General features: G+C 38.4%; 17 protein-coding genes and 1 long non-coding RNA gene across 23 annotated transcripts in view; 7 read left to right on the top strand and 11 right to left on the bottom strand.

Moving 5' to 3' along the window:
* LOC111693815 (sentrin-specific protease 2-like) overlaps positions 1-1,421 on the bottom strand; it is a 4,129-nt gene extending 2,708 nt beyond the window's left edge. Inside the window, exons 1-2 of the mRNA XM_023459602.1 lie at positions 1,358-1,421; positions 467-1,267 (exon numbers count right to left, since the gene is read on the bottom strand). Of these exons, the coding sequence (XP_023315370.1) occupies positions 467-1,267; positions 1,358-1,421 (865 nt within the window). The remainder of the gene's footprint in view (positions 1-466; positions 1,268-1,357) is intronic.
* A 15,432-nt stretch (positions 1,422-16,853) lies between these two features.
* LOC106651786 (zinc finger protein OZF) lies at positions 16,854-18,913 on the bottom strand. Of its 3 annotated transcripts, XM_023459462.1 has the most exons (4): positions 18,777-18,872; positions 18,581-18,711; positions 18,404-18,515; positions 16,856-18,338 (listed from the first exon to the last, which is right to left on the bottom strand). In XM_023459462.1, exons 2-4 carry the CDS (start codon positions 18,613-18,615, stop codon positions 17,076-17,078), a joined length of 1,410 nt encoding a protein of 469 aa, XP_023315230.1. In that variant the 5' UTR covers positions 18,616-18,711; positions 18,777-18,872; the 3' UTR covers positions 16,856-17,075. The 3 variants fall into 3 exon arrangements, with proteins under 3 accessions (XP_023315232.1, XP_023315230.1, XP_023315228.1); XM_023459464.1 differs by lacking the exon at positions 18,581-18,711 and having other exon boundaries at positions 16,854-18,338; positions 18,777-18,913; XM_023459460.1 differs by lacking the exon at positions 18,777-18,872 and having other exon boundaries at positions 18,581-18,770.
* Positions 18,914-20,350: 1,437 nt separating this feature from the next.
* LOC106651901 (oocyte zinc finger protein XlCOF26-like) lies at positions 20,351-21,976 on the top strand. The gene is made up of 3 exons (XM_014370598.2): positions 20,351-20,518; positions 20,591-20,708; positions 20,790-21,976. The coding sequence occupies exons 1-3, from the start codon at positions 20,484-20,486 to the stop codon at positions 21,747-21,749; spliced, it is 1,113 nt and encodes a 370-aa protein (XP_014226084.1). The 5' UTR covers positions 20,351-20,483; the 3' UTR covers positions 21,750-21,976.
* Positions 21,977-30,337: 8,361 nt separating this feature from the next.
* LOC106651784 (transcriptional regulator ovo-like) lies at positions 30,338-38,007 on the top strand. The gene is made up of 2 exons (XM_023459524.1): positions 30,338-30,535; positions 36,785-38,007. Exons 1-2 carry the CDS (start codon positions 30,394-30,396, stop codon positions 37,585-37,587), a joined length of 945 nt encoding a protein of 314 aa, XP_023315292.1. The 5' UTR covers positions 30,338-30,393; the 3' UTR covers positions 37,588-38,007.
* On the bottom strand, positions 35,333-35,836 carry LOC106651902. The gene is made up of 3 exons (XR_001339360.2): positions 35,659-35,836; positions 35,487-35,586; positions 35,333-35,416 (listed from the first exon to the last, which is right to left on the bottom strand). It is a non-coding gene; the product is annotated as an uncharacterized LOC106651902 (long non-coding RNA).
* A 2,542-nt stretch (positions 38,008-40,549) lies between the features above and the next one.
* On the bottom strand, positions 40,550-42,723 carry LOC106651899 (zinc finger protein 708-like). Its single transcript, XM_014370595.2, has 3 exons — positions 42,568-42,723; positions 42,400-42,505; positions 40,550-42,329 (listed from the first exon to the last, which is right to left on the bottom strand). Exons 1-3 carry the CDS (start codon positions 42,591-42,593, stop codon positions 40,665-40,667), a joined length of 1,797 nt encoding a protein of 598 aa, XP_014226081.1. The 5' UTR covers positions 42,594-42,723; the 3' UTR covers positions 40,550-40,664.
* An 11,730-nt stretch (positions 42,724-54,453) lies between these two features.
* On the bottom strand, positions 54,454-115,097 carry LOC106651783 (octopamine receptor Oamb-like). 3 transcript variants are annotated; one of them, XM_023459399.1, is made up of 10 exons: positions 114,400-115,097; positions 91,311-93,139; positions 91,088-91,225; positions 69,754-69,852; positions 68,666-68,874; positions 63,439-63,576; positions 63,008-63,359; positions 58,441-58,608; positions 57,547-57,857; positions 54,454-55,305 (listed from the first exon to the last, which is right to left on the bottom strand). In XM_023459399.1, exons 2-10 carry the CDS (start codon positions 91,569-91,571, stop codon positions 55,137-55,139), a joined length of 1,845 nt encoding a protein of 614 aa, XP_023315167.1. In that variant the 5' UTR covers positions 91,572-93,139; positions 114,400-115,097; the 3' UTR covers positions 54,454-55,136. The 3 variants fall into 3 exon arrangements, with proteins under 3 accessions (XP_023315167.1, XP_023315170.1, XP_023315172.1); XM_023459402.1 differs by having other exon boundaries at positions 91,311-93,136; XM_023459404.1 differs by having other exon boundaries at positions 55,233-55,319; positions 57,523-57,857.
* On the top strand, positions 87,757-89,600 carry LOC106651900 (zinc finger protein OZF-like). Its single transcript, XM_014370596.2, has 3 exons — positions 87,757-87,959; positions 88,034-88,148; positions 88,221-89,600. Exons 1-3 carry the CDS (start codon positions 87,931-87,933, stop codon positions 89,358-89,360), a joined length of 1,284 nt encoding a protein of 427 aa, XP_014226082.1. The 5' UTR covers positions 87,757-87,930; the 3' UTR covers positions 89,361-89,600.
* Positions 115,098-116,675: 1,578 nt separating the features above from the next.
* LOC106651879 (zinc finger protein OZF-like) lies at positions 116,676-118,313 on the top strand. The gene is made up of 3 exons (XM_014370570.2): positions 116,676-116,779; positions 116,846-116,957; positions 117,044-118,313. The coding sequence occupies exons 1-3, from the start codon at positions 116,745-116,747 to the stop codon at positions 118,133-118,135; spliced, it is 1,239 nt and encodes a 412-aa protein (XP_014226056.2). The 5' UTR covers positions 116,676-116,744; the 3' UTR covers positions 118,136-118,313.
* Positions 118,314-123,325: 5,012 nt separating this feature from the next.
* LOC106651887 (serine protease HTRA2, mitochondrial) lies at positions 123,326-125,666 on the bottom strand. Of its 2 annotated transcripts, none has more exons than XM_023459626.1 (7): positions 124,810-125,666; positions 124,611-124,740; positions 124,397-124,483; positions 124,130-124,324; positions 123,913-124,063; positions 123,664-123,838; positions 123,326-123,594 (listed from the first exon to the last, which is right to left on the bottom strand). In XM_023459626.1, exons 1-7 carry the CDS (start codon positions 125,232-125,234, stop codon positions 123,432-123,434), a joined length of 1,326 nt encoding a protein of 441 aa, XP_023315394.1. In that variant the 5' UTR covers positions 125,235-125,666; the 3' UTR covers positions 123,326-123,431. The 2 variants fall into 2 exon arrangements, with proteins under 2 accessions (XP_023315394.1, XP_014226065.1); XM_014370579.2 differs by having other exon boundaries at positions 124,617-124,740; positions 124,810-125,664.
* Positions 125,667-126,342: 676 nt separating this feature from the next.
* On the bottom strand, positions 126,343-126,744 carry LOC106651890 (histone H4). Its single transcript, XM_014370582.2, has one exon. The coding sequence runs from the start codon at positions 126,707-126,709 to the stop codon at positions 126,398-126,400; it is 312 nt and encodes a 103-aa protein (XP_014226068.1). The 5' UTR covers positions 126,710-126,744; the 3' UTR covers positions 126,343-126,397.
* Positions 126,745-126,945: 201 nt separating this feature from the next.
* Positions 126,946-127,443, top strand: LOC106651888 (histone H3). Its single transcript, XM_014370580.2, has one exon. The coding sequence runs from the start codon at positions 126,980-126,982 to the stop codon at positions 127,388-127,390; it is 411 nt and encodes a 136-aa protein (XP_014226066.1). The 5' UTR covers positions 126,946-126,979; the 3' UTR covers positions 127,391-127,443.
* Positions 127,444-129,650: 2,207 nt separating this feature from the next.
* LOC106651889 (histone H2A) lies at positions 129,651-130,130 on the bottom strand. Its single transcript, XM_014370581.2, has one exon. The coding sequence runs from the start codon at positions 130,063-130,065 to the stop codon at positions 129,685-129,687; it is 381 nt and encodes a 126-aa protein (XP_014226067.1). The 5' UTR covers positions 130,066-130,130; the 3' UTR covers positions 129,651-129,684.
* A 173-nt stretch (positions 130,131-130,303) lies between these two features.
* LOC106651847 (histone H2B) lies at positions 130,304-130,760 on the top strand. The gene has a single exon (XM_014370532.2). The coding sequence runs from the start codon at positions 130,331-130,333 to the stop codon at positions 130,703-130,705; it is 375 nt and encodes a 124-aa protein (XP_014226018.1). The 5' UTR covers positions 130,304-130,330; the 3' UTR covers positions 130,706-130,760.
* Positions 130,761-131,873: 1,113 nt separating this feature from the next.
* On the bottom strand, positions 131,874-132,729 carry LOC106651885 (neurophysin 1-like). The gene is made up of 3 exons (XM_014370576.2): positions 132,455-132,729; positions 132,195-132,399; positions 131,874-132,121 (listed from the first exon to the last, which is right to left on the bottom strand). The coding sequence occupies exons 1-3, from the start codon at positions 132,581-132,583 to the stop codon at positions 132,003-132,005; spliced, it is 453 nt and encodes a 150-aa protein (XP_014226062.1). The 5' UTR covers positions 132,584-132,729; the 3' UTR covers positions 131,874-132,002.
* Positions 132,730-133,231: 502 nt separating this feature from the next.
* LOC106651782 (zinc finger CCHC domain-containing protein 4) lies at positions 133,232-135,607 on the bottom strand (the record flags this gene model as incomplete). The annotated part of the gene is made up of 4 exons (XM_023459594.1): positions 135,286-135,607; positions 134,641-135,185; positions 133,868-134,567; positions 133,232-133,797 (listed from the first exon to the last, which is right to left on the bottom strand). Coding segments are annotated over exons 1-4 (1,887 nt in total), but the record flags the coding sequence as incomplete, so codon positions are not given.
* Positions 135,608-136,056: 449 nt separating this feature from the next.
* On the top strand, positions 136,057-138,463 carry LOC106651864 (hexosaminidase D-like). Its single transcript, XM_014370552.2, has one exon. It carries the CDS (start codon positions 136,386-136,388, stop codon positions 138,096-138,098), a length of 1,713 nt encoding a protein of 570 aa, XP_014226038.1. The 5' UTR covers positions 136,057-136,385; the 3' UTR covers positions 138,099-138,463.
* A 125-nt stretch (positions 138,464-138,588) lies between these two features.
* On the bottom strand, positions 138,589-140,572 carry LOC106651872 (ras-related protein Rab-28-like). Its single transcript, XM_014370562.2, has 4 exons — positions 140,104-140,572; positions 139,688-139,873; positions 139,379-139,612; positions 138,589-139,304 (listed from the first exon to the last, which is right to left on the bottom strand). Exons 1-4 carry the CDS (start codon positions 140,179-140,181, stop codon positions 139,068-139,070), a joined length of 735 nt encoding a protein of 244 aa, XP_014226048.1. The 5' UTR covers positions 140,182-140,572; the 3' UTR covers positions 138,589-139,067.
* Positions 140,573-142,298: the final 1,726 nt, after the last annotated feature.

Below are 142,298 nucleotides of genomic sequence, written 5' to 3'. Positions count from 1 at the left end.
ATAATTAAAGCCTCTTAATAAAAATAACATCTTTAACATAATTCTTGATAGTTCTCAAGGAAAGAATTTCATGATACTAATTTTTTCCAATATCGAGGTTATTACACATTTTATTTATTAATTTTTTTCTTACTTTTTTATTATCGCTATTTGTACATTTTTGTCTACTTATTAAATACGTCAAGGATATATTTTTGGCATTCGAAATAGTCTATCATCAAAAATTGAAATTTTTTGATTTACAATCTGTGATTATATGGTCGAAAATCTAATAAAGGGAGAGATGCGCACAATTCAAGCGTCGAATTAAATTTAAATGGAATTTCAGTCGATATTTCGAAGTTATAAGTAACATGTTCTTCGTTTTCTTTTTTATTATCTTCGTCGATTTCACTTACATTTACCTTATTTTTTCTAGATTTCCTGTCTGTTTTGGCTTTATATAGAAAACTTGCAATAGCTTTACGAATATTATTCATATCTGTTTCCCCAAACGCTGTAATTGAAGAGCTTGCTATCGTGAGAGCCCATGCACAAACGTACACTCCACAATTGTCATCAACTTGTTTAGGAATATCTATTGCACTGTAATATGTCCATACTTTTTCAGAATTTTTTTTCTGCTGTCTTTTAGGAGTACAATAGTTCATAAACCAATGAACATGTCTCAACAGAGTTTCGGAGGGACTGTAGTGAAGTGAGTCTAAATACATCATGATATTTTGATCTAAACTGACCACTAATAAAGCCCAGTGATTCCCTGTACTGACAGGGATCAACCAAAGATTTTTATGCGTAATTTTTTGCTTTTGTCCCCATTTTTTGAATCCATTACTTATAGAATTATGTTGAAGAATATCATAGCAAAATAATGTATCAAATACACATAAATTTACTTTTGACTTTAACGCTATCTCAGGTGGCAAACTCATAAAGGCGTTAATAATGGCATCGTTTAGCCATTGATCGGTACAAGTGTATGGCGCAAGCCTGGCGAAACTCTCAGAGTTAACTTCAATGCCATTGATATTATTACAAATGTTCGGAAAATTTGCAGGATACGTATTATAAATTGAAATCAGATTTTCCATAGTCAATTCCATGTTTTCATATTTACTATTCATATCAACTATTTCTAATTTCAATTTTTTTTCAGTTGTCGGGACACTTTCTTCATCTAAATCATTGTAGTTCGATTTAAATTCCAATTGATTTGAATCATCTACTGATAAACACATACTTTTCTTACTTCTTTTATTATTGCTCTCTAATTTTATTTGTTCACGCACATTTTTTTTAAATTCTTTATAAGTTTTCATTATTTGGTTTTGCATAGTATTAATCATAACATCGTCACTTAGATTGGTTGCATTATTCACTGCAAGTTCTTCTTCCATTGCCTGATTTTCATCACTATTCATTTTTGTATTAACCAAAGGTATCGCACTGTCCTCTGTATTCAAATTTTTTTCCGGTACATTTTTGTTTTGTGTAAATACCGATTTCCCGTACTTCCACTTACTCCTTTTCTTTTCCAAAATTCAACTGACTCCTTTAACTGTTTTTTTAATTTATTTTTCTTTTGTCTTGTCGTTGTTAAAGGAAATTCACGCTCTTTTATTTTGCCACGAATTATTGGTTCGTTGTGCTGGATGAAACGAGGAATAGTAACTCTTTTTTGATTTTTGAACACATTATTTTTGAGAATATTGAATCCGTTTTCAGCAGATGCGTTGCTATCGCGCAAAATTCCAAATTGAACTATACTACCAGCTGACCAAAGCGAAAAGTAAACAGTTAAGTATTCAGTAACATATTTAATCAAATCTTCTGAATAATATTCGTTCACTGTTTCATCGCACTCACCATGACGTATAATTTTTTTTTCAGCTGCAAAAATGATTTGTAGTAAAGTCAAAGAAGATAGACACGTATAGAAGCCCAGAGCTTAACTAAAAATTGAGGCTGGCTCATATGATACCAAAACCAACTTCAAGGGGGCGCGGCGAGCAACCTAAGCCTGTAATGTATAACCAACATTTAGTCCTTTAGTTACCAAAGTCTTCGTGGTCGAGTGGTCAAGCGCTCGGCTTCGTTTTTTGCTTCGAGCGGTCGGGCCTTGGTTCAATCCCAGGCCGCAGATATTTTTTTTTACATTTTTTTCTCAAATTACAAAGAATAAAGTAAGGATTTCGCTTCTAGCTAATATTGCTTATAAAATTAAAAATACTCTGATAAATTTATTTATTAAGGATTTTTTTTAAATGTGAAAAATAATAATCAAGCGATACGGTCCATTTAAAATTGGAGTCAGAGATATTTTCATAAAAAAGGAACTTCATTTAACGAAATTAACACGACATTTTTTTTCGAGGCGTCTAAATATACATTCATTTAATTTAATTTGCGTTTGAATTAAATGTGATTTTTTATTTTTTTGTAGAAAAAAGAACATGAAAAAAAAGTTTGATTATCAATGCAATTTAATTTTATGACCAATATCAGCTAAAAACGAAATCCTTACTTTATTCTTTGTAATTTGAGAAAAAAATGTAAAAAAAATATCTGCGGCCTGGGATTGAACCAAGGCCCGACCGCTCGACGCAAAAAACGAAGCCGAGCGCTTGACCACTCGACCACGAAGACTTTGGTAACTACGGGACTAAATGTTGGTTATACATTACAGGCTTAGATTGCTCGCCGCGCCCCCTTGAAGTTGGTTTTGGTACCATACGAGCCAGCCTCAATCACGCCTATAGTTCTGTGCTTCTATACGTGTCTATCTTCTTTGGTAAAGTGAATCTTTGGTTTTTTTCTTCGGCTCTTCTTTTTCCGACGTTATACTTCGTGAATCTTCATCTTCATTTTTATTAGCCTCACTGCTGACCGATGCAATATCAATTTCATTTGAATCCTTATTTTCTAAAATATCATTAATAATTGTTTCATGACTTTTATCTTGCATGGAAAGGCCGAATAATTTTACAAATTGTATGAAATGTGGACAAGCTTCTTCCATATTTCTGCTGTGAATTAGTTTAGCTATTAGTAATGTAGCCACTCTTCTTTGCAAACATTGTTGTTTTTTATTGGGGAAAAATTTCTTTATCTTCAATCGCACGGTTTTAATAAGATGCGAAGAACAGATGTGCAATATTGTTAAATTTTTTGGCAAGGCTTGCCCGGTTTCCACGAACCGAAATATTAAATTGATGTATTCGTATAAATTCATATCGTTGAATGCAGTACACGAGGCTTTTAATAGCACTAAACTAAAATCCGTTTCTACTTTTTGAATCGTTCTCGAGCTTATGAGGCGAAAACCGGTGTACCAGAACATTAAAAAGAAGCATACACTACAATAGTTATGCACTGATTGGATGCTTTCTCCAACTTCCAGTGGACTTATTCCATCTGAGCCCGGTATATTTATTTTGTAATAATACAAGGTTTGTCCTTCTTGTAAATGAACGGGTTGCTTCACTATTGTGCCAGTCGCATCCAAATGTAAGAAAATATGTTTTTCTTCTGACACAATGTGAAGCTGAGGTTGGCTAAACATAATAACGTGCACTGGATCTGATGCTCTATACTGTATGTAACCTGCAATTCTCTCTTCAGGTGCATTATACTCCTTGTACTGTGTTCTGTACTGTTTTTGCAATTTTTCCATAAAATGGTAGTAATCATGATCCAAATCATTTTGAGCACGTAGTTCGCTGCATATTTTTTGCAAAATTTCTGAGCTAGGACAATTATTAAATTACCTTCTCTAAGGTATTCTTTGTTGCCGGCTTCATTTAATGTCTCCCATTTAACGACGGCAGGGGTTTTTGCCTTTAACTCATTTTTACATTTTACTCGATTCTCACCTCTAATGAATCTCCTATGAGATTCCCCATCGGCATGATCAATAGCACTGTAAGTTTTGACAGTAACTCTATAATTTTCGTAGGGTGGCGTTATAGGTTCTGCAACTTCAAAAATAAAGGGAGTGCAGCTTGTATGTTTGCATACAGCATTGGCCTTAAAATAAGAATCTTTATTTCTTTTTTTTTGTGCGTAGAATTTGTTGGCCTCAAAAGCCAATACACATTTGTACGTCTTTTGAAACACTTCATTAAATGCATCAGTCCATCCTTTATTCAGAGACTTCTTACTGGTACAGGGGACATATTTATTCCAAAAATCTGGTCCAATAAATATAGGGAGTTGTTCGATCCATTTCTTCTCGACATCTACATGCATATTATTAAAATAATAATATTACAAAATATCGTTACATGGACGATGGACCATTTTTTTTAATAGGCTCAGACATTATTAAAATTATGAATACTATGCAGTATACTAAAACTGAATATGTTGCATAGATAAGAAAACATACATTGTTTTTTAAATCTAACCATACACATGCGATAAGGTTAACTTAATTAATAGTACCCAAGTTCTGAATTCCCAATTACATAGCATTATAATATTTTTCCACATTCTTTTGTATTAAGGTAAAAAAGGGTAATTTTCTAAATATTTTGAGAAGCTAAAGATCAATATTGAAGAAGAATTCACCTTGAAATCGTGTGGTCAATCGATTTAACCATAATATTTATAATTATGAAAGGAGTATAATGATTGCGATTTCAGAGCTTAGGTATGAGTTTTTTTGGTCAGTCAGATGTAGTACGAACATATTTTACCATTAAAAAAAATATTACAATTATTTCGGTTTAAATGGTCATTTTTAAATATCAGCTCGAAATACCTTAAACATTCTCTTTTACGAATAGTCTTAATTTAAGGGAAAAAAACTGTAAAGAATAAAAGACTCTCTCGATTGGTCAAATAATGATTTTTTAAAATGGAGACGGTGATTATCATTTTTTTGAAACTTTCTGAAATTTTTACGAAATAGTAAAATTCGCTTTTTTTTTTTAATAGTTGTAGGCTATTTTGTTACAGGCATATTTTTCTTAACGTCATTATTTTTGTAAACAAGAACCGCAAAAATCTCGATCAAAGCAGTATATTATTTTTAAAAGTTTAAAAGAGTCATCGAATCAGTACAAAATAGGGGTAATTTGTTTCTTGCATAAGATTTTTAAAAAAATTTTCAACTCTACATTTTTTCACATTTTATGTGGTATCTCGGGAGCTACAAGGAGTACTTAAAGTTTGAGAATTTATTCGATTGCTATTTCCTGGTTTTCGGCTGATGAAAATTGATATAAACGAAAATTTTATAATTATTTCAATTATTTTTAATAAATATAATTTCATATTCTTACCTATATTTTTATTCCCGGTTGTCACATCGTCTGAATTTGTTTTTGATGTACTAACATTTGTTAAACTGACTTTATGTTCATCTCGATGTGCAGTATTACTTGATATTTTTGATGGAATTTTCTCGACATCATTATTATCATGAATATTTTCTGAAAGAAAAATTAATTGCGAATGATAAGTTGTTTTCCGAAGTTACTACGAATAAACAATTACCATATTCTTTGAATCTTTATGCTTACCATTGGCATCATCACCGGTATTGACATTGAGGCAGCTTCCATCATTCTCATCGTCATGAGGCCAATATTGTGGTGAAGGGTACATATATTCTGAAAGTGTTTTAATTTATTATAAATGATAAGATATTATTATCGAAGTCATTGCAAATAAACAAAATTACCATGTTCAATTGTATCTTCATACTTATCATTTCTATGATCGCTGTTGCGATCATAGCCACATTTTTCATTACCTTCGTCTGCATTGGAATATGGATTCTCCGGCGATGAGACAATTTGTTCTGAAAGTACAGAAATTAATGACTGAAGGAAGGAAATTTTATTGTAGCCACGAAAAATCTTTTATTACCAGGTTGAATTTTTTGAAAGTAATTAAAATGTCCTGCGAGTATACTGCCGGTAAAGGACAATAAAACATCGTCTGAGGAATTTTCCACTTCAATTCTAGTAACGTCTATGGATCCATCATTGTTGATTCTATATATAAAAACGGACTTGCCAAAAATTTTTCCAAACATGACTATTTCCAAATTTTGGCCATATACGCCATCTTTGCCCATGTATTGAAAATAATCGTCCGGAGATGTTACATTTTGGTCAATTTCCATGTTGCTGAAATAAACCCACTATTGCATATTTTCGTCCCAATTATAGAGAACGAAATTGACGATTACTTTCCTCATTTCGGCATGTCTGCCTGCAAATCCCCACTCATTTTCCGCTAAGCATCGGAAGAGGCAATTTCCATCACCTGTCATCGTCTTTTCGCGGTAGAAATGATTCTTGTATACAATTAATCTATACTCTTGATACAATTATTGGCGAATTTCTATTCGCTCAACAGCTGCAATGACTTTCTGCCGAAATTTATCATCGATTGATTTTTTGAAAGTTCCGGCGAGCTGAAATGATGTGAAAAAGTTCATAAAGACCGAATCTAATGAAGTAGCACTAAATTAAAAAAAATCATTGAAGAGTTTTACGCGGTGACTGCATAAAAGTACAGCCACCGCACACTTTGCTGCGTGTTAGCCTCGTATGAGTTTTACGCGCTAGCCGTACTCGCAGTATTTGGCGTCGAACTTTATATACATAGATATAATAATAGCTATACCAATTTGGCGGCTTGCCGCGTCACCCCGCCGATTAACTCGCGTTTGATACAAAAAATCTCGATTAAACGCATTCTCGTGGTATTAATTATCCGCGAGTGGAATGTGACAACTTGAATTCGTGTAAAATTCGATGAGGAATCCGAACGTCGAATTATTTTTCCCATAAACAATGTGTAAACGGATAAATCGGTAACTTAAATGTAAACAATATGATCGTGAACGATTTTCGACTTACTGATCATGTTTACAATAAAAACCAATTAGTTTGAATTTAGTATTCCCCGAAGAAACAAGCTATAATACCAAAAGATAAATTTTTCTTCATCAATTTTTGGGTAATAAATATAAGGATTCATCGTTTAATTCAGTCACCGAAATGGATAAAAATGAGGAGAAATCCGAGGGAAATGTCTGAGAAAAGAACTCAAGTGAACAGGAAATTATTGTTTCAAACGAAAAACAATACATTTGTAATATTTGTCAAGAGGTATTTATACTAGAATCAAATATGATAAAACACCGAGACACAACTCACAGTGATCAGAAAGGTTACGCATGTAACTGGTGCGAAAAGAAATTCGAGTTTCGAAGTCATTTGAGTAGGCACCAAATATCAGAACACAAAGACCGCGAAAATTTTGCATGTGACAGGTGCGAGAAGACATTTGGGAAAAAATCGAGTATGTTGACGCACCAAAAATTAGTACATAAGGATCGCAAGGATTTCACGTGCAACAAATGCGAAAAGAAATTTGAAAATAAATCGACTTTACTCAAACACAAAAAAATATTCCACGAAGTTTTTAGAGATTACTTATGTGAAAGATGCGCCAAGAGATTTAGAAATAAGCACCATTTGCTCTTACATATAAAAACAGTTCACGAGGGTCACCAAGATAACGCATGCGACAAATGCGAAAAGAAATTTGTGAAAAAATCCCATTTGCTCTTTCATCTGAAGTCAGTACATGAAGATCAGAGAGATATCACTTTGAAATTCTCCAAAAATTACTTATGTAACCATTGCGGCGAAGAATTTGCAAATAAACATAGTTTGCTCATTCACGCCAAAACAGTTCATAAGGGTTTCGGATGTGACAAGTGTGAAGAGAAATTTAGAAAAACATCCGATTTACTCTCACATCGAAAGACAGTACACCAAATCTTCAAAAATTATTTATGTAATTATTGCGGTAAGAAATTCAGAAGTAAACGAGGTTTGTACTTGCATGTAACGATAATCCATGAGAGTCGAAAAGATTATTCATGTGAACAATGCGAAAAAAAATTTGGACAAAAATCTAATTTGCTCTACCACCAAAAAACAGTTCATGAAGGTCGCAAAGATTTTGCATGTGAGAAGTGTGAAAAGAAATTTGGACGAAAACATCATTTAGTTGTGCATCAAAAAACATTCCACGAAAATCTCAAAAATTACCTGTGCAACAATTGCGAGAAGACATTTGGACGAAAATCGGACTTGAACAGGCACAAAAAGACAGTACACGAAGATCGCAAAGATTTTGCATGTGACAAATGCGAGAAGAAATTTGGAGAAAAATCGAATTTATTTAAGCACAAAAAAATAGTCCATGAGGGTCGCAAAGATCATGCATGCGACAAATGTGAAAAGAAATTCGGAGATAAATCGAATTTACTCTTGCACCAAATGGTGGTACACCAAGGTTGCAAAAATTTTGCATGTGACAATTGTGAGAAGAAATTCTGGCTAAAAACGAGTTTGCTCTCTCACCAAAAGATAGTCCATGAGGGTCGCAGAGATAACGCATGTGACCATTGCGAGCAAAAATTTTCACAAAAATGGAGTTTATGTGTGCACCAAAAAACGATACACGAATGTCGTAAAGATTTCACTTGCGACAAGTGTGAACAGAAATTTACACAAAAGAAGAATTTGCTCTGCCATCAAAAGACAGTTCACGAAGGTCGAAAAGATTACGCGTGCGACAAGTGCGAGAAAAAATTTGGACACAAACAGCATCTGCTTACCCACCAAAAGACAGTTCACGAAGGTCGAAAAGATTACGCGTGCGACAAGTGCGAGAAAAAATTTGGACACAAACAGCATCTGCTTACCCACCAAAAGACAGTTCATGAAGGTCGTAGAGATTTTGCATGTGACAAGTGCGAGAAAAAATTTGGATCTAAAACGAATTTGTTAAAGCACCGAATGACTGTCCATAAAGATCATTAAGACGCGCAATTATCGGAAAATTATCAAAGTTCGTTTAGACTACGTACGTGACATGTAGAAAAACATTTTTGCATACAAACGCAGTATGTTTTTTCGCATTTGATTTGTTCGTAAGGGTTGATTTGTTCTACGTTTTTGCATGTGAAAAAGTGAAAATCTGTCCAAAATAATAATGAATTTGACCGATAATAAACGATTTATTTACGAAAAATTGAAAGATTTCCAGTTAGAATAAGATTCAATATATTGAAATATTTTAAATCAAATTTGTTGACTCGATATTACAGGATTTTTTCAGTATTCTTATTTTGTTCGAGGAAACCTAAATTAATGTCGAAAGTTGTAATAACAATGTCTAAACGGATAAATCGGTAACTTGAATTTAAACAATATGATCGTAAACAAACGACTTTGACATTTCCTCGACTTACTGATCATGTTTACAATAAAAACAAATTAGTTTGAATTTAGTAATCCCCGACAAAACAAGCTATTACTTCTTCGATTTTCGTAGTAATAAATATAAGAATTCATCGTTTAATTTAGTCACCGAAATGGATAAAAGTGAGGAGAAATCCGAGGGAAATATCTCAGAAAAGAATTTAAGTGAAAAGAAAACTATTATTTCAAACGAAAAACAATACATTTGTGATATTTGTCAGGAGGTATTTACGCTAGAATCAAATATGATAACACACCGAGACACAACTCACAATGATCAGAAAGATTACGCATGTAACTGGTGTGAAAAGAAATTTGAGTTTCGAAGTCATTTGAGTAGACACCAAATATCAGAACAAAAAAGCCACAAAGATTTTCCACGTGGCAGCTGTGAGAAGACATTTGTGAATAAATCGACTTTGTTTGCGCACCAAAAATTAGTACATAAAGATCACGAAGATTTAACATGCAACAAGTGCGAAAGAAAATTTGAAAATAAGTCAACTTTACTCAAGCACAAAAAAATATTCCACGAAGTTTTCAAAGATTACTTGTGTGATAATTGCGGTAAGAAATTCAGAAGTAAAAAGGGTTTGTTCTTGCACATAACAACAGTCCATGAGGGTCGTAAGGATTTTGTATGCGACAAGTGCGAAAAAAAATTTGGACGTAAACATCATTTATTTTTGCACCAAAAGATAATACACGAAAGATGTAAAGATTTCGCATGCGACAAATGCGAGAAGAAATTTGGACGCAAATGGATTTTGCTTTCCCATCAAAGGACTGTACACGAAGGTCAAAAAGATTACGAATGCGAATATTGCAAGAAGAAATTTGGAACACAAAGTAATCTAGCTAGACACCAAAAGACAGTACACGATGGTCGCAAAGATTACCCGTGCGACAAATGTGAGAAGAAATTCGGGTTAAAAGAAAATTTGCTTCAACACCAAAAAATATTCCACGAAATATTCAACAATTACTTATGTGACAATTGCGGGAAAAAATTTGGAAATAAATCCAAATGGTTCTTGCACATAACAACAGTCCATGAGGGTCGTAAAGATTTTGTATGCGAAAAATGCGAAAAGAAATTTGGAACGAAAGGAAATTTGCTCATCCACCAAAAAACAGTTCACGAATGCCGAAAAGATTACGCGTGCGACAAGTGCGAGAAAAAATTTGGACAAAAAGCGCATTTGTTAAAGCACCAGAGGACTGTCCACAAAGCTCATTAACATTTCGTACGCAAAAAAAATGAATAAAGAAATTTAAGAATTAAAAAAATTTGATTAATCTCCAAAAAGCACTTGAAGAAGGTTGCAAAGATTTCACGCTCGACCAATGCGAGAAAAAAATCATGTTGTCTATCGAATTTAAGTTGACACCGAAAACAATCCACTTAATGCACAGAATCTACCGTTTGAACAATGGTTTATTGAGATTATGTATGTAATTATGATAGAATTTTGGCTTGAAAATGTAATTTGATTCCATACATTTGATTTTCTTATAAGGATAAAGTTTTTGCACGTGAGCGTGTGAAAAAATGTATAATTAAGAGTCAATTTGACCAATCAAGAACGAGTTAATCACAAAAAATATGAAGACTTCAAATTATTAAGAATTGTAAATAGTGTGTACCATTTTTATATTCTAGAGTGTGTTGACGACGTTAGTTAGCCTATTTAAATGTATGATGTCATGATAATACTTTTTATGTAATGGTTTGCTATGCTATCAAGTCTTTGAAAATATTTCAAACACTTTTTCTCATAATCGTAAATATGCCCATTGCGCATCTTATGCCAGATGATAATCAGGTTTATGAATAATTTATAGCTTACATGAACATCTTAAACTCAATGTTCGAAGTTAAACGTTTGGTACGGTTCATCAGAAAATAGTTTATAACTCGTCAGTCAAATGACAAAAAGTGTAGATTTTTTTCCTAACAATTGTAAATATATAAAAGTACTCATACAGATGTTTTTCTAACTTTCAGTAAAAGTTGCGATTGTATTTTATCTGAACTTCTTGCTTCGATTATCATTACAGCTTTGTTCATTGTCGTGGTGGTGTTTTATTTTTGAAGTTCGTTTGTAACTTTATTTAACATGCACGTGCAGCTGGTAAATTATAATTACAATTTACACATTCATTTATTGAAATTTGCCTACTTTTCATCTTTTCATCTCTTTTAAGAAACTCGTCAACGTTTCCGAGCCGCATTTTATTCATTTTCAAATTTCGATTCAGAATCATGTAAAACGGTAACGTAAGCGGTCGTGTGAAGTTATTTAAGATTTAGCCGTATACTTGTTCAGCTCGTTCTAGCAAGCCAAGGTTGCCACTAGTAATATATATTTTATAATTGGTCCCGCTAGTTGCATTATTTATTGTATTTCCGCGTTGTTCGAGTTGCGTATATATTATGGCTACGTGTCGATGACGACGACGACGACTACGAGTTTTCTCTTCCAACTCTGAATAATGATCACGAGGGAGAAAAATTAACAATTTCAAGAGCCCCGAGAATCAATTCGTAACTGTCGGCGCGCGTACGCGTGATCGGTATTGGAACGATTTTGTATATTACGGGTCGCGTGCATGGTATACAGGAATAAGTATCAGCGCTTATACAAATGAACCAAGTAGAAGAAAAAGAAGAAGAAGAAAAAAGGGGTGGTCGCGTCGAAAAGTCAATTATATCAGCGGGGGTACGCAGCAACGACGATATACCTGTGCAAAAAGCGGATCGGCAGCTACTCTACGCCACGGCGCGATGACGCAAATGATTGTCGTCGTCGTCGTCGTCGCCGCCCGGCACTCGCGTGCACACTCGTGGGATCGGAAAAAAGGTTCCTTATACATATACTTATACATTATAGGCGGCTGCAGGACCTTGAGCGCATATTATAACGACGAGTACGCGTAAGCCTTGAACAAGCCGCCGCCGACGACGCCGCCGCAGCGGTGCGTCTTGCCCGTAGAGTACAAATATACATATAGGTATATGTATGTAAAGTACAGCTGAGAAGAAGTGCGCTCGCGGGTAAATTTATTACTCCGGACTGTGGCTCGTTGGTCGCTGCTGCTGCTGCGTTTGCGTTTGCGTTTCTATCAGTTCTGCGTGTGTACGTATACATAAACCTCGAGTTGCTTGTAAGTAAGTGTCTCTATGTCGGGAGTCTCTCTCTCTCTCTCTCTGCTTCTCTGTGCGAGAAAGCTATTGGCGAGCTCGATTAGATTTACAAGGAGAAGAGCTTCTCTCTCTCTCTCTGTCCGTCTCTCTGGTGTTATATATACAGCTCTTCTAAACGAATAGGAGGCCATTATTACCGGGACGAGCTGTGTGTGTGTGCGTCTGTGCGCGCCGCAGAGCTCGAGTCGAGGATCGCCTCTGGCTATTGCGACGACGACGACGACGACGACGACGACGAGCTCGTGTCATATATAGCCCGCGTGCCACATATATATGCATAGCGCACTTACTCACGCGATACCCCAACGTGTGTACGATCTACACACACACACACATACATATAGACGTAGAGGAAGAGATCTTCTAGACTACGCTCAGGCAAAATTTGCTGCACGCGTTTCTTTAGCTGCAACACGTCCGCGTATATAAGAAGCTGACAGCGGCGCGCGCGATCCTGTTTTCCGCCGCGGAGTTATGTGCTGTTGCTGTACAAGAGAGCAGCAGCAGCCACTATTACTATATATACTACTGTTTCGCACAGCTCTCGCTCTCATTCTCTTCTCGCGCGCGCGCGCGCCCAGGAAATCTACTCGACTCGCGCGAGCAAAACCGACGTACTGCCCTGTTGTGTTTGTGCAGTTGTGCGCGCGAGGCACTTCGACTCTTCTCTCGCGACTTCTTTTCTTTCTATTCTTTGCAGCGCGCAGCTCGTTGCCTCGCTTTACTTTGCTCCATTGAGTGCGCCCGCGCGAACGCACACGTGTGGGCGTACGAATGTCTATGTAACACGAACGAGAGAGAGAGAGAGACAGGAAGAAGAGCGGATTTCTCGCGTTTTCTTCGGGAAAAAGACGAGAGGTAAAAAGGCTAAAACTGTCAAGATAACAAAAAGGATTAGGGATGCTGCTGCTGCTGCTGCGTTACAAATGTAACAACAACAACAACAACAACAACAACTGTACAAATAAGTCGGAGCTACAATACATTCGTATACATAAGGACCCGCGCGCGTATTATAAGACACCGCGCACGGACGAACTCGGAGCTTTTTTTCTTCGTTTCTATATGTGTAATACGTCCTGCACTCGAAAGGATCTTGGGCGCGCGCGTGCACCGACTCCACATTACTACGCGCGCCGCGCATAACGTCTCTCTCTCTCACTTTTTGCACACTTCACTTCACTATTCCGAGTTAGCTCTTGCGCCGTAGTTGTTGACCCAAGCGCATAGCATAACATACATATATCCGGAAGATTTGTTGACGGACGCGCGATTTATGCCTGGCGCGTCTAGTCCGTGTATAGCCCAATGCTTTTTCTTTAAAGCGCTGCTGCTGCTGCTGCGGCTGCTACGAATTGCCGTGGAAAAAGTGCAGAGCTTTATACAGTACATGTGTATTACAGCTAGATCCCTTCATGGAGCTCTCGGTGCGAGGTGTGTGCGCGCGAGCCAGAGAGACCAACCGTTGATTTACGTCTCTCTCTCTTTTTCAACCGGAACCTGCTCTATTTGACTCTCATTCTTTCTCACTCCCTGTCTCTCCGTTACACAAATGCGTGAAACTCGACCGATGGAAAACCTTTTTCTCCTCTTCTGCACTGCACCTATGTATACACACGTACACACCTTTAGAGCCACCTGCGCTATACGCACGTACCGACAATTTTACCAAACTTAAATATTTACGGTTATTCTGTTTAACATTAACGAAACTTCGCTGCGCGCACGCATGTATGTGTGTCTGCTTAGGTGACTCTGTCTTGTGTGTGTGTGTGTGTGTGTGTGTGTGTGTGTTTAGCGTGCGCTCGAGTGCCAATACACGTGCAAAGTTCGTCGCGGCAAAGGCAGTTATGTGCGAGAGCTTGCAACAAGTATATAAGCTCGTATATGTGTAAACGCGTACACACACACATGGGACCACGTGTCACACTTGTTGTAAGCTCGTGTGCTTTACATAATATATACGTTTAGTGCGCGAGTACAAGATCGCGTCTGTCTGTGTACAAGACGTTAGTCGATGCATGCTTCGCTAGAGACAAGTCCCCAAGTTCGCAGCCGATCGTTTCCCGATACCTATGTTATGTATCGGCCGTTGAATTATAACTTTGTGCGTCTTTGAAAAAAATAAACTTTTTTTTCTTCTTTTATTTTCCAATCCGGATCGGAAAATCTCTCCAAAGTCTTGACTATACACACACACACACACACCCTCGCACGCACATATGAACGTGCATATAAGTTATACGCTCACGCACAGTCGTTGCATCGTATACAATGATGTGCTCCATACTACACACGCGTCACGCGCGGAGTACATATTTGCTCGTACTCGTAATTAAATGCTTAGTAACTCGATTTTGCGCGCGAATAATTGTAAATAAATATTGCCAACGCCGTACGTTACGTATATTTGCACCGAAACTTGTTTCTCTTTCCCTCTAGATCTATCCCTCTCTCTCTTTCTCCCTGAAGAGTTTTGTTTATTTTATCAACACATGTATAAAGCATACGCGTGGGTATATACGTGCGTAGGTATACATGGCTTGCGAATCCGAGGCAAGCCCGCGTAAGCTCTGTGCACATAGCGCTTCATTAAAAATTCATAAATTGTATACCTTCGACGATTTCGTGTATATAGCGCTACGTTATATGCGTTTCGCGCATTATAACGTTTTCAGATAACGCACGTACGTATACGTGGATGCGCGCGTCGTGCGAAAGATTTTATAAAGTATTCATCGGCGTCGAGAGAGATTTTCCACGCATTTTGGAGAAAATCGATTTACGCAATGATATTACATTTTACGCGCGCGCGAATTTCGCGCCATAAATTTTATAAATATATAATTGAGCAACTCTCCGCAATCGAGACATAATTGATTCGCCGCTGCACATCGTCGCGTTTTGTGCACGCATTGTGCGATATTATTATAATGTAAACTTGTGGCGCTGCTTATTTTGTAAATATACTTGCCGTGCCGCGCAGCGAAACGTCCGTAAACTGCGTATGCGCATTCATTTATGCACACCATCGCGAGTAATTGTATCGAAGCTGCTGCGCGCATTCGGTGCTCTATCCGCGAGAGACGCGCGCGGCGCTTTACGTAAACTAGGCGCATTGTTACCCGTAAATGTACAGCAACGAAGAAAAAAAGAACGAGAAAAAAAAGACAGAAGAAAAGGAGTCCATTTACAAGACCGGGGCAAAATAGGAGGGGAAAAAAATTATATAAATACACAGCGCGACTGGTCTTTATATACATACGTCATAAATAGATGCAAGCGAATGCATCACAACGACACACACATAGCGCGCATATCACTGAAAGCTCGAGCCGCATATTCAGCGAGCTGTCACACAGGCGAGGGCCGCACGCGCGCGCGCGCGCTTATTTTACCTTTTCATCCTCTTTTTGCCGCGATATAATGCGGAAGCTCGCGCGCTTGGTGGCGGCGGTGGTGGTTGCTGCTGCAGTGTACAGCAGCAGCAGTGATGACCGATATGGTCGCGTAGTTTGCCTACTCGCGAAGATGCAGCGTATTTTTTCTCTTTCTTTTTCTTCTTCTTCTTCTTTTGAGGCATTACATGCATTATTCCTATCTGCCACCGTAGCTATATATGTACGGTAAAACTTATATATTATGCTCGTATACGTGGGTATATGGCCGATTCTCTGTGAAATCGAATGATCGATCAAATTTTTTTCTTCCGTTGGCATGAAAAACTTGTTGTTTTTCGTATCGTACATGTTTATAAATTTTAATAGAATTTTCGAGATCGTTTATCACCCTTGTTCAGAGGCAAAAAAAACTGACATTTATCCAAAAATTTTCATGCTTATGGCTACTATTTGAAACAATTTAGAACAAACTGGCGAAGTGAACTTGTAGGCGCAATACAGGTATGTGACAGGATGCTCTTCCATGGGTAGATCAATTTTTGACTAATGAATTCCATCCTATCTGATAGCAGTTCATAATCTTCTGTCTTGAAAAAGAAAACATCAAGTGTCGTTGCAAAAGCTCAATAGATGAAAGAGTCAAATCATTTAGTTAGGGAGTCAATGTCAGACTATAGGGTTCTCTTGCGGCTCAGGTACCTTAAAAATTTTAACATTCTTCAGTAAAGGCCCACCGGGCAAATGCCGAAAATCCACGTGGCCAATCGTGCCGGGAGTATAGATAAACGAAAATGATGAAGCTTGCTAAAGGTTTATGATACATTGGATAAGATACTGACAAATGTAAGCAGAAACTAAGGATATTACTGGAAATAGTCATTGAACAATTTATTAATAGAATTTAACGTGAAACCTAAAAATTTTTAAATACAGATGTTTAGATTGATTTATAGTAAGTAGTATGATTCTTTTATGACCAAAAATTTATTAATTTTTTTTTCAAAATTTGAGTGTTGCTTTTTGAGCATTGAGATAACATAAGATAGCAAAAATTCATATTCGTATTCTCATTTGTAATAAATGAAAATTGTTAAACTTTTGGAATTTTGAACAAATATACAAAATCTCAAATTGTCATTTTTTACACAATTAAACATACATTTTATGTATTTATCGGGTAGTTATACGAGAGCGATGTGCCATATCCATGTGGGCAAAGAGATTTTTTTTTCGTCCGAAATTTTTTCCGCATTCTCCACAAGTGTGAGTCGAACATTGATGAACCAAATCGATGTGGATCTTCAGCTTGTCCTTACGTTTAAAAGTCTTATCACATCTATCGCATGAGTGTATGATTCCATTATGCACCGCATCTATGTGATGTTTGAGATTACCTTTATGTGAAAATATCTTTCCACAAATATCACATTCGTGAGTGACACCGTAGTGCACCGAATCGATATGTTGTTTGAGACTGCTTTTCGTTGAAAATTTCTTCCTGCATATATCACAAGTAGGTGCGACACCATTGTGCATCATATCGATGTGGGCTTTAAGATTACGCTTCTGTGTGAATTTCTTTTCGCACAAATCACATGCATGAGTGGTACCTAGATGCACCGAATCGATGTGAGTTTTGAGATAACTCTTATTTTTAAGTTTTTTTCCGCATATGTCACATGCAAATTTGACACCATTATGTAACGTATTGATGTGAGTTTTGAGATTTTCCTTTTGCGTAAACTTCTTTCCACACGTATCGCATTCATATGTAACACCATCATGCGTTGATTTAACATGCCTATCCAGATTGAACTTGCTTTTAAACATCTTTCCACACGTAATGCATGTATGTGTAACACAATTGTGCACTGAATCGATGTGGACTTTGAGACTAAATTTTCGTGAAAATGACTTTCCGCATGTATTACATGCATATGTAACAACATTGTGCGTTGATTTAACATGCTTGTCCAGATTGAACTTGTACTTAAACGTATTTTCACATGTAATGCATTTATGTAGTGTAACCCCATCATGCGTTGATTTAACATGCCTATCCAGATTGAATTTGCGTTTAAACGTCTTTCCGCATGTTTTGCATAAATAGACTGCTCCACTATGCATCATACCAATGTTGGTTTTGACTCTATCGATATTGTTGAGCTTTTCGGTCTTTTTGTTTCTCTCGTTAAGTTCAAGATCGAAATTTGAATTGATTTCTTCTTTTATTTTACTCACAGTCTCTATTTTTATGATGTTTTGACTCGTGTAGTCGTCGCTATATATCGTGTGCTGCAATCGATGTTGAGTACAATCCTCAATTTTTGTAACTGCTAATAAATTAAATTCGGGCTTCACGTCCCTACATTCGATTTCAACTTTGATTTCGTCAAGTCCATTATTATGATTTTCGTTACATTCTTGAAGCGTCTGTAACAAACATGAAGTTACGTTAAAGATTTTATAAAAAATTTTTATCATATCATGAATCTTACCGAATATACTCGCTGAAGTCTTGAGAATTGAAAATTTTCAACATCGGGGGGCTTGTCAATCACATTGTTATCATATTCAATGAGCGATGCATCGATGGGTTCCTTTTTTATTCTAAAGTATAAAATTCGATCGAATTAGGTATTTCGGGGATCTTTTATTTTAAAATTGAAAATTACCTGATAGCAGAATCAAATGTACTATTGGGATCCATGTTCTTAATTGCTCAGAATTTCGTTGACGACTACTGTGTCTGTTACGATGTCGAGCGAACTAATTTGAATTTCATTCAATAACATTGACTTGAAAACTTGAGTGAACGAATAACTTGAGTAACGAATTTCGGGGATCTTTTATTTTAAAATTGAAAATTACCTGATAGCAGAATCAAATGTACTATTGGGATCCATGTTCTTAATTGCTCAGAATTTCGTTGACGACTACTGTGTCTGTTACGATGTCGAGCGAACTAATTTGAATTTCATTCAATAACATTGACTTGAAAACTTGAGTAAACAGTTCAGCATTAAATCATCCTATAATAATTAATATTAAATCATCCTATAATAAGTTTTTCATGCCATCAAAAAAAAAAAAAGTTTATCTCGGACATCCGATTTCCCAGAGAATCGACCATATACGTAAGTATAACGCGTCTGCAAACAGCAATATTCACGTACGGTACACGTACCTATATTATATGCACACACATGTCGCGCACCGCATGTAATGTATAAGCAAACGCATAGCTCTGCGGAGAGAGAGAGAGAGACAGAAACCGCGCCGCAACGAGACGATCTCGCACACGCGCTCACGTGGGCGTTTTGTATGTGTAGCGCCGCATGAAAAATCCGCGCTCAGCTACTCCGACTTATAATGTATATCCAGCGATATGTACTCACGGGTGAGCCCTTCCGCTCAAGAAGAAGAGGAAGAAGAAGAAGCGAGTCAACCCTCTTCAAGACGTTTTCTTCTCTACATATTATAATCGTGCGCAAACACACGTATACGCGAGCGGGCACGCAAAGTCGCGCGCGATCGTTATTTCGTGCTTCCTCCAACCGATTTTTATACGTCGTCGTTCGAGGATTACTTGCACGGGCTACTCTGGTTTTTTTTTTACGTTCCGTTTTCATTAATAAGTCAGTCGCCCAGACGCATTAAGTGCACACGGCTCGGTATCAACGCGCGGATATATATCACTATGGTACCGCGCGCAGAGTTAAAGCGAGAGATAATGTAGTCAGCGCGTTCAGAGCTGACCGCTATAGCCTCCTCCTCGGCTATACGTGTATATTATATTATATACACGTGTAATTTCGCGCATATCTTATCGTTCAAGGATGTGTGCGTGTTTATAAAGGAACTGCTATTAATACAATGCACCGTATAATACGGCTGTGTGTGTATATGTGTGTGTATGGAGTGGTCGCATTTTAGATCGCGCGTATTATATATCCAAGCGCACATGGAACGAGCTCGAGCCAATTCATTCATTCTGCACGACTCGCGAGGTATATACGTGTTTATATATAAACGCCATGTGCTTCGTGCATAAAACTTATAGGTATGTTTGTGTACACGACGATGACGACACGAGATTTTGCGGAATAACAAATAGCGCACCGTTTTGCGCACCAGCGAATCATTTTTTAATTTCTCAAGAAAAATATAGATTATATTTATGAAACTGAAGATACATAATGTCAATTCTTCGTCGATCCTATAATGTCTACTTCGTATATATTGAATAAATTTCGAAAATTTTGAAAATGAAATTCAAGCTAAATACACGAAAAAAACTGGTGAAAAGTTCAGAGCTGTGCTCGTTTGGTTGTTTACTTCGCGCGACCTTCGCGTTCGCCCGTCTTGATGTTTTGCCGTGCATGCTGCAGAGATACATAGTCGGAGAGCCGTGCTGCTGAGCTAGTCGTATACGCAACATTCGCACAGACGCATAGTTTTTCCAATTGCCGATGAGCAGAGCATATCACTGTTCATCAGTCTTTCTATATGCATCTTGTAGTTTGATGTGTAAAATCATCAAAGTGAGGTAAATTATTAACGAATTTTTGGCGAAAGATGGAATCCAGTGGTTTATTCAATGGTGCTATCAGGTAATTTTCATTTTTGGAAAGGGATATAAAGATATTATGACAAAATACTTGATCCGATTGAGGTTATTTCAGAGTAAAAGAGGAGCCTGCTGCTACTGATGTACCACTTATTGAAAATGAAGGTGTAATGACTGACGAGAAACCTGATCTGGAAAACTTTCGACTCTTACCATTTCCTCGAGAAAATTCGGTAAGTGTTGATAATTAAATTTAACTGATATTGAAGTTGTTTTTTAATGAAAATTCTAAAAAAGCTTTGATTTTTCCACAGGCGGTCGATACACTTCCAAAATGTGACATTAAACATGAAATAAAATTTGATGACGAAGTGGAAATCGTTGTTGAATGTGAAGACGTTAAGCCCAACAAGGATTTATTAGAAATTAAGAAAATTGACCATTATACCCCTAATCACTCGAGAAATGTAAAGGATATTCACGGTTGTGAAACTAAAAATGTAATTAAAATAGAAACGGCAGAAGATGTGAAACAAGAATTTGTTGGTTACAATGTAGAAGAACCGAACTTGAATCTCGACTTTGAACTTGCCGATCAAAATAAAAAAAGGGGAATAACAAAAAAGTTAACCAATGAACATAACCTCAAAACCCACATGAGTACGGTGCATAGTGGTGCAGTCCATACATGCAAAACATGTGGAAAGACGTTTAAACACAAGTTTACTCTGAATAGACACGTTAAATCAAGGCATGATGGTGTTACACATGCATGCAATACGTGCGGAAAGTCATTCACTCAAAAAAGTTATCTCAAAACTCACATCAATACAGTACATAATGGTGTCAAATGTGCATGTGACATATGCGGAAAAAAATTTACAAGTAAGGCTAATCTCAGAATCCACATCGATTCGGTGCACTTAGGTACCACTCATGCATGTGATTTGTGCGAAAAGAAATTCACAAAGAAGAGTATTCTTAAAGCCCACATCGATATAATGCACAATGATGTCGCACCTACTTGTGATACATGCAGAAAGAAATTTTTAACGAAAAGCAATCTCAAACAACATATCGATTCGGCGCACAACGGTGTCACTCACGAATGTGATATTTGTGGAAAGATATTTTCATATAAAGGTAATCTCAAAACTCACATTGACGCAGTGCATACTAAAATCACTCATGAATGTGTTGTATGTGGAAAGAAATTCAAAAGTAAGAATTATCTCAAAATCCATATCATTCCGGCGCACGATGGTGTTAAATAAACATATATGCATGTGATATTAGCGGCAAGACATTCAAAGGAAAAGATATTCTTCAAATCCATATAAATTCGATTCATAAAAAGATTTCGCATGCAATCATTTTATGCGGAAAATCATTTGTTTGTAAATTTAATCTCAGAAAACACGTTAACGCGGTACATAATTAAATTGCACATTTCTGCGATATACGCGGAAAGATGTTTATATAAGGGTCATCTGAATAGGCATGCTAAATCAACGCATGATATAGTGTTAACTAAAAATGTAATATATGCGGATAGAAATTCTCAACGAGGCATAATCTCAAAGCCTATATTGATTCGGTGAATCACTTACGCATTATAACTTGGTAAACGTATAAAATTTAATGTAATTATTCGGAAGACTAATTGAAAACTTTTTATTTGCAATAATATTACTAAAACCTTCTATGATATCTAATGATGTAAAAACAATGTTCATGAATTCGAAGCAATTAATAAATGTTTTGAGTACAATAAAGTATATTATTAATTATAATTCTAATAAAATTTTGAACCCTTTAAGTGGATGTCAATTTTATAATTCCAATCACTTTTCAGCGCTCTTCGCTCGTTCTAAACTCTCCAAGTTTTGTTTCATCACTTACGTCTATTAAAATTAAATCGATCTGAAATTTTTTACGTTATTCAGCACACGATTGTTTTTAGAGTAGTAAGCTTAGAGAAAAATTAGCAAAATAGAGTATCTTTACCCTCTAAAAGCTTCTGATTTAACAAACACGCTTTTTCACGCTACGAAGCTCGTTGGAGATAAATCGTTAAATCGAACAAAAGTTGCTCGAGAGAGCTTGACCAACTTACATGATTCCCATAATCAATCGAGATAGCTAATTCTTCACACAAAAAATTCAACGGAATTGTACGACATCAAAATTGTTACCTTCGTATGACACGCTTGCACGTACTGCGTATTAATATTCGTAATTAAGCTCGAGAAAAAAAAGGAAATATTTTGGATCATGGAGTACGTAACGACGGTCATCTTTTTTTTCATTGGCATGGTCGACTTTCAAACGGGATGCGCAGCCGCCTACATTGCATTGCGTAGCTCATTTTCCAGCTGTGCACTCTGTTCAATAAGATTTTGCCGCGTGCGCGTGTTGTATATATACCTTACAACAGAAATCGAAAAATCTGTAAAGTTCTTCGTTTACTGCTACTGCGTTGCCGCTGCTGCTGTTGCCTGTGGTGCTCATATAATATAGCCTGCGCCTGTGTTTCTTACTCTCTCTCTCTCTCTCTCTCTACTTGGCTCGCCAGATGTCTAATCTTTTTCTTCCGAGCTTCTTCTTCTTCTTCTTCTTTATCGTTGCTTCCCCTCTTCGCCTCAACTACTACTATTACTTTTCTATATACTCTTTCTCGAGTGCGAGGGTGCGCCAATATAGCCTAGAACACATTCCTCCGATATACTGCAGCAGCAGCAGCAGCAGCAACAACTCGAACGCAGTTAAGGCCTTAGAGCTAGAGCTCCTCCGTACGGGCCGCGTTTAGAATGTTTCAACGTGCGCTTATGTTGGTATATATATACGAAAGAGAAGAGAAAGAGAGAGAGAGAAGTAGAAAAGAGACCCGTCGACGGGTTCGCGCGCACTGATCGGCTTGAGAGATCTTCTGCTTCTGCAGCTTCTGCACTGCTGCTGCTCTGCTCCTGCTGCTGCTGTTTGCGTATATACTAGTACGTAAATACAAGCCAGCGCATCTGCTGCAGATGCTGCTGCTGCCTACGAGCTTACTTTAATTAAGCCGAAAGAGAGAGAGAGAGAGAGAGAGACAAGCTCCTGTACACACACACACACACACACACATAGATGCGCATTCACTCTCTCTTTCTTCACTCAAGGGTGCAAAGATGAGGCTGCAAACTCCTCTATATATGTGTGTACAAACACACTCACACATAAACTGTATGTATAGAGCATGTATACACATACACTTTACCTTTGTATCAAATATGTCTAAGCTGCATCTACGCTCCGCGGCTATATATACTGCTATAGTGCAGCGCACACACATACACACACACATTTTCTATAATGGGCTTTTAGTTGACATCCGTGACTCGAGAGAGAAAGAGAGAGAGAGAGAGAGACTCGGTGGAATTTCTCACTGCACCGCGCGCGCGAATATATACGGCAGCGAACATAAAGTTTCCTCTCTTTCTCCTTCTTCTTCTTTTTTTTTTTTGTATAAAAACTCCGATTTATGAAAATATAAATGAGAGCGGATAAAAAGAGACATCGTTATAAATCCACTATACCTAGAGGCAGTGGCATCGTTAAACATTTCGCTTTTCACGATAGCGAATGGGGGGACCAAGCAGCAGCAGCGACGAGAATTGTATCGAGAAAAAAAATTATTTTTCTTTTCCCCATTGTCGAACGATTATAATGTAGAATTATTCAAAAGCGCAAATTGTTTTTCATAAAATAATAATCGACGATAGTTATTGTCGGGCATTGAATTGATGAAAAATTGCGCGTTTCGACGATGAGACTGTACACTGCTCGGGCGAGCTTTTTTTATATATTTAAATATAATACCGTACAAAAGTGGCGCCTCGTAATGTGACGAGTGCTTTTTCGATTTTTTAACATAAACAATTGTATGATATTTTTTTGTACGACACCATTTTGACTTTGAATTCGTTATTTTCTGTGTAAGCTTCTAGTAATTTTTATAATGGATGCAGATTCGCGCGAGAGGACGAAGCCAAAGCTGCGTGCAGCAGAAAACAAAATAATTCAACTTCGTGTTAATGAGATTTGGAATGAATATTTCTTTAAAAGGTTTCACGGGGGGGACCTTTGACGTCATCTATTATTTCATGAAAAATATTTATTAGTCACTTTTTAAATTCGTTCAAAGGGTTTTATTTCTGTACGTAACGTATTGTCTTTTTTTGGTTACATAATTTCAAACTACAACACAAAATTTTACGTTTTTACGTGATAGGTGAGTGGTACGATTTTCCATAAAATGAATGGAAATTTTTTTGAAATAGAGTTTTACAAATACTCAAATAGTTGAATTGTCCTCGTTACACTTTTATTCATTTATTTTTTTACGCGCGTGACCGAGACCATTATACGCGCGTCTCTAAACGTTTTGTAAAATCGTTGTACTCTTTCCTCTTCCGCTCTCTTTCCTCGTCTCCGTTTTAGTCTGCTTTTTTTGGCTCGTACGCTTGACTTTTCGTCCGCAGGAATTCTTCTAAAACTCATGACTTTTCATACCATACTATTTTATGAATAACAAAAAGTTCGATCGCAATTTTCATTTTTATTCAAGAAGATTTTAATCATTGAAAGTCAATTGGAAAAAATAATTTCCATCAGATAGATGTGTCTTACTTTACAATCGTTCTCTCGTTTATTAAATGTACTATGAACAGATGACTTAAATAAAACTTCATTTTATTTAATTCAAAATAGTTCGAGTGTCAATATATTCTAAAATTTACTTTTATCTTTGACCATTTAAGAAATCTCGTTTTCTTCAAGTTTGAGAATTAATGAAGTGTTATGAAGAATGAGATTTACGATGTTCATTGATTTCCAATTTGTTAATAGTTACATGCAAAAATGTTGACCTCACAAGAAAATCTGATGTTGTTTACAAATTTGCGTTTATATGAAAAACTTTATCCTATCTAATATATACTTAATCTTTCATAGTTCTTCACCTTCGAAAATATTTTTTGGTAGATGGGTAAAATTAGGAATTTCTAAGTACCACTCATTGCACGTGACCGGAAAGTATAAGTCACTGAGAATTTCATTTTTCGGTGCATCACCCTCATGACCTTCGGAGACTGAGTTTTGCTGTCTGATAAAAGTGCTTTGAACCTCAAATTGTGTCTCACAATAATCACTTGCGTAATCTTTTTCACTATTTTGGGTCAACATGGGAGCTTGTAACGACAATTCGTGGCACACGTCCGGTAAGTAGCCACTCGAAATTCCATCGACTGTTTTTTCGAGGCTGCTCGAATTCAACAGAGTAGCAGATTTATTTTTGCACTCTTTACGTGTGTCATCGTTATGACTTTCGTGTTCTATCTTTTGGTGAGTGAGCAAATCCGACTTTTGTCCGAATTTTTTCTCGCATATGTCCCATGCGTACGAGCGACTTTCGTGGTCAATTTTTTGGTGCCTAATCAAATTTGATTGATGCCCAAATTTCTTCTCACACTCGATGCATACGTAATCTTTGCCACCTTCGTGGACATTTTTTTTGTGTCTGATCAATCCGCTTGAATAGCCAAATTTCTTCTCACACTTACTGCATGCGTAATCTTTGCCACCTTCGTGGACTATTTTTAGGTGTTTGAGCAAATACGCTTTGGATCCAAATTTCTTTTCACACCTGTCACATCCGTAATCTTTGCGACCTTCATGGACTCTCTTTTGGTGGCTGAGCAAATTACTTTTTTGTCCAAATTCCTTCCCACAACTGTCGCACGCAAAATCTTTACGACCTTCGTGTACTGTCTTTTGATGGGAGAGCAAATGCGATTTGTGTCCAAATTTCTTCTCGCATTTGTCACACGCGTAATCTTTGCGACTTTTGTGTACTACATTTTGGTGCCTGATCAAGTTCGCCTTTCGTCCAAATTTCTTCTCGCAATTAGGGCATGCGTAATCTTTGTGACCTTCATGGACTGTTCTTTGGTGAATAAGCACAAACGGTTTATGCTTAAACTTCTTTTGGCATTTGTCGCATGCGTAATCTTTGCGACCTTCATGGACTGTCCTTTGATGGATCAGCAAATGCGGTTTATGTCCAAACTTTTTCTCACATTTACCACATGCGAAATCTTTACGACCTTCGTGAACTGTTCTTTGATGATTCGACAAATCTGACTTACGTCCAAATTCACTCCCACAATTGTCACATGCATAGTCTTTTCGACCTTCGTGTACTGTCTTTTGGTGCTCGGTCAAATGGCTTCGTTCTCCAAATTTTTTTTCACATTTGTCACATGGAAAATCTCTACGACCTTCGTGGACTATTTTTTGATGTTTGATCAAACTACTTTTTTCGCTATACTTCTTCTCACATTTATTGCATGGGTAATCTTTTTGTTCATTGTGAATTGTGTTTCGGTGTCTTATCAAGCTTGATTTTCTTAAAAATGTCTTTTGACAAATATTACATAAGTTTGTTTTACCATTTGAAGCCACAATATTATGTTCACTTGAGTTATCTTGTGTTATAACTGTTTCGGATCTCTTCACACTTTCATCCATTTTGGTGTTTCAATCAAACGATCGATCTTTCTATTTAGCGTCACAGAAATTGAATGAGTAACATTTAAAGTCGACATTCATACTAACTGCTTAGGCTAAAAGCATGTTCAAGAAGCAACTTCCAGTTTATTTACGATAATATTGTTTACAAATCCGTCACAACTTTATCTGTTTATAAATTGGCCTTATATATTTTAAATTAGTCGAAATTCTAACGATTTGTCGATTTCTTCTCAGATTTTTTTAGTCTTTAAAATGAAGTATTCTAAAACGACTCCCAGAAAGATGAAAGCCGATTATTATGTTTGGCATTATTTTATTATAAATACCAGATTGCTATGGTATGAAAAATGAAAATTTTAATTTTAACATTTCATGAAATACATTTTATGAAACTTGAGTAATTAATAAGAACAGATTTGAGATTAGATTCTAATCTTATTTCAAAGTTAAACCTAAACTATAAAGGCCAGACTATCATACTTAATTTTTATTAAATTTTTTAGAAAAGAAGAATTACCACTATTTATATTTACCATTGATGTAAGTCCTCCAAAAATGTTCGAAGACGCTTTCTTCAATAACTTTAAACCGATTTTTCGTGCTTTCTTAATTTTCCCACGAGCTCGATAGAGTTAATCTTACTACAAAATAGTCCGAATTGGGCATTGAACTGAAAAAAAATCGTTCTTAAAAAATACAAACAGCGAGGATGGAAAAAAAAAGTAGTGACGGAATGCCGGCGCGTGTCAAAGCTCACCCGCGCCGAGCGCGTGCACGTAAGAGACGCGGTAATAGTCTTACAGCACGTGCGGAATGCATCGATTACTTAATCTCTGGCATTCCGCGAGGGAGAGACACCGCGACTAACAAAAAGTGCAAGGGACGCATTTTCGTCCGTTGATTTTCATCGAATTAACGCGCGAGGTTATACAAGCTCGCAAATCACCAGTTTTAGTATACGTTTAATCATCGTCATCATAGAGTCATCTCGAGTGGTCAATGGTTGTGGTGCGTATGTAATTCAAGTTCGCGCGGGCATTATTGTGTGTCGTACGTGTGTGCGCGGTGGTAGCCATAAGGATCGCGGCCTTAAGAGAGAGTATATATGCATAAGAAGAAGAAGAAGAAGAGAGACCGACGAACGGACGCAGAGACAAGTCTCGGCAGCAGCGGCAGCAGCAGCAGCAGCAGGGCTTTGACTCCGCACGTACGTATGTATATATGGGAATCGCCACACTCGGGCCCTCTTTCCTATCCTCGTCCCTATTTCAAAGAGTGGGGGAGTACGCCGTAAGGCTCATCCTGCTATATAAGTCCTACCCGGAGACGTCCTTACACTTCTTCGAGCGCAGGTTCGGAGACACACGTATATAAGAGAGAACGACGACGAACTAGGAAAGAGACGATCGAGGAAGAGAGAAGAGAGAGAGCGAGAGACAAGTCGGTACTTGGGCTTTGGATAATTACGTGTATATCGAGCTCGAATCCAAGAGTCAACTAACTAGTCCGAGCTATTTATTTTTCCTTGTCTCTCTCCTTCGTCTTTTTCTCTCTATCTCTGCGACGCCGAACGAACGACACATCTCCGAAAAAGAAAATGGGCAATGTGAGTCTGCGCGATCGATTTTTAATACTTGGGAGAATTTTCTCGTTCGCCATCGAACGATGTGTGTTTGCGGCAAAATGTGCGAGTGAAAAAGTGCTGCGGTGTGAGAATCGACAGTTTTTAGTTTTTTTTCTTTTTTTTTTTTGAAAAATCAGCGTGTTTGTGAATTTTATTGGTACAGGATACGCTCGACAAATGATAAGTTTGGTTTACTCTACCCGAAAATCAGGATTTTCGTAAAATGATAATAATTATTTTCAAACGCCGGCGATTTCGTATTGAAGCACAATTTAAAACCAGTGCCAAATGTTTTTTTTCTCGCAAAATGTTCAATTATGAGTGAAGTGGGTATAAATTGTATAAATTTGAAGTCAACATTTGAAAGCTTGTTCTTACATTACCTTTAAACTTGCAGAAATTTGCACTTTAATGTTCATTATACTCAAACAGATAAAGAATAATAATTACAAGTAAACTTCTTCAAACGTAACTCACACATTTTTCCGCGTTAAAGAATTTTTTTCAGTCTGCGACATACGCCGTATCACTAATTCGATAACACTGTATAAAGTACATGGTTCATTCTCCGGAATATCGTTTATTAAATTTTTTACAACCAGCTATATTTGTTACTGACTAAAACATGTAAAATTCTCTAGCTACAATTATTTGATTTGTCGCTCATTATTGTTACACCGAATTCCGGTTCATTTATTCGTTTTTTAATTTAGTTAATAGAAGTGCGGATGTATTACTTTTGCAAGTGTTATCTCATAAGCGAAAAAATACATTTTCAATATGGATCTTAAAATGAAAATTACTTTTTGAACTAAATCGGTAGATTTCAGATTCACGGTTTACATTTTAAGGTTTTTAATTGTCTCAAGTAGTTAGCATCAACAAATTTCAGAAAATTCTTGTTTCAATTTTGTTTTTCTAAATTCTCAAACAAGCAGATTTCCGGAGAACGAACCATGTACGGAAAAATTTCAGGACACAGAAGATCTGCTTATATCACTCTCTTGAAAAGGGGTAATGCGATTTGAAGTATATTTCACTGACGTCTAAAAGAAAAACTCGTGCCTGCCTCGCGAGAGCTTCCTGAAGCAAATAATTAATGTCCGAGCGCGGGCCAGAGCAGAGACGCGTATTTACGAGCCGAAAGAGGCTTTTAATTTTCATCGTTTTCAAAAAGTTTATTAATAAGATATTATGCCTCGAAGTTGCAAAAGTGTAAATATAAAACTTTGGTTTGTCGTCGTCGCGTCCTCGCGCCCCCCGCAGTCTTGCTTCGCGAAAGCTTTTCCGATTAATTATTCACTGGAAACGATGAAATACGCGCGTTGAATTATTTTTTCATTCCATAATTATAGATGACCTCATAAGATCCCGTTGAAAAAGTGACAGTTTATAAATACGTACTTACTTCACTACGTGAAAAAAGAAATCAGTTCCTCGCATCCGTTGCATAACTTAGACAATATCCAAAGGAAACTAATTAAAGCATTGATAATGTAGAGCAATAATGAGACTGGATAAATTTCGTAACGATATAAAAAAAAATTGATTCGACTTTGTTGTCTCTCTGTGCGTTGCGCAACCAACAACAGTACAGGCTGCCGCTGCTGCTGCTCCTGCTAAGCCCGTTAGCGGCAATCACTGCCAGTGCCGCTTCTGCTGCTGCTGCTGCTTCGTCGAGCGGCAAATCCGTCGTCGAGGGCTGGCCGATTAAGACGGCGACGATGACGCGACGCGGCAAGTCGTCGCTGCCGAGCGGCGCACAATACCTCAGCCAGGATCCGGTCTCGGGCGCTTATCAGTACGGCTACTCCGGGCCGCACCACGCCAAATCCGAGTCGAGCTACAATGGAATCACTCGCGGAGGTCAGTGCCGATTCTCAATATATAATGATAATTTTTTCATCCTCCTTTATGCACGCGTACACGCGCGGCTGGGTGAAATTTATCATTCGACCGCAGTGGTTTCGAGAGAAAAAAAAATCCAAGCTGTTATTGTTATTATTATTATCATCCTTATTATAAAGCTCTTTTGTGCGCGTGGCAGTGTCGACGATGTTTGATAAGGATTTATACCCGCGAGTGCACAGTCGTAAAGAGTGCGCGCGGGCGGTATCGTAAATGTACTAACGGATGAGTTTACAATAATTGAAGTACACTCGGCATTTATCAATTAATTATAAATAACGATGTTCAACACCCGCCTATTAATTACAGCCGTGGGAGTCCGTTTGCATTTTGCTCTTTTCATAATGCGTTGAAAAGTACCTCTATACAAACTCTGTATCTCTCTTTCTCTCTCTTGCGTGCCAAATTACTCGTTATTAACGTCAATGAGCTTTATACTCGAGGCGCGCGTAATACGTAAAATATAATTGCTTTAAATATTGGCAAAAAAATTTATTTACAACGCGAATGGTATAGTACTTGTTGTGGGAGAGGTTGTAATATTTTTCGAACATTCATTCAATTTTGTTTGTCTTATGAGATTTTCTATACTTTCAATTAGTTTTCAGTAATACTTCAAAGATAAGGGTAATGATATTTAATGATGATATCCGTATTTTTAAATATTGTATAGTATCTTGAGTTAGCAAAACAGTTGCAACAAGTGCAAAAAAAGAAATCATTAAAAATAATCATAATCATAATCAATCTTCTATAAATGATTATCCTAGTCTGTTAAAATTTTTTGTAATACGAGTAAAAGTAATAGAAATATAGTCATTTATATATCTACCTCTTTCTGTAAAAATCTTTAAACGTGCTTCTAAAACAAGAGCTTCTTTTTAGACCATGTACACGTAACTATAGACATTTTTATATCGATTTTTTCGACACTTTTTATAATATTTTTATGTATTATTTTATTAGATAGTGACTCCGAGATTACTTACGATTAATATTTTTCTGCGAAAATGATATTTTTCATTCTTGAATCCATATTTACATGAAATGTTTGAAATTCAGAATAATTCAAAAATTTTCATTTCACAACTTTGAGAATCGTTTTAAATATCGTTTAAAATATTACCACTGTTACCACAGGAAACTCTTCACTTGTAAATTGTTGAATATTAGCAATAACCATGTATTTTAGAAAAATTCCAAATTCAAAAAGTGAAGGTCCCGAAAACATTAATAAAACATTAATAAAATTGAACGAAATATAAAACTTGAAACGATGACTTGAAATAATGCATTTGATCATTAGAATAATTTGCATCGGATGAGCTAAATAGTCATTACTTGCAAAGTTTTTTTAATCAACTACTCATTTCCTGCGTGTAGAGTAGGAGTCAGTTGAAGAGATTAGCAGGCAAAACGTAAGATTAATTCTTGTTTCAAACCAATGATTTCTTAATGGCACACCCTTAGGAAGTAAGAACATGAAAAATATTGGTCTTTCACGTGAAAAATTCACATAGGTTTTTTCTAATAAAAAAATTAATAATATTTGGAAATGATTTATTATTCAATAAGAATTTGAAAGATACTTATATGAAAGATTGTCTAAATTACGTGACGTACTCTATAACGAGACTTTGTTTTATACACATGCCTCGGAAGAAATTATAAGCTTGTACGGTTGGCTTCGACCATGTACTACATTTATGTGGATGTTTAGGGTACCTTTTTGTCCAAATGATTTGTGACAAATGTCACATTCAAACGGTTTTTTACGTTCATGTACTGAATTTATGTGAGATTTAAGGTCACCTTTACGTCCACATGATTTGTGGCCAATATCACACTCGAAGATTTTGCTACGAAGATGTACTGCATTTATATGAACATTAAGGTTACCTTTTTGTCCAAATGATTTTTGACAAGTGTCACAAGCGAAGGGTTTTTTGCGATCATGTACTGACTGTATATGAATTTTGAGGTCACTTTTTTGACCAAATGATTTGTGACAAATACTACACTCGTAGGATTTACTACGATCGTGTACTGCGTTTATGTGCTTATTGAGATTATGCTGGTATCCAAATGATTTATGACACATCTTACATTCAAAAGATTTTATACGTTCATGTATTGCACTTGTGTGAGCTGTGACGTGACTTTTTCGTTCAAATAATATTTGACAAATGTCACATTCATATTGTCTGCTGTTGTTTGTCGTAATAATATGTTCTTTTAGACTCACCTTAGTGTCATACGTTTTTTGATAAAAATTTGGCTTATGAGACATGGTTTGAGTTGTTTTTTTGTACATTTTCACTGGCCTGAATTCATCAAGCTTTATTGGGGAATTTTCTTGGATTTGACAGTTACGATCATAATCGAATTCTTTGTTTGTAATCATGAGATCTTTACCGTTTAAGTAATTTGTCTGAATTTGATTTTCTATTTTTACAATTGGTGGATAACTTTGATGTTCACTTTTGCAAGTGGTTGATGATAACGGCTTCAATTCAAGTTTAACATCTTTGCACTCGAAATCAATGAATATATTTTCATTCAAATAATTTGTTTGTTGTTGTTTTTCTACTTTTACGATAGTTTGTAAATTTAGATCCTCAGATTTGCAGATTTTTGTCAACAGAGATGTTGGTACCGCTTGAACATTTTTGCACTCAAAATCTACGATTATTTTTTCATTTGTATTTTCCTGTATTAGGCGAGCGGGAGGTTGCCAAAAAGTCGCTTAGAAAGGGGACATACCGACCACGGAGAGGGGAGTGGGTAAACGACATGATTCCTTACGTATTTTTCGTCGCTGAATCCGAATATGAAATTTATTTTACTCTAAAATGACAGCGTCATGGAGAAAAACGCGATTTTCATGAAAATCGCGGTATAATGAATTTCTCATTTTTTCGAGTTCAACTCGCTGTAACTTTTTTTGTAGTAAATATTTTTTGATGAAATTTTAACAGCATATTCTAGCACTCAAAAGGAAGAAAATAGCGTCAAGCAGGTGTCGAAAAGTTTATTAGAACCGAAGATATGATTTTTTGAACATAAAAAACGCGAATTCATGAATTCTTAACTTCGGATTAAAAAGTTGAGTGACGAAATTTCGAAATTCAAAATATAAACTTCACAGCACTAAAATATATAGTATAAGGAAGTTTTTGGTAAAATTTGAGATCAAAATATCAATTAGGGAAGAAATGGCAAGAGTTTCAATATTAGCGCACCGAGCGCGCGCTCGCCGCGCGTGCAGCGCAGCAGCCGCCTCGCCGGCTAGCGTTGCGCGTTGGCCCGTGTAATGGTGCATACAGTTTAATAATTAATATATGAAATCCATTTAATTGTTTTTATTGAACATATGGTCAAATCTCAAAATAAAATTCCGTTTCGTTAACAAAAAAAGGTGAAATTTTTTTTTGCGTGCCCAGTGGCCCGGACCCCCGCAAATTCTTCATAGGACCTCCAGGAGTGAAAAAAAACGCGTGAACATGAAATTTGTAAATAGTTAGTTTTTTTTGGGTCACTTTTGTGTTTTAGATGCCGAAAAGCCATCTTTTCACGCAAATACGACTTATTGCTCGATTTCCAAGTCGTTGAAAAAGTATAAAAAATCATCTAAAAATTTTAACTGACCACTGTATTCGATAGGAAATTTCCTCAGCTTTCCGATGGTACTATTTGATTTTCCGAAATATCCAAATTTCACCACGAAAATCGCCATCAAACATTGAGGGCTAAATATGTCGAAAAATGTAGTACGGAAAAAGTGCTTTCTATGGCTTATTTTTGATTTTTCCTTGGGAAAATGAAATTAATCGGAAAATCCAACTGCACCATGAGAAAGCTGAGGAAATTTCCTATCGAATACAGTGGTCAGTTAAAATTTTTAGATGATTTTTTATACTTTTTCAACGACTTGGAAATCGAGCAATAAGTCGTATTTGCGTGAAAAGATGGCTTTTCGGCATCTAAAACACAAAAGTGACCCAAAAAAAACTAACTATTTACAAATTTCATGTTCACGCGTTTTTTTTCACTCCTGGAGGTCCTATGAAGAATTTGCGGGGGTCCGGGCCACTGGGCACGCAAAAAAAAATTTCACCTTTTTTTGTTAACGAAACGGAATTTTATTTTGAGATTTGACCATATGTTCAATAAAAACAATTAAATGGATTTCATATATTAATTATTAAACTGTATGCACCATTACACGGGCCAACGCGCAACGCTAGCCGGCGAGGCGGCTGCTGCGCTGCACGCGCGGCGAGCGCGCGCTCGGTGCGCTAATATTGAAACTCTTGCCATTTCTTCCCTAATTGATATTTTGATCTCAAATTTTACCAAAAACTTCCTTATACTATATATTTTAGTGCTGTGAAGTTTATATTTTGAATTTCGAAATTTCGTCACTCAACTTTTTAATCCGAAGTTAAGAATTCATGAATTCGCGTTTTTTATGTTCAAAAAATCATATCTTCGGTTCTAATAAACTTTTCGACACCTGCTTGACGCTATTTTCTTCCTTTTGAGTGCTAGAATATGCTGTTAAAATTTCATCAAAAAATATTTACTACAAAAAAAGTTACAGCGAGTTGAACTCGAAAAAATGAGAAATTCATTATACCGCGATTTTCATGAAAATCGCGTTTTTCTCCATGACGCTGTCATTTTAGAGTAAAATAAATTTCATATTCGGATTCAGCGACGAAAAATACGTAAGGAATCATGTCGTTTACCCACTCCCCTCTCCGTGGTCGGTCAACCCTGTTTTTTGGGTAACCTCCCGCTCGCCTATATCTTCATATCCTGATACGCGTGACTGGCCTAAAATTAAAATCATGTAATAGTTTTTGATAGTTGAAAAATGGGAAATGATTCAAATCATTGAACTCACTGTATAAGTTTCAAATTTTTCAACTTTGCAAGAGTCTACCAAGTCGAAATTATAATCGTCGTCCGCATTTGTCCAAGAGTTTTCTGGCTCTTGTTTTACTCTGAGGAATAATGAAGTTTGATAAAGCGATCGATCCAAAAAATACGAAGGGAATAAATAAAAAATGTTATACCTAACTATATCCTCTTTACTTTCCATCACTAGTTTTTATTGTATAAAATCACTGTGAATTTTCAAGATTAGCACTGAGAAAATATTCGAGGTTATAAGCCTCGAGTAGCCAACATTATATCTCATATACACTTTTAAGAAGATATTATTTGTAAACACTTCTTAGTGCAGGAATTTAGCTCTTTGCCAGCGACTAAACTCACTACTGGTTTATTCGCGTGGAGACCCCGTGGTTGTGATAACTCCTTGGCGATGTCTTCCCCCTCTACGGTCGGTTGCCCGTAGATAGTAAATATATACACCGAAATTGTAATGAAAATGTCATTCATTCAGGCGCATAATTCGTTTGCGCGTCGTAAGATATATGAGGAGAAACATCCACACAAAAGAGAAATATATCTCTGAATCCACACCTGTGCAGTAAATAAAGGGATTCGTTGCGCACGCGATATAAAGAATGAAATTCAATAAGTCATTCTAGCTGCAGTTAATATCAAAATATTTACGGCTGTCGCATTGATGATTTTATAAAATTTATGTTTCGCTATTTGTATTAAAACCAATAAACGATGTAACGTTTGTCTTAATCATGCTTACCTAGGTCACTCAAGTCACCTCCACCTGCTCACCCTCAGGGGTTGAAAAAATTTATCAAAAAAAAGATTGACCTCGTGCATAGTTCTGAGAGAGTCATTGAACTTCATAGGGTATCGATCTACTTAAGCTATAGGGATCGATCTTCTTGAGCTTGGTATTAAGCTATTTGAGCTTTGTGTTAAGCGATGTGAAATAGCTGAGACTGTGTCCAATCCAATTGGGTCAGGCCCGACTAGCTGATCAGGCCCCGCATATTCTCTTAATTTTAATAATGGAAATTAAAATACCAACTCCTATTTTTGACAATGGAAGTGAAAGATCTAACACAGCCCTAAACATGTTTTTTTAACAAGAGTCGGGCCAGTCGAAGGCTCGTGCTGCAGCCTCTTGTTTTATACCGATAAAAATACCAAATTGTAGCACGGAAAAAGTATAAAATTATCACAGGAACCCGCATATTCAAAAGAGCATTCCGCAATCCCTTATCACGAAATTTTACATAACGCATAATCATGTCTCTTTCTGCACAGGCTACTCTTACGTGGATGCCAACGGCCTGCTGCAGACGGTCTCGTACACGGCCGACGCGGAGAACGGCTTTCGGGTCAGGGCGAGCAATCTGCCCTCGTCTCAGCTGCTGGAGCAACGGCAGCAGCATCAGCCGGCGTTGCGCGACGCGCCCGAGGTCGCGCTGACCAAGCGCCGACACATGGAGCAGCTGCATTACGCCGAGACTCGCCGAGCCGGTTCCGCCTGGAAAGCCGCTTACGAGCTCGAGCAACAGCCCAGTAGACGAGCCTACGAGCAGTCACCGCAGAAACAGACGTTCGGTCGGCGTCGAAGTGCCTCGGCCGCTGCCTTCGTCGCTAGGCCCCCGACGAGCGTCAGCAGGCCCGAAGCTCGGCGTATAAGCAGCCCCAGCCAACAGCAATACCATCATCATCAACAGCAGCAGCAGCAGCAGCAGCAGCATCAGCAGCAGCATTACTTTTACAGCTCGCCCACGCACGTGGTGGCGATGGCGCCGTCGCACATGTTTCACCACGGCCACCGCTACGTTCTGTCGTCGGCCGCTGCCTCGGAGATGCCTGCCTACGTGCCGCTACCGATGCCGGTGATCCACGGTGCGGCGAGCCACACGCAGGACGCCCTGGGCCAGTACGAGTACAGCTACACGGGCGACACCAGCGCCAAGATCGAGTCGCGCTCGATGGACGGCTCGACCCGCGGCGCCTACAGCTACATCGACGCCAACGGCCTGCTGCAGCAGGTGCGCTACGTCGCCGACAAGGACGGCTTCAGGGTGCTGGCGACCAATCTTCCGAGAGCTTGAGCCTGGCCCGGAGATAGATTTTTTTTTTTTTTCAATTTTATAAGCTGGACGATGCGATCCGACCAGGTTGTCGTCCAAGCAATTACTTTTATTATTATTATTATTACGTATAACGGAGAATCGATAAGATGTACATAACACACACAATTGATATTTTATATTACTTAGAATTATTTAATTTTTTACATTACCTTATGCTTATTCTATTTTTCTCGTCTTATTGACAGACGGCACTCCGTAGACTTTTGAAAATAGTTCGATACTTTTCCTCGTTATCGAATGAAATGAACATTGAAAAAAACTTTTATTGTACGTTTTACAATTACAGTCATCGATGCAGTCGCACTGTACGTTAAAATTAGTCTTTAATGCCTTATAATTATTTTTATATACAAATAAATAATTTAAATACAATTTTAATTCTTGAATTTTTGAAAATTTAACTCCTCCATGTTTCCATAGTATTTACCTTTATCGTATGATAAAAATTAAACTATAGTTGCGATTAACGTACGAACTTTTGACATCCGAGAAAAAATATTTACTCGGCATTCGTTTGAACACGAAAAGAAATATCACGCTGGAATTTAACTTGGAAATTGAAAAAAACTAACGGTCAAATGTATAATTATGAAGTAAAATGTTTCTAGGCCGATCACGTAGTTATCATTTGAATATTATTTTTATTAAAGAAAAAAAAAGAAAGATCGCCTTAAGAAATTGCCCCAAATGCGCTAAAAGTCAAAAGCTCAAAATAAACGAAGCGGAAAGTTAAAATTGAAAGTATATAAAATAGTTAAAGGAGGGGGGTGGCAGTAAAGAAAAAAAAGGAAGAAAGAAAGAAGGAAAGAAGAAGGAAGAAGAAGGAAAAGGTCGCGTCGCATCGTTTGAGAAAAGGTAGAGCGTACATATATAGGTGTATGCAGCGCACATACACACAAATATATATAATGAATGCTACGCGAGCTCTATGAGCTCTCTGTGTCTGTGTACGTGTGTGAGATATACTCTGCGGGGGAGTCGAGAGCGTGAATCGAATTCTCAAGTATATACGGACGTTTGAGAAAACCGCGCGCTCGGCTCGGGGCTCTCTCTTTCTCTGTGTTTCGCGTCGTCTCTCTATCTCTCTTACCTCTTTCACATTTTCTCTTTCTCTTTCTTTGGGTCTCCTTATCATTGATTTTCTTCAGTTCCTCATCCTATACTGCTTCCTCTTAAAGCCCCCCTACCCTCCTTCTCCTCCTCCTCTCTCTGTATAATGCCGACTTCTTTTTCTTTTCCCTTGAAAGTACGTTTCTCTGTCTCTCGTACGCTGCGCTGCGCTTTCTCATCGAAATTCGAGCTTTTTGGATTGACTGCGGCTCGCGGTTCATGTACATACATAGTCTCCGACTCGCTCTATAAGGATACATACGATGAATTTGTACACCAACGTATGCACATACACACACGCGGAAGGATAAATACAAATAAAAGAAGAAAAAAAAAGGGAGTCCGTCACGTAGCTCTCGCGTAGCTGTATCGACGTTATATACCTGCCATGTACTGCATCCCCGATAGTTTCAGATATATCTGGCAAATATAGGTATATACATTCGCCACTGCTGAGCTTCGCGTACACTTGCAACTTCGAACCTCGGTCCGTCGGTATATATATTAGCTACGTACTACTGCTGAGCGAGTCAGTGAGAGAGAGAGAGAGAGAGAGAGAGAAAAGTTTGTTCCTCGGGAGGCTGCTGCTGCTGCTGTTACTGCACGTCTTGAACTGACTCTGTGTGTCTGTGTGCGTGTATGTACTAACGTTGCAAAATTGCCAATCGATTCGCGCGCGCGCGCGCGTGTGAGCACACATACACAATCGTTCGCGTGTCTGTAATACATGGGCCAAATCATATGAACTATTATGATGTGTATTTCGAAGAGAAGAAACTTCCTCGGCTTTCCATTCGTCATATTCAAAATTTCAAAATAGCTCAAAAATTAAATAGTAGCGTAAAGATTAAAAATAAGCTTGATCGCATCTTTTTTAATGTCATATAAAATGTTCAATAATTAATACTGGAATTAGAAATAAATGTATCCACGTTCGTATCCTTGAATTGTCGTATAAAATTTCACGAATTAATTCCAGAAATTAACCCATCGAAACTAGAATGGTTGCTTTATCATCATTCAAACAGCCCCAATGCATCTTTAGTTGAAACCCAACAGAACAAACTTCCGTTTACACGAATTGATTCTCCCGATATGCAAGATGAAAATAACTGTTGTACATACATTCGTTGCCCATTAAAGACTATCAACTAATACTTCAAACGCAACGAAAACGTATTTAGTGAAACAAACGAAGATCTTTGCTCTCATATCAATAGGAATGATTCTTTCAAAACTTTCATAAATGCAGTTGCTTGCATATCTCAACATTTTTTCTCAAGAATAATGAAATAAAATCTTATAAAATTGAATTGTCACTCCCTGCAGAGTTTTTTATCTACTATTACATTTTTAGCGTGTATGGGAGCTAGTTGAAAAGGTTAGCATGCAGACCTTAGAATTAATTCTCGTTTCAAGACAAAGATTTTCTAATAGCATAGGTAACAAAATGTATTACAGTTGAAAATAATTTATTATTCATCAAGAAATTAAAAGATATTTATATTGAAGGTTGTATAAATTACGTGGCGTTCTCTATAAAAATTCTTTATTTCGAACAAATGTCTCGGTACACATCTCACATTTCTGAAATTTGTTAATTTATTTGCTGTAAAATTGTGTTTTTTGAGATCTCTCAATGATATGTAACAAATTTACATTTGAAAAGCTTGATTTCAGTGCGTACTGAGTTCATGTGATTACTTATGCTTTGCTGATATCTCAATGATTTTTGACAAATCTCACATTCAAAGGGTACGATTATGTACTGCATCAATGTGAATTTTGAGGGTACCTTTTTGTCCAAATGATTTCTGACTAATCTCACACTCGTAGGGCTTACTACAATCATGAATTGTACTTAGGTGAGTTTTGAGGTTACTCATGTATCGAAATGATTTGTCACAAATCTCACACTCTAAGGATTAGTTACGATTATGTACTGTATTTATGTGACCTTTTAATATATGCTGGTATGCAAATGATTTGTGACAAACCTCACACCCGAAAGGTTTGCTACGATTATGTATTGCATTGATATGAACTTTGAGGGTACTTTTTTGTCCAAATGATTTGTGACAAATATTACATTCGTAGGATTTACTACGATCATGTACTATGTTTATGTGTCTCTTGAGATTACTCGGGTATCCAAACGATTTGTGACAAATCTCACACTCAAAGGGTTTACTACAATCATGAACTGTACTTATGTGAGCTGAGACGTAACTTTTTCGTTCAAATGATTTTTGACAAGTGTCACATGCGAAGGGTTTTTTGCGATTATGTACTGTATTTATGTGACCTTTTAATATATACTGGTATGCAAATGATTTGTGACAAACCTCACACTCGAAAGGTTTACTATGATTATGTACTACATTGATATGAACTTTGAGGGTACTTTTTTGTCCAAACGATTTGTGACAAACCTCACACTCGTAGGATTTACTACGATCATGTACTGTGTTTATGTGCTTATTGAGATTATGCTGGTATCCAAATGATTTATGACAAATTCCACACTCAAAGGGTTTACTACGATCATGTACTACACTTATGTGTCTTTTAAGGTTTTCCTTTTGTCCAAATGATTTGTGACAAATTTCGCATTCGAAAGGTTTGATACGTTTATGTACTCCATTTATGTGTTTCTTGAGATCACTCGGGTATCCAAATGATTTTTGACAAATGTCACATTCGAAGGGTTTGCTACGTTCATGTATTCCATTTATGTGAAATTTGAGGGCATATCTGTATCCAAAAGATTTTTGACAAATTTCACATTCGAAGGCTTTAATACGGTTATGTACTACCATTATATGGTCTTTGAGATGACTTTTTCGTCTAAATGATTTTTGACAAATGTCACATTCGAAGGGTTGCTCCTGTTTATGTACCGACATAATGTGCCTTTTGAGGTTAAACTGGTCTCTAAATGCCTCATTACATATCTCACACTTAAAGGGTTTGATATGTGCTGCGTTAACATGAAGTTTTAGCTGACTTTGGAATATAAATGATTTACGACAAATTTCACATTTATATGGTCTGATGCTCTTGTGTGCCGTGTTAATATGTCTTTTTAGATTCCCTTTGAGTTTGAAAGTTTTTCGACACATTTTACACTCATAAGATAATTTGGTATGAGATGTCTTTTTAAATGATTTTCTCATCCTAGATTTACTACATTTTAATCTAAAATTGAGTGGTATATCGCAACTATCATCATGATTGAATTCTTGTTTTGCCAACGGATTTTTATCGTTCAAATAATTGGTCTGCAGTTGGTTTTCGATTTTCACAATTGTTGAATAACTTTGATACTCAGTTTTGCAGTTGGTTGTTAATAAAGACTTCGATTCAGGCTTAACATCTTTGCACTCGAAATCAATGAATATTTCATTCAAATAATTTGTTTGGTTTTTGTTTTCTATTTTCACAACTGGTGGATTACTTGGATCTTCAATTTTGCAGATTTTTTTCGAAAAAGATTTCGGTTCAGATTTAACATCTTTGCATTCAAATTCTACGAATATTTTTTGGTCCAACTTTTCTTGTAATTCCTTAACCTCTCTCGTGTGATTTGCCTATAATTAAAATTCTGGAATAGTTTTGGATATTGTAAAGACAAAATGTAATTAAAATCATTAAACTCACCGATGATTCAAATGTTTTAAAGGTTTTGACTTTACAAGAGTTCCTCGAATAAAAATTAAAATCATCGTCGGCTTCCGTCCAAGTAACGTTAGGTTCTTGTTTTACCCTAAGGAATAATAAAATTTGATGAAACGATCGCTTCAAAAAATAGGGACAAAAATGTAATACCTAATTATGCCCTCTTTACTTTCCATCACTTGTTTTATATGAAATCACTGTGAATTTTCACAAATTTTGTTGAGAAAATATTCGAGGTTATACGCCTCGAATAGCCAACACTATACCATATATTCGCTTTCACAGATATTATTTGTAAACACTAGCTTACTGCCGGAATTTAGCTTTTGCCAAAGACTCCGTGATGATGATGGCTCCTTGGCGATGTCTTCCCCCTCTACCGTCGGCTGTTCATAGATAGTAATTATATACACCGAAATTGTTATGAAAATGTCATTCATTCAGGCGCATAATTCGTTTACGCGAAATTAAATGAGTCATTTGAGCTGCAGGTAATAATAATTATATTTACGGCAGTCGCATTGATGAGTTTACAAAATTTAGGATTTGATTCAAGTGAAAATAGTTTCGACGAAGTGGTGAAACATTAAAATTTATGATTTGATCAAGTTCAATCTGGACTTTCATGTCAAAAAAATGCACAAACCCTCCTTACAGTGGCAACTAATATCATATCTTAATTCCTGTAACGTACATTCAAGTTTAACGGTGACAAAAATTTAAGAGTATTGGAAAACATAAAAAAAATGTCGATAAAAAGTCTAAAAAAGTAGCAAAAAAAACTGCGCGTAGCCGAAGGAGGACACTACTAGCTAGTTGGGTTTCAATTTCAGGCTCTGGGGGGTGTAACGTATTTTAATAATGTGACGATTACAATTAAGAGCAGGTAATTTTTTTTTTCAAAACATTCATTTTTTTCAAGGATATCAAGATCTCAGTGAAGAAATATTTGTTCTTCCATTATGATGTTATAACATGAAAAAAAAACAAACCATTTTACATGTAACCAGCATTTTACTAGCATTTGTACATAAAAATGGAAAATATCACATCTTCAGGGAGAAGCCAGTATATTAGCAGCGGTTGCTTCTGTGTGCTGCACTCTGTAAAAATGTACCACAGCCAGACACGCGCGAATCATTAGTGGTATACACGGGATCGGGCGACGTTGGAGAAAAGTAGGATAAATGTCTCGGGATCTCGAGCCTATTGCAACATGCCGACACCTTCGACGAAGTTTTATCACCTGTAGAAGAATTCAAACGTGTGTTTGTACACCTCGCGATGCTAAAAATAAGAACTTACAATGTAAAGACGCTGCTTTGTATTTGGCGCACCGTACTCCAATGTAATAAGATGTACAAGTTTCGCGTTTGGAAATCCATTATGCAGCTGCTAGAAAGAGAGAGAGAGAGAGAGAGAGAGAGAGAATATTTTATCTATATCGGAAGTGCACACACGAGAGCCAAAATGGAGTTACTGCTCCCGGCGACGAGAAGACAGTAAGATAGGTCGACAAGTTCATATATAGAAATCCATGTGCGGCTCTCATGAAATACTTATTAGACTTAAGGCGGGGATGATCCGAGAGAAAGAAAGAGACAGAGCGAGAGAGAGAGAGAGAGAGAGCGAGGAAAAGGGACAGCAAGAAAGGGAGTGAAAGAGATAACGGAGCAGCGAGTGGCACTAATAAAAAGGAGTGCGCGCAAGGGAGGAGGAAAAAAGATTATCAGCTTTCCCTTTTTTTCCCTTGCCTTTTTCGGATTATAAATTCAACATCCTTCTTTCCTCGCTCTCTCTCTCTCTTTCTTTCGTCTACTTGCCGGCGCTCGTTCTTCTTCTTAGATAATATATAATATATACCCGCGTGCCCTCTGCGAGTCTGCGGTACACAGAGCCGCGCTATCGCTGGCGTGTAACGGTCCTTACACACTACTCCTTTTTCAATCCCTTTTTTTTTAACCACGCCGCCGTTTTTTTTTTACTTTTTCAAAACCGACGAATCTATGTTAAATTGCTCGGCTTCTGTTCCCTTTTTTGCACTGCAGCAGCAGTAGCAGTAGCAGCAGCCGCCGCTGGGGCATGTAATATGCATTATACGATCGTCGTCCTAGTCGCGCAGTCGTGCCCCGTGTGCCGCTTGAAACTGAGCAAAATTTGAAGACCAAATATACGAGGTCGCAAAAAAGAATCCCAGAGCTCTTCCAGCTCGTTGTAATCCACTCGCATATTCTCTTTTTTTGGCGTTACACACAGTTCGCTCGAGCACATAATACTGCGCGGGAGCTGGTAAAAAAATGACACGCGTCTCAAGTAGTAATATCTAATTTTGATCGGACGTGACGTCACTACCAAAAATTTCCGTACAGCGCGCACTACTCGACTCGAAAACTCGCGCGAGTACATTCGTCACTGTAACGCATTGAAAATCGACAGATTAATCTCTCTCACCCTAGCTCGTGCTCTCTTTTTTTTTTTTTTTTAACGCGCCCCGCGTATACAACGAATTTCGTATTCATTCGATAAAGCCGAAGACAAAAAAGGTTTATACATACTGTATATAAATCGAAACTCGCTGCAGGAACGCGCGAGCGAGCGAGCGAGCGAAATAACTCGTGCAAAAAATGTACAACGCGGAGGAGCACGAGCAACTGCGCGCACAAAAAGTTTTTCCCTCTTCTTCCTTCTCTCGCCGCCGAGAGAGAAGAGATTTTCATACTCCCCGAGAAGTGAGTGCGCGCAAAAGCTGCTATACAGCTAGGAAATTCCAGAGGTCCGTTGCTGCTGCAGCATCAGCAGCTTTTACGTATATAAAAGCAACACAACGCGGATAGTGCGCGAGAGAGAGAGAGAGAGAGAGAGAGAGAGAGAAGAGATTGAAGAAATAAAGGACTCCTCTCGCGCGCGCCGATCTAGCTCAAAAATCACTGACGTAGAATCGCTAGAATCTGTCCGCGTTATATATACAGCGGAGTATACTCGCTGTATATGAGTGTATATAATAGCACGAGAAGCTAATCCGAGTGCTGTGCTGTTGCTGCTCGTCGCGTTTAAATCCCGTGCGCGCACTGGTGAAAATGCAAATTACTCTTCCGGGGCGACTCTCTCTCTCTCTGTATACGTGTATGGGGTTGTGTTGTAGGAGGTGCACACGTGTGTATGTGCGTGTGAGTGTGTATCTGCATGTAGCAGACATCTATACGCTATTTTCCAGTTTCCTACGTACCGTATATACATGCATATTTACATATTCGCGCGCAGTGCTCAGTCAGAGAGAGAGAGAAAGAGAGAGTCGGGCGCACGTAAATATATCTACGTGTGTATGTGCGCGACGAAACGCGCGGAACTAGCTTCGCTCTCCGCAGTAGTTACTATACGTGTATGTGTGTATATGTGTGTCTGTGTGCTTGCACGTGAGCTTGCGATGCTACATCATACATACAACCCGTAACAGACACACACACACACACCCACATACATACACAACACAGTGAGAGTCAGTCAGGAGCCTTATTCCTTATTCGACTAAAATTGGAACGTAGCAACGGGTGGCGGCGGCGGACTATACGCGTATATGCCGCTCATGCTGTGCAGCAGCAGTATAGCAGTAGCACGTGCGGGGCATGCCGTTTTCCCTCAAGCACGCTCATATATATGTGTGTATGTATGTGTGTGCGGTAGAAAGAGAGAGAGAAAGCTAGCTGCAGCTATTATATACGCTCACCGAGCGCTCGAAAAGCAGCTTCTTTCAATTGCAAATCGCTCGACGCGCGCGCGCGCGACTCCGCGTGTGCAGCGTATAGGTATAGCTATATCTAGGATAGTACGGCTGTGTATGTGTATGCAGCTCTGTCTGCAAACTACCGTGAGTTTATATATTCCTCCCCCCCCCCCCCCCCCCCCCCCNTCCCCCCCCCCCCCCCCTGCCTCCCCCGCACAACGAGAATGTGCGTAATAGCACATTTTTATAAAGCTCACCCCCTCGCTTACTACGAATGTATATCTGTGCCTTCTTCTTTTTTTTTTGTTATACCTCTGCGCATAGTGCACATTTTTATATATATATAGTGTATATAACTACGTGGGTGTGAGTGTATCTGCTGCTACTGCTCTGCGTGGCGGAGGATATAAGAGCTGAAATTTACGACTCAACGGTCCAACAAAAGTGTCATAGTGCAGTCGGCGTATTATATATATACACAAGTCGGCTATATACGGCATGCGCTTTTTCATTCGGGCACTTAACGCGCCGAGGCTCCGGCATATCTATATGCGACCTTTAATTGATACGCCATGAATAATTCATCTCGAGACGCGCGAGCAGCGGAGCCAGCAGCGAAACTCGGTCGAATAAACCCTTATATATATCTCCTCGCAGTGAGAGAGATCTCGAGGATAGGACTCGAAAAACTATATATGACGTGCATACATATCCCCCCAAGTCGACGAGAGTGACTCCTTCTCTGCGCTCTCTGTACCACTGCAGAACTCTTCAACGAAGAACCATGATATTAGGAGAAATAGATCTGACCCAAGCTGTGCTAGTCACATATATGTGTATTCAAAATACAGAAGAATTTTTGGTGCCTTGAATCTTTTTATCATCAGTTAATGCTTCAAGTAATCACAAATTTCCACGAATCCAAGTTTACAATAATATTCATCAAAAGAGATTCTCGATGAAAAAACAAAGAGTTTCTTTTTTCATTCATTTCCCCATGATACTTATTGAATTATCCGTTTTTATGATATTATCGATAAGTCAAATATCTGAGGAAGGATATATCGTGATTCATAACAATTACCACTAGGTTACTCTCTAGTATCAATACCACATTCCCACAAGAGAAAAATATTTTCTTCGTTTATAAGTATAATCGATTTCACTATCACTGCTACGTGTCTATCTTTGACCGTTTTTTTCAGAGTTTCTATTTTATATAGTTTGTGTGTTATTTCGATGTTTTTTGGTGCGCAGCGAATTGATTTAACTTGGTTACCAAACGAGACAATGAGAGCTAAGAAAGTTACGAGCACTTTTAGACACCAAAATTACTACTGCCACAACTTGCTAGGTAAAAAAGTTTACCATTAAATCATTAAAAAGAGTATTTCCCGATGAAGAGGTAATGAGTTTCTTCCAATAACCATCTCTCTACGATCTTCGGTACAAAATGTACAGTATATAAAAAAATTAAATTCGACAAGGCGCGCAGGAGACATTGGGCGCGTGTACGGCAATACGCGCTCGCCTATACGATAAGAAATTTCAACAATTTACTCACCTTTAGACTTGTGCAAACTGTCAAATACCTAGAATCGATTTCGCAAAAAGTAACGATTTATATTCATGTGTTAAAATATTCATACGAACAAAAACGTTCCAAAGTTATTTTACAAATAAAATTCTAAACTTAATTAACGTTTTTCTTGTTAATAATACCCTTTTTTTATACTCAACTGTAGAATAAAGTAAAATCGTGAAGTAAATTAAATTATTCCATAAACCTTTGAAATACGTTTGGAATTTTCAAATGAGATATCGAAGTCGATTCTTTTCCGAAGATTAGAAATCGTCTGTAAACAAACCAGATGAGTCAACGCTCCGAGGTAATATGTATGTCGATTTACAAAAATTACCGCTACGAGGCTCTGTTGTACCAATACCACATTCTCGCAAGAGAAACACATTTTCATAAGTATTTAGCTCATAAAATTGAGTTGATTATCCATGTTTATTTGGCTTGATTATTCAGATGCAGATGGTTCGATTCAGATACTTGATTCATAAATATGATCATCTGGTTTGTTTACAAACGATTTTAAATCTTTAGAAAAAAACTAGATTCATCATTTTGAATCAAAGATCCTAGAGAGACGAGAAAAACGGAATTCTTTGTCTTTACATCGGAAATGAATTATTTTTACTAATTTAATTGTAAACTTTGATACATTTGAAGTCGTGGTCATTGAAAATTATATCAGCTCCAAAAAGCGCCCCTAGTTTTCTTTGCCCTCATTTTATAGCGTAATCAAGAAAAATCGACTCAATACACCAAAAAACCTAAGAAAAAAACACTTGGTTACCTCTTAGAATTCGAATTGCATCCTCGACCCATAGCTGGTGCTCGTACTAAAAGCCCTGCAAGGCATTGTATAGCCCTGTAGGCATGTAATAATTTTCAATGATAATGAAATTGCCACCTCGATACTCGATGCAAAAAAAAACAAGAACACTTCCATAAAAGAAAGGAAAAATCGCTAAACGAGAAGTTACACACTCCCTCTGTGCTTCAAGCGCCCGCGTTTAAAATTTATATGGGCCAGCCCAACGACGCGCGTTAAATACGCAATGATTATATCGCGTGGCCACTGCTGCTGCTGTTGCCGCTGCTGCTGTTGCTGCACACACATACATACAGCAGGAATCTCGGCTCGGCAATGAAGTATACGTCGTAAAATTCGGTAAAGTGCGCCGTGCCGAGCGTGGTCGAATTACGCTGGTAATTGTCGCGCAGCAGCAACAGCGGCAGCAGCGGTAATCCATTGTGTTATGGGGGAGGAGGGCGAAGGCGCGTGCCCATGCTATAAATACGTGTACACGCGTGCAGGGTGATTCCCGCAATTTTCGAGGACGACCACGCGCGAGCGCGCGAAATTCATTACTTAACGATCGATGCGAGATACTCTTTTTTTTTGTCAAAAAGTAATTTAAAACGATGGTGAGCTTTTTTTTTCGTAACGAGATTGACAGTTTTATTTACTCGATGATTTTCTAGTTTTGGAAATGATTAAAATCCAAAAATTACGTTTCTACTTTGAAAATGTTGTCTCGTTTACTATCAATCGAAATTGAAAACACGCCGTTGAGCGACGATAACAATTTCATCGACAAGATTATTTCTAGTTAAAGATCTAATGTCAAGTTGTAACGAGATGAATTTTCTTCTTGAGTCCCATCGTGCTTGAGCACTCTAATTTTTTATTTACGATGTAAAAAGTTAATGGTACAAAAAAAAGCGAAGAAGAAAATAATGAATCGCGAGGATGGGGTAGGAGAAAAAAGCGGATGAAGAACAATTAGCTGAGATTTTTTATACGACGAAAAAAATGAGGGAAAAATAAAAATGAGAAAAAAAAAGGAAAAGTAGTAGCTTTAAAGCTTTAAAAAAGTCATCAATGGCCTAATTCTCTGCATCAGCCCCGAAGAATATATGCAATTATAGAACGAAGAGTGAGAGAAAGAGAGAAGAGAGAGAGAGAGGGTTCATCGAATTAGCAAGGCGTTAAGCGAAATAGGTCGCACACACAGTCTCTCTCTGGTACACGGGCGGTGGCTTTAATCGCGCACGCCCTTCGTTCGTTCGTAAGTCTGTACCATCTCACACTCCTGTCTCTCTCTCTCTCTCTCTCTCTCTGCCTCCGAGGGTGAAAATTCTGGTGCGGAAAAGAGAGAGAGAGATAGATAGATAGAGCGAGAGGAGCTGCGGTTGAGATGGATGGCCATCGAGCAATTGAGCTTTCTATATATCGGAGCAACTGCTATCATTATCGGAACAGTTGAAGTACGAGTTGGCAGTCCACACACTTATTTATAGCCACTTGACTTTTTTCACTCTGTCTCTCGCTCCGTTCCGAGCTTTTTTTTTCTGATTTACGATCTGTGTTTCGTGCGGTGCGCAGTGTTACATAGCTGTGTTTCTTTTCGGTGAGAATTGCCGCTGCTCTCGATTAATTAATTATCAACCGGCCGACAGGGCAAAAAAGCACCAATCCAATGAGAGAGCGAGAGAGCAAAATACTAAATACTCGATTTAATCTGATTTGTACCTATTAACACTGCCGCGCGCAGTCGTTAATAAAACCAACATTTTGCGCAAAAATAAGCGCATTATTACGCGCGTGCGCGCGCGTGCGAATTACGAATGAAAACACGCGCTTGAGTAAACGTATTTAAGGTCGAAATTTTCCCGATGAAAATCGAATAAAACCAATCCATGGGACGAGCGCTCGCTCGCTCGCTCGCGCGCGCCTGAAAGAGAGATGGATAGAGAGAGACTTGGCAATGATTGAGAAAATCTGTGACGAAGGCCAAATGTTTGCCTTCGTACTTTACACACGTATTTTATATATATAAAAGTCGTTGCAGCAGCAGGCCAGAGATAGGGAAAATCAGAGAAGTCAACTTCGAGGAGAGATGCCAGCGAGATATTAGATCGAAATTTCGTTTAAAATAAAAAAAAAAGGAGGAGAGAGAAGAAAAAATAAAGAGGACAGAAGTGTCGATGAAGAGGAGGAGGATAGGGGGGTTAACAGTTTAATATTGTCAATGACGACGATGTTGATTTTCCAGCTCGAAGACGTCGTCGTCGTCCTCACTCTAATACCTATCCGAAGATGAGGAAGAGCTCCGAAGAGGAGTGAGTGCGGGGGTGACGTAATCGCGTTAAGCTTATAATTACCGACACACATCTCCTGTCAACGTAAATGTATAAACACTATATGTATACGCCATATATGTATTTACCTCTACTCGAGGAGACACCTGTCGGTCATTGTACTGGCGCATCCTCGTAAAAATACCACGGAGCTAATTACTCTCCGGCGGCGGCAGCAGCAGCAACATTGGACCTAAGTTCAAGCGTGAGTTTTCTAAAACTTTTCCCTCCCTCCCGTTGCGTCCCGTCCCCCGGCCAACTTAGCGAAACGCTTTGGCATTGATCGTAAACGTGGCAGTCGTCTGTCTGTGCCGTACGTACTACTACTGCTATACGACTATACCACTGCCACTGCTGCTGCTGCGCCTTTCCAAAAGCTTCCGGCGTCATTAGTGCTCGCGCGAGCGAACGAGCGAGCAGTAGAGTGAAGATCGATGCACCGGGGCTGCTGCTGCTGTTGCTGCGACTCCTTATATAGCACACAAGCATATTGTACGTGTGTATGTGTGCTACCGCTATATATATATAATGTACGTGTACCACCCCAAGACTAAGTTTTAATTGACGCCAAGATTGGATATATAGAGCTAGATGAGTGGTTATAGGGGACGACGACGACGACGACGACGACGAGAAACTAGCTCCATAGTAGTGTGTAAGATCCCAACGACAGGACTCTCGCTTACGCTTCTTACCTGCTCCTTGCCTTTTTTTGTTCTGTAAATATCCGAGGTTGATGGGAGAGGGATTGCATTTTTTTTTTTTTTTTCGTTAACTTTCAATCGATCACGATCGTTTTGTCAATTTAGCACAACATTCTTTATTTTTAGTAGATTATTTTTTACAACACTAGTAACATTCTTCACGTTTAACCTGTTAATAGAGCGCAATTTCGTCAAAACGGTATTTCATAATTTTTTTTTTTTTTTTTGTCATTTTTTTCGGCGTTCTTGGAACAATTTTTAAAAAAAGGCAGATATCATCATCGTCGGTACAATAATACATAATAATATCATATCGCGCTCGTCCGAGGTTCATCATCGTGAAGCGGGAAAAAGTATTTAACAAAAACACGTTTATACAACACACACGAAATACTTTTTTTTTCTTATTTAATGCATCCTTTTCAACGGTGTATATACGTATACGTAATAATTCATTATCAGTGTATAATTGTATATTCATAATAATAGATGCGAGTGTATAATAAATATCGTATGATACAGAGTGTCGATACGTGTATGTATAACGTCGCGTCCACCGCACAGCAGTTCTCTATACATGTATAATATTTTTCACTTTATTGTTTATCTCGTATATGTATATTATAATTATATTTTTGTCAGAGCAACTTTTCTCTAGCGTACATAAATTTATGTAACGTACGCTCGAACGTCGGGAAAAAGTTACACATCCACACATACACACACACACATTGCACCAACCGTACGTACGAAAATATCCGGTTTTCAACCATCAGAAACATATTTCCAGCTACCACTCGGTATAATTACGTCATTAATGATTATTATGCGTCTATGCACACAGGAATATCATGTTTTATGTTTTTTTTCGTATAACGCGTTGTATACATGTTATTACATTATCATATATTATTATATACAGATTATAATTATTTATTTATTTTCATTTTTGGATTCGCGTGTGCTTGCGTGTGGCACTCGTCTTCTCGGTCGGTAGATTTTACATTACATGATATTTCGGGGTAAAATATATACAATCGTAAAGTAGAAAAAAAACATGTTTGTTGAATCGAATTTTCGATAAATGCGTCGTCGACAGACGATGATACGAACGTTTCGCACCGTTAAAAAAAAACGACGCGTATACGAGAATTAATTAAGGTTTCTTATGATATATGATATATTTCAACTCGAGGAACATTTGAGTACGTATGGATTTGTTTGTTAACGGCGTTAAGGAGGCTTTGGTGCTACTTTAAAAACAAAAAGTCATACACGAGTCTTGAGGGTCTATTGATATGATTGGAATCGATGCGAAATTGCAAACATTTACAGCCGATTTTCAATTCTTCCTGTCTCTTCCCTCGACGACCAATTCGTTTGTACAATTTTATTTTTATCGAGAGTTTCCAAAGCCTCCTTAACGATATTGTTGAAGGAAATATTGCGTAGACGAGTAAAAACGCGTCGATGCAAAAAATATCGTGTGCTCGGCTCACAAACGTGTACGCACACAACGCGAGCTACAGCAATTTTCATTCACGCAAACTTTTTCAAGATCATACGCATAAATTGTACGTTTACGAAGTTTTTCACATATTTAATGTTAAATTTTTTGCTTTTTGGCCATTCGTATACGCATTTAGCCGAGGCCACAATTCTTCATTTGTGGTACGATGCACAACTTCTTTTTGTTTGCACGCTCGTTCATCAGCTTTGTCTTTTTGGTTAAAACTTATGCTTTAGTATACACATTATCCTAATTATGCCAAAAATGAAGTCTGCAGAGTTGTCGCTCCATTGAAACTGTTAAAATTTTTTTCTGAAACAATAAAATGGAAAAAGTTTTTTGTGCGACGTAATACTTGTACGTTTATTAACTCTACTTTTTAATGAAAATATAGAATTATAAGGTAAAAATGAGCACATATTTGTTTGATCTCGAAAATAATAAATTTCATTTGCAGTTACATAGTTTTGATAAATTCGAAACTTTATAAACTTCAAGCAGACTATGAGTAATCTCTAAGACCATCTGCTTTTATAAAGTTGCACCACCAAGTTTCAAATGGGTAGTTAACTTCGCGCAAGACTTTGAAGATTTATATGTATAGTTATAGCTTTTATGGTTAAAAATTCATTATGACGTTTGAATAATTGATCGTATTATATTAATTAGACGTGAGTTTCAAAAATATGTAAGGTATCTTTGCAGATGAGCCATGAACGTCGAATCTAATTGGAACATCTGTTTGCTTATCGATCTTCTCAGATTCTAAAGCATCCCTCTAGAAACTGAAGTAAGACTCTCCGAACATAGCAGATAAATTTTTTTCAATCGTGCTTCTACTTATATAATTATTTTTATTTTGTCACTTGCAGATTTACAGATAAGAGTACTCGCCATCTAGCGGCGAAGGCTGATTTAAATTTAAGTTGAATTTTCATAAAGTTTTCAGTCAATTAACGTAAAAAATATTCATTTTCAATGCGTTGTTTAAATTTAACTATAAAGTACAATTTTCTTAGTTTATTTTACATTTAAATAACGTATATATGATTAAATTTTCCTTCATTTTTGTCCCCACTGATAATTTTTTAGTATAAGCTACAGTAAAAGTGGAGAGCTGGATCAGCAAAAGATATTTTGCTTTTAGAACAAAATAATTTTTTGATAGTATGTAGCGAAATATTTTTTTATTATAAGTTATGTAATAAAATGAATCAGTACTGGAAAAATCATTTTCAACAAAGATTTCATGCATAATTGAATTTAATATCGTTTACTTGAATTCTAATGTCTGAATTAAATATGCATTAAATTTTAAGTTTTTTTCTTAACACTACTGTTATTTCACAACATTGAATGAATAACGTATAATATTTATGCTCACCTGGCAGGAATGCAGCATTATGAAGACTAGGACGTTGAATAAAATCAATCGCTTCTGTCGGTAGGTTGATTCAAAAATGGATTCGAACAGACGGTGACGGCAGTGGCAGTAGCAGTAGCAGTAGCACCGGTAGTAACGACCGCAGCAGCGGTCGCAATTGTACCAGTACTCGTAGTAGTAGTAGTAACAGTAGTAGTAGTAGTGCTCGGACAGTCTCTCGGTAGCAGTCCCTCGTCGTTGTCCACGTCGATGAGGCGGCTCTGCGCCACCAGCACCGGCGCGGCTCGATCCCTCTGCTTCGGTACGGCGATCGGACTGCTGAATTTCAGCTCGTCCTCGCACGAGCTCATGAGCTGATCCGTGTCGCTGGCAGTGGCAGCGGCAGCAGAGGCATCCCCGCTGCCACCGCCGCTGCTAGTTTTCTGATGACGACGATCGGAATCGTCCTTGTCGCCATCGTCGTCGCTGAGAGGACATCTCTGCACGGAGGCTTGATCGTCGCCGAATCGGGTCTCGACGCAGCCGAACGACACCCTGCGCGAGCCCGGAGGCTCGCCAGCACTGGCTCCAGCCGCGGTAGCGCCGTGACCGTGACGATCCACGTCGAGCGTGGACGTGGGCGCCGACTTGACCGCGAGCAGGCTCAGGGTGAGGCACTGCGCGCCGAACCCGAGGTGCTACAGTCATCTGCTGTCGCTCGGCGACGACTGCAGCTGGGCGTGGATGTTGCCGTCGTCGCTGCCGCAGCACTGCAGTCCGTCCGGGTCGGAGTCCTCGAGCGAAAGGCCCTGCGACGGCTCGCGTCGCGCGCCCCCACGGCCAGGACCGCAGCCGCGCTGCTGCTGATCGTGCCTGCAATGTGAAATCTAGAACAGTCCCCCGGGTTGGCCGCCGCATCCGCCGTAAGAAGAGGAGGATCGGGCCCGGGGTTTAGTATGCATTTGCTCCAATTTTTCTCCGTTGCGACTGGTAGTGTTTTTTTGTTGTTGTTGTTGAAATTGCTCGATTAGAAATTTTGGTTTAATCATTCCGTAACTAATACTTGGTATAGGTTGGCCATAGGGGCTGAGGATTTCAAGACCATTGAAAATTATATATAGAGGGTAGAAATTTACATCGACGAACAAGCCAAGGCTTTCAGGGCAAATTGGCACAGTTAGATATAGAAACCAGAAATAAAGGGTTCTTCGCTTGCGCACATGTACAGATTGCGGTTCGACTCCACTTCGATCGGATTTGTGCCATTCAATGGTGATGATGTCTGGGGAGTGATAATGGTGATTGTGTATTTATATAGTTGATCTTTGAAAGGCTACTTCAGTCGATGAATCAAAAAGTCACGAGAGATTTATTTTCAACGGAATTTAAAAAAATTACTCGATCGTATATTCAATTAATCGTTTGTTTACATTCAAATATCCCATAAAAATGATAAATGGTCTCAAAAATTCGAATAAACTTTGGAAGAATGTATGGCAATTATGACTACAAGTTTTTTTTTATTAAAAAAAATATTTCGGCCTTTCTATTTCACGGAGAATCGACCATATATAATGCAGTTATTTCAAAGTTTAGCCGGGGCAACTATCATTCTCAAATAAATCATCGGTCGGAGTCCCTTAATTGATATCTACGTTTTTCCTATAGATCAATTTCCGTCGTATAAAAGAAGGGTTGACTCGACTGCTGAGAGCCTTTCAATTTTTAGCATAATTAATCATCGAGGAAATTATTTGTACTCGAGCGAAACGTACTTGAAATAAAATTTATATAATATGCTAATTAATTATAATGTAAATGATGTGACGTAAATTACGCGACGTAAACATTAATTATTCACAAGGATATGTCAAAAAGTAAGTAATTTGACTTTATAAATTAACGCGAGTACTCGCTCGCTCTCGTGTTACTACAACACCTCTCGCACATGGTTTAATTACACATATCAAAACTTTCTTCGGGGGGGGGGGCAGCTTCTTGATTACTTTGAACAAGTTTCTTTTTTGTTCCCGACGCGAGCGAGCGCTCGCGCGCATCTGAGTACGAAAACTTTTGGACTTTCGATTCATCCTGATTCTCTACCCATCCGACACGCGTTATAATGCACAAGACCGCCATTCTGGTGCCGTTGTTGGTATCTCTAGATAGGTACAAAAAAAGGGAGGGCAGGATTTATGGAAAAATCTTTTTTATCGATTTTAGTTTGGATCTTTGATTTATTGCAAATGTGCGCGCAGATAATCACGAGGAAAACAGAAGGGGGTCTCTATCTCACGCGCTCTTGATTAACTTTGTCAGTATATATAGCGCTGGCTGTGCGCGCGCGGCTGGCTATAGGTGAAAGAGAGAAAAATGAGGAATAAATCTTGGCGATAAGTTCGGCGAGCGTCGAAGATTTATACAGGTGATCGGTGTGGGGTAGTTGAGGAGGATGCCGAAAAATTGCAAAAGTGTTTTATGAGATTTTTTAGTTTCTTCGTTTGTTTTAACTTCATTCGGTGTTGATTTGATAAATTGATTACTATGAACGTGAAATCTCTGATGACTACTGGGGGAAAGAGTCTAAGCGTTAATTAGAGAATGAAACTCATGCTTGGAAATTAGGCAAGAAACATCAAAGGGATTTTTTTATAGATAGTTCCAGGAAGTGATCAGTCCTATACTGAAAGATAATAATTAATACATACCGTAATATAATGAAAGAGCAGTCAAAAGTTCACATTTATAAAAACCACAATTGAATACTGTCAAACTTCGTATAATCGAGCAACATATCGAAGATGGCATATCTCAAACTGAACCAATGAATGTTTACTAATTATAATCAACTCGAACGGCTAAAAGTAAATATCTCCAAGTTTTACTTCTAAAATGCGTGAAAATGCACGTCCCATCGTTAACGCATTCCCATAAACAATATACTTGAAAATAAATATTAATATTCAATAAAAAACATAGTCTTAACTGAGCAAAATTGGCACAATGCACACACACACTTATATAGAGGAAAAAATAGACAACCACAACGATGGAGAAGTAGTATAGGGGATAATAAAAAAGTCAATTAACCATAACGTAGTCATCATTATTAACCTCGTGGCGAGCTGGCTGCCGTCGCTGCCTCGCCTCAGCGTGTTAGCCCTCTGCTTGCACACGCAATTGCAGATGATCTTTTTGAAGGCGAAGCGAAAGTCCTTGCTGAACAGGGCGTAGATGCAGGGATTGATGGCCGAGTTGCAGTAGCCCAGCCAGAAGAGCACGCTGAAAACCGTGGGATGTATGCAGTTGGGGCAGAAGGCCCGCACCAGGTACATGGTGAAGAAGGGCAGCCAGCAGAGTATGAAGCCGCCCACGATGATGCCCAGGGTCTTGGCGGCCTTCGTCTCCATGCGGATTCGCTTCACCTGCGGCGGTGGGTGTAATGAGGAAAAAAAACCGTAACTATAATAATGGTATTTGATTGAGTCGTTTGTAATTGTCTAATTGAAATGATTCGAATCTCGTCGCTGAGCAGCGTTGAATGCAATAATAGACTAAACTAGTGCAGTCGCTGTGCTCGATGTGGCAAATTCTTCTCCTTATTTTTTTTTATCTTTCGCTTTAAATATATACATAGGCAGTCTGTTTGGGTAATCAATGCGCTAATATTACTCGCGTACGTATACTCTCGGGCAACGCCACGCGGTCTCGTTAACTGCGCGTATTTAAATTTCAATTAAAAAATGTATCGGGTGAACGGGAGGCGGCGAGGCGCGCATCCATAATTGAGCGTAAGAGCGCGTTCGTGTGCCAATGGGCTGCAAACGCGTGCATTTACGAAGGCATTATTTAATCGTCGCGTGATTGTCGCTGTTGCCCCGTGGATTGCTCGATATTTGTTTGTAAATTACGTAATTTACAATAATTTCACACGATAAATCGTGTGCCCCCGCATTGTCACGCGAGTCACGAAAATCGCGCGTTATATATTGTACAAGAGCTTCGTACCTGAGCTTTTATGTTGCGCTTGCCCATCTTCGTGACGCGCGGCTTCTCGTCGCCCCCGTCGGGCTGCAATTCCCTCAGCGAGTGTGTGTCGCCGGTCACTTGGCTCTCGCAGCTGCTGCGACGACTGGGCCTCCTGGCGCTGCCCGATCGGCTCATGCTGCTTCCCACCTTTTTTTGTTGTCGTTGTCGTCGTCGTCGTCGAATGCATATGTAAAAATGTTAAGAGATGAAATTTCGTTAATTGATTTTGCACGAGAATAGCTATGCACGTCATTTTTTTTGCGTTTGTTTCGTTTTGTTTTCAATTTCTCACTCTCTCTCTATGAAATGAGATTTAAATTTTCCCAGGATTGCTTTTGAGCTTATGCGAAATAGGAATTGCTTGCTTTACTCGTGTTCATACTCTCTTCTCTTGCTGCTGCGCACAGTGTGTTTGTCGGTGGGTGTGTTTTTCATGTATAGTTCATTGCTACTCAGCAGATTGAATCACAAGAGAAAACAGAAGAGGTTTTTCGGTCAAATGGATAGAAGCAATGGCAGAGGGGTAGCAAAAAAAAAAGAAAGAAAAAAAAACGACAAGAGAGTCTAGCATAAAGCTCCGCTAGCTCTCGTGGTTTGCTTAATGGCCCTATATCAGCGTCGATTCAGCAAAAAGCATTTGAGAGATCTATTTCGTCGAGAGGGACGGAAAGAGAGAGAGAGAGAGAGTACCGGCGCAGAAACTCGAGGAAAAGGGAAGAAAGAAAAAGACGAGGAAGAAAAAGGTTTAATGAAAAGTAATTTTATTATGAATCACGAGCTCGAATTAAATAATCGCTCTTTTGCTCTCCCGTGATTGAGCTTTTCGCTGCCTAGTTGTAGTAGTAGTAGTAGTGGACTATAGTAAACGCAGTTGCGCGCGCGCGCGATGCATTAATTAATCCCGACTGAAATTTATTCGACTTGCGAGTGTGTTCTTTTTTTTTTTTTTTAACGGAGTAACACTTCACTTTTGCCACTTTTGAAAACTACCGGCAGTAAAGATATACTTGGTAGTTGAAGAGTGCGAGAGAGGGAGCGAGAGAGAGGGAGAGAGAAAAAAAAATTCCCTGAGAAGAAGAAAAAGTTTCGCGAGAGTGACATCTGTGAAATCTCTGATGTTCTATATTAAAAAATTGTTCGCGAGCTCTTGCGCTCTCCCACCGCACCATCGCGAGAAGGGAGAATTATGAAAAAACTGGGAACTTTCGAAGTTCGACTGGGAAATTTTTATCGCTCGTATCTACATATTGCCTCACGCGATATCGGTGAGAAAAAAGACGATGCCAATTTGTTGGCAAATAGCCTTCCTTCTAAAAATTTGTTTAAAAATATCTCTATTCATATAAAAAACACGCCTACATTGTGAAAAAAACCAAAAATTCCCGTAAAATTAAATTAAAAAATTTGTTTCTGCCTTTAACTTATAAAATATTCAACAAATCCTTTATTTGTTTATGGCCTTGAATTCAATATTGACTGATGTTTTGCCATCGTTAATGCTCAAATATTCTAAGAAAATTGCCTAAATTATATGAAAAATCGAAAAATAAGTTTTTTTGGCTTTATCCTCTTCGCAATCGACAATAAATGAAGACAGTATAACGTTTTCAAAATGCTTTGCGCACAGACGTGTCTGCGGTAGTCGCACGTCAAAAACTGGGCAAAAGCGGAAAAAACGTTCAGGATTGCTTCTGAGCTCTCGCGCATCGTACCCAGACGGTGCCAGAGAATAGCTCTTGGTGTCAGTTGATAGATCTTTCATCTTGGACTCGACACCCATATAGTATGGGGTCAAAGCTCAAACCTTACTGCAGTCTGATCGGATTGTAGAATCATTAACAAGTACAGTCAATTTCAACTAAAAATATTTCTAAACAATTTATGTAGTAGTTCGGACAATAGTGTTTATATTTTAATTAACGTAAGAAAAGTATGTAGAATTTTTTTCCAAAAACAACAAAATCAATATCAGTATTGAAAACTTTATTGTTCTTCGAGAAATTCAATTACATTTATTTGATAAAATGTTTAACATTTCTTAGTGTAATAATGTAATTTTAGATGTCTTATTCAATTGTTTCCAGACAATCATGCGCTCTTACAGTTCGCTCTGTTCATGAACATTCATGTGATATTTGAGGCAATGTTTGAGTCCAAATGCGACAAATGGCACATTAGAAGGGTTTGCTCCGATCATGTACTGAACTCATGTGTTTATTGAGATTACTTTTTTTTCCAAATGATTTTTGACAAATGTCACATACGAAGGGTTTGTTACCATTGTGTACTACGTTTATGTGAGATTTGAGATGATGTTTTAGACCAAATGATTTGTGACAAATTTCACACTCAAAGGGTTTACTACGTTTATGTACTGCATTTATGTGATTGTTGAGGGTACGTTTTTGTCCAAATGAATTGTGACAAATATCACATTCAAAGGGTTTTTTACATTCATGTACTGCATTTATGTGCATTTTGAGGGTACTCTTTTCTCCAAAGAATATATGACAAATATTACACTCAAAGGGTTTGCTACGATTATGTACTGCATTAATGTGTTTATTGAGGTTACCCTTTTGTCCGAAAGACTTGTAACAAATTACACACTCAAAAGGTTTTTTACATTCATGTACTGTATTTATGTGCTTTTTGAGGGTACTCTTTTCTCCAAAGAATTTATGACAAATTTCACGTTCATGTTTTTTACGTTCATGTACTGAATTTATGTGAGATTTGAGGTGACTTGGGAATCCAAATGATTTATGACAAATGTCACATTCGAAGGATTTTATCCCATTATGTACTGTATTTATGTGAGGTTTGAGGCTACTTTTTTGTCCAAATGATTTGTGACAAATCTCACACTCGAAGGGTTTGCTACGAAGATGTACTGTATTTATATGAATATTGAGGTTACCTTTTTGTCCAAATGATTTGTGACAAATCTCGTAATCGAAGGCTTTGACACGATCATGTACTACATTTATGTGCCTTTTAAGTTTATTCTTGTATGCAAATGATTTATGACAAACCTCACATTCAAATGGTTTGTAATGATTATGTACTGCATTGATGTGAGATTTTACGTTCCTTTTTTGTCCAAATGATTTTTGACAAATGTTACATTCAAAGGGATTTCCAAGATTATGAGCTGTTACTCTATGACTTTTGAGTACATTCTGATATCCAAATGATTTGTGACAAATATCACATTCAAAGGGTTTGCTCCGCTTATGTACCGTAAGTATGTGATTTTCAACGTTATTTTGGTTTGCAAATGACTTGTTGCAAATTTTACATTCAAGTGCTCCAATGATCTTGGGAGCCGGTTTGATATTCGCTTTGAAGCTATTATGCGTCGTATTAATATGGCTTTTCAAACTCCGCTTTAATTGAGAATTTTCTTGAATTTGACAGTTATCATAATCGAATTCTTTGTTTGCGATAGTCATGAGATCTTTACCGTTTAAGTAATTTGTCTTAATTGGCTTTTTTATTTTTACAATTGGTGGATGACTTTGATTCTCAGTTTTGCAGATGGTTGTTGATAAAGACTTCGATTCAGGCTTAACATCTTTGCACTCGAAATCAATCAATATTTCATTCAAATAATTTGTCTGGTTTTGGTTTTCTATTTTCACAACTGGTGGATTACTTGGATCTTGAGTTTTGCAGATTTTCGTCAAAACAAATTTCAGTTCAGATTTAACATATTTGCACTCGAAATCCACGAATATTTTTTGGTCCAACTTTTCTTGTAACTCTTTAACCTCACCCGTGTTGTTTGCCTAAAATTAAAATCGTGTAATAGTTGTCGATAGTAAAAAGAACAGAAAATAATTTAAATCATTAAACTCACTGTAAATGTGAATGTTTCCAATTTTTCGTCTTTGCAAAAGTCTACCAAGTCGAAATTATAATCGTCGTCCGCATTTGGCCAAGAGTTTTCCGGGTCTTGTTTTATTCTGAGGAATAATCAAGTAGAATGAATTGATCGCTCCAAAAAATACGAAGTAAATAAACAAAAATGTTATACCTAACAATGTTCTCTTTACTTTCCATCACTAGCTTTTATTGTATGAAATCACTGTGAATTTTCAAGATTGGCACTGAGAATATATTCGAGGTTATAAGCCTCGAGTAGTCAACACTGTATTGTAATTCGACTTTACAAATAACATCAGTAGTAGAGTATAGGTATCCTATATAAACACTTCTTACTGCTGGCTAATTTAGCTCTGTAACAGCGACTGAACTACTGATTGGGATACTTTCCCCCTCTACTGTCGGCGGTCATACGTCATACACACTTATGTACAGTAATACATAGTGGGAGTCGAATATCATTGAAATTACACCAAAATTGTAATTCAAATTGCATTCATTCAGGGGCAAACTTTACTTAGACTTCGTGAGACATATACAGAGAAACATTTACACAAAAGAGAAATGTACTGCACTGACACCGATACAGTGCATGATGGTATGAAAACTGTGTTATCAGAAATGTAGTTGAATCAGTCATTAAATGCCTTACACTCACCTTCAAATGTGTACTCTTGGAAGGCGACAAGCCACCACCGCCGCCGCCGCCGCCGCCGCAGACGAGCTGGCTCTGGGTCTGTCCGTTGGCGTACTGCACGGACATCTGCGAGGACCTCGAGGGCGTGCGCTCGAGATTGCTGCCACCCCCGCTGCTGTTGCACTTGGTGTTGAGGGTCTCGCTGCTCGGATACGAGACCGAGATCTTGATGCGCTCGCGGCGCAGCGGACTGCTGCGGGCGGTCTCGGCGCTGCTGCGCGGACTGCTGCCGTTGTTGTGCTGCTGGTGCTGCTGTTGCTGCTCGCTCGCCCGGCCTCGGTGTATCCTCAGCGTCAGACGTTGCTCGTCGAACCTGCTCGTGGACAAAAGTACGAAATAAAACAGCGAAGAAAAGGGCAAATTACTCGTTGAAGGAGCTCGCGCGAGCTTACCTCGATCCGATCATTTTCGAACTCTTGGTCGTGCGAAATCCTCGATTGATGGCCTTGGTCGTGGAGACTGCGGCGTGATAGATGCGCCAGTAGAAAAACAGCATCACCAGGGTGGGTATATAAAACGATCCGAGGGCACTGCGACAAACGAGAAAAGACAACACCGAGAGATTACGCTTTGAATGCGAAAAAATTTGAAAAATAAATTAAAAACTTTCTTCAAAGTATCAAGAAGTAGGAGCAGAAAAAAAAATTGCAGAGAGAGAGAGCCGAGCAGCGCAACGCGTTGGCTTAAAGAAAGTTGGGATCGTCGTGTCAAAGAAACAAGAAATCAAAAAAAAAAAGAGAGAGAGAGAAGTTGAAAAGTTGTTTCGTCGCACCCCTTATAGTACCACCAACAGTACCTAGAGAGCTGCTATGACTAATGAGACGAAATTAAGAATACTCGAGGAAGCAAAAGTACGATTCACCCCTCAGGAGAGAGCTTATTGCCGCTGCTCAGGTAGTGTACGCGTGTAAAATGAGTCGCTCGCTCGACTACTCATACTGAATTTGCTGCCGTTTACGCAGCAGCAGCAGCAGCAGCGCCGGAATTCGTAATTATTAGGAATGGCAAAATACAGCGTCATAATTCGATGAAGTCGGTGAAGCGGCGGCGGTCCCCGTTTGACGTTGATATTAATTCGAATTATACCAAGTGCAGCAGGTGGATGAAGTAGTCCAATTAGAATTCTGCGTAAACGTGTCGAGATTCGGCAAATACGAACCTAATCGGCGGTTAAGAAACTCGCTACTATATACTCGTCGTCGTGGGTGACATTACAATTATTATTATTATTATTATTTCGTATCCCGCGCGCGCAAATTGTCATCTACGTGTATAATTTTGGATTAATACACGCGTGACTTTCGTATAATGAGATCCCGGTCGCATTAAATGCCTCGTGCAATACTTAAGCGCCATCCGGAAACATCGCGCGCTCGACGCAACGAGTATATGCGTAGTGAAATGTGTCGTGCGAGATTAGCTGCAATTAGCTCGCGAATCTTTGAACACTTCGAACGCGACATCGCTATATAAACTCGAGTTTGCCTGGTGGATTTTGTTTCGTTCGAGTTTCAATTATCGTAAAAATTCGCGCGCATAAAGTAATTCATTGAATACATACATCGCAACAAGTCGAATTTCGAAACTTTCATAGCGCTCGCGGTTAAAATTTTGCTGGAACAGTTATTATTCGGCTGTGCATGTATGCATCAAAATTACACGAAAGTGTAGGAGCGAGTGTACACACGCAACGTGAATTTGTTAGTAACTTTGCGCGAACTACTATTGCAATGGAAAATTCTCATAGAAGAATCAAAAGCTCATTCGCTCGTTCAAATATTTGCTCAAAATTGTTCTACCCTCCCCCGCTTTTTTTTGTTTCATTACTCGAATTACGAGTCGCGGCGCGCAGTTCCCTCATGGATAACGTCATGGGAGACCGGCAGCAGATTACAAAATAAAAGATAATAATGGGAGCAAAAATTACACGGCTCCCCCGCGCGTACAACGTTGTACAGCGCGTAGTTATTATATAGAAGGACGACGGGGCGGAGAATCAAATAAATTGTGAACTTTTAATTAAGCATTAAGTTTCGTTTCATTGACGTAGAGAAAATATAATTGCCATCTCCGTCCACGTCCCTTGTACGCCGCTCGGGTACGTGTGTGTGTATTGCCGCACGAAGAGCAGTAGCACCAGCAGCGGCAGCAGCGCGCGCCACGTCAAAAGCTCTCCGCTTTGATCGAGAGAAGCTTTTTGTATAAAAGGCAACTGCAGTAGCAGTAGCAGCGGTAGCAGGACCGTACGCAAGCTCGTGCGCGCATATATATCTATATATAGCGGTATTCACCTGTCTCTGTCTGCGCAGTCTGTGTGGCACTGGGGAAAATTTTCAACCTTGGTATTATAATAATGATAATAATTAACCTTTACGCAGAGCGAGCTCTGGCACTGTTCGAGCGAGGGCTTCGGATGCGTCAAAAAATGAAACTTGGGAAAGGATATAAAATTGTTCAATTTTTAAAGCTACTGTATAAAAATTATAATTACGTACAATAATGTATAATATAAAAATACCGATGCTACTACACGAGAGCTTGCGAGGGACGAGAAAAAAAAAAGTATATTACTTCCTTTTTTTTTCCTTGCCAACTAAATCATTCAATTATCTCTCTCTCTCTCGTGCTCGAGGAATCGCGAAGAAGTAAGACGACGACGACGACGACGACGAAGAAGTAAGAAAGCAATTCTGTAAGCGGGTCGAGTGCATGCGTGTGTCTCTGCTCGTGTGTATGTCGCCTCGAGAGACAAAACCGCGAATCAACGCGCTTAAGTTGGGATCCGCGAGCTCTACCCACTGCTGCTGTTGCTGCTGCTGCAGTAATGTCGATACACACATTCGTGTGTGTGTGTGTGTCTATGTCTGCCTCGGTTGTGCTACTGCTACTGCTGCTGTATCGATTTGCGCTCTGCACCGCGCCGCTGCTCGGTAAAAAGCCCCGGCGGCACGAGAGAGAGAGAGAGAGAGAGACTCTAAGTGGCTCGAGTCGTTATAAGGATCGCTAGGCGCTGCAGTGCTATATATACCTACGCGCAGTAGTATGCGGGGGTGGGCGGGAAGGAGCCGCGGATAAGTTTATGCGCTTTATGTATTATCTCGCGAGCGTGTTACGAGAAAGAGAAAAAGAGAGAGAGTGAGAGAGAGAGAGAGAGAGAGGAAAAGGAAAATATTGAATCTAATTAAATTGTTCATTCGTTCGAGCTCATAAATCTTGCCGTTAATAGTTACAACGAATATATAAAGACGCCCCCGACGTTAAAGCACTCGAGATCCTAATTTCTCCTCGTCTCTCTCTCTCGCAAAAAGTGTAAAGGCATGCCTTATTGATATATCTATATCTATACATCTCCGTAGTATTATATAAGTATATATACGAGTGCTTGTAAAATAAACTACTTGTTGGGATATATAACTCGCTGCGAGCGCGTTGCCCCCTCGCACCCCTCGAGGGTGTATATAAGAGCGTTGCACTCGAAAAATAGAATGACGATTAAGTTCTGATCACAGAGTTTTACGCTTTTTGTGCCGAGCGAGAGAATCGATATTCATTTTTTTCTTTTTTTTTTTACGAATCTCTCTCGGCGCCCGGGAGACAATTTATGAGAATCGGCGCAATTTGCAGCTGCTCGAGAGAGTATAAGAAGTGAGAGAAAAAAGAAGGAGGAATTGATAAGGGCGGCTTTGTTACCCCCCCGCGTCTTTCTGTATATAAGGATCGCGCGCAAAAAAAGAAAGCTCTCTCTCTCTCTCTCTCTCTCTCTCTCGAACGCGAATTTGGTTGAAGTTCGTTTCGTCGCGTCTCTTTTTATGCGTCCCGAGCTGAATTCCCTTTCTCTTTCTGTTTTGGCTCTCTTTTTTTTCATACAGCTGCAGTCTCTTTACTACTGCTTCTTCTTCATATTTCTTTTTTAATTCAAGGACGTACTCTCCCGCGTCTATAGGCCAAATTTTCTACGAGTAAGCCGAGTGCGTTTAACGAGGTATCGGCTCATTAATTTTGTACCCGTGTACTCGTTCCTTTTTTCCACCGATCGTTCCGCCTTGAGTAGCTGCGGAATAAATGCATGCAAATATCAATTTGTCCATGTACCCTATGCAATTCTTTTTGATCGTGTATAGTGTGTACAGTGTACACGTGAATCAATCCACCGTTCAAATTAAAACACGTGCTCTATTCTTATTTTCCTCTTTTTTTTTGTTTTTAATTTAAACACGTGTTTCGATTGTCACGAACTCGACGTCGTCGGTGTATACAACGCATAGATAAACGAGGTTTTACTCGATTGGTTCGCATAATTACAGCCCAGTCGCTAAGCAGCGCGAGTTAGGACAAGATCAAAACAAAAACGGAGGGGTAGCGGAGAAAGAAACACGCGCGGCGGATCGGTATGTGTGTGTCTGCATGTGCCTTCGCCTATACTCCTCCCTCTCCCCCCAGCCACTCGTGCGCTGATTAAAGGTGGAGGAGTATTAAATTGTGTACGTGTTCTATGTGTGTACGCGAACGCGCGCCGCGTTGATTGTGTTTATTCGAGCCCACTGTTCTGCAGCGGCGGCGTTAAAATTCAACCTCTCGGCGCTTTTCTATCTCTCCCACCCCTTTTTCTCCTACTTTTTAAATGTTTATTCAGTGTTGTTACAAAATGCTTTTGTGTGAGTATATATAGAGCATTTTCCGCAACGAAAACTTCAAGTTTCCTACAAAGTTGCACGCGCGCACCCCCGTAAATTCGAGTTGTCTTTTTTGTTTTTTTTTTTTTTTATTTCAATTGTCGGCACATGCACACGCGCGCGTGCGATGGTGCAATTCGCGCACGTTTGCTCGCGAAGTTAGCCCGACGAGCGTGTTCCTTTCCTTTCCTCTCCTTTTTTTTTCAACAATTTTCCTTTTGGCAGCAGCTACAACTTTTCTCTAACAAGCTGCGTGCCAGTTGATGTAATTAAATTCGTCGGAACATTTTACTAAATAATAATAATCGTCGCGGTTGTTCTTTCTCCCCAAAAATTCAAACGCGCAGTTTGACCAGTTGAATTCGGATATTCAAAGAGAACTCGCTAATCCATTTCGTATAACTACGTTATTTCTTTTGATTCCGTAACAAACCATGGAAAATGAAATTTACTTTACGATTTTCAACGAAATAAGTTACTCTTTGTTAATGCAAAAAGCAGACATACTCAAAACGTCCATTTGTTTAATCGAAAAAATAGTTGATGGACGTTAAAAAGAAGTTTTGCCCCGACTTTATAGAAATAGACGTTTCCCAACTTATGCGCGTGTGTAGGTATACTTTTTTTTCGCTCCACGAAGTACTTGTTAAAAACGAGAGGGGAAAAAAATTCGCTTAAAAAATATTTATCTTTACACTGACTTTGGCATCTCTCTCGCATCTTTACGATGGGGTCGCTATATACACTATTTTATGAAAAAAAATAGGAAGTTGCCTCGTAGCTTTGATAATAATTTTCGTGATATACAAGCATTAAAAAAGTGATATTAAAACTCGAGTATATGTACCATGTTTTCTCCTCCCTCGTCTCCCATCTCGTTCAAAGATTGCGTTTGTTTCCAAGTTTTTCTAAGCGCAAGCAAGCAAGCAAGCACACCCACACCCACCTGTAAACGACATATCCAGCGTCGTTGGTCAGCTCGCAGATCCACGGGCAGGGCTTGACGATGACGTCGTCGGTGACGATGGTCGTCACACTGGCCACCGCTGCGGCGGTCGTGTAATTCCACGAGATCGTCTCGTTGAAGAGCAGCTCATCGTCGCTGCTCTCGAAAAACGACGACGACGTGACGTTCGCCGAAAAGTCCTCGTCGTCCTGTTTGGAACAGAGCAGAAAAAAGAGAAAAAGACCGATAAATCGAATCGAATTCAATATTTAATTCGCTCGGCTGGCGTATAATCGTGCGAATTCGATTGGCGATATTGATGGAAAAAAAAAATTAACCAGCTCGCGCGCGTTATATACAACGTACGAAACATGATCGATTTAAGCCGGGGATTAATTACAACTCAAGCTCGCTGTCTCTCTCGCATATACTGCTCCAGCGAGCTAGAGCTCTGTCTATTTCCGAACGCCACTACTGAAGTATTAATATTAACATAATGCAGTTTCATCCTGCCACGTAGCAGCAGCTTTCGCGAACTTGGGCATTGTTATTATCATCATCATCATCATCATCGGTGGAGTACATGGTTCGGCGCGTGTATGTACGTATTATACGCGTACGCGCGTCCGTCCGGGGGGTGTGTTCAGCGCGGCGAAGCTCATTGAATAATTTCGCACTCAACGGGGGCTATTATTAAAGCCAAAAGCCTTTTAATTGTTTTTAGATCGCGCGCAGACAGGCGTAGCACGTGTTGAAATAGCTATTATATAGATGCGTTATATCTATATTATATATGTACTCTGTCTGTAGTAGTAGTAGTAGTAGTAGTAGTAGTAGTAGTAGTAGTAGTAGTGGTGGTAGTAGTACGTGTTAAGCCTCGCGCCTAGGCAAAGATCAGCGGAGTTGATGATGCGTGTACGCCGAGAGCCGAATGGATTAACGGCAGCAGCGCGCGGCGGTGGTGTACGGTCAGAGCACTTTGACACTCCATAGTGTACCTACCCTCGAACTACTCTACTACCCCCCTCTGACAGACTATATATCTACACGTGTGTACGTTATATGTATATGTGCTATATACTACGTACCTTTTGATCCTTCCAACCGACCAGTGGCGGGAAGCAGATGATGAAGCTGAGCACCCACACGACAGCGACTAACAGTCTCGCGCGCTTCGGAGACATGATCTTCATTAATGCGTGCGTGTGTGGCAGCAGGTACGTCGTTGTTGGTGGTAGGCATCGACGAATTTTGAACAAAAAGTAACGATGATTATATTGACGCGAGAGATTCGCCATTGCGATGGTTTTTTTTTATAATGTATCATTTTTGCGTTGTTAAAAAATTCAGATAACACTCGTTTCGATTGATTTTTGTGATTGTTTTGTGGCACCGCAATATTACACGGATTTTTGCTTAGTTAGAATAGTAAAGCATAGTAAAATAAGTAAATTTTTACTTTGAGCCAATAATTTTGAAGAAATTTAGAGTTTAGTGTTTAGTTCGAATAAAATTATTAAATTATTTTCATTTTGGTTGTTTCGGGGAAAACTTATTAGTATTATCGATCACGTCTCTTATAGCAAAAATAATCAGTCTTTTACCAAATTTATCAAAAATCCAGTATCTAACTAAAAGTTCTCCTCGTTCACAGCTCCTAACAAGATATGAAAAAACCGTGGGCTGGCAGTTATATCAAAAGCTGCAGAAACCAAGAAGCTAAAAAATAAGCAAAGGGTACTAATTATTAGGACAGGAAATTTTGCTTAGTTAAATAATAAAGCACCACCGCCACAGTGAACAAAACTGTAATGGTATTTAAACGTCCGAGGTTCGGGTACAACACAAAAATAAATGGGCATAATTTTTATTCAAAGATATTTATTTTAGAGAACATGGGCATAAGTATCTATGCATATTTACAGTTGTCAATTATTATTCCTTCTCACACTTGTCGCATGCGTAATCCTTGAAACCTTCGTGTACCGTCGTTTGGTGAATAAGCAAACCCGATTTGTTTCCAAATTTCTTCTCACACTTGTCACACACGAAATCTTTTTGACCGTCATGCACTACCTTTTGGTGTCTGAGCAAATGCGTTTTTCGTCCAAATTTCTTCTCGCACTTGTCGCATGCGTAGTCTTTGCGACCATCGTGTACCGTCCTTTGGTGGGTAAGCAAATGCTGTTTGTGTCCAAATTTCTTCTCGCACTTGTCGCATACGTAATCCTTGAAACCTTCGTGTACTGTCCTTTGGTGCATAAGCAAACCCGATTTGTTTCCAAATTTCTTCTCACACTTGTCACACACGAAATCTTTTTGACCATCATGCACTACCTTTTGGTGTCTGAGCAAATTCGGTTTTCGTCCAAATTTCTTCTCGCACTTGTCACAGGCGTAGTCTTTGCGACCATCGTGTACCGTCCTTTGGTGAATGAGCAAACCCGATTTGTTTCCAAATTTCTTCTCACACTTGTCACATACGAAGTCTTTTTGACCGTCGTGTACTAAATTTTGGTGCTTGATCAAGTTCACCTTTTGTCCAAATTTCTTCTCGCAATTATGGCATGCGTAATTTTTGCGACTTTCGTGTACTGTCTTTAAGTGGGTTAACAAATTCGATTTTTGTCCAAACTTTTTCTCGCACTTGTCACATGCGTAATCTTTGCTACCTTCGTGTACTGCCTTTTGGTGTCTTCTTAAATCTCTTTTATCCCCAAATTCCTTATCACATTTGTCGCATGGGTGATCTTTCCGACCTTCGTGAACTGTTCTTTGATGTTTCGACAAATCTGACTTACGTCCAAATTTATTTCCGCAATTGTCACATGCATAGTCTTTTCGGCCTTCGTGTACTGTCTTTAGGTGAATTAGCAAACTTAATTTTCTTACAAACTTCTCCTCACACTTGTTGCATGCAAAATCTTTCCGACCTTCGTGAACTGTTCTTTGATGTTTCGACAAATCTGACTTACGTCCAAATTTATTCCTGCAATTGTCACATGCAAAATCTTTTCGACCTTCGTGTACTATCTTTTGGTGATCGATCAAATGGTTTTTTCCTCCAAATTTTTTTTCACATTTGTCACATGGAAAATCTCTACGACCTTCGTGAACTATTTTTTGATGTTTGATCAAATTACCTTTTTCGATATACTTCTTCTCACATTTATTGCATGGGTAATCTTTTTGTTCATTATGAATTGTGTTTTGGTGTCTTATCAGATTACTTTGTTTTCCAAATTTCTTCTCGCAAATATCGCATGCGTAATCTTTGAGGCCTTCGTGAGCTGTCTTTTGGTGTAAAAGCAAAACCGCTTTATATCCAAATTTCTTCTCGCACTTCTCACATGAATAATCCTTTCGACCTTCATGGACTACTTTTTTATGTATAAGCAAATTAGACTTTTGTCCGAATTTCTTGTTGCACTTGTCGCATATGTTATCTGTGTGACCTTTATTGATTGTCGTCATGTGCATGAGCAAATGCGATTTTTTTCTAAATTTCTCTTCGCGCTTGTCACGTGGGGAATTTTCGCGACCGTCGTGAACCGTTTTTATGTGTAAGAGCAAACTATTTTTGTTTCCGAATCTCTTGGCACACTTTTCACATAAGTAATCTTTGAAAATTTCGTGGAAAATTTTTCTGTGTTTCAGTAAAGTCGATTTATTTTCAAATTTCCTCTCGCACTTGTTGCATTTAAAATCCTCACGATCTTTGTGGACTAATTTTTGGTGCGACATTAAACTCGATTTTTTCACAAATTTCTTCTCACATCTGTCGCATGGAAAATCTTCGCGGCCTTTATGTGCTGATATTTGATGTCTACTCAAATGACTTCGAAACTCAAATTTCTTTTGGCACTTGTCGCATGCGAAATCTTTTTCTTCATTATGATTAGTGATTTGGTGTGATATCAAGCTTGATTCTAATCTAAATGCCTTCTGACGAATATCATAAATGTATTGTTTTTCATTTGAAACAATAATGTCCTGTCCAATTAAATTATTTTCTGAGACATCTCTCTCGGATATCTCCTCAATTTTATCCATTTTGGTGCCTATAATGAAAGATGGATCTTTCTATTTATTGCCACAGAAATTGAATGAGTAAAATGTATCTATTAATATTATAGTTTATTGGCAAACACAAACTTCAAACTAATTTGTTTTTACTATTAACATGAACATGAATAACATGATCAGTGTATCAGGGGACTATATGTTGAAATTGTTTATGATTATATTGTTTACAATTAAGATATTGATTTATCTGTGTGTAAATTATCCTTACAATATTTGAAATAATTTTAAATTTTAATTTTGCGAAAATTCATTCGAAGAATTTTTCAGACTTCTAAAACTAAGCACTTCCCGAAAAACTTCTTACGAGAACGTGAAGTTTTAAAAGAAATCCAGTATTCAACTAAACGATCGACTCATTCACAATTTCAAAAAAAACGTATCAAAACTCTCGACTCATCGTTGCATAAATAAACGCAGGTCCCAAGTGGACAAAAAATGAACGGAGAATAGTAATTAGTAGTATATGCGAAATTTGGTTCAAAAATAAAACACCACCACGACAGCGATAAAAGGTTTAATGACAGTCGAATGCCCAATTTTTATAAGTAAAACACAATTATTTCAGCATAAATTTTATTCTATTTTTATATAACATATGTTGAAGTATGGATACATATTGACAATCGTCAATCATCATATCTTCTCGCATTAGTCACGAGCAAAGTCTTTGTGCCCTTTATGGACTGTTTTCTGGTGTTTGAGTAAATGCACTTTTTGTCCAAATTTCTTCTCACACCTGTCACATGCAAAATCTTTGCGTTTTTCGTGGATAGTATTTTTATGTCTTTTTAAATTTCTTGAATTCCCAAATTTCTTCTTGCACTTATCACATTCAAAATCTTTCCGACCTTCGTGGATTGTATTTTGATGTTTATTCAAATTGCTTCTATCTCCAAATTTCTTCTCACACTTGTCGCATGGGTAGTCTTTCCGACCTTCATGGACAGTTCTTTGGTGAATAAGCAAAAACTGTTTATGCTTAAACTTCTTTTGGCATTTGTCGCATGCGTAATCTTTTCGACCCTCGTGGACTGTTCTTTTGTGCAAGCGTAAATACCATTTATGTACAAATTTCTTCCCACAATTGTCACATGAGTAATCTTTGAAAACATTGTGTACTATCTTAAGGTGGAAAAGCAAAAGCGATTTTTTTTTAAATATCTCCCCGCACTTGTCACATAGATAATCTTTGGGACCTTCGTGGGCTCTCTTTATATGTATGAGCAAATTTCGTTTATTTCCAAATTTTTTCGCGCACATTTCACATAAATAATCTTTGAAAACTTCGTGGAATATTTTATTGTGATTTATTAAATTTGATTCATTTTCAAATTTCTTTTCGCACTTGTTGCAGGTGAAATCCTTGCGATTCTTATGTACTAATTTTTGGTGCGTAAACAAATTCGATTTTTTCACAAATTTCTTCTCGCATACGTCGCATGCAAAATCTTTGCGTCTTTTGTGTTCTGATATTTGGTGCCTACTCAAATGACTTCGAAACTCAAATTTCTTTTGGCACTTGTCGCATGCGAAATCTTTTTCTTCATTATGATTAGTGTCTTGGTGTGATATCATGCTTGGTTCTAGAGTAAAAGTTTCTTGAAGAATTGTCGTAACAACTATCTCGGATTCTTCTTTACTTCTATCCATTTTAGTGACTTAATTAAACGATGGACCTTTATATTTAGTACCACGAAAATTGAATGTGTAAAATTGATCTGTTAAGTATTATGTTTGTTTCATCGGGAGGCTCAATATTCAAACTAATTTGGTTTTACAGTAAACCGGATCAGTAAGACAAGAAAAATTTACAATAAACAAACCGATTCAACAGTTTATACATTATCCTGACAATATTTAAAATAATTTTAAATTTCAACTTCTTCATTATTACGAGGAATTTCTGAGTCTCCTTCAACTATATACTTCCAAAAAACGTCCTACAAATAATAGATCTTTATAATCAAAAATTCTAATATTCATTCCAAAATTTGCCGCCTTCGCGTTATGACGTGGTAGGCGTGGTCCATAACCAGCCATATTGCATATATACTTGATAGGGTAATTAAAAGCTCTCTGGTTTTGTACTATCCAAGCGGGTAGTAACTAAAGTTTTCATAGTGCATTTGCGGGAATTATCAACTTATTATCAGTATTTGTACGCAGGCGATATCTTTGGTCAATTTTAATGTTCAGAGTACTTGAAAAGCTTTAAATTATTCATCCATTAGCTTTTAGCTTGATCTCTAAGATCAATGAAACTAAAATCAACTCAATTGAAAAAACACTGGGCTATATACGCAAACGATACTGATCTCATTGGTATAACTCAGCTAGAAAAAATTTTCTTGTATAAAAACTAAAAAGTTTTTTATATTGATGAATTATTGCCTTGAGTTTTTGAAAAATCTATTTTTTTTTATATTTTCTCAAGGCTCGTGGATCATTCGGTCGTATTCATTGTCTATTTCATTTGATTAATATCTAAATATTATAATAAAAAGTTAATGATACATCAAATTATGACGCAAGCTACTAAAAAAATATCACAGTCCCACAGAAAAGTAAGAGACTCGATAGGCCAGGCCTATAGCCACTAGTATATTTTTAGAGTTAGCGATCCCAAAAACTTATAAAAAAAATTTTAGTATTTCAAAATTATACATTATAGTAGAAACATTGTTTCGAACATCTTTGATTAACTGCTTGCTTTCATGTTTTGTGTTGTGCGATACGTATGTTTATTTATATAGCTAAGCGTTTGGGCTAACTTGTCTTCAGGCAAGTCAAGTCGTTAGGTTTCGTAAACATGTCATGAAGCCGCTGAGTAATCACAGAAAGATCGTATCGACTAAATAGTAAGTGATTCTCGAAAAAAAAAAGTAAAACGATAGTCATGTCGCCCAACGAAAGATTAGACAGATTGAAGTACTATCGAGAAAATACCAATTGGGAGATCAAAACAGATCGACTCAAACTTCTCCGACGGCTTGACTGTTTAATCAGTAATTGGAAGGGCCAACTTCTGAATTTCCAAGATAATTTTCGAAACGAAAGAAATGAGTGTCTAAATCTCAAAGACATTTTTCGGGTAGAAGAAATTGAGTGTCTTCTGTCTGATTCCGTGGAATTGATTGATAAAGATAAAGAAGATGACAACAAAATAGCAGTACAATTCATCAAATTTGTCGCGAACAGCGGCTACAAAAACGAGCCCGACGTCGACACAAATGGCAGGCCAAAATCGAATGTCACCACACCAGTGCATCTTGCGAACGAATGCAAGTGTCCCGCGAATAAAGTTAGAGTGCTCCATGAGCTGTTTACGATATACCAAAGGTTCGACGTAAACTACATCAGCCAACGCGGCCTCGCTCACTTTCATGTGGCTTGCATGTCCAGCATTGGCTCGGTCGTCGAGAAATTTCTCAAGCTCGGCCGGGATCCCAATTGTCTCGTCCCGGGCACAGGAGATTCGCTGCTACACGAGGCTCTCAAAAACGAACGAGCGATAGTAGCCGAGCTGCTGCTGAATCACGGCGCCGATCCGAACTTGGCGAACGATGAAGGATCGACGGCTCTGCACATCATTTGTAAGAGGGCCCGGTGCAGCTTCGTGGAGGCTTTCTTCGAGATCTGTGACAAAAAAAATCAGCCGATACAGGTAGACGCCCGCGACGAGTTGGGTCGAACACCGCTTCAGTGGGCCGTAGCCAATCTTTCGCCGTATATCGTGATTATCCTCTTACTTCGTGGCGCTGATCTGTCCAGTTTCGTTTTTCCCACCGCGGATCGTTTCAACGAGAGATTACGACCGAATCGTCACGAACCCGTGCATAATTTTAAATTGAGACTAGCGGCTGGCGCTCTGATCATTGTCAATTTTCTCGTGTCCAGTGGATACGAATTGAATCGAACCAACGCACTGAGGATCATGAAATTTTTCTCCGAGTACGAATTGTTCGAGATGTCGGCGGATACAGGAGAATCTTGGTATGACCAAGAGGAGTTCGCCGGCATAGCGAAAGAGATGATGATAAAAGATGGCGATTCGAGCTTGTCGCTCTACGACCTGATTCGGTTGCGACCCAAACAAGCGGCTAAACTATTCACATATTATGACTATTATGAACTTTCGATAATGGACTGGAGATTTCCCGAAAGTTATCGAGATACATGTGCTGTGCATCTATGCGAGAAACTATCGAGAGGATTCTTCTGTTATTGGGCAGAAAATCCTTTCTTGGAACTCACGTACTATCGGTTGCCGAATCTCTGCAGTGGCATGATAACCGAGGAGCTAGCGAACAAAGATTTATATAATATTTGCTTAGCGGCCACAAAACATAGCTCGTAATTCGTTTTTGTAACCCTTACTTTGGATAAGGACAAATTGTATATAAATATTAATTGTATGAATGTTATTTGTAAGAAGCTGCAGCAAGGCAAAAGCGCACCCGTATACGTACGGATGAATGTAAAAAATCATATATGTATTGATAAACTTGAGCTTGATTGATACAATAATTACTATAGAAACAATAATAGTAATAACACTGTAACAAATCTTCGAAATATGTTTGCTAACAATAAATTTTACAATCGACGTTTAAATATAAAAAAAGACTACATATAATATTTCTCCATTTTTTTTGTAATTTGTAGATTTTATCCAGTTCATTAAAAGAGCTTGCTCCTAAAAATTCGATGGCTAATTTTTTTGACGTATTAAATGTTAAATATTATTGAAACTAAAACAATTTAAAAATCTAGTCAAAATTAATACAAGCAGTAAAAAAAATAAAAAATTTAGTAGGAAAAATTTAAGAAATAAAAATCTTGATAACTTTTTACATAATCGTAAAATTCTAAAATTAATTTTGCACAATTATCGCATACTCGATAAAAAAGAAACAACACATAGCTGAAAAAAATTTCTTTCCTAATACAAATAATTCAAAAACTTTTTAAATAATTCATAAATCCTCAGCGACCCCATACATAACTTGATAGATTTGGCCCATGGGATCTCTCACTTATTTTTCAGACTGTGTAATTCAAAGGTTTTTACGCACCCTAAACATTGAAGTCTTCTAACGAACATTAATAATAAGCGAGCAATCCTACTATTACGCTGTGGAAAATTAGAATAATTAACTGAAGATTAATAATGTGATAAAGGTATTTTTATCTTCGTCGAAAAATACTAACCAAAAAACATCATGACACATACTAACTAAAAGTGTAAAGTTTTTTTTTACATTTATTGACCATATAATGCTTCTCGTTTTCAAGTTAAACGACCATTTTTGGGATGTGAATTTTCGCAAATTAACATTTAAATGCAATTTCAATAATTATTTTCAAGCATCTGGATTTGAATTCTGAAACGTCAACTAAACTGGATTTTTAATAGAAAGTAAATGATAATATCTTTCATCATTAACTACTTTAAAATTCAATAATGGTGCAAAGAAATATTCAATTATTTTCATCTTGACACTTGCAGTATAGTAGTAGTCGGTAGTAGATGCCACTTGCAGGTTTCCGGATAAAGATACTCGCCATCTAGTGGCGGAGACTCAAATTAGTATCTTTAGGTCATTGAAAATGCGCTTAATATTTGTAATAGTTATTTATGCAACAAGTGCCCAAAAGGCGTTTTTGGGCACGAGTGTGCGGAAAAAGACACGAGTGCCGGCCATGCCAAAAAAATCATCAAAGACAAGCCAATCTATGTTAGTGTTTATTTTATAAATTTTTAACAGCCATTTTTTGATTGTACGACTCTTATTAATGTTGAGCATTTTTACTACGTCTTTTCGCCATTGATTCAAACTTATGCACAGTGGGTTATTCGAAAAGTTTCCGCGTAGTTTTTTTTTTCGTTCATTTTACATATATATTATTAAACGCGGCGAAACGTAAGCTGTGTAATGTTACGACTCAACACACAAAACATGAACTTCGAGGGTACGTATTTCAATCCAATATATATATAGCTATATAAGCGCGCGAAAGTTGTAACATTTTTGGCTGCCTGCACACACGCGAGAGTCCATACACATTACAGCATGGTTGAAAACGCAACTTTTCACTTGCGCGAAATTCTCGTTGCGCCGCGAGAAATGGCGTTCAACACGCTAGAGAAAGATAGAGAGAGAGAGAGAGAGAGAGAGAAAGAGAAGGCATCGAAGTAAAATGGAATGCGCGCTCAAAAGTCACATTTTTGTCGTACGTACGTGCGCGGCAGCGAATATAATACTATATATTTTGCGCCCGCACACGCAACGGTCAATATAAGTGGTCGAACTTTTTTTTTTTATTTCTTCGCTTTGCTCTTTCTTTTTTGTTGTTCGCTCTCTCAACGAGCGCAAAATCGATAGATTCGCCAAAGATATAGATTTATTTCATTGTAACAACCGACATAAATGAGCGCGAATCCTGGGGGAGAAAAAAAAGTAAGTCAAAGTAAAAAAAAAAGAGAGAGAAAGAGAGAGAAAAAAAGGATAAAAGAAAAAAGGAGAAAAAAAATTTATTGCTATATTTTTATCTACGTCAATAAATTTGTTCAAGATCACGGGGCACTTGACTAACCCACACATATACAGAACGTGTAGTGCAGCGGCGCACCATTTACAGAGAATAGCTCGTCGGGCACAATCCGTTCACACACACACACACGGACACATACATGGACGACGTCGGGTGGGCTTTATCGAACGGTTCTCTCTCTCTCTCTCCTCTCTTGCGAAAGGCTAAACTTAATCTTCCGCGTGCTCGCTCGCGCACCAGCACCAGAGCACCAGCGGCCCATATAATACATATACAGAGATGCGTATACATGCGTGTCTATATGCGTGCATGTATAACCCGAGTTAGGTTTATGCCGTATAACGCGCGTATAGATACATGTATACGCGAGCCTCTCGGATCCCATTCAATACACACGAGCGAGTTCGCAAATCTGCTGCTGCTGCTGCGTTCGATGCGTGGGTGAAAATAGAGAATAAAAAAAAAATACGCGCAAACTATGCACGCACGGCGCGTGTATACCTGCTATACTACGCTCCGAAAAAGGAATTGCGGTGTGCGTGTGTGTATATACCTGCCGCGTAATATATACACACACACGTTTTACAGGGAAAGGGATCCATGTACGTATACATGTATACGAACGAATCAATCAGTTATAAAGTGCTTTGATGCTCGCGCGCCTGAATAGCTGTATGCATGGCGTGCCATTGCCATGCCGCGCTGCATGCGCAGCGCGGGCTTATACGTATCTCTCTGTATACGTGTATACATAAAAATGTGGGTGTTCGCTGCGGCGCGTCTAGGTGGGTGTTGAATGCGCACACATACGTGAAAAAAAAAGAATGCATACGGCATTTATCGTCCTCCAGTTGCAGTGTATATATATGCGTGCGAGTGTTCGAGAAACCCAGTTAATGTCATTCGGTTAAAATGAATCGGTACCAGAATCAGGCAGACAGGCAGCTGCAGAGCTTTTTTCGACCGTTGGCTCGAAACACGGATTGTATCTTTCCTTCTTTTTTTTTTTAACGAGGATTAAAGCAAACTCGTTTGTATTTTTAGTACTCGCGTTTTTTCCCCACTCCAGCCAGCGTTTAATCCTTGAAAATCAACATTTTTCTTGCTGGGTCTCTTAATGAGTAAAGAAAAACACAAAGAATCGCGCGCGAAGATGAAGCGTGTAAAAAAACATACGCGCTCGATGAATGTAGATGGTAATCGTTTACTTCGCATGACATGTCGTACGTATGAGTTATTGGTTGTGTAAAATGATAAAAGCCCGAGAAATATTTGCACGCGCGAGAGAATCTTTCCCTTTGAAACGCGCTGTGCAATTTTGTAATATATGCGTGCGCGAGTGTATTTGCCCAAGCAAATAAGCATCGTATGTGCAACGATGCGCGCGCGGAGCGACATTTTTCCGCGATGGAAAGCTCATAATTTCGACGGGATTTCAAATTAAATATGAAAAGTTTGATCCATAAGCTCTCTCTGCTTATAAAATTGAGATCTGTGATTTTTTATCGTCGTCCGTTTCAAATTAATAAACGGAAGATTAATTTTTCCCGAAAATTTTTTCCAGCGCGTCACGATCCGCCGTCGTCATCGTGTAAGTAGTAAAAAACCGATTACTCCGAAAGGATATTCTTTACCTCGTTTCGTTTCAAAAACACAAGTTATATACCGCCGAGCGTATAGAAGAAACGTGTACTACACTCGTCGTGTACCCGCGCACGCGAAGCTATTAAAAATCTTGAACGTGAGCCCTCGCGCGTGTGACAGTATACGGAATCGCATTTTTTTTTTTTTCTTTCATAAATCAAATTATGTCGAGAGCTCATGAGAGCTGCTCGGTGCGACGCCAACAAAAAAAAAAAAGAGAAAAAAGATGACAAGGAAAATTGAAAAATCAGCTAGATTTTTTTTTCGCTCTCCCTCGAACGGGGCTTGGATTTCTCCATGGGGAGTATACGAGGAGGCAGCATCAGCAGCACGCGCGAGTGTACGTTTCAGCGCCGCCGAATTTCATGTGACGCGAGCTCGACGCACGTATGCAGCAGCAGCAGCAGCAGCGGCGGAACATAACGTATACCCGAGAGCTGTCATTTATGACACCCCCGTGAGCGTGTCCCATTCCTCGCGCGCGCGCGCGCCCTGTAGCATACGATATATATACATCTAATTTATTTTTGAATTCATTTCTTTGAAAAATCGTGCGCAATCATTTTTCTCCTTCCTCTTCTTCTTTTTTTCTTCTTTTTGTAGTACTTTTGAGAAAAGTAATTTTATCCCTTGGAATCCGAGCCCGCCGCGAGCCCTTTGACCTATTTTCAAGCATGATGTACCTTTCTATCTTTCTCTCTGTGGTAGCGCGGTATAAGCTCGGCTGTTTAAGACGGTCGATCATATTATAAATTCTCTCTCGCGAGCTTATCATCTCGTATCTAATAACGTTTAAAAAGGGATGATCGAACCTATACGCGGACGACAAAAAAAAAAGAAAGAAATTATACACTCGAACGCAAGCCGTATAAAATCCCTCAGGTAGGGTATAGTAGTACAATACAAATGGACTGCGCGGATCGTTTGGTATAGGCGCGACAGACACACATACGATGTACGTACGTAAGCGATAGATAATTCGTTCGTGGCCCTATCTCACCCTACAACAACAACTACTACTACTACTACTACTACTGCATACATGCATACATATCATCCACATACAGATACAGATACGAGCCGAATACGAGCATTACGAGACACATCAGTATCGACGATGATACCGCTTGTTTGCGCATGTGCTCTCGCTCTCGCGAGTACTGTGGCACTGTGCATGTTCCGCAAATATATATCCTGGCGAATGCAGCCGCAGCAGCGGCACAAGAGGGAGAGAGAGTAGTGTAGTAATACCCTACCAACCTGAACTACCTCTACCTATACCGTAGCCTGGCTTCCGCGCGCGCGCAAGCACATACAAAAGCACTCGATAAGAGCCGCGGCGCACGATAATAGATTTCTTCCACGCTCGTTTTACATTATTATATATTATATATCAAGTAGGGGTAGACTAGGCTGGGAATGTGCATAATATAATAATGAGTATAATACGTGTGGTATGATAGTTTTCGAGAGTACGCGGCATTATTATATACGTATATAATATCGTTGAAAAGGAGCCGATTATTAGCGTAAACGCATTTCTCTTCCTCTCTCTCCAAACGATCGTCTTATAATACGCCTGCACGCGGCGGTGCATTGTCGTATTATTATACAGCTATAGTCCGTGCGGCAATCTCCAGGCATACACACACACACGCGCGTATATATAAAGGGCTCGTCGACTTTTGTGTACGTCGTATTCAACGCACGCAGGGAAGAGAGAGAGAGAGAGAGAACTTCGGGAAGCTCCAATCGCACGCGTATATATAGTAAGGCTGCGCTTTCCCCAGCGGTGCGGGTGCAGTGGTATATATATAGCTATACGTACTTGCACGCACGCACACACTGAGAAAACTTAGCTACACCACCTCGAATCGCTCCCGGACGGGGGTTTGTATCTCTCTCTCTCTCTCTCTCTCTCTACGCGTATTACATATCTATAGATCGTACATATAGTTCCTCGTCGTTTATACGAGAACGAGCGAACAGAGTCTTCTTCTTCTTCCTCCTCCTCCCTCCCTCAACCAGCTCCTTCGGCAGAAGCGCACCTACCAGCGTACACACACACCCAGCGAACGACGTTAAACTCGTATTACACCAAAGGCTTTTAAACGCCGTTGTCCGTGTGTGTTTATAGTTATACGCGGGGGCAATTCGCGGAGATTAAGCCAATTTATAAGCAAAACGCTGGGGCCATTAACGCTCGCAGTGATTAGCTATATAGCGCGCGCAAGCAAGCAAGCACGAGCGAGCACAAGCGGCCGTCTCTCGATTTATTATATCTCCTTTTACGCGTGTATGTGTGCGCATCTGGTGTGTTTACGCACTCGAAACGCTGCTGGCAGCTATACGGGGCAAGTTTATATCAATAGCGATGATCGCGACTTTACTATTATGTCGTAGGTAGGAGGTATGCCTGTAAACCAGCAGCAGCAGCTTTTAACAACGGGGGTGCTGCTCGGTAGAGCATCTCTGTGTGTACGTTTTTGTTGTCGACGCCGTTTTGTGAGAATTGCGGGGCCGGCGTGACAATTGAATTCGCGGAGCTTTTTTAACTCGACGAGCTTTTTTAATTTTTGTTAGCGCGCGCGGAGACAATTGAATGGGTATTGTATAAACGCGAGTCATAATTAGTATACAAAAATGTCGAGCACGTTTTATACGTGTACGAATTCGGATCTCAAACAGGAGGAGCCTCCATTCCATCTATGAACAGCAGAGCTGCAAGCACGAAAGGCCTATAATATGTTTGTGTACGTACATATACGTCGGACACGGGTCCTTGTGCCTGTTACTTCTGGTATTTGTCCTATTATAGCTCCCGCGTGAGCGAGCTCCTGCCAACAGCCACTCAACATACACACACACAAATACACACACGTCAGTCTGAGAATGTCCAAATTGGAATAGCCACCGCGCGCACATATCGTCGCGCTAATTATACGACGGCGCGGGCGAGAGTAAAGGCTAACCGAGCTTAAGTCGTTGCAATTCGCGTGGCACACACACATACAATAATACAATGGGTATATATAATGCTGTATATTTGCGCAGCAAGGCAAGGCAACGCGCGAGATAGAGAGTGCACCCGGCTGTAATTAATAACGCGCCGTATACCGAGGCTTGATATGATTTTATATATGTATCGCAAGCGCATAGTGCGCGGCCCGTTTCGAGCTGACAGATCATCGTCGCGGCAGGAGCAGCAGAAGTATAGCAGCTTGTCGTTGTTGTTTAATACTCGTATATAATATACGCCTTTATAACCGCGTGGTAGAGGACTTTTATCCCGCACTTAAAATTTGCTCTTAAATTTATTGTCACGCTGACATTCCTTCGGGTCAAAGTGAGAGAAAGAGAGAGAAATACACGTGCACACACACATATAGACACACATTTACGGCTCTTAAAATATTGCCCGAGCTTATAATCCTGGGATTTCAGAGCCGTAAAATGCCTGGTTTATGAGCTTCTGGCCGACCGACCCCCCAGATCCTCTCTCTCTCTCTCTCTCTTTACACAGAGTCGACAGCGCCGAGAGAGAAAGAGAGACGTGCACTTCGACTATAAAGACGAAGAATGAGGCTAGACATGTAGTATATGAGTGTTTCTGACTAACTTTTAAAATTGCACGTACTGATGTGTAAGTCAGGTAATTTACCATGCACAGTTCTGAAATTTTATCAGGGTCTTTAAGAAGACTTGAGAGATCTACACTTTTATTTTTGAGCGTTTTGGTGGCCCGTCCTTTTTGTATCGCACGTTTGAAAATCGATTTTACTCTTGAGTCAAAAAACGTACTGCGAATAAAATAAATTTTCGATAGCTTCTTAAAAAATGGACTATTAACCAAATGATCTGAAATTATCATGTTACCTTCCTTTATTCACATACTTTAGAAAAATTTGTGACCTGAACTTGATCCTCCTAAATTGGAAATTTCCCAGAATGTTTTCCGCGCGTACTGGATTATTTGAACTTTTAGCTTTTTTTATACATTTTCATTTTTTACAATGGACTATTGTTTTTTTTTATATCTGTATACATGTTTAAAAAGGGCTGGAAAAGACGAACAAAATGAGCCCAACCAGAACTCTGTCCCTTATTTAATAAGAATTGTACGCTGGATTGAACATTCGATAATCCTGCGTTAATCACTTAAAAATTTTTGAAAAAAATTTTTTTTTCATGAAATTTTTTTCTACTATGAATAAATTAATTAATTTATAAAAAAAATTTTTTTCATGGGAAATTTATAAACAATTTTTATAAAAAATTTTTTTTTTCATGAAAAATTTTTATAAATATATTTTTTTTCATGAAAAATTTTTTTCTTATCATGAATAAATAAATTATTCAACAAATAATTTTTTTTCACACACTTTCTTTTTTTATTTAAAAAATTTTGCTATATCATCAAGGGCAAGGCCGTAAAAAAAAAATTTTACATTTAATTCATTTATAATGACTACGCAATTCGCCTACGTAGATAATTATGTGCGGGATGATATAAGTAATGTCACATGAAAACACATGAAAGAAAAAGGGGTTTTTTCGCTTCAAAAAGTGCATAAGGAAACTTGAAAAAATCCAAAGAAATTTAAGGTCATGTTTTTCAATGCATAAAACAGAGAAAAAAATTTTCGAGTTTGATATTGGCTCGTATCGCCGTATATAAATTTTCCAAATTTTTAATTATTTTATCTGAAGGCCTGAAGCCCTCGAAAAATCTGAAGAAATTCAAGGTGCTTAGTTTTGTTGATATGTACTATTATGAATTTTTTCAGATTTTTTAATTACTTCAGGGCTTCAGAATGAATATAAATAAAGAATGGACGTTTATAGGGGTGGAGGGGGTAGGAGGGGGGGATGGGGAGTAAAATTTTGGCTTTAGGATTTTTTTACCATGTACTATAACATATCAAAAGCGCATCTAGATCGGTGTCATTCGAAAATTTGAAGAAGTTTTATTTTGACCCACATTTAAATCGGGTTTCCCAAATGGACTATGGAGGAAAATAAAGCCCAAAGTTATTTTTGGGATTCTTTGTTGATAATATTCAAGAAAAATTCATTCCGGATACTGAGCCGCTAAATTTTTCATCAAAAATTTTTTTAGGCGTTATTTTAAAAGTTAGTCAGAATCACTCATATGCAGGCAGTATGTACTCGTCAGCAGTGCATGAATGCCACGGACCAGTTGAAAAGACGATCGGTCGTGTGTGTGTGTGTGCGATGTACGTGCACGATATATTGATTTCGCGATGCTGCTGCGGGACGGGATGCGATGTCGATAAAATATGTACATACATCCACCCAAGAGAAAGAGAGAGAGCTCGTTGACCGTTCACTTATCCCTCGAAGACAGATATGTGGTTTTATGTATAGGATAGCAGCTTACCGCGGAAAGCCGTACTTGTCAATGGGTAAGTACATTATCGTGATAATCTGAAAATATCGTCGTCGAAATTTTCCAAAAATCTAGTTTCCATTTCACGAATTGTATATCGCCGAATCAGCTCGCGAGCTTTTATATCGGGAGCTTTCTGTATACAATGCAAATGACTGGCGGAGCATAAAAGAGCGAAAATCTTCTCTCTCGCGCGCGCGCGAAAAAAGGAGTAATAGAAGAAGAGGAAGAAGCGCGCGCGCAAAAAAAAGAGAGGACGGCGCGAAAATGTGTTCAATCACCCGTACTCTGATTCTCTGAAAGGATTTTACGACCTATATATATACGTACTACACAGCAGCCAGCAACCGAGAGCTGCAGGGTAGATGAACTTCGCGAGCTTCATTTGTGCGCGGGACGAGGCAGCGACGCTACGCTGTACGCTGTACGCGGCGCCGGCCAGCAGATTAATCCAAAACTCTCTTATGGGGTTCATCACCGCGGCTAAATCGAGCGTGTCGCGCGCGCGCCTGCGACGTGGGCTACATACCACCTAGCTTTTATCATTTTTTTTTTTTTTAATATCAGGCCGATTCTCGAGGGGAAATCGAATGGCCGAAATTTTTTTTATTCCGATGCCGTGAAAAGCTTGTTGATTATAACGTCATACGTGCTCGAAAATTTAATTCGATATTTTAAGACGAATCTATCTTTCGATCTCTTTCGATCAAAAGTTGGCATTTTTTCAAAAATTACTGTTAATGCTATTATGTGAAACACCTGATTCATACCCGAGAGCAAACTACTAGAAAAAAATGCTCCAGAGCTTTTTCTGACCAGAAATTATATCTTAACTATTAAAAGAAAAATAACACAAAATGGTTTAATTACTTTTCGAGCTCGTTACTGCACAAAGGAACATAAAAGTCAAAGTCGAATAAAGTTCGAGCTAGATTTTTAATATCTAAAAATTGTTTGAACCCATTCTCCTCAATTATATTTTCCGAATTTATGTATTGATGGAAAATATCGATAATTCCAAAGATCGAACAATTGACCCCTCAAAACCTGCAAATTCAATGACTAAAAGGATTCCATTTGTAAAAGGCACATTTTTCACAAAATTATGTACTACATCAGAGTCAGCGCGGTGTTGTACACACTAGTTGTTATAATTTTTTTCCTCATATAACTCACGTATGAGTAAGCAAAGTTTGCCCCTTGATGAATGCAATTTGAATTGCAACTTTGGTGTAATTTCAATGATATTCGAGTCCCACTATGCATCACAGTACATAAGTGTGTGTGATGTATAACCAGTCGACAGTAGAGGGGGAAAGTATCGCCAAGGAGCTATCCCAATCACGGGGTTTATTCGCTATAATATACCAGTAGTGAGTTCAGTCGACGGCAAAGAGCTAAATTGGCCTTCAGTAAGCAAGTGTTTACAAATAACATCAGTAGGAGAGTATAGATATCCTATCTAAAGTCGAATTACAATACAGTGTTGGCTACTCAGGGAGTTTAACCTCGAATATTTTCTCAGTGCGTATTTGTGAAAATTCAAAGTTATTTCATATAATAAAAACAAATGATGGAAAGCAAAGAAGACACGGTCAGGTATTATATTTGTTGTACATGTTACGTTACTTTTTGAAAATTAATCAATCATTAAACTTGATTGTACTTTATAGGGTGAAAGAAGAACCGACTGATATCTGCCCGGATGCAGGTGACAATTATAGTTTCGATTCGATGAACTCTTGCGAAGTCAAAAACCATGAAAATTTCACGTTTGACAAATCATCAGTGAGTTCAATGGTTTGAATTATGCTCTAATTTTTCTCTATCAGAAACTATACAACACAATTTTAATTCTAGGAAAATCACATGAATCAAAAAATGGCGTTACAGGAAAAGTTAACGACAACAATCTGCAAAACTGAATATCAAAGTTATCCACCTGTTGTGAAAGTAGAACATGAAAATCAGCGTAATGACTCGAATGAAAAAATATTTATTGATTTTGAGTGCAAAAATGTTAAACTTGAATCGAATTGCTTAAACGAAAAAGATGCAACAATTTTGACAAAAAAAGAATTCGATTACGATAATCACTGTCAAATTCAAGAGAGTTCCGGATTGACATTCGACGAATACAAGGAGATTGAAAAATCTAGAAAAACTATTCCAACCAAATTATTTGATGAGTATATAAAGCATGGAAAAACTTATAAAAAAAAAGTGAACCTGAAAATGAGACATATGAAAATGAAACACAAGAGCATTAGACATTATGAATGTGAAATTTGTCACACATCATTTGTATCCAAGAGTAATCTCAATCAACACATACGGGCAGTACATAATCAAATGCGATTCTTCGAGTGTGACATTTGTCAAAAATCATTTGGACTAAAGTTTAATCTCAAAACTCACATAAATGCAGTTCATGATCGAAACAAACCCTTCGAATGTGACATCTGTCACAAATCATTTGGCAGCAAAGGTCACCTCAATATTCACATAAAATCAGTACATGATCGAATAAAACCCTTCAATTGTGACATTTGTCAAAAATTATTTGGACATAAAAGTAACCTCAAAGTTCACATCAATATAGTACATAATCAGAACAAACCCTTCGAATGTGAGATTTGTTACAAATCATTTGGACAAAAAAGTGATCTCAAGAAACATACAAAGATAGTACATGATCGTAGCAAACCCTACGAGTGTGAAATTTGTCACAAATCGTTTGGACAAAAGGAAAACCTTAGTATACACATAAGTGCAGTACATGAACGTAAAAAACCTTTCGAATGTGAAACTTGTCACAAATCATTTGGACTCAAACATCACCTCGAATATCACATGAATGCAGTACATGATCGCAGCAAACCCTTTGAGTGTGATATTTGTCGCAAATCATTTGGACAAAAAAGTGACCTCCAACGTCACGTTAATGCAGTACATGATCCTAGCAAACCCTTCGAGTGTGACCCTTGTCAAAAACCGTAAGGATATCAGAACTATCTCATAAAGCACATAAAGGTGCTTTTATTTAGTACATAGTCAAATCAAACCCTTTTGTTTGTCACAAATCATTTGGATTCAAGGGAGACTTCAATGAACATAAATTTGATTAATGCTCGTACAAGAATCCTTTGAATGAGGGATATGTCACAAATTGTATAGCCGCAAGGATTACATAAAATCGCTCATAAATAAATTATACATTCGTATCCCATATTTCAAGAATGAAGTTGTCAAAAATCATTTATTGGAAATCAGAATAAAGACACATAATGATGGTGTATAATTTCAGCAATCCCTAGGAGTGTAATGTTTGTTCAGAGACATTTGGAGAACATCTTTTATTTGAGTATTGTTTCATTTGTTAATTTAATTGTTATTTTAATTTATTGAATGTGTTGTACATAAAATGTCCCGTACTTAAATCAAGATACGAAAAGTTGATTTTATTTTAGAAGGAAGCTTACTGCCAATGATTTTTCAAAGCTCTCTAATTTTTTTCATAAAGGGGAAAAATGTGAGTATAGAAATATCGGTACTTGGGTTCAAAATGAGTACCGTACTATCTACAATTCTCTTTTCAACGTTTTTACGTATTTTTGATTAAAAAAGTATTAATCAACACTAACGCCCTGCGCACGATTTTTTCACGTTTACATGAGTCGATTCATGCAGAGCCACGTACCTATCCGATCAGGGTCAAGCGCTGATATCGTTATCTTACTGAAAAAAAATAAACGCAATGCAATAAGTTTTCCTTTAGTCGTGGGACCTGTTTATTTAATTAAAAAGTATAGCCAGTAGGGTTTCATTCGATGTATCAATTCTAATGTAGCTCCTAGATGGCGCCTCTAATACTCGCAAGTGGTTTGACATTGTTAGATTATTACATACAAAATCATAAATCCATGTCCAATGTTATTTTGTTATTCAAGCCTCTAAATAAAGGTAATGTACGATCCCAGGAATTCCCCAAAATTCTAATCAAATTTTGGAACATTTATGACGTTAAAACAACGTTTTTTATGCCGAGGAAAGATAAATTATTTCACCATTCGATTTATTAAAAAATTGGCCATTTACGTACATCGGTAATTTCCCGTGCGACTAAATTTTCATTCTATTACAATGAAACAAAATCTGGTTACAGGACGGCCAGTGGCAAGAGATTTTGGGTACGTATATTTCGTGAACTTTTACCTCTGCTTCGGGTCTAGACGCTATACGTACGATTGTATCGCTTTTTTGTTTCAACGCGACACTACATTTCGTTATAAACGCTTCGTTACCACGACGATGACGACTTTTTGGCAAGGATTTTGTCGTCGTCTGTCGAATTCCCGCCTATTTCAGCGAGAATATGTTTCGATGCGCGCATGAGTTTTACATCTACTCGTACAATTGTATTTGAAAATTTTCTCGCGTCTGCGAGAACGCGAGCGAAAAAGGTCTGGATTTTCGACGAGGATGAATTTATCGGATGATAGATTGAAAAGTGATTTTTATACTTATTCGGAAACTTCATTAGAAAACGTCAGTTGAATAAAACCGTGCAGTATACGCATAAAATTTTGATTAAATTGCGCGATCTTTAAAAAAATATTTCCCACGGTATAACGTGTTATCTGAATTTTTTTTCCAATAAATTTACGACTACGACCGTTCGGTCGGGGACAATACATACGATACAAATATGACGTGTGTTTATTTACCTGCGGATAGTTGACTGGGCGCGTTACGGCCAGATATCTGTCGAGACTTATGGCGCACAGATTCAGTATCGAGGCCGTGCACATCCACACGTCAACGGCCAACCATATCGAGCACCAAATGTCACCAAAGATCCACACCTGTACATCGAGAACGAAATTTAGTACACCCACTCGACACTCGTCGTCGAAGTTTTTTTTATAAAAACGCTCGTATTGCGCGTACCTTGAAAACCTCCCAGGTGGCGGAGAAGGGCAGCACGGCGACGCCGACCATGAGGTCGGCCACCGCCAGACTGACGATGAACATGTTGGTGACGTTGCGCAGCTTGATGCTGTGATAGACGGCGGCGATGACGAGGCAGTTGCCGACCACGACCATCACGTTGACGACGGCCAGCACGCAGAGCGTCACCACGATACCGGGACTCGACCACTCGACTGCCTCGTACAAAGCGTTGCAGGCACTCTCGTTCAGTTCCCTCATTTTACGCCCACCCCACCAAGCGCGCGCGAGCACACGAAGCTGCTGCTGCTGCACCCCCGAGCTTGCAGTAGAGTAGTTCGAGTATACACGGGGCACACGCGGGGACGAGCGAGAGCGAGAAAATTCAAATTTTTCGACGACGGGGGGGGGGGGTAGGAAATTCGAACTATACACTTTTGACGCACTCGTTCACGCGAAGCACAATGACCAACCACGCGGGCGGGCTCGAATATTTATATATTGTTTCGACCGCGTACACACAACACAGCACAACACAGCACAACACAAAATGTGTTTTATTACACTTTTTTTTCTTCCTCTCCGGTACCACGTTGTTGCATGTACACGGAAAGCGAGGGTCGAGCGCTTTTCCCGCGCCACCCGTTGATCAAGTTAATTCTATTCGTGTCTTATTCGACTCTTCTCTTAAATTCAATAAAACCTATTAAATACTGGATTAAATTTCTTTTCTCTCTCTCTCTCTCGTACTGTCTCCCTGTCTTTATCGTAGCGTACAAACTCTCTCCGTCACATCGCGCTTAATTTAATTTTCCCTTTTTTTTTTCGTCCTCGTCGTCGTCGTCGTCGTCAGGAGCTTAAATCCAATTAGTTTGTCAAGACCACGGGGCTATTTTACGCCATGCTTAATAATGTGGGATTGTCAATTGTCGCTCGTAATATCGAATACTTGTAATTTACATCGAGAGAGCAGAAGTCAGGGGATTTCGAGAAAGAGAGATCTTCGAGTGTATACGGCATGGACGATTCGCTCTCTTTTGCATCGATTTGCTTGTGCGCAAATATATTATATATGTACCGTCGTTATATGTATATAGCTATATCTTCGGTCTCTTATCGATACCTTTGATTGTGACTGCTTGAACTTTCAAATTTTCCTCGGGAATCGTTTTTCGCCTTCCTCGAGAGACGAAAGCCGCTCTCTCTGTGCTGCGCTGCTTCTGCTTCTGCTGCTGCTCCATGCATAAATAACGTCTTGTCCCCAGCAGCTCAACATCGAGAGACCAAAGGATAGAGAGAGAGCAGGAGCCAATTTAAGGAGTATTGAAAAATAGAGTGAACTATATAACCTATTCGTATTATATGAAAAAATTCGTCACCTCCTGGGCGTTATACTTTTTCTTCTTCTTCTTTCTTCTCCTTTTTTTATATCTAATAACTTTTTTTTTATCGCTTGTACTGAGAATTTTTCGCCTACAGTCGCAACATCTCTATTATCTGCCTCTCGCACTCTCTATCTCTTTCTCTCACTCTCTAAACGTTAAAAAATGTATTTATCCAATTACTGAGCGGTCGTCCGTCAATGATGATCGCGAAATCATTTGACAGCGATGATAACAGCCGACGTTTTCTCTTGCAAATGATAAAGTTGCAACGCGCGGCCGAGGCACTCGTCAACCAAGACAATGTGGCGAACGCATGCTGCTGCTGCTGCCGTTGGCTTTTTCGATTCTCGTCGTCTTTGTCGTTGCTTCTCGCGATCGGGCTTAATTCGAGTCGAATCGAGCTGCTCCTTGCTTCTTTTTCTCCCTCTTCCATCTTGCGAACTTCTGGAACAAGCGAGGAAACGTATAAATTATTAGATTGTTAAAATAGCTTTTAATTAATTTTAATTTTAGTTTACCCCATTAGTTGGCCTAATGTCAATGGGGACCAGTGCTTACAGATAATGCTTTTATGCTACTTAGAAAAGTCAATTTTTCAAATGCACTTTTACTTTTTTAAATCGATAAGCAGATAAAAAGTTTAGAGTAGATGTGTGTCGAAGGTTTCATTCACAGTTCACTCGCATTGACGAATAGACCAGCTCGATGGTCGAGCTGATAAGTAAAGGAATTGATCGACGAACACACAACTAGGCGAGATAAGGTAAAACAGTTGAAAAATGGATCATATAGGTAACACGTGTTTCTCGGTTTTTTTTTCGGGAATAGTAGAGCGTACATTATCATCCTTGAATCGATAAAATTTTCTGGTTTATAAAGCGATGCAAGAGCGTGTAGATTATTGGACAAAAAACGTCTGAGAAAAAAAAATACTTATCCAGTGTGGTATACTGGATAACTACAAAACTGGTTTCAGTGACCGGCGCCTTTAGAACTAGGACATGAATGTACCATAGATTTCGTGCACACACATACACAATAAACCCCAATAATCCCAATGCGACAAGAGCTTTTGGCTACTTCGAATTGCCGATCTACACAAAAAAGCGATTGAATTCTGCGAATTTTTAAGGGGATTCGGAGCCGGCTCGTATAGAATCGATAGTTTTCTATTCGACTTTCTGAAAATTTAATGAACAATTTTTTTTAAGAGTATTATAGTGTGCGATATTCTAATGTTAGAATCTGTTTGATAATCTATGATCGTTAATCATCTTATACAATTATTTTGAATTTATCACTTGCAGGTTTATAGATTTAAAGGTACTCGCCATCTAGTGGTGGAAACTGAAAGTAGTATTATCGTATTTCAAGTAGTTGAAAACTGGTCAATTACAGCCTTATTAATAAAACCTGCAGGAACAGGTCACACATCGCTTCTGCTTAGAACGGCAACGCAGCGATTGAATCCCGAGAAATACTTTTTTTGCTGCGCGATGTAAATAACTACTAATTGTAATGAATTGCTTTTTGTACGGCAACGGTGGTATGTAAGTTTGATTGATAAAACTGCACGTTCATTTTTATGACGTAGCATTTAAATTTCATTTTTTCGGTTTACGACTTCAATAAATAAATATATCCTCTGTGCAATTTAACAAAATTAAAAAAAAAAATTTAATCAAGAAATAGAAGCGATACTTTTGGTGGGCTTGACTGCGTGCGGGTACCGAGCTAATAAACTTCATAGTTATCGCTTTTATCGTATTAGGACAATCGAATGTACTTATGCACACTTACATACCTCTTTACTTTTTAGAATGAGAAAGCTAGAAAGAGAGAGAGAGAGACACACACACACAGACACAGTCACGAGAATTTCATTGTACAAGTTTTGTTAGCCTACTTTGAAATTTAATTTACTACCCAAACCCCGAACTGCTGAAACAGTTCCTTTAAGAATGATACATGCGAGTTGCTCTCTCTCTCTCACTCCCTCGCTCTCTTTCGACCTCACAGCTGGCTTTGCATGTTAACTCTGTGAATATTATATAGAAAGCAAGCCAAAAAACAGCCCGGCGCAGCAGCAGCGACGACGCGAGCGTGTGTGCATATGCACCCCCGACCCGGCGTATTAGGTGGAATTTCTTCTTTTTTTTTCAACTGCAGCAAGTCATTAACACCGCTGGCAGGCGTATGTATACGTATTATAAGTACTAATACGGAAATGAATATACAGACTGACCTCGAAAATAATACAGATCGATCGGAATTCGGTATATTTACCCGTATAAACAACGATTTTTATATACACGATGTACTGCGAGAAATGAAGTGCATTATTTATATTTAGATGGAATTGGATTTCTCGTCGGTCTGGAGAGCCCTAATGCGCGTGTATACTTATTTTAATTGAGTTTCTTTTGCAAACAATTCGAAATCTTTCGAAAATCCTGAACGAGACGTAAAAAATTTATTCACCAAAAGTATGTTTCCCTTGGCTCTAAAGAATCACGCGAGCCACGATACATACTCGAGAATTTAAAAAGCAAGTATATACCGATACGAAATATATATAGTCATACAAACTGATACGTGGAGCCGACAAAAAAAAATAAAATAAAATAAAATAAAATTCGATTCTGTCAAAGGTATATTATTGGGGAGCTTTCGCGTAGTCGCATTGTGCGCCGTTCAATTTGGCCTTATTCAAAACAACGTAGCGGGGAACGTCGATGCGCACACGCGTGTTGCCCATTTATTTGAAACTTTTTTTGTATGTTCCCTTGTCGTAGTTGTTTTTTCTTATATTGTTCCGCGCAGCTGAACATTTCAAGTCGTATCATTTAAAGCGAACGAGAAACCGGCATGAGTTATTACAACAGAGCACGGTTAGTAATTTACGATTGTGATTCTATTTGTCTCATTTGTCAACGCGCGAACCAAACGACTGTTCGTGTATACAAACACTAGACAAATCTAAAACAAATATAATTAACTTTTTTTTCTACATAACATCGCTTTTGAATTCATACATATACCATTCGAATTTCTGTTGACGATGTTTTGCTCTGGACAGAGATACAGAGCGAGAGAGAGCGAGATAGAACTCTATACATCGAAAATAGAATAAATTTGAGAAATTCTGTCGGAGCTCTCCTACCTTCCATTACAATATGTATATGGTTGATTCTCCCGAAATCTGCTTTTTCGGGTATGGAAAACGAAAAAATGGTGAAAATTTTTTTGTCATATTGAACGGCGCGAACTAGTTTACCCTTTTTTAAACCATAAAATATGAATAATTATTGAATCTGGGGCTTTAAGATTTCGTTTTACGAAAACTATGTCCGATTTTATGCTTAAAATCGACTATTTTCGGTTACGGAGGTGACACACACGGAGGTGACAAATCGCTGCTTTGATCAACTATGTAAGAAAAATAAGAAACGCACAAAATTTTCCGCACAACCCGAAATTTGGTCATGAAAAACGAGTCTTTTGACGGGGCGAGCGGTTAAAAAGAATGATCATAGCTCGAGATATTCATGTCCACGGAGGTGACCGTTTTTTTGACACACGCGAATTTTTCAATAGAATAATTATCGCAGCATCGATAAAATGTAAAATTTGAACCCGCAACCTACACCAATCGAAAGCTGGGCTATAATACTTGACATTTACGTATCTAGCGACATCAAACATGAGTTAGCGACCCAAAGCAGGCGGTGTGTTTGAAATTATTCAAAAGCATGATTAAAATCCGAGACATTTTTCAATTGCGTGGGAAATTTTTTAAAAACATTTTTCAAAGCCCTATAATAGACTTAAACTTTACTCTGGATGTATAGAAGCTGGTCTCGTAGTTATTATAAGGTCAGGTGCTTATGAGAATGCATGGTAAATGCAAGTAGAGTTGATTTTGTGACCTAGACATGCCACGGAGGTGACATTTGGGATGTATATCTTCACGGCAAATTTAACTGGCACTAAAAAATTGAAATATTTATGTTCAATCATGAAGAATACAACAATATTAAATGAACGACCGAGCCAGTTTTGGCTCATCTTCACTAGTTTAAGAATATGACATAAAGACATGCAAAAAGCAGATTTCAGGAGAATCAACCATATCGTTTCGCAAAAATCGAACCCGCCACACGCTCGCCGAAGCTATTCATATGTATACACTATACATACATACATACATACATACACACGAAGTTGTAAATTAAGGAAAATTGCATTTTCGATCAATGATTAATTGTTTATCGGGGGGTCATCGTTTCCATTGAATTTTTCATACGCGCCCGATAACCTACTTACGTATATCGAACTCTTCTTCTTTTCCCCGCCGCGCGGTTTTTTTTTCTCTCGCGTGTTCGCGCGCGTACGTATCTACCGTATTTTATGCATAGATGTATGAAAACGGCGACAAAAATAGAGATGCACAATTAAAAAAAAAAGAAGAGAGAGAGAGAGAGATTAAATTATTGGAAAAGTTCAAAGAGTTGGAGTCAAAATAACGAAAAGAAAAAAGAAGGAAATCTGCAAGCTACAAGTTTTGGAAAGAGCGAGAGAGAAAAACGAGGCGCAAGAGTTTGCATTTCAAGTTTCGATCATCCAGAAGCTCTTTATACTTTTATGTATGCTTTTTTATTCTTTAACTTTTTCACTCTCTCTCTCTCTCTGTATCCATCTCTGTCTCGGAGTTTCTGCTGCTCCGATTTTGATATACTTGTACATAATAAAAATGGACTTTGGTACATATACACGATATATATACGTTAGTACCACGACGTCATCGACGCATACACACACACACGCACACACATACGAGCTCGAACGAAGGAATAAACTAATTTTAGGAACGATCGATCGCATACATATAATATAATATGTACACATGTATGTCAGGCTCGCACGGGATGTAGCATACACGTATAAGCAGCAACACACGTACTCCGATCACAGTGCCTGCCTCATTGCGGGGATGCTTGAGCTACCTTCTCTCACCCCGCTTGCGAGCTGCTGCTGCTGCTTCTTGTTACATTGAAACGTATCCTATATGTATTGTACGCAAGTGAGAGCATCGCAACGCCGAGCGAGCCTCGACCGCCGACGCGTCTGTGCACGTGGGGTATTTGCTCGCAATTGGCAAAACTTTGCGTGCGCAAGCTCGGTCGCACACACACACACACACACATGTGATCGTCCAATATACATACATGTAAAGTCTCGTTTTAACAAAAGACAGGCTGAGAGTGTTATATCGGTCCGAGAGCCTACATGCAGATGATGCTAAAAGCTGCGGTGACTCTCTTATAATACCTGCATGGCAAATAGCAACGCCTCTATCTATATGCGCATCTCTCGGCTCTTTTCATAGATATATACATACGTACGAGCACGCGTGCGGTAAGTTTCGTTAGTCGTCGAACTATACACTTTCAACATGGTTGTATATATGACGCGTCATTGTTGTTGCAGTAGAGGCCGGCTATTATGAGTAATGTGCATGGACTATTTTCACATTCGTGCGTACAGTAGGTAGATACTGCACATATCTGCCGCGCGTGCCATTGTTACAATGTGCGAGAGATAGATGGAGAGCAAAGGACAACTACTGCTGTAGCTGCGCTCGAGCTCGCGTTTGAGAGCCTCGAGATGCACACATCGTCGTTGTGTGCACATAGCTATATATAGTCATCTTGTGCACCTAATTAAGCGAAAAAACCGCCAAGTTTCACATCGGTTATGCATAAAAGTCGCTTCGTTCTGGAGACCTTATTTTCGTCGACGACGACGACTTTTTCGCTGTGCACACACACACACACACACAGACATACACACCCACACGCGATCGTTCTTATTCAAATATATTATTATTATTATTATTATTGAAGTGAAACTTCTATATTATTATTATTATTATAATTCCATCTCGAGCCGTTTACGTCACAATTATACACATTTCTCACGGCACTAGTAATATATTATTCAGCTATTTTTATCAATTGCGAATTATTTACACGCGTTCGAACGGTGGCAGCGGCAAAATTAATAATTAATATTCCATTAACATTAGCTAATGCGTTTCGGTTGATAATTATGTTTACCAATTACTCGAAATTAATGCCTAAACTTCGACGTTCTACGTATATATAAGGCCTTTCTCTCGGTGTGTACGCGTGTGCGTATAAGTATAACATTTCGTTTTGTTTGAGAACAATATACAAACTCAATCGAGAAGTCGATTGTTGTACAAACATCGCCCGCAACGGCGCGGCTCTCGAATGATATTATACACTCTCGCACACATATAGATATACCGACGACGACGACGGTAGTAGTGGTGGTGCATCAAATTCGAGGAATCGATAACTTTTTGTGTGTTGAACAGTTAATCGTTCGATTGATATTAGAATTCAATAAGCGCGTGTATCGAGAAGCGGCAACCGAGCAGCCGCACACGAGCCGCGCGGACGGAAATCAAACGTAATTCGGTTAGTAGAGATAAGTAAACTTTCTTAACGCAGAGGCTATAGGTAGGTGGTGGTGAAGGAGAAGGAGGAGAGAATAGTTCACCGAGTCAGCTGGCTGGCGAAAGCCAACTATAATACTAATCAAGAGGGATTTATTCCGTTATTATAGAGGAGCTGCACTGCACAGCCTAGGTATAAAATATAGGTATATCTCTATCCGCCCGGCACTTTTCTCGGTGGGCACGCGCGAGCCGCTTTATGGCGCGATATATATTCAGGCAGTTATGCAGCGCGCGCGGCGCTCTGAATGTATTATGAAAACCATGTATACGCAGTATTAAATTACGATTTATTTGCCGAAGATGAAATTACTTTCGAAGACTGGGGAGGAGGCGGGGATGGGTTGGCTGCTGCTGTTGCTGCTACTCCTCCTTGAGGCATCGTATACTAATAGAGGCCTTAGGGCGAACGAAACGCAAGCGCGCGTCGTTTAGCGAAGTAGTATATAAAGTTGTTATTATGTACTTTGTGACGTGGCTCTCTCTCTTTAATAAGCTGTCGATTGTGCGTGGATGGCCAAGAGCCGTTTGAGAAACAAAAGTAAAGTCTCTTGGATTTTAATGGTTCGAGATGACAGATTCTGTGGAGAATTTGTATATGAAACCCCGGGTGGAAATGCTCGATATTAAAAGTGGCCTCATAACCAAAAAAATGATCGTTAAACAGTTTTTTAAATACACTAAAATCATTCAACTGACTTGTTTTTGGTTAATTTTTTCTGTTACAATTATGTAACAATTATTGTGTGTATTTTAAATGACCTGGTAATGACCTAGTTTAATCGTTTCAAAAAATTTAGACCTTTATTTTCAACGACTTTAAATACGATAATACCACTTCAAATCTCCACCACTAGATGGCGAGTACCTGTAAATCTGTAAATCTGCAAGTGGTAAAGTAAAAATATGTGTATAAGTCAAAGTAAAATTTTGAAAAAACTGACTTCCAAATAAATGTCTATTTGCCCAAAAAAAAAAAAAAAATTGTCGTAATTGTTCAAATTGCCTATAAAAGAAAGAAAAAACCCCTTACAAAAAAGAAACGTGTCTGTACATCTATTTATATTAATGTAAGTAGCTGCTTCGAACGTGTCTTATCGGAACAAGTGAAAATACATGAATGAAATCAGCGAAGCTCGAACACGAGCCGCGTCGCTCGTGTTCAATGAAACAGTGATTTAGCACATCAATGAAATTCTTGGTGACATTCCGATGCCACTCCGATTCCCCCGAGAGACAAGAGTGAGGAAGAGAGAGAAAATATTTAACGCGGCACGCGTCCGTATGGCTTGCCTTTACAAATGGTAAAGCGATTTTTACCCGTCAAAAGTGTACATGAAATATTTGCATCGGTGATAATTTTTTTTTTCAACAATTTTTCAATAAAAATTTGGACGTTAATTAAAATTAATTGAGCCAAGTCGTGCATAGTCTTATATGCACGATGCAATATATAATTGAGTCTTGGCGTACGTGGAGCGTATTTTGTTGAGAGGGGGCGAGCGTATACACAAAAGCACGGCATAATTCTAATACTCTCGCAAATCGTGTTCTATCGCAGCTTTTCATGCGGAACAGCTGCGCGCGGGTGTGTATAAGCGCGCGCCGTACGGACCACTTCAATATTATCGCAAGCCCTATTATGAAAATCAAGATTCGCGATGTTAAATATCATTATTATAATTATTATTATCGTGCTCAACATTGAAATGATGGAAATGCAAAGTGGCACACATAATTCCTCAACGAAGACAGAGAGAGAGAGAGAGAGAGAGAGAGAGAGAGCGAAAATCCACCTCATGCTGAATAATAACACAATCGGATTGCCGAGACTTGCACGGGAGCTTTTACTCTGCGCGAGGAAGAAAAGGGAGAGCGAAAAAAGTTGTCTAACGACGCGACGACAGGTCGTCGGTTCGCAACGTTCATAATCACTCAGAAAAATGAATAACGATCCCGATTGACGAGACAAAAAAGAAGCAGAAGAAAAAGTAGGTGTCACGCGGCCGAACGAGCCTGCAGTCCGACACAAATCTGAGGCCTCTGTCTCTGTATTTTTCTCGTAAACAACAGCAGCTAAGAAGAACTGTGCCACGTGCATGACGACGACGACGACGACGATGGGCCGCGCGCACAATGCATCAAACGTCAAAGGGTCAGAAAACTAGAAGCCTTTGCTGCACACACAACGCGAAAAGAAGAAGAAGAAGCAATAGAGTCGCGCGCGCTCACACACACACATGGACGCAGAGATTGGAGCCGGGCTCGTTGGTGGAGCAGCAGCAGCATCGGACGAGGGGGGTAAAAGTAGAAGCAGAAGAGAATCGCGTGGTAGTAAGCAAAAAAAAAAGGAAAGAAATAGAAGTAACTTCAGCCGAAAGTTTTTCACATTTTTTGTAGACACGTCGTCTGTCGCTAGCGCGCGACTCCTGCAGTCTCTCTTTTCTCTCTCTCTCTCTTCTTCTTTCTGTTTTTCAGTTTTTCTCTGCGCGCGCGTGGCACACACAGCACAGCAGCACACTCTTTTATTTTCACACGAGGCTCTATCTCTCTCTCTATCTCTATCCCTATGCCATTCGAAGCTTTTGGTGTATGTGTGTGTGTGTGTGTTGTTATTTATTCGTGCCTTTCCACCGTTACTCTAACTTGCCCTTGTGCTTGCGAGGCGCATCTTTGTCTCTCTCTCTCTCACTCGCAACTCTTTCTCGCTCGGCTTCGCTGTGTTGTGTAGAGCTTTCTCTCGACTCGCAAATATATGGTACGTACTAGCTTCGCGTCATTGTTTCAAGATACGCTGCTGCCGCTGATGCTTATGTGTACGTGTAAGGCGTGCACGTATGCACATGCACATACGTGTGTGTGTGTGTACGCGACATACTGTGCGGTAGATAGTAGCTCGTAGCCCACTTCACTCTGTATACTCTCTCTCTCGACTCGACGTCGCGGAGGAAACTTTCGGGGTCAGAGGCATCTTCTTAATTACAAAATAATATCCCTCTCGCCGTCTCCTCCACAGGCCGACGACGCTCTACCCGCTGCTACCGCTGCTGCTGCAAGCTCGCGAAGATATAGATACGAGAGCGATCGAGAAAAGACCAGCTTCTTCTGCTAAATTTTTTTTTTTTATTATTAGTTTCATTTTTTTTTCTCAACCGCATGCAAGATATATCGAATCTCGAAGCTGCCACTGCTGCTGCTGCTGCTGCTGCTCGACGCATATATGCACCACACAGCGGAGCAGTGGCACACGTTATATATTTAAAATAGGTCGTCGTCGTCGTCGTCGTCGTGCATCGGGTAAGGTATTTATAGGCAGGCGGTGCCTGTTCTTGACGAACGATTTCTCAGCTTTGTCTCTTTCTCGATTTTTGCATACATAATGCACGTAATATATAATAATGACGATGACGCGCGCGACTCCGAGTTTTAGCCATCTTACGCGCCCGATGAGATCGCCCATAATAGGCTCGCGATTTTTGGCTCGTGATATACAAATGCTCGGTGCTCAATAAAAGCTTAATTCTTACACGAATACACGCGTTTAGCATTTACGTAATGTTATGATTGAATAACGGGTGATATTTTTCCTGTCTTCCTCTCTCTCTCTCGCTCTCGCACATAAGGCAATTTTTTCTTTCATTCCGATAAATCTTCGTTCGCCATGAAAATGGACATTCCATTAAGTATGCAATAAGTTCAGCTCGCCGCCGTGCCGCCACCGCTGCCTCTGCATAACCATACCGATAATTTATGATAGCACCGCGAGGCCTTGCCGTTATAAGCTCCTTGTTCTGAATTCCATATAAGCGTGGTACTGCACCGCCGGCAGCGGTGGCGGTGGCTGAGACGCTGGCACGTCTTTATAATACTTATCAACGCGAGCAAATTATAATTATTTTTCTATAAACTGCATTATGCAAAGTTAAACAATTTAATTATTATCATCTCTATTTTTATGATCTCCCAAAGTTCTTTCGACTTTAAAAGTAAGCTTCCGATACTTTGTACGAACTAAATCAATTATTTTTCATTCCCTCATAGACCTTGAATTTTGAATAACATTTTGGAAAAAATATCTTTCAGCAGATGAGTGTCATCAATATGTTTATAACTCCAAAAATGTACTGTTCCATGTGTATGCACAGGTAGAAATGCTCAAGTCAAGAATTGTTTAATTGCGTAAAACTGTTCATTTAAAAAAAATTATAATGAGTGATCAATAATTCTGTTACTATAAAGTTATGTTAAAACTATTAAGCAAATTTTAAATGCCTTAAAAATAATCATTGAATCGTTTGAAAAGTTTAGACTAGCTTTCAGCCACTTGAATTATAATAATACCATTTTAAGTATTCACCACTGGATGACGAGTAACTGTATTTGTAAATCTGCAAGTGGCAAAGTCGAAATAATTGAATAAGTCCAGCAAAGAATATAATAACTATAAAGTAATGATTTGGAATTATCGCATCTTTTATAGATTTCAAATTATAATATTAGGTCGTAGACGCTCAAAATTATGTATTTTCGGTCTTTATTGGCGTTCTCGATGGCGTACTGGAGAGCCGCTAAAATAGCCCCGGACTCTGTCTGGAATACGCCGGCATCGGGCGTCAAATTATTCAACCAAGTCTGATCGTTCATTGGACACCAAATCGCCTATCCTATCCTGGATGGGTCGACTTTACTGGCGTCCTTGTATGTAGGAACGAATTGGTTTGATTTGATGTGATCGTCCAACATCCCATTACGATTGGACGATTTCTTCAGAATCTCACCGAAGCTCGAATCAATTCTACTCGGAGTCACTTCTACGGGCCTAATAAACTTCTTCAGTAGAGGGCATTTCCAACTCCGGGACGAGGGGCACGCACTCCTCGATTATATACATGAAAAAATTGTATTTTGAATCAAGGTGTTTAATTGATCAGAATATATTGACTTTATTTTAACTTCCATTACATAATTTTTGTAGTTATGCCTTTAAGCGTTTACATTTATGATACATTTTGTAGTTCAATTTAGTCGCCCATGTTTTCACTAGCCTTATGTATTGTAGTTATTTTATCAGCCTTGTCTCTGGGTGTACATGTTTCAATTATGCTTTATTTGTACTTGATGTTATTTAAACATTCAAAACGTAAGCAATCGGAATATATTATATTCTTTGCTGGACTTGTACAATTATTTCAACTTTGCCACTTGCAGATTTATAGATAAAGATACTCGCCATCTAGTGGTGAATGCTTAAAATGGTATTATTATAATTCAAGTTGCTGAGAGCTAGTCTAAACTTTTCAAACAATTGAATGATTATTTTAAAGTCATTTAAAATTCGATTAATAATGTTAACATAACTGTAACAGTATTATTTATAGTATGTTCAAATGGTTATTCGTACGAAGTTTACATAGTCAAAAAAATTCATTAAATTAATAAAAAACCGTTGATTATACATCCGTAAAAAAATGTTTCACGTTCAATATTTATAAATGCAGTTCTGATCGCCCTTTTACGAACAAAATAAAATGTTGTCTGCCAAAAACGTACGGTTGAATTTAAACCGATTGATTTAGGCCGTGTATGGGAAGCTTAATTGATATGTAAAAAGCAGTCGAAAAAACTTTGCGAGATCGTGAAAAAACGAGATTGGTAAATAATCGAACACTCTAATATATACGTGTACACGTCGAATCGAGCGACGATTCCGAGTTTCGTTGCGTGAGCTTTTCAATGAAGCGCATCGAAAGTTTTATCCTTTTCTCTCTTTTGTAATAAAATGTGTATCCCTTGTACACGTATACGTATAGGATGCACGAGAGAATATCGATGCGATTCGTATATACCCCGGGCGCGATACATTTTCAGAAATCCATTCGACCCTATATATAAAGCTCCGCTCGCGCGCGCGCTCCGCAAGTGCAAAAATATTAATTTCTCGATACAGCTTACGAGGAAATCGTTGGTCCGAGACTTCGAATTCTAGCGATATAGCTTTCTCGCTCGCTCGCTCGTATTATTCTCGAGGAGCTGAACTATTGGAAAATCATAAAATTGAAGCGCCAAAAAAAAAAGAAAAAGATGTAAAGGAAAAAAATGTTTAACGATCAATAATAAGGTATTATAACCACCGGCTTATCTCGAGCCTAATTATTCTTCATTTCGAGAATTCGAATTTCAAACCCGTCGCAATTAGAAATGAGGGGGCTGTAAGGAACTTCTTCTTCGCGCAGCCGCGCGCGACTCCATGCCTATTAATAAAAGTGTAATTCTTATCTGAGCGAGCTGCGGCGCGCAAGGCCTCGCTCGTCCGCAATCGAAACTGACCCAATTTAACTTCGTCTTTAATCCTCAGCCGTGTAATAAATGTAATTCATTGCGAGATGCGTTTAATTCGTCTAATTTGAGGTAGAGAGACAGAGAGAGAGAGGGAGAGAGAAAAGTTCAATGGATTACCGATAATTCCATTGAAATTCCTCTAGTCGTTATTAGTTGTCCAGCGGATGAGTATTACAATCCCTTATACTATACACTGTGTGTGTGTAAAAGGTATCATATAGCCCCAAAATTGGCGGCGAGGAGGGCGGGCTATGTGCCGCGAGAATCCTGAAAAGGCTCGTTATATGCACCATCGCCAGGAGAGTTTGCCGCAGAGATTACGGCTTATATAATACTCGGTAATAGTGTATAGGACCGAGATATATATTCATAACGATAGCTTCGTTTATGCCGCTCGAGCTCGTACTACTGCGCGCGCTTATCTACTGCACAGCCTATACTACTACATACTATACCTATCCTACTAGTATAGTCTGCGCGCGCGGAGAAATTAAATCAGAATGCGATCTGCGGGCGCGACATGCCTCTGTGTGTCTGCACGTCTGTGTGTGTGCATAGACTAAAGTCCGCAAGTTTCTGCAGTGCGCGAATTCCATATATATATATGATACGAATGCGATTCTGGCTGTGCGATATAATTCGAGCTAGCTCCGGCTGTACGTATACGGGGGCTTTACGTTGCGCGTGCGATGAATCTTTTGCGTTTGAAGATTCGCCGGTACAGAAGTTATTGTGTTTTCGAGCCAATTGCGCAAGCAGGATCGCGATTACTATCTTATCTTTCGTTTCGGCTTTTTATGTGCGCGATACTTTACGCGTCGTCTCGTAATAAAATGCACAACCTGCGTTGAATCAATGTTCGTGATTAGATTAATAAAAAAAGAAGTTGTTTCCAAGGAAAGAAGTAGGATTAGAAATCGTTTGTAAACAAATTGGGCGATCGTGTTTATGAGTCAAATATCCGACGAAGGATATATTTTGTTTCGTGATTATTACCGCTACGAGGCTCTGTTGCGCTAAAGCCGCATTCCCAAAAGAAATAAATATTTCCTTCGGTTATAATTGTAGTCCTATTGTGTATAGTGTATTTCGGTAATTACTGTATTCTCTTCATCATTCAAATAAACCCACCGATTTATTGTAAATGGCGAAACAACATTTTGTATCATTAATAACTGATGCGTTTGCTTCTACTAATGAATTGATTATTGCGTGAGTTCCTTTGACGAAAAAAAAAAAACAAGAAGAAATTAAAAAGTTTCATTCCAGAATCTCGTTAGCGTCGAATCAAAGAACGAAGCAGCTCTGCGAGATTAAAAGAAAAAAATATGAGATCCACGCGAATGCGGCGCGAGCACGTGTAGGTGTATATATATCAATAATACAGCTACACGTATACATAGCATAGCTGCTCTATGCGAGTCGTATAGCACTGCCGCACGCATGGACAACTACAGTATAGCAATACATATAGTTTCTCTCTCTCTCACTGACTGCGGTCTGTTGACACTTTATTGGGTGTACCTAACTCTCTTGCCATTGATATCGCTGCTTTAATACCGTGCGGTAGCTGTCACCCGCGATGATAATGCAACCCTCGCGCATACATAATATACATGTGTATCCCATATATACTGTATGCATAATATTGCCCACGGGTTTCGTTTCATTAGAAACGTTTATCGATTGTTTCGTATGTATAATGTAAGCCCTGGTATATATCTGCGCTCCGTCATACGGCACCTATATATACACGCGCAGCAAAATTGAAACGAGCAATTTGTCGGTTATATTTATAAGGAGAAGATAATTACCTGCTCCTCCTCGGCACGCGCGTACCTATACATATCTAGCCTGTGAGAATGTGTGTACCTTGTATATATACAAAGCTCGAGCTCTCGCGAGCACGCGGCGCACGAGATTGGACAAATAAATAATATAGATTCCAAGTGCACTCGCTGCTGCTGCTTCTGCAGCTCGCAATTTATCATTCGCTGCGAGCAACATATTTACTTATGTGCCACGCGATAAGGGCAGCCACGGGACAATTTCAATTGGCTAATTTTCACGCGTGGGTCGTGCGTGCTCGCGATTTAGAAATATTCGTCGTGTATCTAGGTACGTCAGAGAACAATATCAATGCTGCGAATTTTTCGTTTTATATTAAAGTATTTAGGTCTCGTGGGAGGCATTTATGTACAGTTGAAAAAATTTGTGTACGAAAAATTGTATTCACTTAACGTGGGTTCGAACTTACAAAGGTAACTTCGGCTCATAATTACGAAGGTAATTATGAACGAAGAGAGTATGTTTCTCTTGCGCGAATTTGAGTTTGGTAGAGTATTTTGGCAGTAGAGCCTCGTAGCGGTAAGATTATGAATCAACACATTTTTACTCGATGTTATACTCACTCATGAATACGATCAACTGCTATTTCTTGTGTGATAAAACGTACATTTAATTTCAAAATCTTTTAAAATTCGTGCTTTTCTCCGCAGATGTACCATTTGATTAAATCGAGTATGTATTTACTTCTCTCGAGAAATATTTTGATTGGCTTACTCATTTTTTGTCAGTTCTTTCACTAAAGTGGTTTTCTGCAAACATCACGATATTCTATTAAACTGACCATATCATATGGTTCCATCAATCAAATTAATAATTATAAATACTTTTAAATATATTTAATTTTATCTATTAAATAAAAATTACTCGATTTCAATAGACCAAATCAATCAAGCCATTAAACTAAATATTTATTTCAAACAAATACAATTTTTTTCAACTTTCATTAAATTTTTTTTATCAATCATATTCAATCGATGCAACTCAAACATTTGTCTCGGTATATACGCGTATTTATGCGTGCTCAAAAGCACTGTCAGCGAATAGTGAAGAATAAGACGACGATGACGATGACGACGATGACGAAGAAAAAGAAAAATAGGAAGCAAAAAAAAAGTAACAGTAATGACAACAGAGAGACAGAGAGAGAGAGAGCGTGTACAGATATAAACTGGCTGCTGAGCTCCGCGGCCGCGCGCGCGCATAGCTATGACATTTAATTATGCTATATAAATCGGGCATCCCCTCAATTTGTATAGCTATGACAAGTAGCGTACACAACTGCAGCTTGTGTATATACCCATAGAGATGGATGCGCTATATATACAAGAGGCTGCAATTCCTTATGGAAATGGAAAATCCGGCCTCTCTCTCTCTCGCTCTCTCTCTTCGTGCGGCTACTGACAATCGAGTTTCACGCGCGTTTCATGAGCAGCAGCAACAGCAGCAGCATAAGCCTCGGCCGCGCTCGGCAATGGTAATGCGCCCCGGCCGGTTGCCTCTGCAGTGCAGTATATAGCGTACTACATAAGCTCGCGGGCGAAACGAGAAAAATAAATAAAGCATGAAAATACAGCAGCAGCAGCAGCAGCTCCTCTTCGTTTATGACAAAAAAATAAGTCTCGAGTTGCGGGCGTGCGCGCGCGCTTGCACACTTATATACCCTCTCTGTGCTCTCTTTCTCCACCGGTTGCATAATCTTTTTCTTCTTTTCTTTTTTTTTTTTTTTACCTCGCTCTATCCTCTCTTTTCTATTCCGTGTACTGTCGCTCACTCGTTTATAGATCCGCATAATCTATTTTCCATCTAGCTCGCTCTGATTATTTCTTTCTCTGTGGTCGAGCGAGCTCGTGTCTCTCTCTCTTTCTCTTTCTCTCTCTCCCTTATATTCTGCGGTCTTTCTGCGCTTTGTGCGTCCTCCTCTCTCTCTCTCTGTCTCTCCTCGACAATGCACAAGAGCCGATCGATGCTTACATAGGTGTACACGCCACGTACAGCAGCGCAGCAGCAACGTCGACGAGCGAGCGAGCTTTTGCTACTATCCAACTTGATGATGTTACACGCACACGAGCTTTTATAAGAAAAATCGATTTTACTTTTCTTTTAAAATTATCAGGTTAATGAACTATAGCTCTTCTTCTTCTTCTTTTTTTATCATAAAAGCTCTCCTAGTCTGTTGAAACTCCCGCTTCCCTCACCCCTACGCCGCCGTCCTTTATCGATATGCCCCGTATTAATATACACATAGCATGGACCTTTACACTTTGCGCGACTTTTAAAACTCGTGCGACGTTCGTATATATATATAAACGTGTATATACGTGCATTAAAGGTCACTCCGCGCGCGGCCGATGCTATTACCGCTAGGCTACTACTACGTCAGTGAAAGAGTCACGAGGAGGAAGAAGAAGAAAAAAAAAGGCTACAGTGCACCGAACTAATTGTTATAATACCCAGGCGCTATATGTGTATTAAAGTATACGGTATATATAGAGCTTAGCAGGATGTGTGTAAAAAAAGAAAATATACTTCGTATGTACAGCTGCAACACGTGCACATATTATTATATTGTATATACTATTAACGCTGTTGGTGCGCCACGAGGCGCGAGCTCGAAATATATACAACGCTATAATAATTATGCTATTTTTATGATGGCCAATTGTTTTATCGATCAATTGACCTTAAAAATAAGTCTCGACGCTGCCTTTAAGTACGTGTTTGTGTGCATTGTATGCTGTTCTCGTGCAAGGAAAAAAAAATAAGAAGAAGAAGAAGAAATAGGAAAATAGTAATTCGCTCGTGTTTTATATATCGACGGGCTCTACGGGTGAATTAGTCAATTGATTATTGCTAATGTGCACGCTTGATTTAAAGCGTCACGATACAGAGAGAAGTAGATAGATACACGAGGTATTTCAATGTGGGCGCGATATTGCCAGCAATATATACATGATTCGTTTCGAAGCGCTGCGCAAAGCATTAATATTACAGCATTGATTGTATACACTACGTAAATTTAAGCTTAGGATCAAGCGCGGGGGGGCTCTGCGCCGAGAAAAATGTCAATTTACGGATGGGTATATCCGTGAAAATAAAGGATTAAAAAAGATCATCTGCCCCGCTAGCTCGGTGTTTGTTTACTTTGAAAGATAAACAGAACGTTAAAAAAAATCAAAGCAGCGATTCTCGACTTTTATATTTTCTCGATGCAGCACGACGCAGCGGCAGCAGCGCCCACGAAATTAGATATACGAATCAATGTATCCAGGTCAGTATTCTTTTTTCTTTTTTTTTTTTTACTTTATTTCTTGCTTTCCTCGTTCCCCGCCCATCAATAATATTTAGTCTCCGCGTCGCGCGCGGGCGCGAGATTACAAAAATATATATTTCAGCAGCCTAGACCATTGCCAATTAAATATTGACGGATCTCGCGGACAAACGATATCGGAGCATTACCATAAGTTATTTTCAGTCCATCGGCGGGAAAATATTCATCCGTATAACATTATTTTCCCGCGTACATAAATCGAGAAAATCACGCGTATATATTGTCCCGTAGGAGAAATGAAAATGTATGCGAATGCTGATTTTATATACCTTTGGCGTTAAGTATATTTATCGCTGCGAACGAAGATAACGCGCTGTGTGCGTGCGTATCGAGCGACGTTGCCTCGTGTAGCCGCGCGGGGGTGTACCTATATAGGATATTGTATAGAGTTGCCACCGTTACGTATACACGATATGTATTTCTGACCACGGCTTTGATTTGATTTTGCTTCCTCGATAATGACGTAAATTCGCAATTACGTTTCTATGCTAAGGTTAATGTTAAAACCCTTGACTTTCGCTCGTACATATAACGCAAAAACGCGATCTGCGGATTAGGATTCGACTCGTGAACACGACACCTAAATGGTCATTCGAGCAACAATGACAACAACAAAAAAAAAACGGAGACGATGTCGCATGCGGTACAATCTCTGCATCATATGCATACGCATCGGTAATTGTCGTCTTGCGCGCGTCTTTGCGCGCCTATACATACGTTCGGCCACTTCTCTCTCGTTACGAAACCCGATGCAACTGTACGAGTATAGAGAGAGAAAGATTCGCTCGCGACCAATCGCGATTGCGTTGACGCGTTTACGTTTCGTTAACGCGCTCGCCTGCCTATATTTATAATGAAAAATCAATGCGCGCGCGATATGCGGGGAATTTTAGGTCAGTAATCATTAGGTCGTGCGCGCGCGCGCGGGCTTCATTAAGAGATCATTCGGCCAAAAGCCTCTGTCGTAATATTTCGACGCCGTAAAATATAATACGTTCGCGATCGCGAGAACTCGTGCTATGATAATTAAAGAAAAAATTCAATTTAAAAATCAAAGTTTATTTTTAAAAAGACCGTCCAGACTGTCCATCGGTATAATAGATCGTTGCATTTGCCATTATTATGAAGCAGCTGCTGTCAGCATAATGTTCGAGCTATTTATAAATAATTCATTCGTAGCGTCGTCGTTGCGGCGCTATTAATAAATATAAAAAACTTTATCGCGCGCCGTAATGTATAATGATGATGATGATATTTTATATGCTTTTCGTTAATAATTAATTAATGCCCATCGTAAAATCTCGACTAGTTAGGCGCAGGTTCCATCTAGCACATGATTTCAATTGCGCGCGCGCGATTACGATTTCAAAACAATATGAACCGTTTTTTTTTCTCGTCTACTACGCGCGCACTCGAACAGTCAAATTGTTATCCGTTGGCTATGCATGCGGCAACAAAAAAAAAACGGGCATGCGGGCATTTTTTCGCTCGTTTGTGTCATTATAAAGTCGCACGATTTTTTTAAAAATTTTTTTTACGAGGCTGACTTTTTTCCTTCTCTCTCTCTCTCTCTCTTTCCTCTCTCTTTATTATAAACGCTCGAGGAAGGATAAAAAAAGAATTGTTGTTCTTTATTTTGAATTTATGCGGTGAACGTGTGCGCTAATCTTTTTAGTCACGCCAATAAATTTGTGACTTCTGCTAAAGCGTTCGTATATATATATCGGAAGAAAAAAAAAGAACCGAGTCTCGGGTATGTATACTCTACTTAACAATGTTAAAAATTTTTGAATAAAAATAACTGCATCGTTAAATGTATTTTCGTTCGTATAATCGTACGATATACGTGTTTACGAATTATCGTCGCGAGCTCGTCCGCGTTGAACAATGTGAGAGAAATTACATTTTTCACATAATCGGAATTTTTTCATAACGTATCAGTTCGAGCTATCTTTCGTTTGTTTACAAAGGATGATGAACGTCAATTTAGAAAAAAGAAGCTGACACAAAGAAATGCAATTCTGTACACAAGATGACAAGATGAAAGTATGGATCGAAAATACGTTCGTAGTAGATTCTTCGCTAGGACTCGAAATTGTCCGCAGAATATCGCTTTGTTTGTTGAACAAAATAATTGAGTCGCGTTAACATTATTTATTTCATTCACACGACAGATAATGATCGCACTATATGTGTGTCCGCAACGAGACAATTGAAAAAAAAAAGTACTTCGGATTTTTAAGAGTGCTTTTAAGTTCACTTAAATCAGAAGCTCGTAAAACCTCAGAGCGAATTGGTCGTAAAATGTCTTATTTCTTGACAGACTCATTACTCACGTTGAATCATCATTAGAAAAAAAAAGGAAAAAAGAGCTGCGAGCATTCTCCGCGACACAGCGCGATGTTTAGTCGTGTTTCTACTTGTGAAATTTAACAGTTGAGAATAATTAAATTTGTTACCAAGAGTACACACAGAGAGCGATGTATTTAGCGTCGTAAAACAAGAATAATTAGATGAATTATTATTATCACTATATGCATTATTTTCATCCGGAGAAAATAAAAATGCACGGCTCAACGCTATCACTTTCGCCCTTTGAGAATCGACGCACAGTGGCACACTCATAAATGGGAAAAACTTCACGCGTTAAGTTCAACAGGGCATACGCACTCGCATCGGAATAAAAATGAAAATGTAAAACGCGTTTTCTATCCTCGCTTTCGAGAAAACTAAATTTTTTTATTCCATGAAAGTCTAGTAGTACGGGAATAGAAATAAAACAAAAAAAAAAACGGTCCAAAAACTTTAAAGGTATAAGTTTACCGTTGGGTGGAAAAAAAATATTCAGTCGGAGTAATATTGAAAGAGGAGAAAATAAAAAAAAATTTTTTTCGCTCTTGTAACTGCAGCCGCAGCACAGCAGCGTAGCACGCGCGATCCTTACATCGACGAGCAGAAGCAGCAGCAGCAGCAGCAGTGTTGAGCAGTGTGGCACACAGGGAAAAATCCAAAGGCAAAATATGACGCACGGCGCGTGTAATTGATGAAAGTGTGTGTGTGCGCGCAACGAGCAGAGTATTATATAGTGCATGAGAGTAGCGATGGTACTCAACGGTAAAGAAAAACAATCCAGTCGAAAAATTGCCCAACTTTTCGTTGATTTATAGTGCCGAGGAAAAGTACCCATACACACATCGTTTGGCATGTTTCTCTCCCCCTTTTTTTTATTTTTTTTTATTTTTACGCAGTCAAACCTCGACTAGAGAGAGAGAGAGCATTATGCTTGCCCCCGAGTGAAAAAGCACGATAACACGCGCGCGCGCGCGCGCGCTAAGTTTTTCCAGTGGAGCTTTCAAATGAAAAATAGCTCTCAATGCAGCCGGGCGCGTGTTTTTTAGATACAGCTTTCTCTCTTTTCGAGCTTATAGCCTAGCTAGTATAGTATAATATAGCGTAAAAGAGGCGAAATTCGTCGGTGTGTAGTCGACAGATAAATCTGTCAACGTGCATAAGCGCGAAAATATATAAACAGCATTTCCCAGAATGAAAATGTTACTTTCTCGTGTATCACTCTCGCCGTAAGTCTTTCGATCGCGCATTATTAGATCAACGCAGAATAAAAATTTTGCATGAACAATAACTCACCAGTATGCCCGATGTTCATCGAGGCAAAACTCGCGCGGCGCACAGATCGTCGATCGGACTCGTCGCGCGGCGATATATTAATTATACGCGCGAGCGAGCTTGACACCCGAGAGAAAAGCTCCGTCGTTCTCTCTTTCCGAGGCGGTCAAGTCATCGCGGGGGCAGCCGTCACCGGTTGTATCGCGTTACCAAAATCTATAACGAAATATCTGTTGCACTCACTCACTCGCTCACTCACCCACGCACTCACTCGCGCAAGCACCAGATAACACAGCGGAGATCGAGAGAGAGAGCGATGATCCGCACTCACGCACTCGCGTTTGGCGACGAAGCCACAAGTGTGTGTACGATGTAGTATATATGTTGTAGCTGCACACACACACACTGCGGATGATTAATAGCGGGGACGGGGTTCAAAATCCCCGAGCACGTTGCACGTATACGAATTCGGAATTGGCGCGCTCTCACTCGCGATTTTCACAAATTCATTTCTCATCGGAGCTTGCTAACTGTTGCAGTATTTTATTTGTTTATTTATTTACTTTTTGTATATACTACATAATGCTCATATGCGTAATATGCACCATCCAACTTTTTTTCCTTTCGCACGGGAGATACCACGGGGACTAAAAGAAGAGTAGGAGCAATAGCAGAAGGAGGAAGTACAATAGATCGTCCCGGCTCACGATCGTCGTCGTCGTCGTCGCGTCGATCGACCGACTGCTCTATAGCCGGCGATGTCTCGCGTCGCGTCAACCAGTCGGACGCGCGACGTCAAGCGCACTAAACGAGAAATCCGGGCGTTTGTGCCGCGGAGGCCGGACGATCCAAGGCGCGCGCGTCAGATGTGCATAGTATACGCTGTGCTGCACGTACGTACGTACGTCGACGACGACGACGACGGTGGGCCTGCGCGGCAACGCGAGCGCGGCGCGCGGTTAGAGCTTGACGGTGGCAGGCGGCGCGGCGCGCATAGCGTACATACATACGTACAAATACACACGTACTACGGATCGTGTGCAGTGGTATATATACATGCACAACGCGCGATGCAGCTCCGAGAGTGAGAGAAAGAGAGAGAGACAGACAGACAGACGTACGTATATAGAGGTATATATATATATGTACTGCATTATGCTCTGCATGTGTATTGGAGGCAGAGCTTCGAGGCGGTGCATCGGTGTGCGTAATTATCTTGCATGTATATTACACTGCATACCGCTCTATGTGTGTGGGCATATATATACCTGTACAAAAGAGAGACACACACACTGCGATCTATAGATAGAAAGAGAGAGAGAGAGGATGCGAGCCCAGCTTGTGCAGTACGCCTGCACCGCAACCCCGCTAGCACCACCCACGCGGTGCGATGTGTAGTATGTACACTACGTACCTACCTACCTACAGCCCCCGCGTGTGTGTACTTCTGCTGTACATACTACAAGCTTCGAGCGAAAGAGAGAGACCGAGCAACCTGTCGAATTTTCAGAGCGCGCGTTATTAACATGGCTGTGGCAATTATTGCGCACGTGCGTACACCTATATGTGTCCGCGGTCGTTTCATTTCTATTTTGTTTCATTTTAGTTTCTTTTATTTTTTTAAGCTCTGAATGAACTGGACTTTGGATTTTGATCTAGTTTGTGTCAGAAGGTCGGTATATATCTGTAGGCGTGCGTAAATTCTAAGCCCACGCGGTTGACGGCCGAGCACGCGGTATTTCATTCGGTCATATATATAAGTTTTTATTGTGCTGTATCGATAAGATGTGAAAACGGATGCAGTTGCCGAGCCAACGATTTTGGTCATACACGCATAATATGTATTACTCTGTGAAACTGAGTGATCCGGCCATTCATTTCAGCCGGCATGAAAAACTTGTTCTATTATGATGGTTTATGTGACTCCAAATTACATTAAAATTTTTGAAATCTCTTACTAACCTTTTTTAAAGGCCCCGAGTTGAAATTTTTTCGAAATTTAGAAAAAATGGAAATGATATAAACTTATAAAAAAAATATTTTAAAAATGTCTTAGGGCTTCGGCAGCTTGCTTATATGAATAGAAATATAAAAGTTAAAAATTAATTGAGTGGGATCCGGCTGTCTTTCGTAACTAAAAGACTTACAGAACTTCTATGTAAAGTTATCCAGCATTTATTCGATTTTTTTTCTAGGAAAATCAGTAATCTAATTTTTTCTATTATTATAGGATGATTTAATGCTGAACTGTTTACATTCGTTCACTCAAATTTTCAAGTCAATGTTATTGAATGAAATTCAAATTAGTTCGCTCGACATCGTAACAGACACAGTAGTCGTCAACGAAATTCTGAGCGATTAAGAACATGGATCCCAGTAGTACATTTGATTCTGCTATCAGGTAATTTTCAATTTTAAAATAAAAGATCCCTCGAAATACCTAATTCGATCGAATTTTATACTTTAGAATAAAAAAGGAACCCATCGATACATCGCTCATTGAATATGATGACAATGTGATTGACAAGCCTCCCGATGTTGAAAATTTTCATTTCTCAAGACTTCAGCGAGGATATTCGGTAAGATGTATGATATGGTAAAAATTTTTTATAAAATATATTTTTTTTATAAAATTTTTTATAACGTAACTTCATGTTCGTTGCAGACGCTTCAAGAATGTAACGAAAATCATAATAATGGACTTGACGAAATCAAAGTTGAAATCGAATGTAGGGACGTGAAGCCCGAATTTAATTTATTAGCAGTTACCAAAATTGAGGATTGTACTCAACATCGATTGCAGCACATGATATATAGCGACGACAACACCAGTCAAAACATCATAAAAATAGAAACTGTGAGTAAAATAAAAGAAGAAATCAATTCGAATTTCGAAATTGAACTCGACGAGAGAAACAAAAAGAGCAAAAAGCTCAACAACATCGATAGAGTCAAAACCAACATTGGTATGATGCATAGTGGGGCAGTCCATATATGCAAAACATGCGGAAAGACGTTTAAAAACAAGTTCAATCTGGATAGGCACGTTAAATCAATTCATGATGGTGTTACATATGCATGCAACACGTGTGGAAAGTCATTCACTCGAAAAATTTATCTCAAAACTCACATAGATTCGGTGCATAACGGTGTCACTCATGAATGCGATATTTGTGGAAAGATATTTTCACAAAAAAGTTATCTCAAAATCCACATCGATTCGGTGCACAACGGTGTCACTCCTGAATGTGAAATTTGCGGAAAGAAATTCTCATGTAAGAGTTATCTTAAAGTCCACATCGATATGATGCACAATGGTGTCGCACCTACTTGTGATACATGCAGAAAGAAATTTTCAACGAAAAGCAATCTCAAACAACATATCGATTCGGCGCACTACTGTGTCACTCATGAATGTGATATTTGTGGAAAGAAATTCACACAGAAGGGTTATCTCAAAATCCACATCGATTCGGCGCACAACGGTGTCACTCACGAATGTGATATTTGTGGAAAGATATTTTCACATAAAGGTAATCTCAAACATCACATAAATGCGGTGCATAATGGAATCATACACGCATGCGACAGATGTGATAAGACTTTTAAACGTAAGGATAAGCTGAAGATCCACATCGATTCGGTTCATCAATGTTCGACTCACACTTGTGGAGTATGCGGAAAAAATTTCGGACGAAAAAAAAATCTCATTGCCCACAAGGATATGGCACATCGTTCTCGTGCAACTACCCAATAAATATGTAAAATGTATATTTAATTGTGTAAAAAATGACAATTTGATATTTTGTATATTGATTCAGATTTCTAAAAGTTTAACAATTTTCATTTATTACAAATGAGAATACGAATATGAATTTTTGCTATCTTATGTTATCTCAATACTCAAAAACAACGCCCAATTTTTGAAAAAAAATTAATAAATTTTTTAATCTAAATATTATAGAAAACAGGCATTTTCAGCGAGCTGCGCGCACATAAAGTTTACCCCGTATCCGGTCACGTTAACAAAAATCTAAAAACTCGCGCTTTATGTGCATGTGACATCATCATACGTGTCATCTATCCAAATCCAAAGATTGATTAAAGCGCATTTATTTCGTTAAACCTTCATTATTTTTAAAAATAAAAATAACAAAAATATAAATATAATATAGAGAAAAATAGAGATAGGAGTGTGAGTTCCGAGGTATATTTTTCTTTTTTGTGGATGTTTCTCCTCATATATCTCACAACGCGTGAACGAATTATGCGCCTGAATGAATGATACTTTTGTTGCAATTTTGCCGTAGTTCAGCCATTCCTATATAGAGATACTTACCCGCAGTCAAAAGCATAAGAGGATCAACATATCAACAGATGAGCTAACACCTTCCCAGGATCTTTTCGCCAATTGTGAAAAAAGATAAGAATCAGACTAATTACGTGAATGATAGAATTATAGTCATTTTGATAAAAAAAGGATTCGATTATGATAATAAATGTAAATTTCAAGAAAAATTTCATTTGAATTTTAAACAATCCAAGACGGTGCAAATATTTCATAAAAGAATTCAAACCAAATTGTCTTATAAATATAATTTGTGTCATAAAACTTATGAAAAAGGAACGAGTCTAGTAACATATATCAACGGAACATGCAACAGCATCAGACAACACGAATGTGGAATTTGTCACAAATTATATTCGTCGATAGGTCACCTCAAAACTCATATAAATACAGTACATAATTGGAGAAAACCATTTGAATTTTGGATTTGTCACAAATCATTCAAGCAAAAAGGTAATCTTAAAACTCACATAAATTCAGTTCATGATCACAGCAGGACCTTCGACTGTGAGCTTTGTCACAAATCATTTGCCTACCAGCATACATTAAAACGTCACATAAATACAGTACATAATCGTAACAAACCCTTTGAGTGTGAGATTTGCCACAAATCATTTGGACAAAAGGAACACCTTAGTATACACATAAGTGCAGTACATGAACGTGTTAAACCTTTCGAGTGTGAAATTTGTCACAAATCATTTGGTCGCAATGGTTACCTCAAATCTCACATAAATGCAATACATAATCGGAGCAAACCTTTCAAATGTGACATTTGTCAAAAATCATTTGGACGAAAAGGTGGCCTCGCAATTCACATAAATGCAGTACATGATCGGAGCAAACCCTTCAAATGTGACATTTGTCAAAAATCATTTGGACAAAAAAGTTATCTTAAAATTCACATAAAGACAGTGCACAAAGCCAGCCAATCCTTTGTATGTGATATTCGTCACCAGTCATATGGTTGCAAGGGATACTTTCAAATCTCATATAATGAAATTACATAATTCTAGCAAAAACTAGGAGCATATGAGAGTTGCCCGGAGACATCCAAACACCCTGAAGACTTCTGCAATCATTCTATGTAATTTTTGAAAAATATTTAACAATAAAGTATTTCAAATTTCTATTAATTTTGTTGCATCTACGAAAACTTTTCTACTCTTCTGTATAACATAAACTAAATGAAAAACTTTATTTCCCCAGCATCCCTTCCTTATATTGGTATAAGTGAATAAAAAATGCTGGCTTCGAAGCACGAGTTATTCTCAAATACTTATCGCCCAACAACTCCCACATTTGATTTCCGAGCATGCGAAAGATTGATAAACTGCAATCTTCGACAAAACAGCTCCACAAGTAGGGGTAATTCAGCTCACCCGATGCAAGGGTATATATTCCTTACTCAATTTGGAGAGGTACTATTTTACAATTATTGTGCGACTCTAATCAATTGCGTACCATAAATACATATTCTCATCGCATTATCTGTAGTAAAAAGACAGAACGCCACCTTCCTCCATTATTTTCGATGTCGAGTTTGTGACACCCAGATTCGTACTAGGAGAATCGGAATAGATCCAGCGGCACCGGCGAATACGCGAGAAAGTTTCTTCCCCAAAAAAATATTGATACATAATTCCGATGAGATTTTTACTTTCACGTATACTCAACTTTCGTGTTTTGTAGCACCCTAGCTTGTTTTTTCACTTCACGTTCCTTCATCTTTATTAGTTAAAATTTCGCTATGAAAATTAACTAATACGCGATTTTAATTATTTTGAAACTCCGGTGAAAATTTCAGCTGAATCCGTTCGATATTTCCCGAGATTTTTGTCCAGTAGTATCGAAAAGTAAAGCATCTTAAAGTTATTTTTCACCCTACAAAACCACTTGGGCATCATTTTTTAAATTATAAATATTCTTGAGTATCAAAAAAAGTTTCTTATGGAAGAAAAAATTGAAAATCCTAGTGTTGTTACCCCTTAATTTTTCACGCCAAAGGAGCTATATAAATTGCGCTCGATCATCAATTTATTTCGCGCTACTGCCGTATTATTGCATCGACTTGTTTTTTTTCTCGCGAGCGTAAAAGCTCGCGTCGCACGTTTATGCGAGATCTCGACGGAGTACCCGGGACACGGAAAACCGATGTAAAAAAAAAGTTGAAGTAAAAGAGAAAAAAAGAAATCCACGCTATACGAAAGTGATCGAGGATGCTACGTACACGTGCACGTGTGTACACGCGCGCAACTGTAACACAACAGGCGACGAATTATCGAGCTTTTTGTTCGCGCCTCGCGAGAATAGTGCATGTACGCGCGAGAAAATTCACGTAGCGCGACGACGTTGTACTTATACATCTACGGAAGAGAAAAATTGTAACTCGCTGCGAAACTTCGACGTCGCTGTGTACATGGCAAGCAGAAAAAGTCCGATATACATGTAGTGTGTGCTATACGTGTAAGTTGGATAACCGATAAGGCATCGAAGCACTGATAAAAGTTAGTCTCGCGGCACATATATTATATCGATATTATACATGCATTCGATCCCGATGTGGAGTAATGCATAAGTGTCTCGCGCGCGCGCACGGAAGAATAATCGAGTGCACTTGTTTCATGCAAATTTGCTTGCTAAACTCGCGAGACTGGCGCACTCGAAGGGAAATATTAAAAAAAAAAAAAAATCGTCGTTGAAAACGCGCGCACACACGTAAGCGCACACACGACCGCAAAAGCTCGTCGACGGACAATTGGCTTTGGGAGCTTGGCGGCGAGTAGAAGCAGCAGCAGCAAAGACAAAGTGTGCACTCCGCTTTCGAGCGAAGGAATCAAGGGAAGAAGTTTTGTAGATCGTGTGTTTGGAGAGAAGACGAGGGTGGGAGGCAGCGGGGGGGTAGGGTGAAATTTCCTCTGGAAGCAGCGGAACGTCACGTAGCTCGTGTGTGCAAGCTCGAGTCGCTCGCGAGTAAAGTCCGACGAACAAGCGCACAAACTTGATTCGCGTTCCCGTATACGCGTTAGAGAGACTCGAGCGAGAAAGTACGCGGTTATATACATATCGGAGTGCTTCGGACGAGCACCGAGCTATAACACACTCGAGCTTGCGATAGATATATACAAATAAGTTTACACGTACCACGCACGCACGCGTCTGCGGTCTCGTAAAGTTTGTGTGTATCGCGCGAACAAAAATCCACCCCGTGTATATATAATACACGTTTACCTATACTATAAATCGTATATTATGTGACGTAATGCTATTAAAGTAATCGCGAGCTGGCTGGGCGATAATTGCCTACACATAAGTACCCGCTTGATCCATGTCACGCATATATATATTATAGCTTTACACATACTCAAACGCAAACATAAAAGGGTTATTAGTCGCGCGTGCGACGCCGCGTGACACGCTTTTGGAGCGCGACTAATTAATATGGATTAGCTGATAATCGCAAGCCAAAAACACGCGCTTTATTACGTATTGTACGCGCGAGCTTTCGTAATGCGAATGGATTATTGCGTGCGCGGGTTCGCGGATAGCTTTTTAATTTTTCGCAGGCGAAACAGCTTGAAGAGCAGTATTGGTTTTTGGAAAATATAATTTGCACGAAAAATCAATCGACTGACTGTAAAGCGTCGACGCTCGAAAGAAGAAATTGATCAAAGTCCAATCGGCTATTAGGCGTTTAAATGACCGATGAATGCAGGTGGTTGACGCACGAGCTCCGTATATATGTACACATGATTGTCGCCCCTGCGCGTATACTACACACGGTACACGTGCGAGTGACAGCGGAATTTTCAATTTGAGTTACTCGATCGTGTATGAAGAGAGAATGAGAGAGAGATAGACGAGCGAGTCGATGATGAAGGCGCGTCGTACTACACTGTGTACGTTTTCGAGAGCAATTTTAATAATTAAAGCTATACACACTCGTGCTCGATGATGTTAATACAATGTAATATCAACAAAGCCAGATTGATCGATGAAAATGAAAGTTAACAAACCAATACATTAAAGGGTACGAATGAAAACAGTTAATTGTAAAAAAATTTTAAATCTTTTCACAGAACAATTTTTAGGCAAAACTCTAATGATACGATGTGCTCCTTTGATAAAACAGAATCAACAAAATTACATACGTAAAGTCAATACCAGTTATTTTTTCTTTTTTTTCATGATATTCGTGTATATCGTAGCAATGAAATCTCGTATCGGCTTTAAAAGCTTTTTCGCGATCTATCGAATTGCGCGCATGCACATGAAAATAGCTTGTTGGCTTTCAAAAATAATAATAATAATACATTTTGTAGCAAAAATGTAAGGTATGTTCATTCGTACATAAACATAATTAACACTCCGAAATTAATATTCTGTATTCCACTTCAGTTATCTTGATAAAACGAATAATTCGATTGTCTTGACGAGCACCATACGCCGCGCATCGTGAAGTTGTTTCGCAGATACTGCTTATTGAACCGAAAGCGAATGTGCTTCCAGAAAATAAATTTTACAATATCATTTTTAAATGAAAAATTTCGAGTATTTATAACAAATAGTTTTAAAAATTTAATAACTGACATATTTCGATAGTCAAGATATAACATTTAATTTACAAAGGCCATTATTTTACAACACTATTAAAACCTTGAAACAAAAGTATTTCAAAAAAGTCTGAATGCCTGAATGATGCGTTTTATGTGTCTTCAGGTTGAACTTCTAATTTTATTACGGCACCGCCGCGTACCAGAGTCATCACTACCGATCCAGCTTTTTCTAAAATTTTATATATGTCCGTGGACGATTTTATAGGATTACCATTCACGTGAGTAATTATATCTCCTGGTTTTAGTCCACCCCTGCAAAAATATTTTCATCTGTAAATTATACACAACATTTTACATTCTTAAAAAATTGTTTCTGCTTACTGATAAGCTGGTGATCCAAACATAACTCTCCATATTAAAACTCCATTTCTTACAATTGGAGACACACCACCCTGTTGCTGCATGTCATTGAGGATGTCAGGGGTGAGAGTCAGCATGGTGATACCTAGGTATCTTCTTCTAGAGTTATCTGAATATCCACCAGTCATAGATGCACCTGTTAATAAATTTAAAATGCAAATTTATTTCAAGTACAAAATTAACGTGTGAACAAAAAATTTAATATTATACCTTTGCTTTTTCTTCTTTCCTCAGCCTTTTGTAAAAAATCTTTGGCATAATCTATAGGAATTGCAAATGATATTCCAGCAGTAACTTTCATTGCATTAATACCAATGGCTTCACCATCAAGATTTACCAGAGGTCCTCCTGAATTTCCAAACTGAAAGTATAGAAAACAATTAAACTATTGAATTTTAGGAAAAGGGTAAAAAATAGATTTTATTACTGTTATAGCAGCATCCGTCTGTATGTATTCCATGTGCTTATTATGTAAACCAAGTTCATCACTGTGCCTGTTAACGCTACTTACAACACCACTAGTTATTGTATTACTTAATGCTAATGGTGAACCTATTGCAACTACAAATTCTCCAGGCCTCAATTTTGTTGACTCGCCAAGCTTCATAACTGGACAATTATCCTGGAAGTATTATTTTTAACTTTTAGAACCATAATTTTTTTTAAATAACCCAAATATAATGAAGTTAATTACTTTGTTTATTCTAACAGTTGCTAGGTCACTGTGGAAATCAATGTCTTCGACAATTCCTGTATAAGTAGAGCCATCCTGAAGTCGTACCTGTTAAATCATTTATACATTTATTTAATTGTACAATAATGAGTAACTGTATTACTTATTTGATTAGTGATTAGGATATTTTGGATACAGGAACTTGTAAGGATGGAAAGCCAGGATAGGGACTTACATGTACCTTGACGATTGAGTTAGGTTTGTTTATAACAACATGTGCATTGGTCAAAATCAAACCATCTTTTTGAACGATGAAACCAGAGCCATTGCTTGCAGTGGCAGGTTTACCAGTAAAAAGATCTATCCTAATGAATTAAAAATTGTATGAATTACAATTTAACGGTTTTCTATGATGTTGTCATTTAAGAAATTACCTCTTATGATCTTTTATCTCGATGTAAACAACCGACGGTGCCGCGGTTTCGACGACATCCGCAATAAAATTAAATTTGTTCCTGAAACTTTTGACGTCCGTCGGAATGATGCTCGCGGCCGAGACACCGGGTAGAACGGCATTTTTGATCGCGCACCAAGCCGACGACCTTCTGTCATCGTCGTCGCTGCTCAGACCGTAAACAGCACAGCAGAGTCCCGAGAGGGCCGCGTAGGTTAGGAGGCGGCCCGAGGTTTTTTTTTCGTAATCACCACCACGACGATGCCGTTGCTGCTCGTGAGCGGAGAACTGCCTGATGCTGCACGGGGTGTCGGCACAGACGAGCACCGCCAATTGTTGATAACTATTGATCGACCGTTGAGTTTTCGACAGACGTCGAACGGATTTTATTAAAGTGGCTGCCATGGCGGCTTTGTTGTTTCAAGGCTAGGGCTAGCTCTCGACGCATGTGTGACTCGCGATTTCAACGTATTGCTCAAAGATTCAGGCTGGCGATACGTTAATAAATATAGATTGTTACGGATTATATTTAATACTTTTCTCGGTGGCAATGTACGTTCGCGGATTACACGTAAAAATATCATTGTCCGATCAATGATGATTTGTGTGCCGATTTTTCCTGTATTTTACGTTATCATTATTGTTATAGACCGGAGACTAGTTCATAATTTTCCGATTTGAGCTACGCAATTGTTTTTGTTATTATCAATTACATAAGATGAAATGGTAACGCGAATAAATCCGTAGATAAATTTAAGGAAAAATTTAAATCAAGTTGAGATTTAACGTAAACTAACATTTAAGTTTGGTAAAAGAAAATGCTTATCAATTCATACTATTATTAGCAATTTACGTATCAACGAATTCAGAAAACATTCAGTTGGCATAATTCTGATTATTTATGACAGTTATGAGTACATTGTTTCAAGCTCTCTTCATTTTCAACATAATATCATAACCAAGCCAGCGACGTACACTACTGGTAAATTATAAATATTCATTCAGTATTTTCACGTTCTGTTAATTTTATATAAATTGTAAGTTCGTGCTGTGTGTGATGTCGTGATGTCTTGTTTATAAAATGCTCGAAGCTAGTATCTGATTGATATTTACTTTCTGCTAGTACGATTCACATCATATACGTTATATACCTAAATATTTGGTATCTTTGAAAGAAGCCAATTGTTTTGGTTAGACGATTATAGCCAGTTTTGACTCAAATCATTTTCATTTACAAGAGTCCTTCGTTTGATTGACATTATACGTATGTTGGGATGACCTCGAAAGAGGCTGATGACTTGATGGCTTAATGAATGAAATGTTTAGGGCTAGAAATGTAAGAATAATCGTTCTCTCTTTCCAAGTTCTGTTGATTAGAAGTGCGTTATATTCGAGTCAGTGGCAACCTTGAGATTGTCGACTGCTATGGTAACGTGACGATTAAAGCGATGTACATATTAATTTATAAGTTGTTCTGTGTTTTGAAAGTTTGTTATACGTTTTAGAATTTTGGTGGCCTTGAAAAAGGCCGATTGTTTTTTTTTATAAGATGATCAAGGCATTGATGCTTAACCGCCGAAACCGTACAAGGTGCGGCCCTGTCTCTTGAGTGCGTAGACTACGTCCATGGCGGTGACGGTCTTGCGCTTGGCGTGCTCGGTGTAAGTGACAGCGTCACGGATAACGTTCTCGAGGAAGACCTTGAGTACACCACGAGTCTCCTCGTAGATCAGTCCGGAGATACGCTTGACTCCGCCACGACGAGCCAGACGGCGGATGGCAGGCTTGGTGATTCCCTGGATGTTATCACGCAGAACCTTCCTGTGGCGCTTGGCTCCTCCTTTTCCCAATCCTTTTCCTCCCTTTCCACGTCCAGTCATGATGAGAGATAACTTGGGGTTTACTGTTCGACGGAGAGCAGCGAACTGATGCCGAGTAAGGCAAAGTGTCAGTATTTATAGGCCGGCAAGCGGTGCGGTCCCCCCTTGGGTGCACGCGCGGCTCCCCTCTACGAAATTCGGGCCAATGAGCGCGTCGCTGCCTAGTCTCGCTACGCGACGAGGAAACGGTATATAATAAGCACTCTGCCGTCGTGACATCATTCGATTCGTATTGCTCTTACGCATCACACAAACGAATTTCTTCTCGCCATGGCCCGTACCAAGCAAACCGCTCGTAAGTCTACCGGAGGCAAGGCTCCACGCAAACAACTCGCGACCAAGGCCGCTCGCAAGAGTGCCCCAGCCACCGGAGGAGTCAAGAAGCCACATCGTTACAGGCCTGGAACTGTCGCCCTTCGTGAAATCAGACGCTACCAGAAGAGCACCGAGTTGTTGATCCGCAAGCTGCCATTCCAGCGTCTAGTACGTGAAATCGCCCAAGATTTCAAGACCGACCTTCGTTTCCAGAGCTCAGCTGTGATGGCCCTGCAAGAAGCCAGCGAGGCCTACCTCGTCGGACTCTTCGAAGACACGAACTTGTGCGCCATCCACGCCAAACGTGTCACCATCATGCCCAAGGACATCCAGCTGGCTCGTCGCATTCGTGGAGAACGCGCTTAAGTCCTAACATCTCATAACAACTCACCCAAAACAAATAGTCCTTTTCAGGACTACCAATATTTAAAACGAGGAATTAATTTTCACACACACGTAACAATCGATTGCATATATTTGAAAATATATCCATTACCTACCAAACCATTCTCACGCTGGAAGAAAGTAACTACAGGTCAACTTGAAAAATATTATTCTTACGTATTTTACGTTGCCATGTGAAATTACTTGTAATTGACCATGACACTAGATTTGATGTAAGAATTATATTCTCATACGCCAACATCTACATGAGTGTATCATTAGTATAAAAAACCTCTTGAAATCACGCAGAGAAATTGTAATGCAAAATCTCAATAATGACAATTAATTTTGACCTTGAACGTATACTCAATTCTACAGACAACCATTAATTAATTTTTCTACTAAGGACTCTTAATTATTAATGAAAATTTGAATAAAACTGAAAAGTTTACGTTCAAGTATGACTCAAATAGTGTTTTTCGTGTAGATGAAATCGTTACTACACTATGCGAGATTTTCAGGGGTTTCTATATGCTGACGTGATACCTTTTGTAACAATTAAAAGCCCCAAGCACCAATAATATTATTGATCTGGCCGGCGATGAATTGTTCATGATTATTGCATACGAAATCATTGCTAAATAATCATACATTCGGCTCGTACGGTACGTACGGCATTATTTCAGAATTACTTTGAAATGAACATTATGAAAGTTATGAAGTACAAGATTCAAATTTTAATATATCAAGGATGAAATTCGATTACAAATGTATATTTTCAGTCTAGTGCACTGAATCTTTTACTAAACTCTATTCTATTTAACGAGTTTATGATGTCTGACAGAAGCTCATAAAATTTTTATCTCATTCAGCCGAAATATTGAATTCCGGTAAATATAAATTATAAGCATTACAAAATTATAGTGACCTTGGCTTACAAACGACTGTGCTAAACTTAGCATAAATAAAATTTAGAAAAAAGTTTGATTAGAGATTTTCTCATTTATCTAATGAGACGATAAGAAGAGACTCGTTGTATTCTCAAGGTCTTGAGAATATTCATGACACCGTCACTTACACTAAACGTAAGACGGTCACAGCTACGAACGTAGTACATCCTCCGACAAGACCGCACCTTGTATTGTGCGGTGAAATGCCTAGCAGTAACATCTTGTAACCAAAGCCATCGGACTTTTTCAAGGACGCAACGAACTTAAAACGTAAATCCAGCAAATAGAACATGAAAATGATGAAATGAATATCAGCAAATTACTAGCACTAAGCATCGCTCGTTCGGTTTTTTAAAGAAAACAATGAATCGAATATATTATTAGAATTATTTCTGCTAATTTTTAATATTTTTTTAACTATGAGCTTCTTAATTGGAAAACTTTGAATTGACGAAAAAATTGATTAATTTTTTGACTCTTCGGAAACTAGAAAATAGTTGGGCTACTCGATAGTTTCGTTTTTTATTAATGATTTTCGCATCGATTATAATTCGAGTACACTTATAATGAGACTATAAAATGCCAAATGTCAGTTTTAACTAACTCGTTGATCGCTGATAGCATCAAATTTATAAACCCTAAAATTACAAGCCACAGGTACAAATAATGTCTATATGTTATGCAGTTTATGCATTGAGTGTTGATATGCTTAATCTGCGAAATGAAAATGAGTTCGCTATCGATAAACTGAGGATAAAACATATCTAAAACTTGTCGCGCCTTTGTTCGGGTTCATTCAGAGATTTTCGTCGCGAGATAAATAAACTGTAATTACTCTTATATCAGGACTCGACGTAAAATGACTCGTTCACATCATCAAGGACTAGTCGACACGTCGACACAAAATTTACCGTCACCGCACAGTTGTGTTGACGTCGCGTCACGATATATGTATGGTATCCCGCAATTTACTACAGACTGTGCTTCACAGATACTTCCCCACAGCTCGAAAATATTTCGTCTTTCGTTGCGTATGACGTGAAATACGAAATTTTTCGAAGTGACCAGTAATACACAACAGACTACGCTTCTCTGATACTTCCATACAGCTAGAAGACATGACGTTCAAGTTGCTTACGATGTATAATACGTACTCAAGTTGCTGTAATTCTTACGATTGGACTCGTAAGACAGATATACATAATTGTGTGAATTTTAATTAAATATTTTAGTCAAATTGAATAGATTTTCCTATGTTTGAATGTTTTGTTGGCCCTGAGAAGGGCCGGTTGTTTTTAAGAGGTGTCAAGCGTTTGGTAGAGAAATTTAAGCCTTCTTCTCGGTCTTCTTGGGCAGAAGTACGGCCTGGATGTTGGGCAATACACCACCTTGGGCAATGGTAACTCCGGAGAGGAGTTTGTTCAATTCTTCGTCATTACGAATGGCCAATTGGAGATGTCTGGGGATGATTCTCGTCTTCTTGTTGTCGCGAGCAGCGTTGCCAGCCAACTCGAGGACCTCAGCGGCCAAGTATTCCATGACAGCGGCCAAGTAGACTGGAGCTCCGGCACCGACTCGCTCGGCGTAGTTGCCTTTGCGCAGCAGACGATGGATCCTGCCGACTGGGAATTGAAGTCCGGCACGAGTCGAGCGGGTCTTTGACTTGCCCTTGGCCTTTCCAGCACCACCTTTTCCACGTCCAGACATCTTCGAGATAGATTGGGTAAACTTCGTACGTGTGACTTCGAGAAGGCACGAATGCGATTTGAGTAAAGAGGGGCCGTGTCGCGTCTTTTATACTCGGCAGCGGATGGCGCGCGAACCGAACGAAGGGGGGAGCCGCCGAGTTGCGGTAGAGGGGTGCGCGTCGCAGCGTCGCGCGCCGCACAGTTTCTCATATAAAAGCAGCGGTCAAACTTCGCCTCGGCACATTCTTGCGTTTTCACCGAATCCGTACAGAGACTCTACCGCAATGGCTCCCAAGACCAGTGGCAAAGCTGTGAAGAAATCTGGCAAGGCCCAGAAGAACATCTCCAAGAGCGACAAGAAAGGCAAGAAGAAGAGGAGGAAGGAGAGCTACGCCATCTACATCTACAAGGTCTTGAAGCAGGTTCACCCAGACACCGGAGTATCCTCCAAGGCCATGAGCATCATGAACAGCTTTGTCAACGACATCTTCGAGCGCATCGCCGCCGAAGCCTCCCGTCTGGCTCACTACAACAAGAGGTCGACCATCACCTCCCGGGAGATCCAAACCGCTGTCAGGCTCCTCTTGCCCGGTGAGCTGGCCAAGCACGCTGTCTCTGAAGGTACCAAGGCTGTGACCAAGTACACCAGCTCGAAGTAAATTGCCTTGCCTTTTTGAAACCACCTCTTCGCAAAAACAATCGGCCTTTTTCAAGGCCACCAATTATTTTTACAAAGGAAAAACTAATCGTTAAACAAAACAAATATCTCCTACAACCATCCTAAAAAATTCAGACCTACTCAAATATCGTCTGCAATAATATTTAATTAGGATAGACTATAACAATTCGAATATTACCCGACAATTAAAATCAATAGTTAATTGAGAGTTTAAAAGAATATTAATGATTATCATCAAATTATAAATGACGTGTTCAATAAGTTTTATGAAGTATACAATATGAAAAAATATTTTTCTTCAATTATCCGGTTTTACAAGCATAACGAAGGTTGCCGTGCAATTGCTCAGACGGTACCCGTATTAGCGAGTCTATGACAACATTGCTTGCGAGAGAAGCGTCTTTCGAGTTTCGAGTGAGTCTCAATTTATGATGGTAAACAAAAACATCTCTAGCAACCGAGGCAAAGGGGAAATTTATACACACGTTCGTACGTACGTAGCATTCACACGTCATCGTTTTATACGTGAAATTTTCGTCAATAATACAGCTCTCTCGATAGAAAATTGATCGATGAAAGAATTTCCACGCAATTATGTATTTTTTTGCTATAAAAACTCGTTTTAAGAATTGAGTAAAATCGATTGAACTTCGATAATATAATAAAATTATTTAATATGAAAATGATTACCAAAATGCCTACCTGTAAGATTACGTTATATTATGAAAACAAATCCATCTTCATTGGTATAAAGAAAATGGCCTTGAATAAATTTTGTTACTTTTCTACGAATTTCGTCTACATTACCGATCTGACTGAGCATTAGAAAATTGCAATTACTCTATTCCTTATTTTTGCAAGCGATGAAAAAAATTAAGTCGATGTCAAAGGTATGACTTTGACGATGTATATAAAATCATTATATTTATTTTACGTTATGTTTACGTAATGTTCATACATTAAGAAATCTCTCATGTAAAATCGTCAGACAAAACAGAAGTATTGTTAAATTTAATTCTGAAACGAATAAATAAAAGTTACTCAAAATTCAAACGTAAAATTAGATAGTTTTTATGTTATCCATCATGAAAATGCAGAAATGAAAATGAATAAACAGTGAACGCATTTTTCATTGAGTTTATTGTCGTGAATATTATCATTATTGTTAATATTGTTGATTTGGTTGACTTTTAATAATACATCTTGATTCTGTGAGTTGCTATTTGTACAGATTAGATTAAATTGAATCGATTGATATTTAATTTATGCTTGAACGTTCAGAGAATATGCTCATTTCTGCCGGAATTTTCTAAAAGAAACGCACCAAATTCAGCGCCTATTTTTCTATCATTGTTCTCGTCTACCAACTTGCAAGCTGGATCAATGAAACAGGATTCTGAAATTGCCGTCGAAATTGACATTTAAATCACATTTTCAAAGATGTAAGTTTATTACATTTCGTTGCGTACCTTGAGAGCAACAAATTCCATTGGCTGCGCATCTCCCGTTGTTGTTCTGGCACATGGCGAAGCCGGCGACGCAAGGCCTCGAGTAGAGGCTCTCCTTTCTACAGGACAGCGTCTCGGAGGTGCCGATGAGGCAGCCCATGCTGGGGCTGCAGCAGATGTGGGGCCCGAAGCAGTGGCCCTGCTCCTCGTGGCCGCACACCGGACACTGCGGAAATACGAGGGTAGTAATTTCGTAAGATCTAGTTGCTCGAAAGACTTACTTCTCTAGCTATATTTTCTAAAAAAAATGTAGGATCACCACGTTTTCCTCCTCGTGGACAGTTGGTTATTAAGCAACAATGAGACAGAGAGAAAAGCATCACAAATACGAAAACTATAACTTTCAACATTTTGAAGCTGAGATTTTTTTTAGTTTTTAAACTTTGCCGGGAAGGTTTTTTGCTCTTTGAAACAAGTTACACTGTGTGTTTTGCTCGAAGTACGAAAACCCTCTGGTCGAATTTTACGTCAGTTTTATGTATTTATACCCCTTATACACCCCATTATGAATTCACACGGCTCTTGAAGAATGAAGAATCTGGTCTCAATGGAGCACTCAAGATTATGGAAATGTATGTGTATTGAATTGCATGATATACACGCCAATTCACCTTTCTTTTCAGTATCCGCTTTATAATAAATCAAATTCATGTCACAAGTATGAATTTTATCGAGAAAAATATTTCCGAGTTGAATAACAATTAGGATTGGATTTATATAGTTTCTAAAAATAAGTTTTTCAATGACATCATCTAATGCAAAAATGAAGTAACTTTTTACAAGCACTTTTTTTGTTAAATTTAAATTTTCTATTGTTACCATACATTTCTTATCAATTTTTTGACAGTTTTGAAGTTTGATAAGGAATTAATTATGTTTCATTTTTTTACATTAATAACAATCAAAACATTTTCTTGATTTTATAAATATTTTATTTGTATAAAATTATATATTTTACAAATTTCTAATTAATTCTTTTGTTTTTTAATTAGTTTCCCTTTCTTGGCAGGTTTTTCAATTTTCCCTGCTTTTTTTTGCTTCAGTTTTTTTAGTGTCTTTTGTTCCTGAATTGTTTCAGATTTCTTACTGCTCTCAGCTTTGTTCAGTTTTTTTACCAGTTTTTCACCTTTCTCAACTTTATCTTGTTTTGGAATAAATTCAGATTTTTTATTGCTCACAGCTTTGTTCAGTTTTTTAACCAGTTTTCCACCGTTCTCAACTTTATCTTGTTTTGGAATAGATTCAGAATTATCATCGCTCACAGCTTTGTTAATGTTTTTGAATGATTTTTTACCATTCTCAACTTTTTCTTGTTTTGGTTTTTTTGATTTCTGTTGTTCCTGAATAGAATCACAATTTTCATCGCTCTCAGCTTCTACCTCGTCTTCTCTGACATTTTCTTCACTGTCCTCGACTTTTTTCTGTTTCTTGGCAGGTCTTTCACCATTCTCTCTTGCTTTCCTTTTAAGAAGACGTTTTTGTCTTTTTTCTTCTAATTCCTTTTCTTTAATCTCTTTTAATCTCTTTTGTTCATGAACTGATTCACATTCTTTTTCAGTGTGACCTGGAAGCAAAATTTTTATTATTTTCTTTTTCATTTATAAAAAATTAACATGATGGATTTCAAGACTTACCAAATTCATTACACTTATAGCAACATCCAACTTTTGGTTTGTTTGTACATTTATGATTTGAAAGTGCACAGCGATTGCATTTTTTACAATGCACCCAAGAAGGCTTCACACAGCGTTTGCAAGGGTTACAATGTCTGTATGTCCTTCCATCTTTTGAGGTACAAGCTTGACAAGTTCTACAATGCTTATTTTCTGCTGCAACCCATCTTTTACATTTCTTACAATATTTATATCCATCAGATTCAGGCAATTTCAGCAAGTTTTGAGGAATATTTGTAAAGATTCTAACTTGAGATCCTTGTTTTTTCTTTTCTTCATCTTTTGCAACAAACAAAGGATGATTATCGTACTCTACTTTGTAATCTGACATTTTTAAGTCACTCAAACCTCCTTCAACGTCTTGAGGATTTGATTTTTGTTTCATAATGCCTTCCATATAATATGGCAGTATAAAAAAGACTTTTATTTCATCTTCTTCATTGACAATATTATTTAATTTTTTATGCAAATCTCTAATAGTTTTCATAGTTTGTGACATTGGTTCAAGCCTTCCGCCAAATGGTGGATCACAGACAATAAAAGTATTTTTACCTTTATTTTGTGTAAGAAATTGTTCTAATACTGTTTCTGAATTTTCTTGAAAGAAATGATGGTTAAACAAGTTGTACCAACAGTAGCTCAATGGACCAAAAAAGTTGTGCTATAAATTAGAAAAATACACACAATAAATAAGTTATATATTTTCCATAAATATAAAAAATTCTGAGACTTACGAATCTTCCATCGAAATCCAACAAGAGACTGGACATTTTATCACTACAATTTTCTGTTATATGCTCGTGTATCCGAGGTGTGCCAATGCATAACACATTTTCAGCATTCAAATCAGTTAACATATTCATGATGTCATTAACAGATTTTTTAGAAAATAAGTACTGAGCTTCTTTTTTGGCATTTTCCAAAGGCTTCAAAATTTCAGTTGGATGGGTCATTTGATAATCTGTAAGATTTTCTACCACGTCATGATCAGCATGTTTTCTTGTAGTTGACGGAGAATACAACTGATTACAATCGTGACAATAAGCTCTGTTGCTTGGCTTATCAGCAATTAATTGATTGTATATAACAAAAAGTTTTTGATGATAGTAAGTAACAGGTTTTTCTACTATTTTATTTTTTGACATGTGTTTTGGTTTTTTTGATAGATCCTCATCTAACGGCTGGTAAAAAGAACAAATTTTTCTGTCTCTACAAGCTGAGCAAGCATAAAATTTTTTCACTCCTCCATCAATTTCTCTACCAAAAAGTAATGCTGGTCCTGTTAAAAAAATGTTTCATTAGCACTTATATAAACAAAGCCTTATAATAAAGTAAATAGATACATTTATAAATATATTGAAACAATGATTTTTACATACCATGAATACAAGATGGATGTTTTTTTAAATCACTCCAGTAACAATTCAAAACACCTGGCGGTTTATAATCCTTCATTTTTAATGAATTTTAGTTATATTTAACAAATAAAACAAATCAATTTTTAATTCACAAGTGTATGTGAGACACCGGCTACGAATAACGAACTATGCGAGCACGTGCGTGTATAACACTCTATTCACGTATCACACCCACGCTGCACACATACACGTGCGGCATGGCAAAGCAGACGAAGTTAAGGCTTGTGCTACATTGAGTAGTTGCGCATCGCACTGCCAGTTTGAGTATCGCGTTTTTCAAGTAAGCACTGCTGAACTGCTCATTATTGAAATCGGATCATTAAAATACCTCATTATTCTTAACAATATTGTAAGAAAATTGGAACTTATATAATTATAGATTTTCAGTGAAAAATATTAATCATATGTGCCGAGCTTCTGATTATTACTGACTTTTTTTTTATAGTTCGATTTTCGAAAAACGACTCGACATTATTGTTTTTCTGCATAATACAGTAAAAAATTTAAACTGTTCAATCAATTATTTTTTATAGAAAACTGTATAGTAATTTTCTTAATTATTTTGACATGACGTAATTTTGCCGCGAGAGATACGCAGCAGAAGACCGAACGAAAATAATGCACGGGAGCTTGGGAAGAAAATACGATGCTGTTCCGTGCACTCACCTCCTCCCTGCACTGACATATATAGTGCAGGTGAGCTGTTCTTATCATATGTATGTACCTCTTTGGTTGCTGCTGCCGTTGCTGCGTGCCATTGACTTGCAGCAACTGATAATAGACTTGTTTTGTAATACTCTTTTTATTTTAGTCAAGTTACAATGAGTGCAATAACGAATCTGTTGAAAGCTGTCAAAGTTGATCAATCAATAGTCTTGTCAATGCAATTACATTCTAAGCATGAAAATAAATTCGCGAGATAAATCTTCGAGTATAAATAGGCTTAAAGTATAAAATACCATTTTTACGCAATTAAAAGTATGACTTTAATTAAATAAAATTAAATTTGAGTGCATAATCAGACTGTTTTCTGTCGTACAGTATTGTTGCTTCAATACAAAATGACGCGTCTAAAAGGACGAACTTCCATGACCATCATCTTGATGTTTCTGCTTGCATTATTGATAGTTGTTTATCATTTACTAAGCAATGAAATTGATGACACATCTCTCAAAACTCACTCGTATGCAAGATTTGAGGAAAGTTACACTGGTGATCCTCGCTCATTAAAAATGATGAGTGGTTTGAAGTCTGGAAGACGACAAGAAGATTACAATGGTGATGTTGATAAAGGTTCATACGAAAGAGATTCACTCTTCAAAGGGCATAAAATTGTTCATTTAGATTTAAAAGGAGCTCCACCTGTGATTAACTATTATAAATACCTCTTGCCAACGATAAAAAAGTTGGGGGCAACTGCAATACTTTTAGAATATGAGGATATGTTTCCTTTCCATGGAGATTTAGATGGTATAAGTGCAAAAAATTCATATTCGAAAAATGAAATCAAGCAAATCCAAGAAATTGCCAAAGAAAATAATTTAATGATCATTCCTTTGATACAAACCTTTGGTCACTTAGAGTTTGTTTTGAAATTAAAGAAATACATAGAATACAGAGAGGTGTCACGCTATCCGCAAGTTATATGCCCTACTTTCAACAAGACTGTAAGTCTTCTGCATAATATGATAGATCAAGTTATTGGATTGCATCCAGGTCTTAAATATTTGCATATTGGAGCTGATGAAGTTTATCAGATAGGTGAATGTAATAGATGTTTGCAAACAATGTCCAAGTTTCAATGGTCAAAGAGGCAATTGTTTCTGAAGCATGTGCACGATGTGGCTTCTTACATTAAAGATAAATATCCTCACATTACTATTCTTATGTGGGATGATGAGTTCAGAGATATAGATCCTCAAGAAATCATTAATAGTGGTTTAAACAGATTAGTTGAACCAGTTATTTGGAAATATACTACTGACCCTGGTTCAGCTTTGTCTGATCAATTGTGGGAAAACTATTCCAAAGTCTGGAGATCAGTATGGGTAGCAACAGCTTTTAAAGGAGCAACATCCCCTGACAGATACTACACAGATATACTTTACCACATGGAAAATCATCAAAGATGGCTGGAAATAATTGTGCGTCAGTCAAAAATAATCAATTTTCGAGGAGTGATTTTAACTGGTTGGCAGAGATATGACCATTTTAGTGTTTTATGTGAACTTTTACCATCAGCGTTACCATCATTAGCAATAAACTTGATGATTCTGCAAACTTCAGATTATAATATTTTACCCATTGAAGTACCTAGAAAAGTAATGGAAATTTTGAATTGTAATGGTATAATTACATTGAGTCTTCCAGAACCACAATATGGATGGACAAAATGCAACTACTTTGGATCTTCCATTTACTCTGCTACCCTTCGTTTACACTCTTTAACTCAAGAAATTACAAGAATGGAACAAGACAGCACTTACAGAGGATGGCTCAAACCATACAACATAAAGTACAGGTTTTCCAATCCGAGCCACGTTGAAAGAGCAGTTTCTGAATTGGACAGGTATAAAATGGAAATTGTTTACATTGAAAAGGAAATGAAAAGTGCTACTGAAGGAATATTCAACAACTACACAGTTCAAGAATGGTTGGAAACCTACTTATATCCTTTAAATGATAAAATCATTGAGTTGTGGAATGCTAAAGAAAAAATATTAGAAAGAGATTCATGGCCTCGAAGGCCATTGTCTGAACCGCCAAAAGATTAATTAATGAGATTTTTTTTATAAAACTTGACCGAAAAAGATTGTGTTCATGAAACATAAAAGTATTTATATTGGCTATTATTAGGTTGTTTTTTGTTTTGTAGAAATAACTCTATAATTCTATCTAGTTATAAAAAATACTCAAAATATTGTACAGAATGTGTCTGCCTGTATGTCGATAAAACGAAAAATTAATTATTATAAAAAGAAATTTGATTTTCATGTAAAATAAACTCATCATTCATTGCTTATTAAGTGAGCAGTAATCGTACTTTGATGGTAAACAAAGGTAGTATCTTTCATTGTTGTATTCTAAACACAAGAATCATGTAAAATGAAAATTAGCGTAGCTTTGTGACGATAAAATATTCCGAATTAAATAATAAAATTAAAATAAAAAATTTTTGGAAAGAAATTTGCAAAATTTCAAGCATTTTAATAGACATATAATTGATTTTATTTAATCATACATGAGATTATTTGTATGCTTTGTTAATATATATTTTTAAAGAGTAAATACACTCATAATAGTAAATTTTATCAAACTGTACAAATTAATTTACTCTCTTTTATCCTATATCTTATTATCAAACTGGCCCCGCAGTAGATTTGGTTGATAATTCTGTTTTACATAGCTATGTAGATAAAATCGATGCCGCGTGAAAACTAATTGTAGCAAAAAAATGAATAATGTATCAATCGATACCGACCTATTTCACGGTTGTACAAAAATATTCGATCACTCGATAGTTCCAGTTTACACGTTTTTTTTATGTTACCGAATTTTAAAAGACTCGAGATTTAAATAATTAAAGAATATATTATTATTATTATTATTTTTTTTTTTCAACAGCTCTGTTTTCGGCGATCGTTACCATAAATATAAATTTGAATTCATCTTTTTTTTACTTTAATAAATATACTTAATTCGCTGCGACGATCGAGAAGGCCACCACACACGTCTCTGCGCAGCTATTGCAACGAGCAGGATATCGATTTGGGTATTGGAAGATTTTTCGGCTTGAAGTGATGGATCGTGATGTGCTTCTTGTTGGGCCGCCTGTTGACGACCTTGCGGTTCTTCGGCACGGGCATGTCCACGGTCTCGCCGATCTCCGCCGTGACGATCGGCTTGTGGTAGTCCTGATCGATCTTGGTCAGTCTGATGCCGAGTATCTTAGCGGCGAGGGTCACGATGCACAACGAGACCTGCGATCAACGATATCACGCGGGAGTTTTTATTTTCGATTCGATATACAAAATTGATTGTATTCGTCGTATACCGATTCACCCGTTCGCGCCGACATGTCCTGATAATGAAAGCCGTGCTCGGCGGCGAATCGGTGCGATCTCTCTCGCTTGACCGTGCGCTGATGCTCCATGTCGCACTTGTTGCCGATCATGGCCATCATCGGCAGCTCCTGCAGGTCCTCGCTCAGGTCCCGGATCTCGGCGATCCATTCCTCGAGTATGTCGAAGCTCGCGCTGTTCGTCACGTCGTATACCAGCAAGATCAACTGTAAAAATAAAGATAATATAGTATAAAAAATCAGTTCCACTCGGTGCTTATTGACATCATATTATAAACTCACGTGAGCCTCGTAGATGTACTTGTCGAGCATGTTGCCGCGCAGCGAGAGTCCGCTGACGTCCCAGAGCTGGATATTGACATTCTTGTGGTGGCCCAGCGTGACGTTCTTGTAAAAGAAATCGATGCCCGCCGTGGGCGAGTACTGCCGCGAGAAGTTATTGTGACAGAACCTCGTGGCGATGCTGGTCTGTGTACGTACGTGTGCGTGTGGGGCACATAATGTATAATTTTTCACCAGAGTCGTATAGACTTTATCGATTGCGCGCGCGAATAATATACGTATGTAGAGTAGCGTACCAGTGTATTACAGGGTATAATAATATCGCCAGCTATACGATGTTTTTTTATATACCTCATGTATACACTGCGATCGAAAAATGCGGTAAGAAATGTGCGTCAATTGTGTATAATACTCACTTTGCCAGCCGCCGAATCGCCAACGAGGACGATTTTTAATCTCTTCTCGGCCGCGTACTCTTCGGTTTCTTCTTCCATATACGCGTCCGATGAGCGATGACGTTATTAGAGAGCATCGGTCACGCCGATATTGTAATCATAACGTTGCGAAAAACAATAAAGCGTCCTACGCTTCCGTCTTGATCGTCGAAGAATAAGAAAAGTAAATAAATGTATACCGAATGCACCAAACGTTATTACGATGCAATGTACAATCGGTCTCGATGCATCACTCTTTTGTTGTGTTTTGCTGGTGTCGCAGCGATACGCCCGCGCGCCGCGCACTCGCCCCGGTGGTGACGCTTTTTTTTTTATATATTACCGGCCGACACTGCTTTAGTTTTTTTTTTTTTTGTTTTGCCCGAGATATATACGTAGGTGTACCTATGCACAACAGGCGTGCTCGATGCCGACTGATACGCTGCTGATGTTGCTGCGGGCTTTGCGCTGCCTATGGCGATAATCGACCGCTGCGGCGCGTTCATATACCTACATATATACGGAGTCTAGCCCTTTAATAGTGTGGGTGGGTGAAAAGCTCCGAGGCATACACGTGTGGTGGTGCACGAATAGCATCCGTACGTACACTTGCGCGCCGAGGCAAAAACATTATCGCGGTGCCTCGTGCTAGCTGTGCAGCGCCCCGGGGTCTATATACGTACATATGTAAGGTGAATATACGGATTAAGCGTTAGTGTACATTGAGTACACACATGGCGGGCTGCCTGAATAAATTATCGAATCAATCGATAACGTTATAAGAAAGCCTCGCGGCTCGTGAGGACACCTATATATAATGTACGTACGTTTTATAACTCAACCCCCCCAGTGTGTTCGCGTTGACCGCCTCGATACTGTGTATTATAAAATCGGCCACGCGCGGATATCCCCCCGCGCATATCTCAATGCAGATCGTGTGCCTCGAAGACATTACGGCACTGCGGGTTGATTTTTTTTTTTTTTTTTTTTTTTTTTTTTTTTTTTTTTTTTTTTTTTTTTTTTTTTTTTTTTTTTTTTTTTTTTTTTTTTTTTTTTTTTTTTTTTTTTTTTTTTTTTTTTTTTTTTTTTTTTTTTTTTTTTTTTTTTTTTTTTTTTTTTTTTTTTTTTTTTTTTTTTTTTTTTTTTTTTTTTTTTTTTTTTTTTTTTTTTTTTTTTTTTTTTTTTTTTTTTTTTTTTTTTTTTTTTTTTTTTTTTTTTTTTTTTTTTTTTTTTTTTTTTTTTTTTTTTTTTTTTTTTTGTTAAATATCATGTAAATGTGGTCCCTTGAGTCTTAGATAGTCACGCGAGACTTCGCTTCCGGGGGTTCGAGAGTTTAATGTGGACCGAGAGAGGAAAATACCGCAGACACGTGCCACTTTTTTATAGAGTCGTTTTATCACTACACGTGTTTCATGAGAGTACTGGAAAAATTATAAACAAAATTAATACTTACTTCTGGAATAATTTCAAGATTTTTTGTGCCTTGCATGTACCCCTTAACGTTTCTCGGTGATAAAAAAAATAATGATTACTCGAAAAAAAAATTCTAATACATGCTTATCGTTTATCGCTCGCGCATAGCAAAGTGATCGATTGCTTATGACACGACGATCGCTTGACCAAAATACTCGTACCTAACTCTCCATTATTCTTAAGAATAATGGATCAATAAGAAAAAAGTATAAGCTATCGACTGAGTACGTTCATTTGATCAATTGAAAAGTTCAAATAATCTTCAAATGTAATTTTCCAAAAAATCTAAAAATTTAGCTTTCAGGCACTTTTCAGACACTAATCCATCAGTTAATACTTCGCACCGTAATTTCGATGTATTAAATAAAATTTATAAACTTTCAGAGCTCAAATGTTGAAAAAAAATGATCGAAGAGTCCATTAAGCAGATTTCTAAATAATCAATTTTTGTTCCTAGTTATCGGACACTGATGGTCAGTAAAACTTTAACGTATTAATCACTTCCAAAGTTCGAAAATAAATATTTACGATAACTTACTACGAATAATATTTTTTTTTATCGAAAGTGGTATATTTCTCGTTTGTGTGAATGTTAATAATGTATTGCATACTTATCTGGATGAATGATATTTTCATTAAAATTTCATTGTAGTTTTAATGATACGTGGGTGTTTCTTATGTCTTGCACTCTTGTAGTAAATTAG

This window comes from Trichogramma pretiosum, unplaced genomic scaffold (assembly GCF_000599845.2).
Source record: "Trichogramma pretiosum strain Unisexual culture from Peru unplaced genomic scaffold, Tpre_2.0 scaffold124, whole genome shotgun sequence".
Taxonomy (NCBI): Eukaryota; Metazoa; Arthropoda; class Insecta; order Hymenoptera; family Trichogrammatidae; genus Trichogramma; species Trichogramma pretiosum.
This window is presented reverse-complemented; position numbering and strand designations above follow the sequence as displayed.

Excerpts from the sequence above, each read along its gene's own strand:
- LOC106651887 (XM_023459626.1), bottom strand. The coding sequence starts at position 125,234 with ATGGCAGCCACTTTAATAAAATCCGTTCGACGTCTGTCGAAAACTCAA. Across the intron at positions 124,741-124,809 it reads GAGATAAAAGATCATAAGAG|GATAGATCTTTTTACTGGTA; the intron begins GTAATTTCTTAA and ends TTAATTCATTAG. Across the intron at positions 123,839-123,912 it reads GGAAAGAAGAAAAAGCAAAG|GTGCATCTATGACTGGTGGA; the intron begins GTATAATATTAA and ends ATTTATTAACAG.
- LOC106651872 (XM_014370562.2), bottom strand. The coding sequence starts at position 140,181 with ATGGAAGAAGAAACCGAAGAGTACGCGGCCGAGAAGAGATTAAAAATC. Across the intron at positions 139,613-139,687 it reads AGTACATCTACGAGGCTCAC|TTGATCTTGCTGGTATACGA; the intron begins GTGAGTTTATAA and ends TTATTTTTACAG. Across the intron at positions 139,305-139,378 it reads CGGCGCGAACGGGTGAATCG|GTCTCGTTGTGCATCGTGAC; the intron begins GTATACGACGAA and ends CGTTGATCGCAG.
- LOC106651885 (XM_014370576.2), bottom strand. The coding sequence starts at position 132,583 with ATGTTGAAAGTTATAGTTTTCGTATTTGTGATGCTTTTCTCTCTGTCT. Across the intron at positions 132,400-132,454 it reads TAGAAAATATAGCTAGAGAA|TGTCCGGTGTGCGGCCACGA; the intron begins GTAAGTCTTTCG and ends GTATTTCCGCAG. Across the intron at positions 132,122-132,194 it reads TGGAATTTGTTGCTCTCAAG|AATCCTGTTTCATTGATCCA; the intron begins GTACGCAACGAA and ends CGGCAATTTCAG.
- LOC106651847 (XM_014370532.2), top strand. The coding sequence starts at position 130,331 with ATGGCTCCCAAGACCAGTGGCAAAGCTGTGAAGAAATCTGGCAAGGCC.
- LOC106651890 (XM_014370582.2), bottom strand. The coding sequence starts at position 126,709 with ATGACTGGACGTGGAAAGGGAGGAAAAGGATTGGGAAAAGGAGGAGCC.
- LOC106651899 (XM_014370595.2), bottom strand. The coding sequence starts at position 42,593 with ATGGAAAGTAAAGAGGGCATAATTAG. Across the intron at positions 42,506-42,567 it reads AGTAAAGAGGGCATAATTAG|GGTAAAACAAGAACCTAACG; the intron begins GTATTACATTTT and ends ATTATTCCTTAG. Across the intron at positions 42,330-42,399 it reads TTAAAACATTTGAATCATCG|GCAAATCACACGAGAGAGGT; the intron begins GTGAGTTTAATG and ends TTTTAATTATAG.
- LOC106651786 (XM_023459464.1), bottom strand. The coding sequence starts at position 18,811 with ATGGATCCCAATAGTACATTTGATTCTGCTATCAG. Across the intron at positions 18,516-18,776 it reads ACATTTGATTCTGCTATCAG|AATAAAAAAGGAACCCATCG; the intron begins GTAATTTTCAAT and ends TTTATACTTTAG. Across the intron at positions 18,339-18,403 it reads GACTTCAGCGAGTATATTCG|ACGCTTCAAGAATGTAACGA; the intron begins GTAAGATTCATG and ends TGTTTGTTACAG.
- LOC106651784 (XM_023459524.1), top strand. The coding sequence starts at position 30,394 with ATGACGCGACGCGGCAAGTCGTCGCTGCCGAGCGGCGCACAATACCTC. Across the intron at positions 30,536-36,784 it reads CAATGGAATCACTCGCGGAG|GCTACTCTTACGTGGATGCC; the intron begins GTCAGTGCCGAT and ends CTTTCTGCACAG.
- LOC106651864 (XM_014370552.2), top strand. The coding sequence starts at position 136,386 with ATGACGCGTCTAAAAGGACGAACTTCCATGACCATCATCTTGATGTTT.
- LOC106651783 (XM_023459399.1), bottom strand. The coding sequence starts at position 91,571 with ATGAGGGAACTGAACGAGAGTGCCTGCAACGCTTTGTACGAGGCAGTC. Across the intron at positions 63,577-68,665 it reads GCTGGATATGTCGTTTACAG|TGCCCTCGGATCGTTTTATA; the intron begins GTGGGTGTGGGT and ends CGTTTGTCGCAG. Across the intron at positions 57,858-58,440 it reads AGCGCAACATAAAAGCTCAG|GTGAAGCGAATCCGCATGGA; the intron begins GTACGAAGCTCT and ends CCACCGCCGCAG.
- LOC106651901 (XM_014370598.2), top strand. The coding sequence starts at position 20,484 with ATGGAATCCAGTGGTTTATTCAATGGTGCTATCAG. Across the intron at positions 20,519-20,590 it reads TTATTCAATGGTGCTATCAG|AGTAAAAGAGGAGCCTGCTG; the intron begins GTAATTTTCATT and ends AGGTTATTTCAG. Across the intron at positions 20,709-20,789 it reads CATTTCCTCGAGAAAATTCG|GCGGTCGATACACTTCCAAA; the intron begins GTAAGTGTTGAT and ends ATTTTTCCACAG.
- LOC106651879 (XM_014370570.2), top strand. The coding sequence starts at position 116,745 with ATGGATCCCAGTAGTACATTTGATTCTGCTATCAG. Across the intron at positions 116,780-116,845 it reads ACATTTGATTCTGCTATCAG|AATAAAAAAGGAACCCATCG; the intron begins GTAATTTTCAAT and ends TTTATACTTTAG. Across the intron at positions 116,958-117,043 it reads GACTTCAGCGAGGATATTCG|ACGCTTCAAGAATGTAACGA; the intron begins GTAAGATGTATG and ends TGTTCGTTGCAG.
- LOC106651889 (XM_014370581.2), bottom strand. The coding sequence starts at position 130,065 with ATGTCTGGACGTGGAAAAGGTGGTGCTGGAAAGGCCAAGGGCAAGTCA.
- LOC106651888 (XM_014370580.2), top strand. The coding sequence starts at position 126,980 with ATGGCCCGTACCAAGCAAACCGCTCGTAAGTCTACCGGAGGCAAGGCT.
- LOC106651900 (XM_014370596.2), top strand. The coding sequence starts at position 87,931 with ATGATGGAAAGCAAAGAAGACACGGTCAG. Across the intron at positions 87,960-88,033 it reads AGCAAAGAAGACACGGTCAG|GGTGAAAGAAGAACCGACTG; the intron begins GTATTATATTTG and ends TGTACTTTATAG. Across the intron at positions 88,149-88,220 it reads TCACGTTTGACAAATCATCA|GAAAATCACATGAATCAAAA; the intron begins GTGAGTTCAATG and ends TTTTAATTCTAG.